General features: G+C 37.8%; 3 protein-coding genes and 1 long non-coding RNA gene across 4 annotated transcripts; 3 read left to right on the forward strand and 1 right to left on the reverse strand.

The window, feature by feature from the left end:
* Window positions 1–1,043: 1,043 nt before the first annotated feature.
* LOC145768391 (uncharacterized) lies at window positions 1,044–16,777 on the reverse strand. Its single transcript, XM_082579874.1, has 11 exons — window positions 16,770–16,777; window positions 15,182–15,497; window positions 14,825–14,986; window positions 14,417–14,579; window positions 13,274–13,476; window positions 11,662–11,981; window positions 10,731–10,906; window positions 9,723–9,906; window positions 9,093–9,196; window positions 7,556–7,782; window positions 1,044–1,211 (listed from the first exon to the last, which is right to left on the reverse strand). Exons 1-11 carry the CDS (start codon window positions 16,775–16,777, stop codon window positions 1,044–1,046), a joined length of 2,031 nt encoding a protein of 676 aa, XP_082436000.1.
* A 3,733-nt stretch (window positions 16,778–20,510) lies between these two features.
* Window positions 20,511–65,156, forward strand: LOC145768393 (uncharacterized). Its single transcript, XM_082579875.1, has 58 exons — window positions 20,511–20,544; window positions 21,029–21,141; window positions 21,639–21,767; window positions 22,926–23,008; window positions 24,302–24,408; window positions 26,113–26,248; window positions 27,266–27,348; window positions 27,779–27,907; window positions 28,701–28,799; window positions 29,604–29,771; window positions 30,745–30,827; window positions 30,961–31,105; window positions 31,406–31,438; window positions 32,115–32,202; window positions 32,458–32,546; window positions 34,356–34,511; window positions 36,402–36,522; window positions 36,739–36,903; window positions 37,312–37,432; window positions 37,756–37,881; window positions 38,220–38,362; window positions 38,899–39,035; window positions 39,474–39,645; window positions 40,511–40,683; window positions 41,304–41,383; window positions 41,655–41,777; window positions 42,772–42,916; window positions 43,476–43,640; window positions 44,023–44,145; window positions 44,371–44,556; window positions 45,113–45,269; window positions 45,643–45,828; window positions 46,454–46,659; window positions 47,209–47,298; window positions 47,618–47,771; window positions 48,381–48,498; window positions 49,593–49,723; window positions 50,432–50,528; window positions 50,895–51,024; window positions 51,749–51,793; window positions 52,197–52,384; window positions 52,821–52,989; window positions 53,713–53,828; window positions 53,967–54,108; window positions 54,385–54,533; window positions 55,586–55,706; window positions 56,176–56,322; window positions 56,819–56,946; window positions 57,449–57,659; window positions 58,357–58,446; window positions 58,607–58,768; window positions 58,965–59,135; window positions 59,642–59,779; window positions 60,308–60,448; window positions 61,058–61,207; window positions 61,880–62,044; window positions 63,868–64,052; window positions 65,051–65,156. Exons 1-58 carry the CDS (start codon window positions 20,511–20,513, stop codon window positions 65,090–65,092), a joined length of 7,584 nt encoding a protein of 2,527 aa, XP_082436001.1. The 3' UTR covers window positions 65,093–65,156.
* Window positions 65,157–73,942: 8,786 nt separating this feature from the next.
* Window positions 73,943–110,296, forward strand: LOC145768394 (macrophage mannose receptor 1-like). Its single transcript, XM_082579876.1, has 21 exons — window positions 73,943–73,976; window positions 75,324–75,436; window positions 76,558–76,686; window positions 77,404–77,499; window positions 78,322–78,410; window positions 79,259–79,365; window positions 82,744–82,934; window positions 83,240–83,408; window positions 85,316–85,419; window positions 85,850–85,910; window positions 86,106–86,164; window positions 86,386–86,527; window positions 86,974–87,122; window positions 87,892–88,012; window positions 94,031–94,183; window positions 96,620–96,747; window positions 99,261–99,492; window positions 107,044–107,115; window positions 108,566–108,712; window positions 110,167–110,249; window positions 110,288–110,296. The coding sequence occupies exons 1-21, from the start codon at window positions 73,943–73,945 to the stop codon at window positions 110,294–110,296; spliced, it is 2,388 nt and encodes a 795-aa protein (XP_082436002.1).
* Window positions 110,297–118,945, forward strand: LOC145768355 (uncharacterized). The gene is made up of 3 exons (XR_014288931.1): window positions 110,297–110,343; window positions 111,240–111,315; window positions 118,524–118,945. It is a non-coding gene; the product is annotated as an uncharacterized LOC145768355 (long non-coding RNA).
* The last annotated feature ends 11,179 nt before the right edge of the window (window positions 118,946–130,124 follow it).

Raw genomic sequence — 130,124 nt, forward strand, 5'->3', positions numbered from 1 at the left:
CACAGCATTTTGCAGAAACTTCAAAGGCTGAAAAAAAACGCAAAATCACGTTTTTTCCACGTCGGAGGGCCCGGGGCACCTGCACCCCTCTTCCCCTTTATAAATCCGGGCCTGGCCTACCTGCGTTCTCGTTTCTCAACTGTTGCTCAATCCGTTTCACCTTCTACGGTTTATTCTACCAACCGTAAAAAGCGACAAATGTATTCAAAAAATCATACTCATTTGCGATCATATTGTATTTACTACAAGCTTAGTCTTTGCAAACCACTGTCATTACCTAGACAACGCAGTGTTGATATCGATAGGGTTATGTTTTACAAACGTGTGAAGCGAAACGCCGAAAACACAGCAAGCTTCAGAACTATTTCAATTCAATATGAAATAGAATCGCATTTAAAACGACTCCCACAGAGTCTAATAATCCATCCCACTTTACCAAGCTACTAGGAGGAATAAACTACCAGTGTCCACTGTCCAAATGCATAAAAACAGATGCACTGTACAAAGGATTTGGGACCTTTCAAAAATACTGCACAGTAGAATGGAATTGACTGTAACTGACAAAATACAGCAGCATTTGTAGGCTGACTATGCAACTGAAGAAGACGAGTTAGTAATGATTTAGCATCAGGGTTGATAGATGTTAGCTGTGAAAATATATCTAAATTTAAGACGAAACAAGTCACACTAGTGAATGATACTAAAAGTGGAAAAATTTCAACACTATCAAAGCATTTCATTTCTGAAACATATCCCATTATGATTGGAACTATGTATGCAATATGGCTCTAGTGAAGCCAAAAAACGATTCATTTTGTGTTAATACTGTATTATGTGCGATTTGCAGACATTCAAACAGTGAAGTGAAGTTTCGTTGTTTATTAAACAATCGCGTTGCATTGGACAACAGGCTACTGTATATCATTTCCACAGTAAACCAGAAATTTCGACTTAAAGGTATAGTAACAGACTTGTTTTCAATTTTACCAAGGCCTAGGCTCTCGATGTGATCACTTCCAGAGCTAAGTGTGTCTTCCAAATGTTCACGGGCATTTTAGATCTGAAGGCTTCAGTTTCATCAAATCTTTTCCTTTCACATGTTTCGGTGCGTTGCAAATCAAAGACTCTGATTGCAATTGAAGATATTTAAATGTCTTGAAAAGTGGCCGCAGATTGCAATCGCATTCCCACAGGTTTCCGCTTAGAGCCATCTTTAATAAAAAAATGTTAAATGTTAATCCAATCTTCATTTTACTGTGTATTTTTAGCAGGCGAAAATCCGATGGTTTTATATGCAAAATAACCGTTTTTTGTAGGGCAAGCAAGGTTTTTGCCCGATAACTTGACCTGCTAGCCACATTTTTGTTACCAATTCTATATTTTTAAATAAAAATTATGCTTACAGCCGGCCACAAATGTTTTGATTTGGGGCACGAGGATCTCATTGGCACCGGGCCCAAATTATCCTCTCAATGGCCCTGGGAAGAGAGTTTGGTGGTTCAGTCTTGCAGTGCCGGTCTTGGGGTATTTCAGGCCCTGTGCGGAATATGCTTTGCGGGCCCCAATGACAATGAGCCAATTGAATAGCGTAGCTAGGTATTTTGAAAGGGGAGGGGGTGGTTTGACAGTCGGCAGGCGTTTGCCTGATGGTGTGTTCGCCAAAGGCGACACCAAGCGGAGGGGGGTCTGGGGGGACCTCCCCCAGAAAATTTTGAACAATTACTTTGAATTTGGGGCATTCTGAGAGCATGTTCAACAAAAATTTGGGTATGAATATTACTGTAAAATGGTGCTGTCCGCTGTCAACAAAATCGAATTTCAACCTATTTCGTCCCCTGAAAAGGTCGAGAGAAATTTTGAATTGTTTGCGGCAACTCTGATCAGCGACTTCGGCTCTGTTGTTTTTTTCTCTCGATCTTTTTAGGGTACGAAATGTTCAGGGTGCGAAATAGGTTGTGTCTCTATCTTTTCTTGTTGCTAATTCTTTTGTTGAATTTTTCCAGTGGAAATGACAAAAATTACTGCATTTTCTGAGTAAATTGCGGGCCCCTTAATTTGCGGGCCCTGTGCGATCGCACGGATTGCACACCCCAAAGACCGGCACTGAGTCTTGTTTACTGTAACTTAGTCAATTTAAACTTAAAATTTGGAAGCACAAAAAACAAAGCAAACGTTTTAGCGCAACACTGCCCTCTTCAGGAAACAATAACGCAACTAGGCCTACTATTTATATTTGAAAAAAGTGACAGTTGGAAGTTTGAATAATTTTTAAAGGCACAACTTGACACCTAGACCAACGAGTCTAATCCACACCACTCGGCGAGGAAGAAATCACACAAGATGTGACAGACAAGTAGACCAATCAAGTACAAGACAGGTTTAAATAAAATAAATGTCTTTTCACTTTTTTTATTAATTTAGTTTTACTGCAAAAAATCACTAATTTTAACTGTTGATAGAACGAGCTCCGGCCTCTTTCTAACTCCGTGCCGGAAGTGATAGCGGCTCCGGCCGGAGGTGCAAGCTGTGTGTGTGGCTGTGGTCAAGACGTTCGATAAGTGTATTTTTTGTATTATTGCAGTACTGCAGCAATACAATAGGCTACACATGTTGCCTGTAACCAGTGAAGTGCGGTGAGGTTCCTAGATGGTGATTGGTGAGGTACTAATTTTTTCAAGTGACGTTTAAAATAATTTTTTTTTTTAGAACAACAAAAACGGTATCGTACTAATCAAAAATTAGCAGCATGCTTTCACATTTATTTAACAATAAAATCCTCGAGGTTATTCTTTAAGCCAGTGGTTCTCAACCTTTTTGACCCACGGACTATTCTCAAGCTCGCCTATGTATCCGCGGACTCAAGCTGTATATTAACGAAAAATAGGTTTTTTGATTTCTATCCAAGAGAGTTTAATACGGTATCAACGAAAAAAGCAAGCACTGTTTTTCACTCAACACACACTCAATGAGAGCCTTGTCCTTGAACTTGCTTGACAAGTTTATCGTTTAAGCTTAAAGTTTAAGCGGTCTCGCGCTATTCTTTACTGTAGAACAAAAACATCTGTAACTTTGTTGTATAAATCCCTTCTTTAGTCCAAACATTATCACTGGATGTTGAAAACAAGAGACAGGGAAAGCAGAATTGGCGATTTTTTAAAGCACGGACACTCCTTTTTTGAGTATCAATCTCTTTGAAAGTAGCTAGTTATTTTTTTATCCAGTCGTCTGATACAAACCTTTTAAATCTGGAACAGGTCTTCCTTTATTTATGACTTCAACTTTAGATTGAAAATTCTCTCAAGTTAGATACCGTAGCCTACTAGATCTTCTTCCATTTTAGTTTAATTTTATAATAAATAATCCTTTACAGCAGGGGTCCGCAAATAGTGGGTCGTGACCCAAATTTTAAACATTAGCCAACATACGCCTTTTGCTAATTGACGTAATAGTGTTGATTTATTTAAATCAATAAATTAGCGTGATATAACATAACGTACGGTATTGATCTGTCTGGTCAACACCGCTGCGGCAGTTATTGGTGCGATAATCCAAGTCCAACAGTGGAGCAGTTAGGCTATTGGTGCGATATCATCATTTGGTTCACTTCAACGCCATCAACAACACACTTCAGCAGCAAAATTAATCTGTATTTTTCTGACGTGACACTCTAAATAGCAAAATCCGTCTTTTTTATATTGTTTCAACGTTTACAAACGGTAAATCAATATGAAAACCGTTGCCTGTTGGTTGGTTTCACTTCTTTTGAATAGCCTAACTGTTTTAGATCAATGAGAGCAAAATAAAATCTTGTCAGTGGATGCCAGTTTCCACTGCAGAGTTAACCACGATCAAATTGAACAATGTTTAACAGAAAAAGGTTTGTAAAGCTATGAATAGGCCTACTGCACAGCATTTATTTCACATTTTAATGGGCATGATTTGTGCTCCAAACAATACTTTGACTTTATTAGGCGTTTGAATTGTTTTTATTCTCAAAAATACTCTAAACTATTATGGAATAGATTTGAATCCTCCACTATTCAAAAATGCCCATTGCCCATTTCGAAGTGTTGGTGTCACTCTTCGTCGGTATCAATATGTCTGCTGCTGCATTGCCAAGTGGTGAGAGCTCTGGAAGTCGTTCGAAAGGGCGCCAGTTCGGCACCGCGCAAGAGCATGCGGCTGTGTCTTTGGCAGGACACTTAAAGGCATGCTGAAGGTGGATACGAAGTCCACTTACACCCGTCCACTTAATCTAAATCTTCAGTTACCGGGCGTAAGCCTGGATACCACAAACAAACAACATGTCATGATGTTTCCCGCAACAGCCGAATGATTTCTGCGTTGAACTTTTCACGCATTGTTTCCATGAAAAATCTCCAAAAAAGACTCATTTTTTACTTTAAGTTGTAAGGTAGCGGGAGTGCGACTAAAAGATATGTAGCGCCTCTCCGCTACAGCTACATTGAAAAAAAAAATATCGCCGCTATTGCAACACAGTAGCGCGCTACAAAAGTAGAGTACTACTGCCCACTTCTGTCTGTAACATTGGTCAGCCCGTAGCGCCCAAGAAAAAAAATCAAATTGTCAGACTTTTTTTCAAAAAAGGTTTAGTAGGATAGTAAAACGTATTCCAAATTTGCAATATTGAGCTATAAAGGGTCACAAGAAAGTATTTTCTTGTTTCATTTTCTTCATAAATACTCATTCTGCTCTCCCAAAGTCATGTAGACCTACTTCCCAAAAATCTTTGTTGCATATATGCAACATAGGGCACTATGGGAATGTAAGATGCAAAACGGAATCAAGGAAGTCAAAAAATTTCAATACAGTATTGTTCGAATTAATTGAAACTGTCAAGAAAACAGGCTGAATTTGTGTATATTTGGTTTATTGTGATAGCCTAATTTAACAGATGTGTATAGTTTAATACCTAATGTGGCTTCCACCTTGTTTCAATATTGCACGAACACGGTTTGGCATGGATTCGATTAGATTTTTGCAGTTTTCTGCAATTTTTGGGTCCCGAAACCACACCTGAATGATGGCCTTCATGAGCTTCCTTGTGGTGGTGCAGTCCTTCTTGCGTAATCGTGCCTTGATTATGCTCCAAAAAAATTTGATAGGATTTAAATCCGGAGAATTGCCAGGCCATCTAACACATTAATCTTGCTTTTATTAAAAAAATTAGTGTTTTTTTTAGAAGAATGGCATGGTGCAAGGCCTTGCTGAAGAATGCCCCCATCTTCTGGAAATGCTCTTTGCAGGTCTGGGATAACTTTTTTTTTGATCACATCGATATAAGGTTCAGAATTCATCATTACTTCCACTGGAAACAGTGATCCAACACCACTGTGGCTAAAACTTACCCAGAACATCTTTTTAGGGGATGTTTTACACATTGATTGAAATGGTAAGGCTTCAGCATCTCTCCAACATTCCTTCTCACAAACCTCGCATGATGCCATTCTTCTAAAAAACCACTAATTTTTTTAATAGAAACAAGATTAATGTGTTTAATTGGCCTGACAATTCTCCGAATTTAAATCCTATCGAAAATTTGTGGAGCATAATTAGGGATGGGCAATTCAGAATAATTCACTATTCCAGAATTATTCCGGAATACTAAACCGAATCCAGAATCGAATCCAGAATACCGAATCCTATTACCTTCCAGGCTCCAGCAACACAAAAAGTAAAAAATTTCAGACACAAAAGCTACACAATCAAAGTAAATGTTGGTTGCAATGCAACACATTAAGGCATTCTAAATGACTGCCAGCCAAACGGGAACAGTGTTGCCAAATGATGGAAGCCGCTTGGCAACAAAAAGTAACTAAAATTTCACCAGATATTTAAAACACCTTAAACAGGCCCGTAAGTTGGCCCCCTTGCTCTGCGGTCTGGCTACGGCCCTGACCCTAAATAAAGCAATTTGGCTTAAATACAAATAGTTTTTAAGACATAAGACACTGCCATCATCCATATGCAAACCTCTTGCAAAACGTTTTCTATACGAGCAGGGATTATTTGCTAAAAAGTTTTAAAAAATTGAAAAAACTTTCTTGAAAAAAATCGAGTAGGGAAAATTTCACCAGATTTCACCAAAAAGTTATCTGGTTCCAAGGTCAAAAAGCTTGGCAATAAAGACCTCTAAATTTCACCAGAATTTTTTAATTTGATATTCTATTTCCCCATCTGGCAACGCTGAACGGAAGCGCAACTTAGTTGCCGTCAAGCCGCAGACGAAAAGAATCGCTCGGAAGATGCTGATGTGGCAGGTATGCTGGGGTGTTTCAGAGCCAACTCCTTTAGCAGGGGCATCTGCTTAATGTTGTTACGCCCACCAGTCAAACTATCGCAGAGTCGCATACGCACGTGGATTGAAAAAAAGCATTGTGCATGTGTACAAAGCGTGAAGAAAATTGCGCGCTTAGTTTCTTTGATTGCTCATGCGAGCGAGTAACGTAGAGTTGCATGCGCCGTGCGCGCACAACGTACGCGTGCACAATGTTTTTGAAAGTGCGGAACTGCGGATGGTGTCAGTGCAAATAAAAAAGTGAGTAAACCACACTTTTTTTCAGTTCACTGTCTCCAGCTGACAGCTTGCACAAGACTTATGCATATCTTTAAAACCGAATCTTATTACCCGGTTTTATTGCCGTTTTGGATTCGGATAGTTTAGGATCCGAATCCTTCTGGATTCGGTATTCTGAATTGCCCATCCCTAAGCATAATCAAGGCACGATTACGCAAGAAGGACTGCACCACCACAAGGAAGCTCATGGAGGCCATCATTCAAGTGTGGTTTCGGGACCCAAAAATTGCAGAAAACTGCAAAAAACTAATCGAATCCATGCCAAACCGTGTTCGTGCAATATTGAAAGAAGGTGGAAGCCACATTAGGTATTAAACTATACACATCTGTTAATTTATCACAATAAACCAAATATACACAAATTCAGCCTGTTTTTTTGACAGTTTCAATTAATTTGAACAATACTGTAGCCTATCTTAAAAACAAAACGCTTGGTGAGAGTGGCAGCCTATACATCCACTCGGTTGGAACATTGATTATATGAAGTTAGGTGAGTCCCATACTTGATCCAAGCATCGTGGAATGAGAAGATAAGGTTCTCATTATACTAAGCCTTCGGCACTAACGAGAGTAGGGTTGCCAGTTCGTTTCTTTCGGCCGCCTTTCCTTCAGCAATTTTGCCCACCCAATTTATTACACCTTGGGTAGAAGTGAGCGGTGTTTTTCAACAACCAGCTTAAGCCGGGAGTCGTACCAGTAGCAGTAGCGCGTTAAGTAGTATATGAAGTAGATATTACCAAAGGCCGGAGGTTCCGGGTTCTGCCCGGAGGCGATTTTCTGGCCAAAATGTTGCCTCCAGTGCATCACTAATTTTATCTCCACTTTAAATTAAAAAGTAGCGGAAGTACGTCTGAAGCAAGTGTAGCATCTGGAGAAAAGTAATGTCCGCTACTAAAATTTTGTGCCGCACGTGCTGTCACTACCGCGCGCTACTACCCACATCTCCCTACTACTTACATCAGCAATTGAAGGCGAAGTTATTGATGGCAATGTTTTCAACGCATTTCCACTTGCGTCAAATTGAACTAAATTGGGCAAGTTCTTGAAGAAGTCGTCATCGATCGTGTGAAGCGTGTTGTTGGCAATGTTGAGAGTGTGGAGTTGCCACACTGGACTCTCGGGCACGGCTGGCAAGTGCTCAATGAAGTTGCGACTGACATCGAGCGACTCAAGCAATTTTAAATCTGGAAAAATGATGTTACACAATTTAAAAGGGAAATCTAGTACAGCAGAAGAGACCTTTTTAGATCTTGGCTATTACCGTTTCGCTCAACTTTGTCGTCAAGCTGCAAAGCTAATCTGGATATAAGATAGGCTACACTGGTGTGCTATTGCCCAATCGGAATCCATCTCGCTCACAAAAGTAAAATAACATCTTGTTCAGTCGACACTAACCCACATTTTCGGGAATAAATAAAAATAATGCAAAACAAGTTTCATTTTAAGAGTTTTAAGTCATAAATACGGTATTTCAGTGGTTCCCAACCTGGGGGTCGCAGAGCATTTTATAGGGGGTCGCAAAGCTGTTGCTCATGCAACAACAAAAGTGAATGTAAGTAGGACGAAGTACCGGTCCGCTAGTAGTAAGTTATGTGCCAGGCTACGTTTACATGACGTTTCATTGCGCTCGAAATCAAAATTTTCCGTTTCGGTTAGTCTGCCAGACTCATAGTCTGTTTGCATGCGATGACCGAAATGAGATTCGTGGCGGTCTGGATTTCATGTCGGTAGTTTCAACAGAAATGAAACCGAAATGAAGCGGTTGCGGGTGATGTAAACACACCGCAATGAGATCAACGAGATTAGCCCTAGTGCTAGTAGTATGTTTAAGTATTTATTTGTAGTGTAGGAGGAAGAGAGAACTTGAACATTACATCAGTGCAATAGCTTTGTATTTTTGAAATCATAATGATAGATATTTTCAACTGGGACTGGAATGCTGGTTGTTTAATTTAGGTGAGTAATTAGCAATTGCGAACCAGCAATACAAGTCACTCTCTCAATTTTGGTGTGAAATGTATGATTCATACCCACAGATTTCTAAGCTGGCTTTTTAAGTATTACTGCCCTTCGCTACGACGTATCTAAGTGAGGGTGGTTTTTCAGCTCTTCTGCATATGAAAACGGAGAAAAGAAATAGAATGAATGTGGAAGACGACATGAGACTGGCTCTGTCTAGCACGCAACCTCGAATTTCACGGTTAGCTGCAGACCCACAAGGTCAACCATCGCATTGATTTGTCAATAAATGCAAGGAAAACATTTTTAGTGCTGCCTTTTGTTGTATTATTTGTTAATAGTACACTTGCATTTAGGAAAGAATATAAGTGGGGGTCGCGGTATCTACAAATTTTTTTAAAGGGGGTCACCAAGACAAAAAAGTTGGGAACCACTGCGGTATTTAGGCTACATCAAAAGTGCTGCGACTGTGCATCTTTTAACTTATAGGCTACTCCAAATTTGTGGATCAACTTAGCACCACTGCTTAGCCTACCTGAAAAAGCTTTTGAAGGAAACACATTTAGCTCATTGCCCGCCAGCACAAGCCGCTGCAACTTGGGACATTCAGAAAACGTTTCACTGTAGAATTGTGGTATCCTAAAAACAAACTAACGTGGTTGGAACACAGTTATTTTTTAAATTCATGCTAATATTTTTTTTATTTTCATGCCCAAAAGAAAACATGACATAAACCTAATAATTGCAATCAGAGCAGTAAATACAACTTTTAAAAATGAACAGCCAAAAAACCATCAGTGAAATTGCAGCTAAATTGCAATGTACGGATTGTACGCATGAACCTATCCTGCTGATTCGGTTGTGTTTACAACACTTAATTTTAGAAAAATAAAATTTAAGCTACAAAAGACATTTTTAAATGAAAATGCTAACTCAAGCATAATAGAAGATAATACTTTGCAACAACTCAAAGCTGTAGCTAGGAGGAGGACTTCAATCTTTTATTTCATCTACAGTAAGTCCAAACTGTAGTCTCGGATGCTAATGATTCGGCAACATTGTAGGCAACATTATATAATCCAGCAAAATTATTCAATAAATGGTTCATCTAACGTGCACCTATTCTTGTTATATTTTGTATTAGGTTCATGAATTATTCTACCACCTGTTATCCGTGAGGTAGAGCCATCGCAAACGTTCCATACCCGCCAAAGCACGTTTATTCACAATCGTGATATAGTTTCCCCGCAAGTACAGAGTGAATAGAGAAGTTAGGTGACGGAAGAGAGCGTTTGGTAGCATGGTTAGACGATTGTCGTCCAGGTAGAGGTAGGCGAGATTATCCAAGTCTATTAAACAATTACTTTAAACTTACAGCATAGAAATTACCACCAGCTGCGCACTTAAGTACAATCAGAAATATAGTTAAAATTTTATAACTTGAAAAAAAAAACATTTTAAGTGTTTCTCGGCAGTCAAGTGTAGCAAGAATTGACAGCGATAGACACGTGTTTCGCCCATGAGGCTGGGCTTATCAGTATCGCACCACTAATTCATGCCACATAGTTCTCAACCACTGCTTTACATTTGAACATTTTATTTTAAGTCACATTTACAAAAACATTTTAAGTCATTTTTCTCTGTGAAATCCCATTGTCGAAGGCTTCAATACTTTGTTGATTAATCAATTAATAGTCAACATTTTTCCGTCATAAAATTTAAATGCATGTTCAATTTAAAATAGACTTTAAACAATAAAAGATATTAATACCACAAAATGTGCTCAGTGCCGAGCAGAGCGAGTTACATCAAATGTGGTTGTTACTCACTAAATGCCTTAATGAATGGCCACTTTCGCCTCATTTATTTCTATTTGAATAAGTATTTTCTGAGCATCCTAATAAGGTGAAACAGGCTGTTAAGAGTTTTTATGGTTAGTTACTAAATTTGAAGTAATACAGACTTTAAATAAATCTAGATGTTTTTCGTGTGGTTTCGTCGGAGTTTGAATATCAGCAATTAGTACACCACAACCGTAGGCTAAATGAACCAAGTCTATCAAACTTAAAATATCATTTTTGTCACAAACATAAGTTTTTTGTGTTGAGGGAGGCCTACCGTATTCAAGCTTCTTATCCATATTTAAAATGCCATAAAAATTTGTAAGGTTTACCTTGAAATGCGTCTTTTTCAATGCTTTCAATCAAGTTGGAGTTGAGATAGAGGTATATCAACTTCCGCAGACCCTTGAAGGCGAATGATTCAATCAGCCTCATCCTATTGCTTTGTAAATGGAGCGAAACTAACTCAGGGCTAGCAACAAACGACTCCATTTTCAAAGTTCGAATTCTGTGTGTCAAAGTTACAGCAATCAAGTTGACAAAAATTGCCTTTTTCACATCGCTTTTACGGCTGGCGACGTGTAATTTGTGATGTTATATTTAGTTGCTACTGTGTGATTTCCCCGCTGCATAGTCGAGTAGTGAGAGCTCTGATTCGACGTTCAATACGGCGCCGGTGCGACACCGCTCAAAAGCATGTAGGCTAGCTGTGTCTTTGGCAAAACACTTAAAGACATGTCGTCGATTGCGGATTGACGTCTCTTCGACTATAGCCATTAGTTTCTCTCTGCTCCACTGAGAAAAAATTACTACTGAACTGTATGATTTATTTTTATTATGTTATACATTTATTTATCTTTATTTTGCTGCTTAATCCAAGTTGTTTTTTTCTCAATTGATTTTGAAATTGTCAGATAATATTCAAGCGTATTGCCATCAGATCGGTGTAAATAAGCTAGATATCATAATTGGGTGGGTTACATGCTTCTTAGTCCTAGCTTGTTTCTCAGAAATCAAATACTGAATCATGAGAAAAATAGTTGAAAAGTATTCTGTATGAAAGAGTTCAAAATACAGAAGAAAGTCCATGGTTCACAAACGAAAGAAGAAAGTCCACAAGCGTATCCAAAAGTAAACCGTTTCATCTTCAGTAAAAGAGTTACAGTTTGTTTAGAAAAATCAGTTTAGTTTTTGACACGCTTTGTAAACCATAAGTATAATTTTATCATTAAAGGTTATTATTTCATCCTATTCTAAACTCACTGGTTATTCCTAAGATCGAGTAGTGCGGCTTTGGCTGGCAGCTGTAATGGAACTCTTGTGTATCCCTGCTTGTTGCAGTTCACATGGGGCACTGTCTTCGGGCAATCACAGGCCAGGGGGCAGATAATCGGGTCGATTGATGACGTTGCAATTTCGTCATCGCTCAGATTTGATTTTGACGTCATAACTGTGTTCACAGTAATTTCCTCCTCGCAAACAAGATCTTCAATGTCGAGACGCTTCAATGGTTTTGCATTGTGACGTTTTGGTTCTGTGCATGTGACGTCACTTCGACGTCCTTCCATCCACCTACGTAGCTCCTGAAAGGTCCAAGTGGAAAGGTCAGAAGTAGGGTAAGTTAGATATTTGTAGAAAATTATTTTTGTTTAGATTGCGAGTTGGTTGGTTGATTGTGAGAACTTTGGTCTTCAAACTGAAAATGCCTCTTCGGAAGCTCAATCTTGGCAGTTTTGCATACTTGCTTTGTGGATGCTTTGAGCAACTGGTGCAGGTCGTTCATCGAGATTAGCAGTAAGAAGTTTCCATTTGTTGAAATTTCATTGTCTGTGGATTATTGTATTCTTATTATTGGATTATTGTATTATTGTTTTATTGGATTATTGTATTCTTCTTATTGGATTATTGTATTTGTATTATTATTATTGTATTTGTGAAGGTGAGAATAGGCGTTAGATTTCAACCCGGTGTGTTGAACCAACTTTGCTTAATCTTTCCTTCACAAAGTCGGCAGCTTATCTAAAAGTTAAACCATATGAGCAAACGAAGCTAAGCAACAACAAAGCGTTTGTCATGCTATTGTACAATACAAGCAAAATTAAATCATTAACTGCTGTACTTTATATGTTTCGCTATACCAAATTATTTTCTGGGTCCTGGCCTTTATTCTGTTATTGCCATGTAAATTAGTCTTTCAAATCTCTAAAGAGTAAATATCAGTAGTGTTTTCAAGGGGCTTCCCCTTTCGGACTCGAGCCCGGGAAGTCTCTAAGAGGTCGGAAACTACGAAAACACAAGATAAAGTTTTGGGATCCTTTTTTTTTTTGAAGATGTTTTTAAGAAAGTGCCAGGCTGCTCATTGGTGTGCCAGGCTGCTCATTGGTGTGCCAGGCTGCTCATTGGTGTTGGGATCAAATTATTCTCTCAATCACTCTGGAAATTATGATATGGTTGAAAACGTTCGCATTTTTCATGCTTTTGTGATGCGACAAACGGCGTGCTGTTGCTAAGTTTCGTGCTTATGGATTACAAATATATCCCAATATTTCATTATTAGGTTAAATCTATTTAACCTAATTATTTATTTTACCCGGATACCCAAAAGTTTAAAATGTTTTGGTTGACCTGATATCAGATATACGTATCGTACAATCTTAGACAGAAACGATGTATTTTTATTAGGTACATCTATGGTCATTTACACTTAGATAAATGCATTTTCTGTCCATCACTCTAAAAATAAATCTTGGCTTCGTTGGTCTTAGGTCTCGGACTACCATGATCGCTGAAAGGTCTAATGATGCTAACATATTTTCCTATTCTTATAAAATATTTCAGCCAACGCAAACATGATTATCATCTAATTACAGTAGACCTGCATGTCGCAGTCACATTTCCAAGGGTTGCCTTTCAAATGAAAATCCTTTAACGCAGCCATTGCAGACAGGCCAGGAAGGTTAGTTAACTTATTATTGCGAAGGTCTAATGACGTCAGACGACCCAACCCAGTAAACGCCCCATTTCTGATGACTTCGATCGCATTCCTGCTAAGGTTGAGAGAAGTCAGCCGATTCATTCCTGGGATAATAATAATACAGTGATAATAATAATAACAACCATGTTTTACTTCGCCTACATTGCGACAACATACAGTAGCTTACACAGCAAGTCGCAGATGTAACACAACAGGCAGCTAAAAGCAGCAAAGTAACATAATTATACTCTATTTATCGAGTCAACTGCTCCCAATATTTTAGCATGCTATGCCTTTCCGGGACGAGAATTTTTTTTCCGACGAACTTTCTGTTACAGAAACATGCAAATGAGACAGAAAGTTTGGGGAAAAATTTCGCTTCCCGGACATAGTCGCCTGCTCTGGAGTGGTGTCAAACCAGAGGTTCTGACGACACAAAATCTGTTCACATGAGCTATGTATGTGTGAATCTACATTCTCAAACTGAAAAAGCCTCTGATAGCCTATTCATGGTAGTTTAGCATATTTGTAAAGGCTACCACTGACGCACAGTTACGGTATTGCTTTATTAGACCTGGGGAGTTGAAATAAAAGAGACCTACACCGAGACTCCAGATTCATTCAAGTTTTGTTTCTCCACGCTAACTTCCATTCTCATGCACTGTGGTGGTGTATTTTTACCCAAGTTTTATTTACTGGATTCACATTTTTCAAAGTAAAAAATACAAATAACCCAAATATCCGTTATAAAAATTTCATTGCTGGTTTGTAAACATACCGTATAGAATTATTCACATTAACGAAAAAAGGTTAAGGCAAAGATACTGCAAGGATCTTCAACCGCCGGTAAACAAGCCCCTTAGAGGCAAATTTCATCTATCAAGTAGGTAGATTTGTTGATGAATAAAATACAGACTAGGCCTACATAATAAATGCCCCAAATCTGTTTTAAAATAGTTAATTGGGGTAACTTCATCATTGGACAACTGGCATAGGACAAAAAGTGAAAAGATTGAGAACCTCTGATATGTTTGAGAATTCTACCTGAAAATGTATTCTTTCTAACAAAGGTTAGGTTGTTGTTGGCCAAGTTGAGGACTTGCAGCAATGGCATTGTGACGCTGACCGGAAATGACGTTATCTGGTTGCTACTTAGCGCCAACTTGCGAATATTTGATAGTGATTTCAGAGCAGCTGGAGATATTACCTGAAGCAAATAGAAGATGTTCAGAGATCATCAAAAAGCATTGTTTTGGCGGTTATAACAGTTTGTTGAAATCGACGTTTGTATTCGAAATTTGTTCTTTTCAGGACAAAGCAATGATGATGCCTAATTGAAACTTAAAATGTAAAATTTCAAATCAAATCAAAGGCAACTCTGCCGATCAAGAGTAAACAAGATGAAACAAGCGAAACTGAGTCACTCGGGTTAAAGCTATTTACAAAACTCACCTCAATTTCATTTCTTTCAAGAAGCAACGACTTCAATTTTTCAAGACCGACAAAATCACCGGTTTTGATTTCTTTCAATCTGTTGTCTCGTAATGAGAGTAGACTCAAAGCAGCCTTCGATAGATCACGGAACACACCCTCGTCCATTCGAAATATTCGATTCTACAAAGGAATTGAATTATTTCAAAATTGCCAACCAGTTTTCGTACCCCCTTCTAAAATGGCTGAAAATGAACAATCATCTTCAATTCATAGCTTTTTACGCCATTTTATAACTATGCCTAAGGAGTCAGCAGGTGCGAGCACCCCTGATTAAAAACCTTTGTTCTATCCTGCTTTGTTTATTTATAGGTTTACCTCTTGTAGATAGATGACTTTGACATTTCTTGAAAGTCCTTTAAATATTCCCAGGTGAAGATTTTCAATGAAGTTGTTTCTCAAATTGAGATATCGAAGTCTATACAAGCCCCTAAAAGTTTCTTTTTCTGTGTTGGCAATTTTATTTCCACTTAGCATCAGATTAAGAAGGTTGGGCAACCCCCAAAACGTGCCACTGTTAAGACGAGTGATGTCATTGCCACGTAGGTCTAAGTCACGCACGTACGATGGAATCTCTTCAGGGACTTCAGTGATTCCACCAGTGCATTTGACACGTTGCTTGGGCACATTGCACCTGCATTTAGAAGGACATGCAGCGACATACTTCGGCAAACAATGAAATATAAAGTAGAGTATGACAATTTGAGCTCGAAACAACATCATTCAAGCTTAAAAGTTATTCATCCGCCAGCACATTGATCTAAATAAAGAAAACAAAAAATGAAAATAGACAAAATTTAATAGCAGTTCTAATACACACACAGCAAAAGACCGAAAATTTTGGAAACTTTTCATACAAGAGGCAGTCAATGCTTGGAGTCAAGTAGGCCTACGATAATGAAAGAAGAAGAATATCTAACTTTCTTACCAAAGCAAATTAGTGACAAGAAAGAGCTAAAATGTTTTGTTATTGCACACTATAGCCTCATTGTGATGAGGATTGTAGGCCTCTTATGCGCCGTTGTAGAAGAACAACTGCCAGTTCAATATCATTCCATTTCTTCATTGTTACACCTCGTCTTGCTGATGTAATTGTAAGCTTCTCTTTTCAAAATGTTTGCTTAACTAATTATTTTTAATTCTCCCTATGAACGTTCTGAATCTTCTGGTTACATTCTCCCTCTGATTGCGGCTCATAGCTGCTAGCTCACAATGACTTACTTACAAAAAATTAACACACATTTACAGATTTCGTTTCTAAATTCCATCTTATCAGTTAGGCTTCTCCCATTTTTGTATGTCAATGTTTCAAACCAAAGCTATGTTTTTTTTTTAGAATTCGCTTTCAAACTACCGATGTTCATAGATTAAACTATCATTCAACAGTAGAAATGTGATTGCGACGAAGTCAGTGAAGCTACAGTTCAAACAATTGCAGATTTGCCAGCTGAGTGATAATTACTAAGCACTTTAGTGCCAATTAAAAAGTTACAAAAACAAACAGCCACGTAGCTTCGTGAGTTTACCAGAAGGCCTACCTTTAGTTTTTACGTTCAGTGTCAAAGTATGGAACTCACTACCAAAGTAATTTGCTTTAACCAACTGTTTTTATACCAAGTTAGTAAAGTAAAATAATGTGAATATTAATGGCTATAGAGTTTTAGGATTTTATTTATTGTACAACGGTAGTTTTGTGGCTACAGTATCTGCCACTGATTCAGTAGGTATGGGTTCACAACCCTATCGAGTCATACCAAAGATTTATTAAAACTGAAACATATTTATGCTTGGCACTCACCGAGCGAAGTGATATAGGATATCAATGTACTCGACTGCACGATTTGCACTACACAGCTGCACTGACACTGTCTGCTTTTTAAAGCACTAAGAGCTTTAAAAAGCATACCTTCGCATGATATTGTGCCGTATTAAAACACACATTGGTATTAGCACAAGTGCATTTTCATCAACACCATGTACTGAAGCGTAAAAGTTATAGCGGTTGGAGATGCAGGCTACGTTGCTTCTCAAACAACTCTTATGTAGCCGACGCTTCAAGTATTGGTTTTACCACTCTCATCTTTTTTATTCACTCTTGCATCGTATATTGTCAGTAACGATAACAGGGATGTTTAAGGGGTACTTTTGGACCCGGGCCCGGGATAGTTTTAGGGGCCTGTAAACTTTTCACAGGGCTCGGGACTGAAGAAACCATCGTGACTTGTTACTCCTGTATGGTATGGGACTTGTTATTCCTGCTATCGTGATCTTAGTCATTGTGGTGCAAACGCTGCAATTTATGAGGTCAGCAAGGAGATGGGTGATAATTTGCATAACGCCAGTTTAGGTTTTTTCGGTGAATATTTGTGTATGGTTTAAGTTATCTAATTCAAATCAGTGTTTCGAAAGCATTACTTCAGGTGCATTTCAATTTGTTTACCTTGAAGAAAAACCGAAATTTCCAGTTGATTTTAACCCACTTTCTTTTGTCTTTCAGTCACAGTCAGCTGCAAATGTTCATTTATTTGAATATTTTTAAGGTTGGAAACTCTTAGCATGGGCAGCGCTGTCGCTTGTGACGTCATAAGAACCTTCACTCTCTATGGACACATTACTTCAAGTACCTGGACAAAGAAATAACTTGGCTCGCGGTAAATCAATCAAATCTTTAAGTTTGTCAATTGGCCAAAATTTTCCTTCATTATTTTCCATTTGTAAGAACACCAGTGTTAAAATCAAATACCAGCGTCATAGATGAATTGGTCACGTGATGTCAGCTACGTACTCTCAAGTTCTTAGTTAGTTCTTTGTATTTTGGCAGGTAGGTCATTCACTCATTTATACATCCCCATTTTCTGACATCCTTAATTTTAGACCAATCTGTTTTACGTTGGTGCAAACGTTTGTTTGCAATCAATTTTTTATATTTAAATAACGTAACGAAGCATAAAAAAACATAAAAATGTCTACTTCAGCAGAACAAAAAGTACACAAGGTGTTCAAATGTTCTCAAATGCATTGCTTTAAGAGGTTTTAAGTGCTAGGTACGCACTACCAGTTGATCAACAAAACAAACTATTGATGAGTAACTGGCACGACCCAAGTCATGATCAAACAAAGATTGATCAAAGTACTCCTTCCAATATTTGGTGTTCGTTTAAATGAAATTTCATCTACTTTGAGGCCGAAGGGCACCTTAGCATAAAAGTATCAACCCAGACAACGCCAGAGAAAAGCCGTTTTTAGTCTCATTATCCTTGTATTAAGGTTTGGTAGAGGAAATGCAATGCTGACTTCGATGAGAATTCGCTAAAATCAATTTCCCAATGCATTAGTTTGAGAAAAGTACCCCATGGAGCATTTGCATCGTTGGGTTCTTGGATGCATCACCGTTCCAGTTCTGGGGGCAATCGTTTGCTGAAATTTGTTGTTATGTAACAATATAAAAAAACAACAAACATTTTACTTAATTCTAGATTGGCAAATTAAACATTCCTCATCTTGTCTACTTTACTCAATCAATACACAACAGTCTGCAAACAATGCATGCTTGTCGTTACATTATGACGCAGCAGTTAGCTAATCAATGGCAGGAGCTAAGTGGCGATGATCATGTTTAATATCACAACTAATTCTCAATTTAGCTTGTCACAGTCGGAAAGCAGTTGTCAGAAATTGCTTTAAATAATTTCGTTTTTAAATCAAAGAAGTTTTTTTGCAAGTACTCTATCAATGAAACAGTGACCGTCAGGGTAGTAAATGGTGAATAATATTCAAATACATAATTATGTAAAATATGACTACAAAATTCGGTAAAGGTGAAGAATTTTCATTAAATTGTATCAACGAATACTATAAAGCTATAAACCAATCTTTTCTGTACCCGTCTCTCAGTCTCACTTTTTCGAGAAAATATTCACTTTACGAAAATAGAAGCGAAAAAGTGTTTTATAACAAATTCAACAAAAAAGTGTGAAAAAGCAACAAAAGTATCTAATAACTTTAATTTGCATGAACTGTGTAAGATACTTTTTATTAATTATACTTTGTAGCGCTACATAAAAGATTAGTTTGCTTTTGTGTTTGGTAAAAAGGACCCAGAAAAATATATCTATACACACATGTAGCCTATTCTCTCATTTATTTTAACACACATATCAGCATAAAGGGTTTAAGTAAGAATTCATCATGTTAGTCTACTTCTTTCAAATGAAAAAAAAACTATTTTCTCTTCATATTAAAGCCAAAGCACGAGGCCAGTTTTGCACGACAAGACAGTAGTTTTGGAAGTTTTCAAGCTTGAGTAAATTCCATTTAGTCCTCTAAGATTTACAATATTTTGAAACTGCTTGCCAAGATTTTCAGTATTCAAACATGGATTTGTGGCATTGACAAACGTTTTCCAGAATTTTCGCCCACATAAGGCGAAAGTGGTTTTTTTCTCAATCTACACATGGCCACCTAAAGATACGGCCTGATTTGTCACTTTTGCAGAAATTTCCAGGTTTTTCTAACTTTGGGCGAACGTTTAAATAAATTTTTCTAAAAATTGGGTTTTTACGCTTTCTTTATTCTTTTTCCCAGATGACACAATAGGTTTTAACATCCTCACATGTTCAAAAACAAAGAAAATTTGATTTCGAAGATTTTAGTCAGACTGTTAATTTTCAATAACAGTCTGATTTTGCGTTTTTTAACTTACTTTTTCTCATTTGCTACTGCTTCCCCAAGGCAACAAAAAAGTTTTTTGTCATTACTCATTAGGAAACCGCAAAAAGTAAAAACATCTCAAAAAATGTCAGTTAAGCACTAGCAGTAGCTGTAATCAAAATCTGCAAAATGTGATAAATCAGGCCGGATCTCCAGGTGGCCATGATCTACATTGTTCCTGAGTGGAAGAACTTCGGAAATTCCTGTTCTACAAACAAATTATCACTATACATATTACAATTAAATATACACAGAAATACAAACTCAACTGGCAAAATACGTCCATTTTGCGTTGTTTCAACATCAGCAGAGTTTAATAGATATGTGGTAGAACTAAAAAAATTGTTCATGCAACAAAATTATTTTTGCACATATTTTTAGGTGTAGAAACGAGTCTGCAAGACGTCTATTGCAACTTCTTCATGCTAGCTTATTTTTGTTCGCTGTAGCGAAAACGACGTGAAAACTATGACGTCAAAAAGATACAATTTGAGAATATTTCTCACAATTTGTTTTGTTGTTGGTAAGTTGGTCTGGTATGTTCAAGTTTTTACATCTTTGATTTATCTTAAAACAAATTGTTTGGAGAAGTGCTTCCCAATAAGTTTTTTGCTTTGACAAATTTTATGCCTCGCACTTGCTAGCAGGCGATGTTTCTTTAAACTAAAGCTACTCTTTGAATATGATCAAGCATGGGTTTTTATTAGGGATGGTAGAAGTAGGGGATTGCTCACTCAAAGTTAAGGTGGGCAACTGGAGGGTCACAATGTTATGACAAAACTTGATGCAACTACAGCTTGAGGTCTACTGCCATATGTCGCATACTCAGGTGCAATTTATATGACCTACCCACGTGTGTACAAAGAGTGTATCGCCAAAATAAATGTAGGAAATATGTGATATCATGTTTATTTAATAGTATTCAAGTTAAATGATAATGCAGGGGTTGACTTTACGCAACACCGGTAACGGTAGGTAGCTTCACACTGCTGCAGTAAGGTTTTGCAGATTTTCTAGCACCCAAAATTTTAACCAAGTATAGAATTTCATTTGATGAGAATGAATTTACCAAACATCAAAGAAAACGTTGTACAGTTCAGCTAATTTTTGAACTTCTTAGTAACCCTCCAGTTGTCCATTTCGCAAGAAAAATCAGTAAAGTGAGTCGTCCCGGTATTCCACTGTCCCTAGTTTTTATACAGCACTGTGTCTATCAAAAATGCGTTTGTCTTTGCACTTTGTAAGGCTGACAATTTTAGCACAGACATAAAGAACCACAGCCGAGAACATTGCCCTATTACTCTACTGAGTTCTAAGGGACTGTACCATTTTCACAAGCATTCCAATACTAAAAAATGTTGGCTGGCCTAATACATGCATTGAGCTATAGAAGAACGCACTACTTCATTTTATATCATTGTCACAGTCTTTATTTATCCGCTTTGATATTTTCAGGGTTGGAAACTCTGAATACAGTAAGCGCTGATGATTGTGACACAAGTAACGGTTTCACACTCCAAGGAACAAATTGTTTTAAATATGTCGACGAAGCAAGAGATTGGCATGCGGTAAGTCGTTGCTAGCTAATTTTCTATGGGTTTTTTCTACTGTGTATACTTTGGTAAAGTCGTTTCCTGATTTCTTTTTTAATAACACAACATAGTCATTTAACTTGTAGAACTACGATGATATCAATTCCATAAGTAACTTATCATAGTCATGGTTGCTATCAAACAGCGTTGCTGTAAATGACTAAGTCACATATTAACAATGCAGTCGAGGAAAACTAAACGTCACAGTAGATAGCACTGTGAAGTCACACTAAGAAAGTCATAAGGAGGAAGATCAAAGTCAAGTTATCAAGAAGTTGTAGACTTAGAAATTGGCCAATTTTAACATTTTTGCAATTCATTTAACGTATTTGAAACGTATTTCTTGTCGCAGTGTTTATTTCTGCTCTTTTTCTAATGCAATCGTTTTCGTTTCGTGTCCCAAAGTTGTGTTAAATTACAGCAACTGCCTACATAAAGCAACTGACACATAAATACATTGTATTTTCATTCAGGCAAACGATTACTGCTTGAAGAATTATAATTCCTACTTGGCCTCGGTCGTAGACGTGAATGAGCAAAACTACATCGCGACGACTGCAGCACAGAATTCGTATTCTGTATGGATTGGCTTGTCAGATACAGTAAGCTGAAATCAGAACATTATTTTAAATGTTTTCGAATAGAAGATTTTCTCTTCAAGCTGTTATCTATTACAAAAACCAATAACAATACGTCCGCTGGTTAGCTCAGTGGTGAAGCGGCGCTACTTCGGCTCTCGGGGTGTGCGCGTAAGCAACATATTTCAAAACTGCTCTGCATTCAGCGGCACTTAGTGGATGGGATATTTCATGGACAACTTCAACTTCAAACCTACTCTCGTTGACATAATCATCATCACTTGCATCAGTGTGAGCTATCTTGTGTTTTTCTGTTACTGCCTCAAGAATGTCAACAGCTGTTAGTGTTGCATAGTCATCGTACGACCCGTCAAAACTCACACCGACATTTTCAGCACATTTCGTGAGCTCACCAATAGGAATGCATCTTTGTCATCAGATGTGTGCATTGTGACTTTAGTGCCAGGCGTCATATCAAATTGGCATGTCTGAAGCAATTGCTTGTCGTTTTTACCTCTACTTATATCCAAGCTCTATCAAGCATGTACAACGCTTTCAAAACATTCACGTCATCAGTAATTTTGAAATAAAGAGCGCTGCATACGCTCTGGAGGCACAAAAACGCTTCGAGTTAAACAAAGTTTAGGATTATAGAGCTTCGAGTTAGGGGTGGTTTTTGTATGCATTTGAAAGGCGCTTGGCAGTGACCGGTCAACCTCCTTCAAGTTTTGAGTTAAAGAGCTTCGAGTTATCGAGCTTTGACTGTATTGTACTTTTTTCAGGCTATGCAAGAGCAGTGACATTTTTCGGAAAACGATGTGAAATTTCTTGTTGAACGAAAATTTGCAGTAAAGTGTCTAAAATATTGTGGAATTGATACTTCATCTTTTTAAAATGTACACGGAATAGCAGATTTCACATTCTACCGTGTTACTGTCTCTAGTTTCAGCTTGACACTACTATTTATTTTTTGTTTCTTTTGTATTTGTTTTTTTTGCTATATCATCTTATACTCACAAATGAGGTAGCCCTATGTGATATTTGTAGGCTAACAGGAATCACGTTTTAAATTCAAACCACTTTTGCATGGTTGGAGTCCAAGGCTTCATAAGCTTCACCTTATTGAGAACTTTATTGTTACCAATTTGTATTTATATTGTTAATTGCTTTTTCTTCTTGTAGATCAGCCCAGGTACATTTGAATGGAGCAACGGGTATGACCAGCTAGGTTACAATAAGTGGGCGAGTGGCCAACCTAATATTACGTGAGTAAAGGGTTTAGAAGTTATTTTTTGAATAATCAGAAAGAATCCAGATTCCCAGAGTCAAGCAGTCTGTTGTCTTTCAGTTGTGCTTGTATAAAATAGTCTTGGTTACGATTTTGTGAGATTTGTTGCAATATTGACTGTTCTTTTATTGAAGACACTACCAATGGGCCACAACGATAAAAGCTGGGGCGCTGCAGGGTGTAGAAGTAGCTTTGATTTTTCGTTTCTATCAATGCTAGCAACAGAATAGCACTTTTTGCCGTCTCCTGGCACTTGCTTTTGATACTTTTTTGCAACAACGCGTGATAAAGACAGAGACAAATTGACAAAGGATATCTGTTTCATGAACATAATTAACATAAAAGTTAAAGTATTCTTCTTGCAAATGATTAATTAATATTCATCACTCATCAGCATACGCTGGTAAAAATCTGGTTTTGAAAATCAACCTGGTGAATAATTGGCAAAGCACTTTATGAAACATTTCGCTTTGCCACATGATTTGGAACCATCCTTATATATTTACATCCCAGGTTTTTTAATTTTGTGTCCGGTTCATCTCGTAATTTCTGACAATGCTTCTGTAGATCTGACAAGATCTTGACTAGATTTCATGCAAGAACAAAAAACATTCATACGACTGTGATCGTGCTCACAAAGATAACAATGCATCAAAAATACCTATTTTAGTGATAAAATCAAATATAGTTATTTCTACCTAAACCCTTGACAGCCTGTTTCACTTAAAGGAGGATCATCAGAAGGTCATTACTGTGTTTTTGAAGAATCTTTTCAACTTATTTTTCTGATAAGCTTGAAAAGGGCTGTATGACTAGCCGAAAACGTTCGCTTATTGTTTTTTTGTTTTTATAATGTTAAATGTAGTGTTGTTGCTGAATTGTGTCTGTTTATCGTCTTTCAACATAGATCTGTAAATAGATCTGAATTAGACGAAGCTTATAAAGCAAAATAAATGTTTTTTTAAAAACATGTGCCTGAAACAAGTAGTTAGGGCGCCAAATCCCAATGATGGCTTTTGTGCGAAAGGGTTAGTTTCTACGGAGGTGTTCAAAATAATATTATCTTTGGTCAAAAGCAAAACTTTATTTCACGAAAATAAGTTCAATTATAATAATTTAAATATATTAGTTCAAATAATAATTACATTAATTACAAAGTATCAATAACGTTTTTTTACTTGTTACATTCTTGAAATCGTGCGTTTTGTAATCGCAGATTTTTCACAGTTCCTCTAAGAGTTTATTATCTAAACTAAAACCTTATGTACAGGACCCTCGGAAGCATGTGTGTTGTGTCTAAGGTTGATTTTAATGGTGATTGGGTTACCAAAAGATGCGGTGAAGAAAAGAGATTTATATGCAAGAAAGGACAATCAAGTATGTGTTTGAGCTGATAAAACGTGAAGTTAAAATTAGTAGCAGTTGATTCCAGCTGCAACCAGATTTTCATGTAGCAGTCTCATTCATCAATCCCATATTTCTCTTCGGTTATGTAACCTTCTCTAGAAATCTGCTACCTTTAACCCTACTTAATACGAGCTGTTTTCGTACTCGGAAAGCACGTCAAGGCTATCTTAGCCCCGTGCTAATTAATCGCTAATAACGGGAGCTATGAAAATCACAGAGCCAAAATAATTTACAAGGTAATAGCCATGTATATTGTGCGTATAGAGATTAAATTTTTTCCCAACAAATTTATTGAAATAAAGTGTTTGAGATGAAACAACGTCAGAAGGGCGGCTTTTATTTTAATTTCCCGAAAATGGGTTTAAAATTGAAATTTTTGAATTATAACATAACATAATGTTAAACTAAACAAAAAATTACTTTTGCTCATAAATGTAAGACATTTTTACATTTCAAAGTAATTGCACTAACATTTATATTGCACTAGCATTAATATATATATAACTAGCATTGCACAAAAATGTCTAGCCACCTGAGGCGAAATGCTTATTGTGAAGGGCAGGAAGGTAGAAAAATGACCAGCTAAGGTTTAGAAAATTCGCAAAGAATAAAAACTAAAAGTCAAGTAATTTCACATTTCTAGCATATTTCCTTCTGTGAAATATTTCACTACTAGAGTGGGGCGTTTTCATAAAGCCCCGTGTCGCTAAAGATAGGGTTAAACAATGTGAAGAAAGGAGCGTTCTTCCTGGCTATCAGCACAAGGCTGAGCACTCACTAGCACAGCGAGCAGTTGCGATTCGCTAACCATAACGGTGTAGCTTCCACGCTAGCCATTTAGACCATCCAATCAACTATGTTTCTCGACAGCCGATTGTAGCAAGAATTGACAGCGATAGGCGAAACGCAGTATCTATCGCTGTCAATTCTTGTTGCAATCAGCTGCCGAGAATCACGTTTAAACGATGTTGGTGAACGTTTAAACGATGTTGGTGAACGTTTAAACGATGTTGGTGAACGTTTAAACGATGTTGGTGAACGTTTAAACGATGTTGGTGAACGTTTAAACGATGTTGGTGAACGTTTAAACGATGTTGGTGAACGTTTAAACGATGTTGGTGAACGTTTAAACGATGTTGGTGAACGTTTAAACGATGTTGGTGAACGTTTAAACGATGTTGGTGAACGTTTAAACGATGTTGGTGAACGTTTAAACGATGTTGGTGAACGTTTAAACGATGTTGGTGAACGTTTAAACGACGTTGGTGAACGTAGTATAGTGGTGGTCGTTGTGTGAGCCTATGGGGCCGACGGTCTATCCTGTTACCAGCCCTCACCTCATGTTTACAATGCTCCCGAACTACACTGGAAGGCTACTAGAGAGCAGCCTGTGTTTGATTTCATCATCCATGACGCGCAGATCTTCCACTCCGTAAGGTGGTTTGAAGGTGGTACAACCGTTGATGATGTGATCTAAGAGTGTTCTGACTTGGCAAAACATTAAATTATTGTTCAACTTTGGTAAACGTTATCTACATTTTTCCTGGAAACTTCCGTGATTTAAGTAGGCCTACCTTCAAAACACAGTTCTTTGTTTAAGTTCGAAGTAACTTCAGGAGTACAGTAAGTAATATTTTGAGTTACTTATTTTGTTTTTATTCAATTATTTTTCAGAGACTTGTCCTGAAGGCTGGACTTACGGAAATGGAAAATGTTACCAGTTTTATACCAACTCAAACATTTTTTTAACCTGGACTGAAGCTCGTGATTTTTGTGAAGCACAAAATTCAAAACTTCTTCAAATTGAGACGTAAGATTTTTAATAATGATAATAATAATGTTAGTTTTTATATAGCGCTGTATCCATCGCAGAATGCGTTGCTCCTCAGCGCTTTACAAAGCAGACAGTGTCAATGCAGCCGTATAGAGGTGCAACTGAGTACATTATTACCCGAATCCACTCCTTAGCTCAGTGCCAAGCAGGAATTGGTTTCAGTACCATTTTTAAAAAGTCTTTGGTATGACCCGACAAGGTATCGAACCCATGCCTACCGATTCAGAGGCGGGCGCACTAACCACTAAGCCACCGAGCCGGAGTTTTTTGTCAAAATTTGTTAACATTTTTCGTATTCCTTAAACCACTTCATTGCAATATGAAACTCAGGTTTCGATTTATGATTCCTACGTGGAGGACGTTTCCTGCACTGTGAGCTCAACATCTCCTCCTTCGGTTTATGCGTGATTTATCCCACAGCGTGATTTTATCTATAAGTTATAGTAGAAAAGAAAAATTATAGTTAAGGAAAGTGTCGATGACTAGTGTAACAACTTGTAGCAGACCTACTATATACTTCTGTAATCAAAATCCAAATAGGAAATCTGCCGGTTTCAATGCGGCTCTCATAGGTTATTGATAAATTGCTCCAAAAACACGATGGTAATCTGAGTTCTTGATGTAGCCTATGTCACGTACTGTGACATGTGACACTTTACCTAAAATACTGTATATTATTGTGACAGTTTCATGCACTCATGTATGACGCTATCGATGAAAATAAATTCGTTTGATCTAGAAACCACAATAATATCTTCTTTGTTATCACAACATATTATTTTCTTTGTTTCTTATGAGGCAGCAAGTCAGGCAACATCTCCCAATTGTTGCAACCAGTGCAATGTCTTCATATCAGGGTGTATGAGATCCACATGTTCTGCAGGTCAAAACACTGACAGTGATATCTTCTTTGTTATCACGACACCATGTGTTTGTCTGCTGTGATTTGAAACCATGTTGTGGTTTGAACTAAATATGTGTATAACGTCATAGACCTGAAGAAAGTACATTCATTGAAGCATATTATTCACAATGGAAAGACCTTGGAGTGCTACAAGTGTGGCTTGGGATATCAGGTGCATTACCTACCTGAAATTTGGATAGGAGTTCAGTTCGAATTTGTTTCAGAGACCAGTTTTACGTAACAAAAAGTTGTTGACAATAATGTGCGTTACAGTTATTTGAAATACTTTTATTAAAAATAATTTCCGTTTGGTTCTTGCTTTTAAATTAGGAATAATTAATCAAGATTGTGCTGATTCTTGCCACATCTACTGTTTTGATTATTTCCATAATTGAAGTCACTTTGAACTGCGATTGCATTTGGAATAGAATTTTTCGAAAGCTCAAAAAACATGTTCATGTTCTTATACCTTATCAAGACACAATCACATAACTTCAGCAATTGCCAAATCGACTGTGCCTCCTCTGCGGCATCAGAAAATGCTGTTTTAGACCTTACACAAAAAGCATTGCAGAACGCCATGCATCGATAACTTTTTTCAGATGTATTGGAAGATGGTATATTCAAGTGGTCAGACGGTACTGCTGTGGGTTATGCTGAGTGGGACAAATTCCCTTCAGATTCGAACAACCTCGGAGTCGATGACTGCACGTGGCTTTATACTGGGAAAAGTAAGTGTTGGAGAGCACACAGTGATTGATTAGTTGTGGGCTACTTGCTACGTTTTAATGGGTTTCATAATATTTCCAGGTGTGGATAGAATGGTCTGTGCAAGGCTGCCACAATTTTTAACCTTAGCCTACTGATCGTGATTGTCTATTACATTGCGTATTTCGTTTCATGATGGCGTGGCACCTATCTTTAGCTTAACCATAGCCACTTGGAGATGCGGCCTGATTTGTCACATTTTGCAGATTTTGATTACAGCTACTGCTAGTGTTTGACTGATATTTTCTGAGATTTTTTTACTTTTTGCTGTCTCTAAATGATATATAAGCTTTTTGTTGTCTTGAGCAAGCAGTAGAAAATGAAAAAAAGTAAGTTGAAAAACGCTGAATCAGACTGTTATTGAAAAATTAACAGTCTGACTAAAATCTTCGAAAGCAAATTTTATTTTTCAACGTCTGAGGATGTTAAAACCTATTGTGTCATCTGGGGAAAACAGTACAGAAAGCGTAAAAATATAACGTTTAGAAAAAATTATTTAAACATTTGCAAAAAGCTAGCAAAATCTGGAAATTTCTGCAAAATGTGACAATTCAGGCCGTATCTTTAGGTAGCCATGGCTTAACATATTCTATGCTACAGCTTCTTTGAGAACATTATTCAAAATCATGTTAGCTTGTATCCTTTAAACATTAAATAAATATTGTCGGTATGGAAATGTTGATAATTATTTGCTATTATGTGTGTATGGTGTGCTAATTTTTTCTACACTAGTCTAAGCAACTTGTTTATTTGTAGCCTACAGCAATTGGGAGATTGGCGACTGTTTCATGTTACAAGCCTATGTTTGTGAGATCCGAGAAGGATTGGACTTGTCACCGTTTCCAAAGCCAACCGGTGAGTGAAGAAAGTCTTTTTATGAAATCTAAACTTGCAAGGAACCTCATTATAAAGGGAGTCGTAATAGTATCGTCGACTTGTAGATGGAGTAGCACAGCTTACTGTTAAATAAACATTACAAAGAAAGGCAAAGAAGGTAAAGAGGCACCTAGCCAACGCCAAGGTTAGCTTGGAAGGTTTGGAAACACGCCTTTGACCAAGTGTCTCTTTTCATGACCAAGTGTTGTCTGTATAATATTACCTCTCACCGCTGTTGTCTGTATAATATTATGTCAAGGATTTTTATGAAGAGCATTTATTAATCATAATTCATATTGCATACTTGTGATGCAACACTCCATGACTAAGGTTTTTCTGTGACTTCAATTTTCATACCTTTCTATCATGTTTTGTTTTGAATAGAACTATTTTTTACCTCGTATCATCAAATGCTTCTCCAAAAGAGAATAAAACGTTTAGGCTACGTGCTGTGAAGCAGTCTGTTGTACCAGTCATAACTGATAAAATGCATCTGGTCCAATATCAATTTATTCCAAACGAGGAAATAAGGTTGTATCAAATCTATGCTATGTTAACAGTTTTATATAATATTTTATTTGAATAAAGGGCTTGCATAAGAATGAGCTCCAACGCAGTAGGCTACTTGTTATCAGATAACTATAAAATCAGATTATACTCTTCCTACTTTTTTAAGTTGAGTCGAACCGTAAAAGATTCAAAACAATGAGTTGAACTTAAACCAGCTTTGATCCGCTGCCTTTTTTTACTAAAAGTAACTTCATTCTCATTTCGTTCTTGCAGTCAGCCACAAATGCTACGATGGGTGGAGACTGCACGGCGACCATTGTTACTTCTTCGACACAACGCAGCGTAACTGGCAAGCCGGGGAAAGTTTTTGCGGTGCGCCAGAACAGTACAATGGGCATCTCGCCAGCATACACGATGAAGACGAACAATCCTTCATGTCAGGTGTGAAGTTATTTTAGCACATTGCCAGTTACTTTTAACTTAACTAATTGGCTGTAAGAATGTTGTATTCGTTTGGATGAACTCTCACTGGCATTGTACATACTTGTGGAGGCTTTGAACTAATGATAAAATCTTAGTAATTGATTGATTTTTTAAGTCGTGTTGATGTTATTTTTTACTAGTAAAACAATTTCAGCAACATAACTATTGGGCCTAGCACTCAGGTACTTAAACGCAAAAGTTCTGCATTCGATAAGTAGAAAAACCGTTGCACAGGAGAAGTACCGTATTGCAGAGCCCTTGCAATTTTGGATTGGTTTCCGTTCATCTGATTGAATCTTTATCCTCGGACTGGAAAAGCTTCTTGCATAGCTTAATCCTGGCAGTTTCGCATCCTTGTAGAGGCTTTGAATCACTGACGCAGGCCCAGTCACCGAGATTGACAGAATGAAGTTTCCGATTGTTGAAGTCTTCTGTTGCCGGGGAATTATTCAATCCATTAGATTTCTTCCAACGTGCGTTGCTCAAGCGCACACCCCGAGAGTCGAACCAGCGCCGCTTGATCTTGAAGCTTTTTCGTTCCAAAACTCACGCGCTAACCAATTGAGCTATCGGGGGGGGGACGATTGGAAGATTGATACAGTGAATCTTATGTGATTGTGAAGGATTGTCAATCATCATCAATCAATCATTTTATTTTTCGTCATTAACGCGTCCAGGACGAAAATAATACCAACTACAAAAATCGATATAAACCTACCAGCACGTTAACGAACGGGAAAAGATGGAAAAACCTTAAAAGGTTTAAAACGTGCCTGAATGAAAAATTATGTAGTAGGCTATATATCAGTAGTTAGCACGGCCACAAAACCTTAAAAACAAATAGCAAAAAATAAAACAAAAACACATTCGTTGTTTCGGTCTCAATTAAATAATTAGAGAAAACTTCCGAATAAAATACATGTCTACATAGGTCACCTGAGAGGCCAGTCCTGGATAGGCATGACTGATTCCGTAGTGGAAGGAGAATGGGTGTGGTCGGATGGAACTCCAAGTGTAAGTTGTGAATTGTTTTCCGCTATTTCTGCGCACAAGCTAATTAGGTTACATTGTAAACACTTCTAAGCAAAACGCTAAGAACAAAATGCCTGGAAAGCTTTGTTTTTATAAGAATAACTTTTTTCTGCAGGACTTTTTCAACTGGAAAATAAACCAACCCTCGTTTGACGGCGATTGCATGCGGATTATCGGCACTGATGACGAAAACCAATGGGGAACATGGAATGATCGTGCATGCTCAGAACTTGTGTACCCGATATGCAAATCATTCGCTTGTATGTATATCAACATGCATGCTTTTTTAACTATTTAGCTTTTGTCTTTTTACAGTGAATTTGTTTAAGGCAATAAGTTTTACAGGTATCTTGCTTCAAAGGTTGGGTCCTTTGGCTTTGCTTAAGACCCAATTCATACTTTGTAGCGTGTTTCTTTCTGATGTTTGATGCCATAGTACGGTAACCAATCATAGGCAAGAAAATAGATTTGGAGTAGTTTCAAACATATTCCTTTATTTTTGTAAGATAACAATATTTTGTTGTTGGAAATCAAACGCTATTTGTCTTATTCATTTGCAGTGCCTACAGCTCCTACTGTTCCAACCTTTCCACGTAAGTAAGCTGCATTTATATCACATAGTAGCTACCAAGGTCGCACTAAATGATGCGTATGCGTAAATTTTAACACTCTGCATTTTATTCAAATAAACTGTTGGTAAAACGCCAAATTTTGTGCCCAAAAATACTGCAAGATTAACAGCAGCCATGGTTTTAAAGTGTTGTTGTTTGTAAATTATTCCATCCTTTAGGCGCCGCTAAATGCTCTGCTCTTGAAGTGCGTTGCAGCGCACATCACGAAAGAGATTCTGGCAGTCAAATCAAACTGCACATTATCCAAAAATTGTCAATAAATGTGTCAATAGGTTGAGTATAAGGCATTATGAAGCACCAAAGACACTTTGTGAAGAGCAATAACTTTTGAGTGACAATTGAAAAGTTATATATGATCATCAATGATGGATTTAGACATTTAAAATGATTTTACATCATAAAAATGATTTTTTTGTAAAGGTAGAAGTACAGTTAAAATTGTTGTTTTTTTTTACCTAGAATTACATAATGTTTTCTATTTACTTCTTCAATTGGTCATGATAACTTCTTACTTTATACTTTTAATTGAAATGATATTATCTTTGAAGTTATACCATCCAACAACCTATAACACATACCTACTTTATTTAACCGCAACTTTGACGTTATATCACGTTGTAATGTTGTTCAATTTCAGCTACATCTGAGAACAATCCATGCGAGCCTGGATACATTCACTATTCAGGAACCCACAAATGCTACAAGATAGTTTCCAATTACAGACGGTAAACCGAATTTAGACTTTTTGTTCAACTGCTGCGCAATAACTATCTGTCGGCCTTATATCTTTTGTGTAGACCCTAATCATCAAAACTATACCAAAATAAACAGGGTAGCGGAATCCGATTTTGAAAGAAAGTGGTATTCAGCTGTTACTCACATGTTTGCTAATAGCTTGGTTGTTACTGCAATAATATATACAGTACTTGCCTTGATGTTTCAAGTTACGTTAAATAAAATGTATCCACTTGTATTCTCAGACCCTGGGCTGACGCAAGGCTGCATTGCCAGCAGGAAGGCGGAGACTTTGTTGGCATTAACTCACCAGAGGAGCAGTCGTTTTTGGAATGTAAGTGTACTGTGGTATAAGAAGTGTTTTTTGTAATGTATTTATTCTAAACAAGAAAAGAAGTTACGCTTAAACACATACAACGTTCGGTTATTGCTATTATATTTATGTAGGGACAGTGGGGTTAGTTAGGATTTTTTTGTTCAAAGTGAAATTTAGAACAATTGATGCATAACCTGACAACTTGAGGCGGCTTAAATTATAACTTATGGTGTCCTCTATCATACAACCAAAACAAGTATTCTGTCAATTCAACATTTAATACAAATTTAAAGTAAACAAACATGTAATTGTTTTTCCAATTAATCCCATACCGGGGTTAGTTGAAAAACGTCAGTTAACTGCTAGTTAACATTTTACTCTTTTTTGAACCACCAAACATTAACATATGGTTGGAAGCAAATATGTTTAATTGCTTTGAGATCAAAGTACAATAAATTCGTCACCCAATGATCTTAGAAGCTTTTTTAAATAAGCACATTGTTAAAACTTGTGATACCATGTATATAGCATTTTCCAAGTTCTTTAAACTAAAATCTTACAAATACAGTGTGTCTATTAAAAAACCAAGTAGCTTAATTAGAACATATACTACTTTACTATCATACCACGACGACATACTCATATATAACTACAAAGTAATACTACGATTAAAACATTTTCCAACTTACCCTATCAACAGTTTTCCTACTAGCCTCATTAGCACATGACAAACAATTTTCCTAAAATATTCAACCTTGGTTCATTTGACTGAATTTTGTTTATTTCTTAGTGTTGTAGAACACCTACAGCTGACAGACATAAAAAACCCTCTGCCTATCTTTAACGTCATCGACTCATAAGATGTTTCCCTAAACGCTAAAAATTTTAGTTGGAATGCAAAGAAATTCAAAATTTAATTTGGATTATGTGCTTTTGTAGCTACATCATATGGTGGTAGTGAATATTTAAAAATATTATTGAGAGTTGCAAAAATAATGAATTTTCAACTAACCCCGCTATCCAACTATCCCTACTCTCCTTCTCTAATTTAACGGAATGTTGAAGTGAACTGATACCTACAGTAGACATGAACAAAAGTAGCACCATGACATTGCAGGAAAAATCTTCTTTAGCAAATATTGGGTAACAGCATTTCGCCGCTGGTAACCTTCTTTCCAACTGGCAGTATTTTTGAAAGACTGTCTACAGTGGCATATATTGTTTTGCGTTGTGATGGTCAGAAATAAAAACAAACTAAACTGGACTGATGTGCATAATGTACAGTATATGTTCACTGTTGCATTGACTCAAGTAGCGCAGTTACATAAGCGCCGACGTAACCTACGAAGAAACAGAAAGAACAAGCAAAGCTATCCTCGCATGCACACGTGTGGAAGGACATAGTAAATTTTCAAGTGGCTGGTGGCAGATCAAAAATTTGTTCGATCGAAATAAACTTTTTACACAGTGTTCTATATAGCCATTGGCAAGTTTTCCAACCCCAAGCTAAGCAAAATGAGGAAAAAAGTTTTTACCCACCTAAATCGGTCCACCCTAATGCACAGTCCATTCAAGGACAACTATCCATTCAACGGCACTTAACGATTGGAATCTTTAACAAACAACAAACATTTATTTTTTTGAAACTAAACTCTGTCACTTCCGTTGAGTAGGCTACGCCAGCGTCAGTGGTTCCAAGCCTCTACAAGTATGCGAAACTGCCTGGAATAACCTATCAGAGGATTTGTCAGTCCGAGGATAAAAAGTCAATGTGCCAATTTTGTTTCCGTACTAACAAATCTGAAATTAAACTATCAACACTTCCAGATCATCTTGATTTGTTGAACGTTGGATCGCTATGGATTGGAGCGGAGGATTCCTACAACGGTCCTGATGGTCTTCCGGATGTTCTTGTAGGAACATTCGATGGAGGATGGAGGTGGATAGATGGGACCCCGTTTAACTACGTCAATTGGTCACCAGGTGTGGTTGTCTATTTTTATTTTATACATTTGTTCACACATCACTCAATTGGCAGAATAGCGAACGGAATTTTTTTAGATCAATTTATCCTGACTGACGATGACCACATTCAATTGCATGATCTTGTTAACTGTGCCCTGGTTTGCTTAACATGAAGACAAACAAAAACAAAGTTCTTTTATTGAAATAAGAAGTCACAATTAGATTTTTGTCGTTATTATTATTGAACAAAGTAGGGGAGAGTGTCCAACAGTGCCCCGCTTTTTGGAAAAATGAGGTTTAGACATAAAAATTCCTCCTTTTCTTTAGTATTTCCACATAAAAAAAAAACTTCAAAAGTTTTACACAAACTTCATAATCAGGCGTTAAAAATCACCTGTCGGATATGACATTCAACAGTGCCCCAGGTAGGATCCAACAGTGCCCCTATCAAAGTAATTGATGTCTTTAGTTGCAATGTTAAGCCACTCTTTTTGCAATGATTACCCTAGCTGGTCAGGTCAAGACAAAACCTTTAAAAAGTGGTACATAGGCTACACAATTATCACAAACACAAAATATAACAGCAACAATTATCATAACATGTGGGACACGCTATCTACCCGTCGTGGTGACTGTGCTTAGACGAAAGATAGCGAATAGGTTCCAAGAAACCACACGAACACACTGAGCTGTAGTTTATAGAACAGCCGAAGTTGATTTACTTAGAGCTGTAATTACCTTTTTAAAAGCTTTGATGTTATGACCTAACTACCAATTGCAATGACAAGGAAGGTACATGTAAAAGAACAGTAAAAGAACATGCAATGCAGGAGATTAAAGACATCATTGATTTGGCCTAGCCTACATGGAAGGAATGACTAACACTGTTAACACAAGATACAGACAACACACTTTGGTAGGCCAATATTGGCATGTGGTTCACAAGAAATTGCTTGGTTTATGGAGAAAAATAACCAAATTTGACAGACAAAATTACTAAACAATAGGCCTACATATAGTTCTATAGCGAGTACGTCTTGCCATTTCATGAGGACACAAATAGCTTTTTAATTAAAAAAATATCTAACAATCCGCCATTTAGAACATAAAATGTTGATAATCATTTTGGCACTGTACATTGATTAATAAAATCTCATGGCTTCCAACAGTGCTCCACCGGGGCACTGTAGGAGACCTCGGGGTGGGGCACTATTGGAACCACGGGCCTACAAGATAAAATGACGTCAGTTTTTTTTTGCCAAAGCCTACGATCTGAAACGTTATTACTGAAACCTAGTCTAGTGACTGACCAAGCATGAAAAACTTGTGAAGCATCCCTGAAGCCACCGTAAAAACTGCAACAAAAAAAGTAATAAAGGTCTGAAAATTTACTTTTTCCCACCTAAAACAAACTTTCATTTCTGCCAACAGCAAGCAATAACTAATTTCTGCCTAACTTAGTTTCAGCAGCTTCTACGGACCACGTGGCCATGGTAATGCACGCATGAGTGAATAATTAGTCACGGATTGCGAAAAACCATGGGAGAGGCACTGTTGGGCACTCTCCCCTATATAGAGCGGCTGGTATTAGCGGCGTTCGATAGCAAGTAGCATAAAGTTGTGGTGCGGTACTGATGAGCCAGCCTCTTGGGCGAAACACAGGTGTGTATCGCTATCAATCTTGCAACAATTGGCTGTCGAAAAACCTAAAATCTTCTTAGCTTGTAATTAGTTGTAACGACAATAAAATTAATTTAGCCATTAAGTGCTTCAGATAAAGATCAAACCCACATACTTTGTATTTTCTGTCTTGTGCTCTCACTGCTTCACCACACAGCCCGCATGGCCCAGGTTAAAGTTATTTGCATTCTTGTATACTATGTTCTAACAAAGAGCAATGTTTTGCAGGCGAGCCGAACGCGCAAGGCGACGAGGACTGTGTTGAAATCTACACTGCCGAGGGAACGTGGAACGATGTATCCTGTCTCTATGAAAGAGGATACATCTGCGAGAAACAAGATCCCTTGCAGTAAGTGAAATTTATCACAACTTTAAGATAAAGACCTGAAAAACAAATTACAAACATAAATAAATTGAACAAATTATAGCATACCTATTTACATAAAGGTTCTTCATTATCAAGCACAGTTTATACCAATACAAAATGTAAATAAATATCAAATTTAACGTACCTAATTTATGTACATCAACTTGTTTTTGCAAAAATGCCTTTTCATTTTTTCAGTGCTGAAGATCCTCCAGCAGATTGCACCTCTGCTGACTGTTGCTTCAGACATTTGGGAGTCGAGATTGGGGGTTCGATTCCGGACGACCAACTGTCAGTATCCTCCCAACTCGACAGTGCATCAGGGGCCACCAGAGGGCGCTTGAACACAATGGATCAATACGTGTGCGTGCGAGATTTCACTTAATGTCAGAAATGAACTCATCTTGAGCTACCGCTACAATTTAAGTTTCCTATTCATAATATTGCAGAGATAGGACACTACTGGATGTCTTTTTTGTTTGATGCTATTCACCCTGTATGTCCGGTATCCAATCTTGGGGGTTGGTGAAGCGAGATCATCCAGTCACAGAATCTTAAATTTAAACAGTTATCAATTAGTTTCATTTAGAAGTTGTCCTTTCTTAGACTTTATAAGGCAGAGCTAAACAAAAAGAAGCCATCCTCTGAGAGTATCGTCAAATGACTCTTGTATCCCTAGACTTTTTCAATGAAATTTTCCTGACGAGTTTGTTTACATGAAAATTACATTGATTTGTATCTTTTTTAAAGTAGTGTTGTTGTTTTTTTCAGAGATGCACTCGGCTTAGGAGGATTAGGAAGAGGAGCATGGATCGCATCTGATTCTGATCCCGCTCCCTGGTTTAAAGTCGACTTCATTGACTGGAGAGAAGTCAGGGGAGTGGTGACGCAGGTAGGTGGTTAATGTTGCTTCGGGTGGATTTATAGTTTTATGTACAACGCGTTGTTTTGGAAACCAAGTTTGGATATCCCTTTCAACAACTTGTGGTAACGTACATGATCCAGTAGCAAGCAAAGGTTATTGGTTACTAATCTTTGTTTTGTTTTCTGTACATTTTATCAGACGTAAAAATAAAATTTTCCATCCTGAACAACCGACATTCACAATAAACAACTAGCTTCAACGCATGCGTTCAGTTGCACTGTGCTCGATAATTTGTTCCCTAAGGCTATATTCTTGTGTCATGTTTTCACTCAATTTTGTCTTCTTTTAAGGGCCGCAATGGGTTAAGCCAGCCCCACAATCAGAATGACTGGGTGAAGCAATATAGCGTCCAGTACATGGTCAATCCTGCTACTGGGGTGTTCGAGGACTACAAGGAACTTGACGAGTCGATTAAGGTTAAAGCCTGAAGAATTGTGTTTATTTGTCTGTAATTTTTTTTAACAGTTTTCAGAATTTTATATTTTTGAGAAATTGAATCAACAGTCAAAACGACCAAGTCAATGTAATGTTTGGGTGATAATCATACGAACCTGGTTTGACACTCGGCTAAGCTAGATGATAAAATTAAAAAAAAAAAACGCTCATCCAAATCTGGGAGTCAACAATTAGGTGTGAAAAGTCGGAATGTGTCCACATCGTGGACATTGTACAAACTTTGAGGCCTCTGGTTGCTAGAAAACGTCATCAGTTGTAGAGCGACTGTATATACCAAGCAATGGTGTTATTTCACCAGATCTTTGACGCCAACACCAACCAAAACGAACAGATTACAAACGTCTTCACCCGTCCCATTGTGACGACATCCATCAAGATCCTTCCCACCAGCTGCCGGAAGAAGTGCGCCATGAGATTGGAGATCATCGGATGCATGCCTACGTAAGTGTGCTAGGAATTTTGTTGGACTTAATTCCAGAGTTCTCCACGGTGACGGTATTCGAAGTATACCAGAGTATTTTATTATGTTGTTTACAGCTTTTTTGTACTGACCATACAGATATGATTTTTCAAAGTATAGCCACGCACCTTGACTGAAAATCAAATGTCAGTCCTGAAATTAAACAAATAATGCTTTACATATCATTGCAGATATTTTTACTTATATAAGGGCAATCATAAATCTAGATTTTTCCTAAAAATTATAATGATAAAGACATCAGTTGCTGAAATATGAGTTATAAATAGCTTACCTGAAAATCTTTTCATCCATAACTGTAGCTCACCTCGCCTTGCTTTTCTCCCGGCGCACTAGTTCCGCACCACTGGCGGTTAGGTTATGCTTCCACTAACGGTGTTTTTAAAATTTATTTAACTTTTAACGTCCCAATAATTATTTTGTGGCTTCAAACTTAATTTGACTTTTAAATTGCATCTCAGCTAAACGAGATATTGTTTTAATGATTTGCTTCTTTCAGTTGCGTGTCATCGCTTGGTCTTTCCACCAACCCACTGACCCATGACTTTCCAGTGTTGCCCAATGAGAAGTTCTCGGCTTCATCTCAACAAGTTGGATACGAGGCATACAACGCTAGGTTGGACTACCTCGATGGAGGTATGCTCTCAATAGTTGCTTTTAACGAAGCATCATTGAAATTTTATCTAACCAATCTTTTATACGTTTGCTCTTATTTGTTAAAAAAAAAACAGATAGTTACTGATTGAATTTGAATAGTGCAGTTTTCAGTTTACTTCTTACTGGCCACTGCCTTCTTTATTTTCAATTCCTGCGTTTTCAATTATGAAATAATTACAATTTCAAATTATAAAACAATTACAACGACTAGCAAGGACATGTCACTTGTCATAATGCAGCAATAAGCTTGATATTTATTCTCTTGGTCTCCCATATTGTGGAAGGTGTTTGAACAAATTATTAAAATTTAAAATAAAATCACGATCGTTTGCAGGCGAAGCAAATGAAGAATGATTTTTATTATCTTTTGTTAACGTTCTTAAATTGTTACACAAAACTTCCACTTCATGTTCTCAGGTGGTGACAGCACTGTCCATGTTGTCCTCGACTACGCTACATTGACCTACGACACTGCGCGGCAGTATTGCGTCAGTCAGGGCCTCGACCTGTGTTCACAGAAGGAAGTTTGCCCCAACGGAGTACCCATCATTACTGGGGTTCTACCCGGAGATCAGTGGGCTCCTGTCAGGTGAGAAAATTGTTTGCTAAGTGATGCCATCACGTCCCATTAGTGAACTTCTGTAAAGTATTTTCTTCCAGGGGTGGCATATGTTTGTGGAAGTGTATCAAATCATTGCGAGCCATTTGTCACCAGTCATATTCACGACAAATATCGGCACTACACTCTTGTACAAGTTTTAGCCGCATCGTGACAAACGAGACGCTTGCATTGTTAAACTATATGGAATTCACGACGCAAAATACATAGCCTAATTGAATTTATATCAAATATAGTTACTACTTTCTAAAACCTCTACAGCCTGTTTTACCCTAAAAGGGGAATCATCGGCACACCGGTACCGATTTATTGCTTTTGCATATTTGAAACAGGCTTTAGAGGTTTTAAAGAGTAGTAACTATATTTGATGTAATTTGCTTTGCTTTGCTCTTTTGCTTGGCATTGAGCACTTTTTGTAGTATCAATAGTATTTATTATTTAATTGTTTAATTGAATTTATTTGTCAACATCATTGTGACGTGCTTGCTCTTGTCGGGAGGTTTCCGCTTTGACGACGCAAAGGTCAAGGCCCATGTGGTCCATGTACTTGTGAATATATTTTTGTCTCTTCAAGCCTAGGCTCTGGTATTTTATTTGAGTTATAGCGGGTTAGACTTCAGTTTCAGCGGGAATCCGCTGCCTGTTAGTTCTTTATTCTACGTTTTTCGAAATAACTAGACACAATTTCGTACTGACACAATATCAAATGCATTCACGATATCAACATCCATTGCCAACTAATCATAGTCTGGAGCAATCCATTTGAAATTCTTCATCTGCTCAAATATCTAATGCAGAATATTGTGGTTACAACGACTTGTGGTCTTTACTATAGGGATGGCCCCAATGATTGGGTGGAGCTTGGAAACGACAACGGTGATGGTGGTAGAGTGTGCTTCAGACATAATGAACACTACAGCCCACCATCATGGGGAAACACCACTGGGGATTGCCCCCCGTGGAACCTCAACCAGGGTTGTGATCTTAAAGGGAACGTGTTCTGTTGTGGTAAGAATGCGACAACATATAAGCTAATTAATAGTTCCAATCTGCTTATTTCAATGTATGCAGTTTACGGTAGAACACTTTACGGACAAGGTCAGTTTTATTTGCCTTTGAAGTGTCTATATTTGAAGATGGGTGAGCTATATTCAGGTAGGCGCTTCTAAGTACAAAAAGCAAATGTTGAGTTTTGCAGCATTCTGAAACATATAAATTATGTCCAAAGATGTTTATCATAACCTCAAGTACAGCGACGCTTTATTTCAAAACTAATTAATTTATGCAATAGAATGTTTCGATGTTAGCAGCATGATCGTTATTTACTTCACAAATGTAGATGCAAACGACTTATTTTAGTCTGATTTTGTGGTTTTGCTGTGATAGTATAGCGGTTACAGCCTTATGAAACAACGACCCACTGACTCCAGCACTATTTGTCATAGCACATGACCAGGGAACTGTGTTCTGAAAGCAAGTGTAGTTTGCTATTACCACAGCGAACTCGCAGCATCAGGCTGAAACAGGTCGTTAGTATCTACATTTGTGAAGCAAATTAATCCAATTCCACGATCAACAACTGGCATCACAATTCAGGAGGTGGCTCATCATTTCTGTGTTGATTACAGCGGTGAATGTGAATAGTTGGAAGCCAACGCAGAACAGCAATCAGGAGTGGCTGCAAGTCGATTTCGGTGAATACAGGAAGGTGTGTATATCGTCCCTTCTGATGATTCTGATTGACACGGGTTCGATTCCAGACCAAGTTACACCCAAACTTTCTAGACTAAAGGAAACTACATTAAATCATTGACAATTCTTCTGAATAATAGTGATAAAACAAATTAGTATTTCTCTCCCAACGATGGTACAAAATTTAAAAAGTGCTATTTTTAAAAAAATTATTTAATTGCGAATCAACGATAAATAAATCATTACTTACTTGAAGTGATAACTGATTAACTTTATACCTCCATTAGATTGGAGGAGTCTTGATCCAAGGAGATGTTAATTCTGACGACTGGATAAAAAGTTACTACCTCTCATTCAGTGATGACGGAAAAACGTTTTCAACTTATTTGACGCCAAGCGGAAGTCCAGAAGTACCAGAAATTTCATTTATTTATTTATTGTACATAAAAATTTAAACAGTATTTCTATGGTTGGAAGACCTTTGCTAAGTTAATTAATAAAATATATAACCAGGTAGTACGATTATCCAACGATGGTTCAAATCTCACCCTGCTCGCTTTTCTCGAGCCAACAGCAGCCTCTTTCCCAGCTGTTTCGCCAGATATGATAAAGAGTCAATAAACAAGGTAGGCTAACTTCAACGGCAATAGGAAACTGCACTGCGTCAATGCCGGTGGCCGGGTTGATTTCAGTGGTTTAATGCCACTTCAAGCACAAGCCAGTTTGAGAAGAAGTTTTTAAGAGGCTTTCTCCGTCCTTGTGTAAACCTCAACTTAAATGTTTTTATGAAGAAGAGAGAGCTCTTCCCAGCTATCAGCACATGGCTGAGCATCTATTTGACTAAGCTGAAGATGCTATAGCAAAATCGATTCTTAATAAATTACACTAAAAGGTTAGATTGTTGTGCAAATGCCAGCATTTGATGAATGCAAAATAGCAGTATACACTCACTAGTACAGTGAGCAATTGCGATCCGCTAACCATAGCCCAACCTCGTGCACAAAACACGGTGTCTATCCCTGTCAATTCTTGCTACAGTCGGCTGCCAAGAAGCATATTGAAAGTTTTTACTTTGCTTTTACTGCTTATCGAAAGTAATACAATTATTATTCAATACTACGATAAAAAGAAACACTTTTATTTTTTATCTTATTTCAGTCTTCGTGGCTCTTTAAATTCTGTGTTTAATCGTTTGATCCCTTTTCTAGTCTCCTTCTGTGTTAGTGCAAGTATTGTTTTCGCTTAGTTAGGTAGTCAGAAATTAAAAAAAAGTGAAAGAGTTTGTGAAATGTCAAGTCCTCATCTACTTTTATGCACTCGCCTCTATGATATTTGCGAATGTATGTCGTCATAATGAACGTGAATAAAGCGACTCCTCTTTTCATTCCACGACAACATTTCCAGCTCTACCCCGGTTGCACGGATCGACTCACCCCCGTGGAAGGATATCTCCGGGAACCCATAACCACCCGCTACCTCCGCGTTCTTCCTCAGTCCTGGAATAATAACATCGCACTGAGGCTTGACGTGGTCGGTTGCAAAGTTGGGGGTAAGATGAACTTGTGCTAACTTGAATTAATCTAAGGGTTGCTCAAAACCACAATTCGATGCGTTCATGTCATCTTTCATGTAGTGAAATTTATTTTCTCCAAAACTTTTTTTTCCGTATAAGAGTTTCTGGACAATATAGTAGATTTCTTTTTGCCCAATAAAACTCTTTTTGCCCAACAAACCAAAATAACTTTACTTTGTTTTGTTTCTCTACGGGCAACAAAGCAAACTCTCTCCCAAAGTTTTATCATTTCTAATTAAACCCAAGTAATATATCTCAGCCATATTTAACTATTAAAAGCAGTCTGGTGTAACATCTTTCATAATTAAAGTTCACGAACAATTGCATGGCTTGTGGCGACTGCAGTAATTAAATTAGACGTTTATGCCCAAAATCCGACTATTGCAAATGTGCAAACATTAATGGACACGATCATTCACTTCACCATCGCAGTAGAAACAAATTCTGTTACTTGATACAACTTTTCATTGACATATCAACAGCTGCAAGTGGCATGTACAGATTGTAGCGCACTTACAAGTTTTTTCGCCCACAGCAAGAGCAGATTGCACAGACAAAGCGACTTCCTACCCTGACGACACTTTCACGGTTGATTGCCCAGGAGGATGTGACGCAATAAGCGACCAGTTGTGGGGAACGGGCATATATACCGATGATTCGTATATTTGCGCTGCCGCCATACACGACGGAGGAATCATAAGTTAGTGCTTGTGTGCTTGTTTGAGTAGGCTACTTATGTGTTCATATTTTTGTATGTTTGCATGGTTGTGCTACATATTGTATTCCTAATTGTTTGCATTCACCCGAAAAAACCTTGATGGTTAGTTTGAACAATTTTGAAATGACAAATAAAACAGAACTACAACACTGATTTGCACACCAGACATTTAGCAACAAATAGTATTTTTGCACGAAAAAAGCTTTTGCAAACATCTACCCGCTATGGCTTGAGCGCTTTTTTCTGTGGATATTTTGATATTTTCTATTAGTTGGTTAATTCACAATGAAACCGTGAAATTTCAAAACATTACAATTTAATTCAATTGAACAAACCTCTCACCTCTTCTTTTTATCTCCTCCAGACGAGCTTGGTGGCACTGTTTCAGTGAAAAAGATCGCAGGAAGAGATTCATACGTGGGCTCCGTACAACACGGTCTGACGTCATCGGATCGTGGACCTACAGATGGTGCAATCACCTTCCAAGGTAGAAACGTGTGTCGTGGTGTGGTTATAAGACGATCAACATTCAACAATGGTGAACAATCTGGCCAGCATTTCCATTTCTTTCTGTGAACTTGTTGACGATGAGACCCCTTCCACTGTGTAATCGGCCTCAACAAGCTGGTTCTGGGTTATAATTGTAGTATCAAGAGGCTAATTGACTTCAATAAAGTTGTATTGCACCTGTCTTTAACAATATCTTCTTCAGGTGACCACCTGGGCTGTCCCACTGGCTGGGACGGCTGGAAGGACTGGTGCTATTACCTTCCGAGGAAGTCGTCCAATGTGGACCACAGTGAAGCTAGACAAAGGTGTCAGTCGTACGGGGGAGAACTGGTCAGCATACACAGCCAGGCTGAGCAAAACTTTGTCGAAAACCTTGTCTTCTTTGGTTGTGAGTAAATTTTTTTTATTTCTTTTGTAAAATTAAAGAGAAATAACACAATTAGCTTATAATTCCAGTTCCATATCATCACAACAACAAACTACAAAAGTAAAGTAGATCTAGAGTTGAGCATACTTTACTCCAATGAACTAATTAGAGATTCTGACGTTTTTCAAAAACAGTATTCGGATTTCTATTCTAAAAAAATATAAATTCAGATTGTTGTCCGTAAGATTTCTTGAGAAGTGGGCCACCAGTAACTACTTGTGATACCAACGATGATAACCAGTGACCGACAAAGCAACCGCTGTTTGTTGATTACTTTTCAATTTTGCATCAGATCTACGACATGAGCAAATTATTACCAAAATGCTTTAAGTTAGAAAAAAAAACAATCAATACATAACAATTTTTTAAGTTCTCTAAACGAATCTATCTGGAAACGTACCTCTGTCCCAGAATCACTGGCTGTGGCGATTCCAAAGCCAGTCACATTGGCCGTGTTACCATGCTTCAATATACCAGCCACTTTCCCCACAACTCACATTAACCCTTCACCTCACAGATGGCTCGGTGCAGCACGTGTGGATAGGTCTGTCCGACACGGAACACGTCAACTACTTCAAATGGGAGGATTCCACTGAGGTGACTTACACAATGTGGGATTTCAACGAACCCAACGGAGGAGAGAAGGAGCGATGCACTCAAATGTACAAATGGAGGTAGAGTTGTTGTTTGTGTTGCCTAATTGCTGCAGTTTTTATCTCTATCGAATGTATTTATGACTTGATGAAACCAGTTTAACTAAGACTTATGTAAAGATATTTACATACGAAACCTGGATAGAAGATGCTAAATATCCGATAAGAAATGGAACATAACTTTTTCTCTTGTACTTGTTATGACAATTTTCTCTTCTGTTGTTTCAACTTTTATCTAAGTTATGCAATTCGATGCCTTCTCGAGGCAATTTTATTGGAATTGGTTGAAACATATATACATGGGAGATCTTTGAGTTGAAATAGCAGTCTACTTTCCCCAATATTTATATCTTTATTATTCACCTGCTTTCTAATTGATCACGTCTTCTCACAGCGGCTTCTGGAATGACGTCAGTTGTGACTACGTCATGAATTACATGTGCAAGATGGACAAGATACCAGTCAATCAGGACCAGGTAGCCATAGATGGATGTCCCACTGGCTGGGTAGGCTGGGAGGCATCATGCTATCTCTTCGACATCAGTCCATCGGTTTGGACCAATGCGGAAGATTACTGCGCGTAAGAGGAAGCAAGTTGTTCATTCGTAAAGTGACCAATAGAAAAACAACATCTTTTCCTGTATAGTATTGCCTTGAGTAATTTTGTTATGCGCTGTTACAGTTTAAAGATAAAAGTAATAAAACAACATATTTTGCATGTCAGAAAACAATATTTAGGAACGCAATAGCAACGTGTTGTTTCTTTGTAAAGTGAAAAATGTGCGACGAGGTATCATAAAAGTTTTGGTTATTTGAATTATTCTAATAAAACAAACCTAATAAAACAATGGTATTTCGATTGTCTCCCATTGTTCGTATAGCCATGCAAAGGCGTTTTCATATATTCCGTTATTTTTCACCGGCATTCTGAAAGTTAGAATAACCACTTTAAGTTATCATATCTTCAAAACTTGAGGATTATTTCTAACAGCCTTTCTAGCCTTATAATTACATTTGCCTTGTTGATAAATAAGATTTATGCTTAAGGGTGCAATCACTTCAAACTTTCTTCAAAACTACAAACACAATGATATCGACGCCTTTTCACTGCAATGATTACAAAGCAGAAATACTAAACCAGTGAATCAGCGTCCGCATATTTTACATTAAGTTCATTTCTTAACAAAATAATCACCTTGCTCCAGAGATCACGGTGGACATCTTGCCAGCATAGGCAGCTACTACGAACAGGCGTTCATCACCGGTCAGGCCTCCCAAACCTCTCATCCCGACGATCAGGAAAACTTTTACATCGGTTTGGGAGCTTTCGTGAACACCGATGGGTCTCTCTCTTATCGGTGGTCGTCTGGGGAGCCTGTCACCTTCACTGCCTGGGGCAAGGATGAACCAAGTAAGTTTGAGAGTAAACATCAACCTTGAGAGGCCAGAGTCTTTTGAAGGCTGGATGAAAACGTTATGACTTTGTGTACGTCACATTTTAACTATGACGTATTGGCCAAGGACGTGAATCCTTCACCGTTGAAGAAAAAGTGTAACAGCAAACAGACTGCAATTTTTAAATCTTATCTAGGCTGAAGAATATTATTTCGTTAAATAGCTGGCCAAATAGCCAACCTTTGTGTACAGGTTTAAGCTTGTCAGGTATTTGGCTAAAACTAAGTCTCTTGTTTCGATTAGTATCGAACCGACATCTGTTGGAGCTTCGTTCAAGCACTCCACTACTCGGCAATGTGACCCAAACAGATTACGTATTAAGATGGAGACAGTTACGAACTATTAACATTGAAGCATTTATGTCATGTTACGAAAAAATTCCCTTTTAGTTGAAACTTCTTCATCGTGTTTTTACATTTGTTTCAATCAGCTTAAGTTTGAGATTCCAGAAACCGTTTCATTCCAGCCCCTCATCTCGCGAAACAATAAAACTTTAATATTTCAGTGATCTATCATCAATGCGCCTTTCCATTCCTGTACAACGGTGTGGAATATTATGATTGCATTTCGGAGGGAAGACCTTACGAGTTGCTGGGTGAGTGTTTTCTTGGGTAGAGTACAAAATATCAAATTACCATGTTTCTATAATTTAACATCAACATGTTTATGATCAGTTATCATGAGCATTTGATACAATCGGTCTTTATGATTGCAACTGTTATTACTTCTCGTATTGATGCTCATTACTGTGTCCACCGCCCATAGCATTATTGCATACAATATGACGTATGTCCTTTTCTACAACAAAGTCATGACATTGAAATGTCTTGTTTTCATAGGATCAGTGTTTGCAATGATACAATCTTCAATTGCAATTCACAATTTGATTTATTTGGTTTGATTTCAAATTTCAGGTGGTCCCTGGTGTTCAGCCGACCCCGTTTACACCAATCACCCGGTGTCATGTGAAGGAAGAGAAGACGGACAAGTTGGGTGCATTGTGCTCGATAAAGACACTGGCTACTGGTCCCAGGCCAATCCTGTGGGGTGTGGTTCGCCTGAATACAGGTATGCTACTGTGTAATGGGTGTAATTTGTATAAAAGTGTACAGTGTACGTGTAGCTGTTTTACAACTATGTAATGTACATGCAACGGATGTATAATTTTATAATGAGTGTGTAGCTAGTGTGTTACTGACTACTGCGTAATGTAAATACAATTAGTGTGTATAGCGTATGCGGTATTTCATTCGGATGTAGTTGTGTATGGTGTGTACGACTGCTGCGTAGTGTACATGTAACTAGTGCGTCACTGTGTATGGTGTATATTACTGTGAAAGCTTATGTAACTGGTGTGTAATGTCAATGTAGCTGGAGTGTAATGTGTAAGTAGCGTGTAACCGTGTAAAGTGTATTTAATTAGTATGTCATGTGTATGCAACTGGTGTACAGCTTTATAATGCGTATGCATATAGTGTGTATATAGTGTGTAGCTCTGCAATGCGCATGGATGGAGCTGGTGTGTAGCTATGCAATGGATATGCATTGAGCTGGTGTGTAGCTCTGCAATGCGTATGCATGTGGAGCTGGTGTGTAGCTCTGCAATGCGTATGCAACTTGTGTCATGTATATGCAACCGGTGTGTACGTAACCCTCATATCATATGATGGTTGTTAGAATATGCGAGATACCAAGAGAAGGCTACACCACTCCAGCCATCCCCACTCCTCCCAGTCCTAATGGAAACTGCCCAACTGGATGGTATGGTGACGTCAGTTCAAGCTTTTGTTACCAGGTCAGTAGAAAATATTTTCAGAAGTAAAACCTCAATTTTCCAGTCATTTGGTAATGTGAAAGTTTGGAACAAATGTACCAGTATAATGCATTAATTTTGACTCTACAAAAAAACTTTTGCTCTTTTTTCAGCCAAAATCGTTTAAACACCATTAAATTAGTTGTGAAAAATACACGTCAGAACGGAACGTTAGAAGAGCAGAGAAAAAGCAGGGCATGAAAATAATTCGAGCCCGGTTGTAATAAGGTACCCAGTCCCTAAAACAAGACACCTTTTAAAAAAATAAAAACCATACAAACTAGATATATATTATTTGTGACGGGTATGACTGGCATTTTTTCGATAACGCAGGAAGAAAATCGTTTGCTTATGTTTAACAAATTACAGAAACTCTTTAAATGCAAACTCAATATTGACATTTTCTCATTGTATAAAACTTTTAAAAAACTGGAATAAATTTTTGTTTAATTTCCCTTTTCAGTCTCTCCATTCTAGTGTTTACAAATTTACTTGCTTACGAGGCACGAATATGACATCCGAGAGCAATCAGCAGATTTTTTAAGATTCATCGCATCAACAATTATTATAGTACCCGTAGTAATGTTAGCTTTACATTAAATTCATTTGAAATGATCCGAAACTGTCAATCAGAGTTTGAAAGCAAAATTCTCGAAGTTAATCCTGCTCCTGCTTAAGTTTGCTGAAGTGCGATGCAGCATTTAAGAAAAAAAAGAGAGTGTCAGCACATACCAGCTCAGTAGCCGAGTGGTTTCACCTTTGGCTCTGGTGGTGGTAGATCTGAGATCGATTCCAGGTCGGGTCAAACCGAAGACTTTAAAAACAGTCCCGATTGTGTTCTTTCTTGCATAACGCAGTGAGAATGAGTCGGGTAATAATGTGATGACATCGTAAACCTGATACAAAATTAAAAATGAGCCCTGTCGCTAAAAGACTTTAGTTGTTGCAGAGCGACAATAATAAGCCACAACGTTATTATTATTATTGTAAATACCTAGTTACCAAATAGTTTTAGCAGCTGTGAAATCCGTTTGGAATCTAATCACCTTTTTGATTGTTCACTCATTCTTGTGTAGATCAATGAGCAGATAGGCTCCTCTCAAAGATTGAGTTGGGAGCAAGCGAAACTCCACTGTGAGTCCCAAGGAGCGGTCTTGGTTAGCATCCACAGCAGTCAGGAGGAGCAGATCATCGCCAGTGGAGTAGCGTGAGTCTTTGTGTTCATGTGCAGCTCTCAAGGTATATCGACAGTCGCAATCAGCTGACGATATACTTTGAGAGAATGGAAGTTTTACTTTTACCATGAATCTTACACCGATATGGTTAGCGAGGTGGAATATGGTCGTTGTGCCAATGATATAATACTACTCTAACTGATTGTATAGGATATTTTCAAATGAATTTAAGAGCTAGTTTTGCTCATTGATCGTACAGAAATTGTTTGACTGATATTGCTTACTAAAGCTGGCACCCTTTTCCTGTAAAAAATACAGTTCATACTGAAGAGAAGGAACCACAAGTAATGAAAATATACCTTCATGGTAGAAAGGCGTTACATCCCCCAGAGTTTAAAACGGTTAAAATCATGTGGTCAACCCCTGATTAAATTATAAAATATTTTCTGCCTTTCTTGTGGTAGCTGCAGGTTAAGCTACAACAAGAAATTATAAATAACTTCAATAACAGTTTTACTTCCAGAGTTTCGTCAGCCATCACAGCGATATGCTGCATTTAGATTAATGCAACACAATACCCACATTGTTACCCTGAATCTTTTATCTGCACTTTCTTGTCAAAATGTTTGTAAGTACGAAAAAACATTTAAAAAAAACGTTTAATTCCCAACGCTGACTTATTATTTACTTCCTGTTAGTTAGTACTTAATTCAATTAGAATGTTCATTGATTATGTACAGTGGGATTGATGAATATATTTTCTGGATTGGCTTGAAAAGATTAGAAGATGGACAAATGGGTTGGGCTGACAAAACTCCGGTTTCTTATACCAACTGGGTGAGATTTCCATCCAATCACTGATTGCATATTTCATTAAATATACCTTTTCTACGGCTAGGCGTTTTCCTTCAACAGTTCAACCGAGAAATTTAGTGTACACGTAATCTATAGGTAGAGGTTATTGACTTTGGCCTTGGTACTTGTACACAACTGAATATACTTATCTGTAGTTTTCTAAGTGTTTGATGATTCTGGTCTAGTTTATTTTAACTTCTAATCATTTCTAGCACTAATTGCAACGTTCATCTGATGAACTTGCTAGAAACGATAATTATCCTGATCAACAGCCAAACTTTTTAGTGAACTTGTCAATGTAATCCATCTTCACTACACTGCGATTAAAACACATTGCTTGATATCTAGGCCCAAGGCGAGCCGGACAACCAGAATGGAAGAGAGAACTGCGCGGAAGCTTATTTCAGTCCAACAGATTTGAGTTGGTCAGACTCGAACTGCGACGCCGCGAGAAACTGGATTTGTAAAATTGAACGAGGTAGAAAGCAACTCCAAATCACTGCCAGTTCGTGCTGATGTAGTTAATAGCTCATCAAGTGTATGTCTATTCATGATGGTTAAAGACTTGGGTCACTGGGGAGGGGTAGGTACGGCTCGAATTCCAAGAGTTCCATGAAGTGCCTTGCCAAAGTCATAACTCCGTGCTCTATTTGAGTATGGAACCTATGATCTTTGGACGTGAAGAACCCGCTTCCACAACTTAGCTATGAGAAAGCTTTGGTAGAGAGTTTGCTTTGTTTTCTATTTCTCTATTAGCCATGAGATTTGCAAAACTTAACAAAAGTTTTCATAGAACAATTTGTTAAAATAATCGGTTCTTGATTCTTTAAAGACGCTTGACATCAGCAACTTGAGATCTCCTTGAACGCTCAGCTCAAACTAAGCTTATTCTACTTTCCCAGTAGCCATTAAAAAAGGTAAAGCTGGTCCCATACTTGATTCAAGTGTCGGGTATGAGAAGATAAGGTTTTCATTGTACTAAGCCTTCGGCACTAAGGAGAGTCGGGTGGCCAGTTCCTTTCTCTCGACTGCCTTTTCTGCAGCAATTATGTCCACCTAATTTGTTACACCCTAGGTACAACCTAGGCAGTAGCCATTAGCCATTTTGTAAATATTTCGTTTGTGCAAGTGATTTAGGCTGCGTTTATGATAATTTGTTGTTGTTCACAAAATTGTAAATAACGTTTTGTATCGATATCCAGGTAAAGATCTCCTACCTGCAGTTACTCCACCACCTGGTAGTTTATGTGAGTATTTGTCTTACTTAATAAAAACAAAGTTTTTATGTCTCCGACATAAACTTCAACATCACTCAATAACGTACAAAAGAAAAGCACATTGAAGGATAACTATGGATTGGTTTATTGATATTTTCTATAGTTGGCTATTATACAACAAAGAGTGACTGTATAATTAAGTAGGCATTTAAAGTGGTGTACATCCACTCATTGATTAAAATTTACGTTTTTGCTTCCCGTTGGTGTAAAATATTTAAGTATATTTGTCATTCAGTTTTGCTTAAAATGTTGAATAGATAAAGTGAATGCCTGGTTGAACTTTATTTTAATTCTCAAGTTAATGTTGAATAGAATAATTAAGTTTGGAAGGTTTGTTCTCAATTGTGTTGAAATAATAACTTTTGTTACACAGCTCCGGGTATATGCGGAAGTGACGTACCCTGGGTAGCGTACACCAGCTCGTACACGAACGTGCAAAAGTGCTACTACTTTTCTGACGCGATCTTGGGCTGGCAGAGCGCTAACACAGAATGCAAGAGCCATGGAGGGACACTGGTAGCCATAGGAACCGTCGATGAGCAGGAGTTCGTCACTGGTTGGGTGAGGGTTGGTTTGACTGGTGTAGGTGCCCAGCAGGTTCATTAAACTTTGTAAAGGGAGAAACATTTTTGGAGTTAATTCTTTTTAAAACTAACTACATTGTACGAGAGTGCTTCAAGTGATCTATTTAAAGCACGCTATCTGCGCCGTGACACTACCTGCAGTCTATACCGCTTATGCACAATGTACCACAACTACTTAAGCATGAGTTTGTTCTTTAAATTTATACCTTATGCGTAGTAAAACGTAATAATAACTGGGAAAACTTCAAAATTAACTCCATTTTACCACAGTGTCTCCAGTGCTCCGTTTTAAGTACTCCATCTGCTTTCAGTATAAATCTTTATCCTACACCACTACCTGCATGGTGAGCCACAATTTAAAAGAAACTTGAGGTCGTGTTCAGTGTTTAAAGTTAAACCTAAATACATTTCAGTCTTCAAAGACAGCAGTGTCATCCCTATGGATTGGCATGGCCCAAGATACCATGAATGGGCCGTATATTTGGATAGATGGGACACCAGTGACGTTTGAAAATTGGATGAAAGGAGAACCCAATGACAATTACGGTCAAGAACTATGCGTCGATCTCAAATCTTCTACAGGTAACTCATGGTCATTTTTTAAGTGGCTGTTTTTAGAGGAAACAATATCAGTGGTGACTTTATTACACTGATATTACACGTGGAGGTACTTGCTTTCGTCCCCCCGTATCTGTTTTTAATGGAAGTTGACAAGACAACTATGTTGAACATCTTCATGGCAATTTTATTATTTCATTGATTCTCTCATGTACTTCTTTGTCTTCTGTTCTGCGTTCTTTATTGCTTTCGTCACATTGTTTATTGTATTATGTATAATGTACGTATATACTGGATGTATATGGTCATTATGATAAAACAATGTAACTATTAATACTACAAAAAGTGCTCAATGCTAAGCAAAAAAGCAAAGCAGAGCGTTTTTAGGCTTTTACGTCTTTAGGTGAAACAGGCTGTCAAGGGTTTAGATAGTAATAGCTATATTTGATCATTATGGTATATATACTGTATATTATTTTGTTACACGTATCAGGACACTACATTTCAAAGTTACAATGTCCAAGTTGTTTGTTGTTACGCTCCGTGGGCCAAGATAGTGACATCACTTGCACAATGGACCAAGCTATATTGAACGTATTGGTCACATTTTGTTAAACATATAATCTAACCTTAAATGTAAACAAGGCTGACCCACGATGTTTATATTTAATGCATCGAGGTTGATTTGCCCCTTCACCCCACCAGTGACCTTCCTGGTCGTCAAGACTAATGATTTTTACGTCACAGGTCGTTGGGAGGATTCCAATTGTGGACTCACGCAAGGATTTATTTGTCAAAAGTACCCAGATGGACACCCAGTGTCCCCCAAACCCACCCCTATTGCTCCTGGGGGATGTCCCTTCGTAAGTAATACAAAGTTGGTTGAGCTTAATAATTATGCACATGCATCGAATTTGTACTTAGCATAGCACGTAAATGATATTTACCAAACTAAGGTAATGTAAAGTTATTCAATATCGTGACGCCCTTAAAACTTCCAGAATTGGATCCCATACGGCGGCAAGTGCTTTTTGGAGGTTGGATTCACAGACTCTTCTTTGAGAGATACCTGGGACAACGCGGAAGCTTATTGTCAAACCCAGAAAGGAAACCTCGCCTCTGTTCCCAACGAATACTACAATGGTTAGATGAATGTGTGACCTAAGTACCCAAATAAATATTTTATTATATTTTATGAATTGTAATTTATTGATAGTAACATATGTCTATATACCCCTTTTTTTTTGATTTAGCATATAAGAATATCATTTTATATTTCGTTTATGGCAACAAAATATGCAAATACCCAACAAATATTATTGGCGTTCTCAACTCAGTATTTCTTCACTTTCAAAATGTCAAGTTGGGATCTTTGTTTCAATCTGACACGTCACTACAGACCTTTCCTTCTGCTTCCAGCTTTCCTCACGTCGCAACTTTACGCTAGTCCTTCCAACATCTGGATCGGGCTCAACTCGAAAGGAACAGACTTGACTTTCAAATGGTCGAACAACGAAGAAGTTTTCTTCACGAACTGGGCTTCGGGAGAACCCAACAATTACAACGGGGTAAGTGGGGTAATATAATTGATTGGGGTTTGGTAAAGAGAGATTGCTTTGTTAAGCAACCACCCTACACTGTCTTCTTATAATGACAGATCGTCGCGTGTTTTGAAGGCGTGAGAGAATAAACGTCATATATCGGTCCGCGTACAGTATTTCATTGTAATCTGCATGTCGCTATAGCGGATGGGGTGTTATGACATCATAGCCATCGTTTATCTACCTTGCGTGACTTGCGCGAGTTGGACATCAATTACATCATCTACATGGAAATCCGATTGTCAGTGCCGGATTTACCATTAGACTAAAAAGGCTAAAGCCTTGGGCAGGGGTGCACAATCTTTTTCTATTGCTGGCCGCATTCAATTATGCAAATAATCAGAACAGCAATCCCAAGCAAACAAGTAGCCTACACCTTAAAACTAATATGAACATTAAATAAGTTGCCTACTTGCTGTGTTTTTTGCGAAAAGTAGTTTTTGACAAACTGAAGTCTCCGATTGAACTAACCACTATACATTTCTCAGCTGTTTCGGTTTATGTAACTTAAATAAATCTTTTACCCTCTGTTGCAGTATCTTTTGACAGAGTTTTACTATTTTTATATTTACTGACATGTGGAATAATACTCATTTGCCCCCCTCGAAATTCTGTGTTGGTGACGTCCCTGCTTACGTGTATATTTCTCCGTTACTACTAATTGAGTATGGTATCAGTGGTAGTTTGTAATACTCGTCTCTATGGCTGTTAGGGTAGAGGTTAGGGGCCTTAAATGGACAATAGCTTATGGTCTTTTTTTTATCTAAATCCGGCCCTGCCGATTGTGCTGGGCTGAATCTTCTGTGTAGAAGTGGTATGAAAAACCAACCTTTCCCACTTGCCTAAACCATTGTTTATATATAGTCAATCACGTATGCAAAAATTCCACTTTAATTATTGAAATATGCTTTCTCAGCCCGAGAATAAACATATTTCAACCAATCTACTATTGATATTTTAACAAAACTGTAAAAGTTGCACGAAATTGCCCGAAGTTGACCTGACCTTTGATGACGTAGGTCGAGGAATGTGTTGAATTGGCCTGGAACGCCAACAGCGCAGGGAAGTGGAACGACAACCAATGCAGCGAGATCCGGCCCTTCTACTGCTCCAGAACCAAAGATACCGACTTCCCCCCAGGTTAGTTTGTGACGACAGAATGCTTTCTCAACGCGACACAACTTTTTTTATTGACGCTCACAGCAAAGACAGTGTGTGAAGGCCTACTTTGATTTGACTGATAAAGTGGTTTGAACTGCTGGACTTGGCTGGGCTACATTGAACAAACGAGTCACCAAATAGCCAGTTGAGTATGAGGCAGTGGCAAAAAAAGCGTAGGCTACTTGCAGCATGTTCAAAGTTCAAGTTACTCAGTTACTCAAACTTACCATGACAACAACACATGAACTTTTTATCAAGCAACTGCTTTTAACTTTTCCCTTAGCAATCGCCATTTTTTCAACAATACTGCCACATTGTGCAAGCAACTCAGACTGTTAATGTTTTAAAGAAAAATAAGACAAATCTGGCCAGACACCAGAGAGGACCATGCTCTTACTCTAATTGCATTTGTTTGCACTTTAGATTGACAAATAAATTTTGGTTTCAGACTACCAAGGCGATTCCACACTTTGCCCAAGTGGGCTTGGTTTTGTTCAATGGGACACTGGCTGCTACAAAATATATTCGAACCCCTCTGAATATTTGACGTGGGAAGACGCAAAAACTAAATGTCACAGCGATGGAAGTAGCTCGGGTAAGGTCTTTTTTAATGTAAGCTTCTGTGTAATCCAATTGTAGATAATTATTTTTGCGTGCTATGCCGAATCATCAAAACACAATACACAGAGTTCTTCATCAACTGACCAACGAAAATAGTTTGATTAGTAAAAAACACAACGGAATAATGAGAACTTAATGTGTGGATAACAACTCCTCACTTTCGCACATTTCAAGCATCCAAAAGTATCGATGAAATACCAAATGTTTCCTCAGTTTTTTATCTTCTCAATAAGCAGCTTTCTCAGTTCAAAGATAAAAAATCAATACCATCAGTCGCTGTCAGTCGCATTCTTTGCAAAGTTAACGCCTTAGAAGCTCAGTGAAGTGCACGTTAAAAGACTCAAGGCTTGATTTTCCTCCTAAAAGTGGTCATCAATTGATAAAAACGATCCGAGAGATTTTAATCTGCAAGTGACATCATAATCTTAAAGAGTTTCACTTTCAAAAAAATTATCGTATATGTTTTTCAGGTTTTCCAATGGAGTTGGCGAGTATCTGGAATGTTTATGAAAACAACGCTCTGATGACTCTTTTCTGGCCACAAGAGGACTCCACAACCCCCTTCGAAGATATGTGGATTGGTCTTTACTACCAATACGTAAGCGACCACATATTGAATGCTTAGCTGCTGCTCTGTGCTGTCTGGTTTACAATTTTGTTTGTGGTTCGCCAAAGCATAGACCCCCTGACCCCAGAGCACGACGACTGAAGGAAGAAATAGAGTGCCATTGACAGCATTGTCATCTTCATAATGCAAACCCATGATCTTTAAGGGTCCGTTCCATCTTCTGTTATGAATCTCGAATCAAAGACGTGGCCTGTTGTGACGTGTCAGCGACAGCGATGTCGGTTATGTGGCTCAGGGGTGGAGTCTAAATAACGCTTCAAAGGTTGTTGGTTCAAGACCCCCCAAGAGCAGGTAGCTGTATCTTGAGAAAGCCCATGACATAGTCGATGGACGTCAAATCAGGGCTTTCTCCCTCGAGTACCGCTAAAATGTACATCACACTGTATTTGGTGTATTCATGAGTTAAACATCTAAAGACAACCTGTGTGCAATTGCTCAGGTAAAAGTTGGCTAAATATCAAATTTATTGCAGAATCAGACATCAGGAGCCACCAGCTACAAGTGGGTGGACCAATCCCCTGTTGTTTACACAGCCTGGGGGACAAATGAGCCCCAAACCCCACCCGGATCTAAAGGATGTATCGTCATAAACAAATATGGGACATGGGGCTTGTCCAACACAGATGGATATCAAACGTCGTGCACTCAAACTAAATTGCCTTTCGTCTGCAAATATGAGACATGTGAGTTATTTTTAATTTAATGTTCTTAGGATGTAGCCTATCTTTCTTTTGAAAAGCGGTGTGCATAAAAAATACAATTTCCATCATTAATATCTAGACTTTAAAATTTTCTTTTCGTGTGCTTTGTTTTTATATATTTGTCTGTGCCAGTAAATGCTGCGCTGCAAAAGGATCACAGCGAAGTATTCTTCTGAATGTTCTTAGTCGTCTTAGTTCAGTAGTTGGTGGAATTTACTTGCAGTCGGGGATGGTTTTGTCGACTAAACGCATTCTTGTAAACGTTGTGCAGTAGTGTTAGTTGTTACATCTTCATACAACTACTTTCTACTGATTTGTGGAACCCTGTCACAAAATGTTGACTACTCCATGTTTTAACAATCAAATTAGTATCTTTGCCTCTGCCTCTGATAGGAGTTGGTTTGGTTCCATGCCAAATCACAACAGAGTCTGTTCAAACCGATTGTATATTTTTAGCAAAGAGGAAAGATAAGTTGAATACCAACATGTTCACATCGTAAACATGATACAGAATAAACAAATTTACAGTCGCCACTTTAGCAGATCTACAGCGACCACTCACGTAAACTATGTCGTTATTATTACCACCTTGCTTCCCACCATGGTGCATATAGGTGAAAACTTCTGTAGAGATGAGTTGTAATAATCCGAGTAGAAGTAACTTTCACTTTATGTCTAGTAACTATGCCAACCCCAGACCCGAGTATTGAAGGGACGTGCGAAGGAGGGTGGGCTATGCTGGGTGATTATTGTTACAAAGTTAACCCAGGTGGGTATTGAGAATATTTGTATAAAGTTTTGATTGTACAAATGAACATATTTACCATTTTATACAGCTTGTTTAACGTATATTGTATAGTAGCTACTATATCAATTAATTCTTATTAGTATCAGCTTGTGAGGTGTGGTCAGTATCATGTTTTGACCAGGACACACTGACTTGGACATACGCACGTGGGGCGACGCGGACAAACAATGCCAATCTCAAATGGGCTACCTGGCCAGTGTCCACAGTGACTACGAAAACAAGGCGTTCATAAGTTGGACGGACCAGAAGAATGTTTGGCTTGGCCTCTATAGGAATGGATGGGGTTGGTTGTTTTAACTTCAGATAATTTGGTCTTTTGCTGGTTTGTTTGTGATCTGGACACGATTTAATGTCTAATTACCATCGTATGTGTTTTCGTCCATCTTTAGTTACATCATAGTTAGAATAATTGTAATGCAACAAATGCGCACGTCATAATGACGTCATCTTGACATTTAAACGCTTGTTTCGTGACGTAGGCGGCTGGGAATGGATCGACAAGACCGGGCTTGACTACACGAACTGGGCCGCCAGTGAACCAAACGACGCAGGTGACGCGAACGAGGCCTGTGTGGAACTGTACACCAACGGCGGATGGAATGACATGGATTGCAATGTACAGAAAGGATACATTTGTAAAAAGCATAAAAGTAAGTGGGAATTGCTAACCAATGTTGATGGATCATTGGAAGAATATTTTCAGGTCAAGTAAACTATTTTGAGTGTGGTTTCTGAAATACGAGTGGTTTGCTGGCATGCTATTTCAAGACAGCTGTTCAATCCTAGGATTTTAGAATTCTGCGTGTAGGCCAACAGTAGTTTATTCATCCGGAAGTTTTAAATTAAGTTTTGACAAAGTTCAATCTCAGCGTGAGTTTGCTTTGTTTGATGAAATAACTGAAAATGGTTTTTGGAACGTTACGTGATTAACTGTTTGTACACCACAGTGATGATCTCAACTCCAACCGCAACTACATTATCAGTTTGCATAAACATTTGTTGCAATAGAAAGCCAATTTATCGAGGCTCTGTTTTACCTCATGATTGTGTAGCTGATATTTTCTTATTGTCCCGGACATTTCAATAGCAAAAGTGCAATTATGTTAATTTAGCCTAAGCATAACATTTTGCACTAAGCATTTTATTTCTTTTCCAGGTTATTCCACTTGCAATTTCCCTGAAGACGAACGAGCTGATTGCGGATATGATGGCATCAGTAACTACGAGTGTGTCACTAGAGGGTGCTGTTGGGACGAATCTGGGCTTGGTCCACACACCTGCTTTTATTCAAGAGGTCGGTCCAACTTTCACTCTGTGTGAGCAATAGTTTGGTTTCAGCAACTAATTAACTGTTTGGATATGTCATTTCTGTACATAATCTGTTGAGGAACCCTTGTGCTATTCTTTCCTGTTGTCATTGCGACAGCCATGTGAAAAGCACACGACATACGTGTGTTACTGATGCTGTGGTGCGGTGCATTCCAGCTTAATAGTTGCATGAAAACTTTTGTCTTGAAGCTCAGTCTTTTTTTTTTTTTTACTAAGGTTACGTTAACCCGATATTTATAATTTCAGGAATAACCCATCAAGGCTTTGTCAGTCCGAGGATACAGATTCAAAAACCAACCAACGTAATTCCAGATGTTGTTGCATATGGGCTTAGTATGACTTAAATTGGCATCAACTATGATCCTTTTGTAATACTGTAACTTACTTTATTTTTGTGGTTAATATTGACTCACAGCTGTGAAGTTAATTTTAGTTCCGCATTAACGTCCAACCGTTACGGCATCTGATTGGTTGAAATATATTTGATTGACAGCTGATGCAGCATGCATAGACAAAGGAGGAAGTTGCAAGGATAATCGATACAATGTGTGCGATCTTGGATACGAGGCCAACCTGTGTAGTCAGGGGACAGAAAATAAATGCTGCTTCAATTGCGATCCTGATGACGCAGAATGTAAGTTGGATTTCATCATTAACTTGCCATGCCTCTGCTGGCAAATAGCCTCCTTATAGTTTTTACAGTGTTATTTTCCGTTACGTTTCCGTAGTTAGTTCTCCACCTGTGTTTGTATACATTACATTCAGGCCTATTCCATTTCCGGTCAAGTCATACCAAACACTTTAAAAATCGTTTTGACTGTGTTCTTCCTTGCGTAAACCAGTGAGGATTAGCATATGTGAAGCATACAGTAAATGTGAAGCATAGGATTCAATAGCTACATATGAAGGATACAATAGGCCTGCATGTAAAAATATCCATGCCTCAATGTGACTTTGAGTGATTATTTCTAAGCCATCTTACCAAAACGTTTTCTTTTATGTTAAGGCAGATTTTTTTACTTTGAAACGTACATTTTCATTACTAGGTAGTATTTGTGAGTTAGAAAAACGAATTTTCTCGAAACCTCATCTTGTGAAACGATAACAGATAAAAGATAATTAGGAAACTCTACTTGCAAACATATCGTTTCTAGCACTAGTTGCTAACATATTATTGGTCTTCATGCATTACTTATATATTACACAATTAAAATCACTTATGACAAGATCATTAACTTTTCAGGTCAAGACCAAGTTAATGTTTGGGAAACTGGAGATTCTCAGTGCGAGGGCGGGGGGTACGGTGTGTGCCAGTATGACAGCAACTATTGCTCCTCAGACGTGTACGAGTCTGGAAAGTGCGGTGGTCCAGCGGAGCGAAGATGCTGCGTCAGTAAGTACATACTGTCGCTAACACAAAAACGTTATTCAACCAACAATCCGATATACGTCACAATTGGTGTATGCTACAGCTGGTGTATATTGTAACCGTATATTGTGATTGGCGGATGCTATACCTGTGGTATCTTTTAGTTAGTCACCTATTTCTGTAATAAATTTTGATTATCCAAAGATATAAACCGATTAAGCTCGCTTATTTGTTATAAACAGATGTATGGCTTCTGATATTCCCTCTTCCTTCTTCTTATCGGTACAGATCTGATCACTGACATGCGGCTGCTTTCTTTTTGCTGATCTTTCGTGTTCCCTATTCTTGTGTCTCTTTTATGAACTATTGTATAGGTTCTCTTCTTCTTCGTGTGAACATTTTCTTTTTCGCCACTCCAATTGTCGAAAGGCTCAGCCCTTTACCAAGCTTGAACAGTGGTGGCGACTCGGTCTAGACTCTAGATGTTTGGGCAGGTGTCAAGCAGCCACTGCACTGATTCGTCATTCAGTTCGAGAATACCGCGCACTATTCATATTGATCAAATGTAACCCTACAGAAAGTTTCTTTTTCTTCCTCAGCAAATGCTATCTAGGAAACTGCTTTGCATCTCAGATGAGTTGATTGTCGCGTTGGAAATTGTGTTTGATAGAAATTATAATACGAGTCTTTTTGTAGCGAACCCTAGCACTAAACCTCCGGATCCTTTTCCAACTACGACCACGAAAGGAGGCCCCAATCCCCCTACAAACCCTGGGGTAGTCACTACTACCAACAACAACGTCCAGACCACCACAACAGTCAAGACAACAACCGGACCGACCAAAGAAACGTTGCCTTCAGGTTCGATACTCTAGTGACGTTGCATCGCGTCGGCTTAATCGGTTTCGTCATTTTCATCCGCAGGAGCTTTGTGGACAAGCGCAGTGCGAAAGTGCCACGATTGAGTTTTCAAAGAGGTCTTCTAAATGTTAGGATTAAAACTTCACAATCGATCAATCGTATAAATATTTCCCACGTCCATCAACTTTTTCAAAGAGATGCGAGTAGCTATAACACAACAAAAAGTTTCTGTAGTTTAACAGTTAACAAAGCGCTAGGTGAGAACTCCATCTAGATCTGGAGCCAACATTTGTTCGTGCGCGGACAAATTGCCGAAAGGACTAAGGTTGTGAACGATAGACTAAAACACATTGTGGAAAATATCGATACATATAACACAAAAATGAGTTTCGGCAAAATGTCCATTCAGCAAAATGTCTTTCGGAAAAATGTCCGGATACCCATTTGTTGATGTGTGCCTCCAATTCTTTGGACAAGGCTGTTGTGCAAAAAAGGAAGCTTTTTTGTGAACAGGACCCCATTGACTGCATTTGGACAAATTGCTGCAAGTTGACATGAAACATTAAAGTAACAAGGTAGAACGTTTTACTTTCAGATAAAATAGAACAGAAACACACACGCCAGGTATCAATGCAGCAACAAGAGTGCTCAATACAAAGCAAAAACAACAACTTTATACTTTTTGGAGACCTTTCCTGAGTCTGTTAGAGTGTTGGTAATCATGAAAATTTACCGTGTCCCCATTTATTCACAACACCACCCATGAATTTTAGCAACCAGCCCAATGGTCAATGTTGTATTTTGATGCCTTCCTGGGCAGCTGACAGCAAGGCCTATCAGGAGTATCAGCTCTAAACAAGAGGAAACCCAAAGATTTATATTTGCTAACCTCATAAACATTTGACCAATAAGAAGTGTGCACTTAGAATGGCTGAACCAAAGAAAATCGTAATCAATACTACGTCTTTCTGTGGTAAAACTTTAAAGTTCACCTTTTGAGCTGCAGTTATACTGTATTAAATTTTGTTAAGGCTTGATAGGTCCAGATCTCGACCTAATTGAGGCGCTAGTGGTTTAACAGACCTGCAGAATGTCTGTTGAACCGCAGATGTTTGATTGGTTCAATATCTTTTTTTTTGTAACGTGTGCCTCAGTTTTTCAACTACTTCATTTTCAACATTTCTGGCGCTAAAATTATTATCGACAGTGATGTTTTGATTTACTAAAGATCTTGGGATCAAAATAATTGTCCATATCACATTATGATGTGACAATACGATCATTCAGACATAGTATCATCTAAGCCAGGGCTACTCAACTTGCGGACCGCAGTTCGAATCCGGACCTTCTGGGTGTTGAAGGTGGACCTCGGGCTTCTGGAAGAATAACCTCATTGCCACATTTTAGGGCCTCTTTAAACAGATTCCCATTGGGGAAAAGCAATTTTTTGTGATTATCCAAGAAGATGGGGGCTTTGCCCCCAGACTCCCCAACGCTTTGCCGTCTTCTCTGAAGTGCGATCCACACAGCTACACTACAAAGAAACACAATAGGCTACATTTTTTCCTTTTTTATTTCTTTGTTAGTGTCAAGACAAAAATCCAAGTCGTGTTACATACTACTTGAAAAGTGTTTCGGTGCTCGTAGGCTACTGGTTGTTTAATTTTCGTGGTTGCATATGAAGTATTCACCGGACCTCGAAAATCCTTGTCAAAATGGACCTTTGCTAACATTAGTTGAGTAGCCCTGATTTAAGCCTTTGATTTGGATTTACTTGTTACAGTTGCTTTGTTGTTGTATGTTGATGACACTCCACTTTACAGGAGGAGGGGGTCTAGATGGTGGGGCCATTGCAGGGATCATCATCGCAGTCTTGTTCGTAGCAGTTGGGGTCGGTGTCGGGGTTTATATTTACAAACGTGGTGACGTCAAAATTCCTTTGATTTCAACTTCCAAGAAACAACCAAGTTCCGTTTCAGGATTCGATAATCCAATTATGTATAGCAAGGTAGGTAGGCTAACCTGACAGCAAAATCCGTCGTTTTTACATTGATTTAACGTCTGCAAACATTATACAGTAGAATTCGCCTATAACGGCTTCGTTTATAACGTCAATTCGCCTATTACGTCACATTTTGCTCGGTCCCGGCAGAATTCCTATCTTTTACGTACATTGTAGTTCGGCTACAACAGCATCGCCTATAACGTCAATTCGCATGTAACAGCACCCTTTATTGGTCCCCAGACGTCTTTTGTTCGTTTATAACGTCACTTTAAGCCATCACCTTCACCACGAACGGTCAGTCTTTTAATCCAGTTAGCGCTGCTGCTTGCAAAATGTCTTCCTTTTATTTTGCTACGTCGTTCGCAGCAGGGACCAGGGACTTTAATTAACTGAATTAACTTTTTTCCCGCGTGAAAAACTATCACGTGTAAAAAGTAGCTCAAAACCGAAACAGCTGAAGATCAATGCCTTTTTTGCTAATAAACAATGAACTTCTCTATTACTGTATGTAACGAACTGTATTGCGCAAATTTCCTGTACCTTTCGCTGTAGGTTTTTTTTTTAACAATTTCTTTGTTTACTGTATTTTCTGCGTGACTTTTGTCAGTTTGGTGGTACACAGTAAACCTGACTGAATTATACACCTCTTTAATCAAAAGACAGTTTTGGAATAGTTTGCGGTAGTTCATCTATAACGTCAATTCGGCTATAACGTCAGTTTTTGCAATCCCCTAGAGGTGCCGCTGTAGGCGAATTCTACTGTAGATAGATCCTCGCCCGTATGGGTTCAAGGAAAAAGGCGAGAGGTGTTTTGTGACTATGCTCAACAGAAAATTGACTCAAGTATTATAAAGCTAAGGCTGTTAACCTGTATGCCCTGCCTGTATGCCCCACAAGATGATTTGAATATTATGTTTTGAATTTTGTATGAAGCTCTGTAGGCTATTCACGTTTTCTTGGATCCATTATCTTTCTTTTATTAGTTTAATTATTATTTGCAGGAGACCGTAACTATGGAAACTACGGGGGAGTTTGATGCTTGAAATAATTTTAGTGAAATCTGTGTTATGACGTAATATTGACGTAAATAAACTTTACTGTGACGTATTTTGTCTGTCATCTTTATATTGATTCATAATACTTGCCGAGAGTCTTTCCTGACTGTGAGCATGCATCTAAATAAGGAGAAGTCGATGAGATACCTTCGATCGCTACTATGCAAGTTAAAGCAGGTTGCTTGATTTGATCGTTTTTGCATCAATTAAAAAATGCATTTGAAGAAAAAATCTCTTATCTTCATCCCCGTTTGAGTAATTCAACTAACTGGCAAATATGAAACACCCGAGTTACATGCTCGACCATAGATCAACAGGTTTGTATTCCATTTTGAAATGAAGAAATTGCAATATCACCAGACAGTGGTTGGATTTTCGAAAACTTTGCGATTTCCTTTTTTTACTTATTCTTGTCTAAGAGCAAGCTTAGTCCTTCTCAAATTTGTCTCTATATTCTATAACATAAAAGAATAGAGTAGCCGCAAATCTGTTTCGATAGCTCAGTTGGTTAGCGCGTGACTTCGTGAACGAAGAAGCTTCAAGATCAAGCGGTGCTGGTTCAACTCTCGGGGTGTGCGCTTGAGCAACGCATTCTAAGGACTGCTCTCCGTTCAGTGGCGTCTAGCCTAATGGATGGAATAATTTCCTGGCAACAACAATCGAAAAACTTCACTCTGCCAATCTCGATAACCGGCCCTGCGTCAAAAGCCTCCACAAGAGTGCGAAACTACCAGGAATAACCAATCACGGCTTTGTCAGTCCGAGGATAAAGATTCAAAACCAAATAAATCCAGCACAATTAATTTTTCAACAATAATCTTTACAGTTTAATTTATTTTAACAGCCAGTGCTTTTGAAAGGGCACTAATATGTATCTATGGCAACCAACGTAGTTAAAAAGGAGATAATTTTTGTTTAGAGTCGAACGCTTTACCACCGAAATATATGACGTCAACGTTAGATTACAACACGAATTATTACGTCATCATCACCCTAAGACTTGGTGTGCCATCAAGCACAAATTCTCAGCAGAGCTGCAGGTCAAGTAGCAAGTGAACCTAGTAGGAGTGAAAATATTTCCATGCTATTAGACGAGAGTTAGCTACATTCTAGCAAGTAATACACTACTTGGAAAACGTTTAAGTTTTAGTCACTAGATTGTAAAGCAAGCAGTTGCTTTTGTCACTATCGTGAGCTACGCGTGTCACAAGCACGGGATGAAGCAATTTAAACCAAAGATTTGATCTTCAATCCACAATCTTCTTAGAACTTAAATTAGATGACAGCATCTAGTAACAAGCATGGAGCGGTATGGTTAGACATGTCTTCAAAGAACACCTACGGCCTAGCCCTAGGCAGACAATAGCAGGCTATATGATTTCGGTTGTAGTTGCGTATTTTTAACATTGCCAAATTTCTGCCAGAGTTTCTTCCATTTCTGGCACAAACATAGGAATTTATCACATTTTTATGTTCAGTTGTTTGATAATATCAACGTTTTCTCTGACTTGCGCTCTGGCTTGTCTCAGCCAGCTAGACAGTCCTTCATTGTTTTGATTTTACCGAGCTCAGCTGCTCCCGTGATTTTTTACAACCTAATATCCGCCATTTTCAAGTTTCCGAGATAAACGACTTTTTGTGTTTAAAGCTGTCAAATTAACAAGGTAAAACACTCGAAGTTGACTTTTGGAAGGCTGGAGCGGACTAGCAAACAAAATTTTTATAAATAAAATTTAAGCCAGGTTTTTGTTTGTTTATTAAAATATGGCGTATATTTGGTTTTGCCAGATAACTAGTTATAAAAAATGTATTAGGTTTGTATGGTGAAACCTAATACTGTATAATCTCGATGTTGGCTTTATCCGCCTTATTGGCTTATAGCCTTATTTAATGTTATGCCTTTGTATGGTAAAACCTAACATAAGCTCGGTGTTAACTTTAACCTTATTGGTTTATTTAATGTTATGCTTTTGTATGGAAAAGCTTAATATAAACTAAATGTTGGCTTTGACCACACTATAATTTTGCATAGTAAAGCCTAATATAAGATTATTGGTTACTAAATTGCCTTGGCAGATTTTTTACTTCGACGTTTAGTGTGAGTAGGCTACAGTAGGCTACCCTGAAATAAGAAATTGTGGATTACTTTGCTCGTAGTAGATATAATAGAAGCATTAACATACAGTATAATTGAACCAAGTCGTTATGTTGATGCCTCCTTGATTTTTTAAGGAAATTTTTGCTACTTTCGGTGATATGTTGGTTTTAAATTACAGTCATAACATTTCAAGAAGATAATCAAATTTATTTGTCGACCGGATAATGGTGTTAAATAACCAAACTTCTAGTTAGGCCTGCAGGTAGAACCGCAAGGCGTCGTTACCATTTTAGTTATTCCATGGATAGTTTCTGCACGTTTTGTGAAGTTTTCCTTTTGCCGCTCCTTGTGCTATGTTGTCGATTACTGTAAATTCTGTTGCCGCTTTACTGTCGTGTTGCTCGCATTAGTCGTACATAAATAAACATTAGGTAAAAAGTATTGCAGTTTTGCAACTGAATGTGTACACTGTCTCCAAGGGATTTTACGCTTTTATTCAGAATACGGAAATTTTTAAGGAAAAGGATATGTTTGATAACAATAAGTTGTACCAGAAAAGAACTCTTGGCTGCAATGAATGCACGATTATGTTACCATGTCATTCATACTTCTTTAACTTATCATTATGAAACAACCACACAATCTCGATATGGATTAAAGGACAATTATAAAAGGCAAGACTTAAAAAAAAAAACTTCTTAAAAATCACACAGGTATGTTTATTCAGTGCTTGGTTGCATTTTTACTGCAACAGATTATCATAATTGTGCGGAAGTAACACGTATTGCGAAGGACGTTATCAAAGAACTTAAACACTGAGCTAACAGGGCCCGCCTCAAGATTACGCGGCCGGCTCAAGATCACGCGGCGCAAGTTCGACTCTCGGGGTGTGCGCTTGAGCAACGCATTTCAGGACTGTTTGTTTTATTATCTTTATCCTGCATTGCGAGAAAGCGGACTTGAGCGCTATGCATCGGTGTACGCCTTCCGACGTACACCTGACCCACGCTGCAGCCGACGGCAATGTCTGTTTCCGGTTGTCTACTCTATTTATGACTTAAATTTGGTACTACCCATTACTCGAAATCGATCACTGGGTAGAGGCAATTATCGTAAAGTTTCTTGCCCAGAGAAACAACAGCAAGTGCGGGTGGCTGGAGTCGAACACGCAGGCTCTCGACTGCGAGCCCAACGCGCTAACCACTCGGCCACTCCTGCCGACGACTGATTTCCATTGAGCTGCATCTAATGGATGGAATAATTCCCCGGCAACAACACTTCAACAATCCGAAAACTTCACTCTGCTAATCTCGGTAACCGGCCCTGCGTCATAAGCTTCTACAAGTATGCGAAACTACCAGGAATAATCAATCAAGGCTTTGTCAGTCCGAAGATAAAGATTCAAATTTAACCAACCAAACAAATTGTCAGGAAAGAACAAGAACGAACAATGCCAAGAAGATTGTTTTAAAGAAATGTCAGCTCTGGAGTTTTGTTGGGTCTCTATCTTTGACCAGGTCGACAACTGATTCTCGAGCTGGCAAACGTTGCCAAAAGGCAGCTTTTCTTGGCGACATGTGAGGCGTTAGACACTTTTCAATTTCTTCTTTCTTCCGTGTGTTAATTCCTCGTTCTGATTGGGAACAATCAGGAAAAAGGCTGACAGAGCCCCGACACTGATACTTTGATTAAATAAATTCAACTTCTTGGTAATTGACTTCGTCGAACTGATGGTTAAACAACAATTTTGTACATTCTCGCGAAACTTTCAATACTTTTATTGTAGAAAGCTTCGGCAAAACAGCTGACTTCATGTGGAGATCTTTGAAAGGAAAAATATCGGCCCTGGTTAAGGTAACAGTACGTATTCGTCTCGACGCCGTTTCAATCATTTCGATCAAGTCATTCCAATCATACAACGCCGGTACTCGTTTCATTTTCTTGCCAATAATTCCATGAACAGCGTCAGGCCTCATGAAAATATGGCCTCTTTCAAAATATTTTATTTCAACAGAATCTGGTCCACCAGGTGCGTTGACGCAAAGCCAAAGAGCCCTCAAGAGGGTCCAATTTTTATTCTGTGATGCACAGTTATCGCACCAAATTTTAAATGTTCTATAGCTTGACAAGACATTCATCACTTTACAATATGCCGAGGCAACGTCTGCGGCACACCATCCAGTTACTCCTTCGTGCCACATAATACAAATGTCGTGATGGCCTTTTAAATCACAAAAAGTTTCGTTGAATACTGTCAGCCGGCTGACAAAAAACTGGGACTTTATTTGCATTTTAGGCAGTAACATCACCCTTTGCATGTCTGCAGCAAGGCAGATGTGATCCGCCTCAACATTTGCTTCTTTATCTTGTTGGTAATGTTCTCTTGCGAGATAACTATTATTATTCAGGTGTTCCTTTGCATTGGTGCAACATTGGCAGTTCCCTTCATTTTCATGAGTGTGATGTTTGTAAGACTCACAAAGATCACATGTATCTTGCGATGGCCTGCTAAATTCTATATTCATGGAATGATAAATCTTTTGATACACGGAGTAGCTTACTTTTTTGTTATTAGGATTAGAATTGTAGTCATTCCACATATATCTCACCGATAGTTCCGGGTCCAAATATCTACGATTGGGTGAGTGATTTCTCTTGTAGTGTGAAACCTGTGGGTTAAAAGAGTTTACATGATTGATAATTTCTTGTATTTGTTCGTTGTTGCTTTTTCGGGGTCTTGTAGTGTGTGAAGGCGGAAAAGTACGATGTTTTGCTAGCCACTTGACATACTCTGTGACCATGCCATTTGTTCTCATTCCTAACGTACTCAAATAGAATGCTTTACACACAGTTACATTGCAGCTAGTACAGCCAACAGTGCATACGTCAAGGTTCTTGACTTCTGACTGCTTATCTTTCTCTGTCTTTTAGGCTTATTACAGTAATAGCTATAGTTTCATGCATGAACTTTCTTCTTCCGAAGAAGTCACAAGACCAAAAGTCCTTGCGAATGGCTTCTCTACGAGAATCGTCGAAGTGTTCTCGACACTTTCTGCGGCAGGTGCTCTTGCAAGGAGCCAGAAGTTTGTATTTTTGGAGGTTGTGCTTGAACCGTTCTGGCTGAGTTCTGCGGCGTTTTGATCTTGTGCTTTCATCGTGTGTTGAATCAGTTTGCTATGCAAGACTTTCTGCACACAAAACATACAGTTTAAGAATTTGGCAGCATACAGTATTACAGTATGCCTCTTAGCGCAGTATTATGATTGTACTGTATTTCTGCTCTTAGTTGATGGTTCACGTTACCGTATACTGTACATCTGTCGGGTTTCTAATAACTCAGAAAAGAAAACAAACCAAACGGGAGGCAAGATCAGCCTGCAGAAAGCCAAATAAAATTTTAACAACCAATTCACCTGGAAACCAAATGGCTACCCTGGTTCGAGCCTGGGGTACATTCTTCACTCAGCAGCAAGCATACTTACTAAACAATATTAGAATTACAGATAGTATACTTCATGTCTTCATCAGTAACCAACTCTAAAAAAATGTGAAGACGTAAGGCAGTATGAGTAAAATATTGAGAGCAAGTCTGCGTTATCATAATGAACAAAAACATGTCTACCTGTGGTGACATCGTCAGGCCTTTCTGTGGGAACGTTTTCTTGCAGCCAGTCAGACACTGTATTAGCGCGAACAGGTAAAAGAGCAAAGTCATCATCTACTGATTCCACGGTGTCAGAAAGAGACGGGCATGGCAAAAGCTCGTCACTGCTACAACTAGCCTACTCTTTGTGGTTGCTACTCTACGTTCAAGAAAAACATCAGTTCCTTCTGAAAAATAAAATGTACTGAGTTACATACCTAAGGTGCAGGTAGCCTACAATTGTAAATGCTTACCTACACGAGGCAAGACAACTTCAAATAAACATTGTTAGTAGGTTACCATAGTGAAGAGCAAAAAGAAAAATTTTAGTCCATTAAAACGTTTCATTGTCGCTGCACGACACTCACCACAAAGAACAGCTTTGTCAGTAGGCTACAACCTTCAGTTTCCATAAAAGAAAACTCAGTGGAAGTGACAAATTCACAACTTTGCAGTATAGTCATAACTTTTACAGAGGTATTCATAAGCTCCTTTCTCAAAAATTAGAGTATGTTAACAAGCTACATCAAGCATACCTCCATCTCTTTGTCTTTTTCTGGAAAGCTCGACCATCATCTTACCACGTGATATAGCCATTACAAAATTCAATTAGTAATTTACCCTATTTAATCTCTGTAATTAAAAAATTAAATTACTTAGCTTTGTATAGGCAAGGCCGTAAGGGCAAAGGACAGTTTATATGATACTGAGTAATGGCCTGGACAATTCTTATCACTGCTCACTCCCATGCTTTAGCTTGGTAATATTCAAAATAAGACTTAGTGTTTTCCAAGCTTTCTGGGTCACAAATCCGAGGCAAAAACTGTTTGAAGCCTATGGTGTGTGGAACCAAGATAAAAATTACACCGACATGCTAACAAAAAATAAATAGAACAGCAAACCAAACTTCAATACGGCTCAGGTAAATCAAATTTTGTAGGAAACAGTTTTAATTTTCTTTTAGAAACCAAAACCTGTCCTTTTAGTTTAGTCCAGAGAGTTCGATTTGAAAAAGCCTACACAGAAAAAATGAAGTGAAGCAGGTGTGTATAGAGCCTAAGCGTAGGCTACCGGTAGGCCTACTTAACATAGCAAGAGTCAACAATACAAGCCTAAATCAAACCTTAAGTAAGGTTTTGAATTTCTCCCAGAACTGTGTATCATTTCGTCACTGTAATCTGTAGATAACTTTGCTGATATCAGAGAAGCCTGCTAGGTTAAAGGCTATCGCCGATTTAAAATCAGTTGCTGGTAGCCTACTTAATTACCATGCATTTATTTAAGGCTACCCTACTACATTGGCTACACAGCATCTGGTTTAGTTAATTAAAAATGACCAAACACACTGGGTAGCGTACTCCCAGGCCTCTGCTTTAAAATCTTAATACAGTAAACTTATACGAGCTAAGCTATTTAGTGTAGGCTACCGCAAAGTCAACTAAGCCATCAGTTCACCAGTACCGGTAGGCTACGAAAAGTCAAACTGTTCGGCGAGACGTAGCCTAAATGATACGGCATTTAATGAAAAGCTAGTGTGCTCGGACGAACATTTTTAAGCTGCATAATTAAGCTTACCTAGTGGGGCCTAGTGCTTAACAACATTTTAAGCCAATCTACTTTATCGAATGCTTTTAAATCCGCTTCACGCAACTCTAAGAGATGTAAGATATGAAGTAGCCTGGGCTACTCTGCTGAAATTTTGCCGGTCACGTGACAATTTCCTGTTACTTGATTGGATAGACGAATATGTTAGGTTTTAGAAAATTATTCTTGCACAGATTGGAACATGTTAGGTTTTACGCACCAATTATCTCGTAAACGATACTACATTGGAGCACATTTTTTTGTCAGGAGATGCATGAAGTCTTTAAACGTAGAAAAATGCAAAAAAGTCATTTTTGACAAAATGGCGGATATTAGGTCTACCAAAATCACGGGAGAGTGCAGTGGCCAATTTTTTTGGTCTTCATTGCTCGTTGGTCTAGATTCGATTCCAGGTTAGGTAACATCCAAGACTTCAAAACGGCAGCGATTATGTTTATGCTTGCATAATGCTGTGATAAGTCGGATGTTACTGTAGTAACTTCGTCAATATAATGCAAAATTAAAAAAGACTGATTAACGTCTTGTAGCCTACTTCTGTTAGATGAGGATTTGATTCTTGGTCGGGTCATAGGCCTGCTGAAGAATCAATAAGACTCTACTGTGTTCTTTCTTATTTAAAGTCACTGCATAATTTGTATTGGACTAGTCGCTGAAAAAATTAGACTTCAAAACCAAGCATGAATGAAACCATACCATTTTTATTTTTGTTTAAGTAAGATAAATACAAATACGCTTCTGCAAGAACAAAGCAGAAGTGTTTAGCGTTGGTGGCAGAACACGTTGCTATTGAATGTTTTAGAAAGATTTCTACGCAAACCAACATTTTTTAACACTACAAGATGTAAAAGTTGATTTCACCATTTAGCGCCAACAGTTTGTTTAGAAGCGACAAGCAGAACAAAAACAACCTCTTCTATAACAAATGGATTGTCCACAGAACCACCGTTAAAATAATTAAAGCACAGACTGTAGGCCTACAAACTCAACACAATGGGCAACTGACTATTAACACTAGCAGCGAAAAAAATGGCACCATTACGACAAGAGGCAGGCATCAAAAGACGTCTTCATAAAATAGCAAAAAAACTTACCCCCTCCCCATTTCCGCAAAATGTCCGCACTGTGTCATCTCCTCCTTCCTCCTCCTCATTTTTACGAGTTTACATTGAATAAAGTGAACATGTTCATGTTCGGAATATTTACAGTATTCTGTGTTAGCTTGTTGCAAACGTGGTCGTAGCAGACAACGAATGACATTTTTATATAATTTTCAACAAAATAAATCAACCAACCAAAAACTCTTTGGGATAGCCTACTGCACGACACAGGGAAAGATGAAAAAAAAACTACGAACTGAGCAGTGAGCATCTAGTTCATCAAAGGCGGCATTGATTATATCATACTGTGACACACGGTAGTGACACACAGCTTTTCATTTAAAAAGCTGCCGCTTATTAAAGTTTTTAATAAAAAATCAGACCCGCAATAAACAATGACCCAAGGAACACTGCTTTCAACCTGGAAAGGTAAATGAAAACCCGGAAGCTGTTTTAATTATATTGGCGTCAAAAACGGAGCATATGTAGCTACAATGTGATCGGTGTGAGTGTGATCATTTCAGCTTTCTTTTTTGGGCTTCAATAAATTCTAGCTCCTTCATTGTTATACCAGCTATTACTCAATAAGACATTCATGCACAAGAGACAATGGGAAAGAAGGTTATTGAACACAGCATTGTGGAAAGTATTATCATAAACAGGCTTGAATAGAATGTTGTCGTTTATAAACTCCGGGCAAAAACCCGGAAACTGTTTAAAAACTTACCTCGAATAAAGAGGATCAGATAAGCTTTCTCGGGTCTTTTTCTCTGCAATGAGCGTAAAGAGCCAGTAGTGAACTGTTAAATGAAGCTTATTTTAGAAATTAACAGTATTTTTTGCCGCTAATAAGGTTGTAATAACTGAGCTGTTTCGGAGCAGAATAATGTGTTCATAAAAATAAAATAAGTTGAAAAACTTCTTGTCTAGTTTGAAGAGAAAAACGCGATACGGTACTGCCCAAGCTACTAAATTAGGCGTTCCCAGTGGTGGCATTCAAGTAAGTTTGCCCCGTTAGCTCAGTTGATTAAGTATCCGACGTTGGGCACAAAAAGTAAGACCATGAGGCGCTGGTTCAACTCTCGGGATGTGCGCTTAAGCAACGCATTTCAGGACTGCTATCCATTCAGCGGCACATATTGGATGAAATAATTCCCCGGCAACAACACTTTAACAAACGAAAAACTTCGCTGTGTCAATCTCGGTAACCGGCCCTGCGTCAGTAGTTCAAAGCCTCCATAAGTATGCGAAACTGCCAGGAATAACCTATCTGAGGCTTTCTTACTTCGAGGACAAAGATTTAAATTTAAAAAATAAAATACGTTAACAACAGGTTCTCTCATCATCATTATTAGGCTTGCGCCATGACTCGAAATAGATGACGCATAGGCCAATATAAGCGTTTGACTGACGTTGGTTGTTGGAATAATGTTCTGCTTTAAAAGGTTTGAATAAGGTATTCATTGTAATTCGTCGTTCAAGCTAACTTGTTTTTCATTGCTGTGGCAAACACGGTGAAGTTATGACGCCAACACAAAGGTGGATAATCACCTTTACGGTTTTGTTCGTTGTTGGTGAGTGTTGGTCCATGCTTTTTTGACTTAGTTTATAAACTTATTTAATTTTAACGCCTTGCTTTTCAACATATTTTCTGGTGCCTCAGATTTGTTTAAGTAATTATAAAACAAAAGTCAAAGCCTTCACACATTTGTTCATCTTTTATTATTTTCATGTTCTTGTATTCTGCTACTAATCATATCGTTCGAATATCTTTAGGGTTAGAAACTCCGGACATGGTTGGCGCTGTCGTTTGTGACGTCATAAAAGGTTTCACCCTTCATGGATCACATTGCTTCAAATACGTCGATGAAGAAAAAACTTGGCATGCGGTAAGCCGAAAAACTCAAGTAGTTTAATGATTTTTATCCATAACTCAAATTTATTGTGAATTTTTATTGTCTTTTTCCTTCACGACCTGAACCGTCGCGTCGTCGACGTGTGGAGGCTTGCGTGCATTGATGATTCCTGTCAGGTGCGGTCAACACAGGGTTACCCATGTTAGAACGGCTGTGGATGAGATGCCAGACTAAACACGATCCAAACCCGATGCTATGAATTGTCTTTTGTGGGATATCGTAGCCAAATTACATCATACATTTGGATTCGGCCTGTTTGCTTACTAGTTGACCAATTACAAGTTCCATTAATGAAACCAAGCATTTTCGCTGTAGATAAAGTAGCCTATCATAGCTATTAAGAGCAAAAACTGACAAGAAACAGTTCTACGCCATTTCAGGTTATAGTGTCTCGTAGAACAATGGTTAGGCCATTAGTTACGTGTTTACATATTTTCATACAATATTTACGTATTTTCAACGTCAATTGTGGACAAGCAAAAAGTTTTAGTGACGTAAGCTCTAAGAAAGTGAGAAAGTATTAGGAAACAACCCAAATAACAAAATCGGTTATTTTTACATAATTTTGTATAAATCAATGTAAAAAGAATGGATTTTGCTGTCTGGAAAAACAAAGCTTTTCAAAAACTATACGTTGGATCAACAAGATAAGATTTGACAACATGAGTCATTTAGCCCGTGCCCAAAAAGTAAACAAATAAAAATAAATTTCTTAAGGAAACAATCTTTTTAGAAGCTTACTTATAGTTCTCTTTTATTTCTATCACAGCAGTGTCCAGTAATGTTGACAGAAAAGGGTTTAAAATTGTGCCTTTGGAGGCATTCCTTGCTTTCTTTCCGCTACAATTGCTTTCTTTTCTCATTGATATTTTTGTTGCTTTGACATGCTATTGCATAAACTAAAACTGCTCGCTTCTCCAAACCGCAATGAAACGCGTTGATTTGGCTAAATTTTTACGCATGGGATCTCGAGATACACATCAATGAAAATTGTGCACAAAAAAAAATTCATTAGGTATTTCAGCGCAAAACTAAAATTAACTGTTTTTTTGCTTAATAAAAAAATTAAATTCGTATTTTTTTTTTCTTTTCAGGCAAGCGATCATTGTATAAATCACTGGGGTTCTTATTTGGCGTCTGTTACCAAAGTTGAAGACCAAACCTACGTCAGAAAAACTATGAATCAAAACTCAGCTTCTTTGTGGATTGGATTGTCAGATACAGTGAGCTTGAACGGAACTAATCTAGGCCTATTTAGAAAGTTTTTGTTTACAGAAACTTTGCTGACAAATTGCTGCAATACCTACCGACAGCTCAATCATATTGTCGTCATCAAGCTAGTTTTAATTGTTGAATGAACAGCAAAACATGAAGCAATTCGGAGATTGTTTTGTGTGCAGATTTAAAAAAAGTGACACAGATGGAAAAAAAAAGACACAAAAAAAACAGTCCAGGTTAGATTAACAAAACGGACAACTCATATCCTGCCCCCCCCCCTATCAGATAGACTCATTGCCATCTTAGAACCAACTGTTAATTCAAAGCAAATATCTTCATTTTTGGTGCGTAGCCAATATCATGAAGATTTTGTCGTATGATATGAAGTACTGAGACTTCGCTCAGTAGATAAAGATGTTGATTATTTGACCGAGCGGACAGAAAGGCACGAAAGTCATTTTAGTGCCCACATTCAGTTTAGTTATTTGGTGACTTGCCAAAACACATATTCTCTCGATATGTACCGCACCCACTGCACTTTGAGCGTCGTGCTAAGCTCTAATCTTTCTCCACTGGATTAAGCTTCCCACACTGAAGAGTATGAGAAAACTAAAATTTTCTACGTCATCAATGGAAAAAATGAATAGTTATTTTTTGTTTTTGCACGAGAGAACTGTTTGGAGTGTTTGATTTTTGTTTTTTAGCGCACAATTTCTTTGTAGTTATTAGTTTGCACCATGATAGTGTGGCGACAGCGCCAGTTCGATGCTCGAAAGTGCTTGTTCGACACAGCTCAAGAGAATGGAGCCAGGTCTTTGGTAAGGCTTATAAAAGCCTTAAGGCTCCTTTATCTTTCCGTCCACTTATTCTTAATCTTCAACTACCGGATGTCAGCTTTGATGTCGCCTGCATAGCCGAGTGGTTAGAGCCTTGCAACGGCAATCGAAAGGGCGCCGGTTCGACACCGCTCAAGAATGTGCGGCCGTGTTTTTGGAAAGACACTTAAAGACATGCCTGAAGGTGGACACGAAGATTGGCTTCCTGGCCTTTCCATCCACTTAATCTAAATCTTCAACCACCAGTAAAGGATACGACAAACAAAAATTCCTGGATTCGACTGAGGGTGAAGAGCTGTTATTTTTGATTGATTAACCCTTTAATGCCCGGACTACTTTCAACCAACAGAATTTTTTTTTGTTTTTTAGTGACATTTGTGACCCAATAAATCCATTTTTATCAAAATTTTTATTTTTTGTGTTTTAAATAAAAAATTAAAAAATGTTGCCAAATGGCTACATTTGGCATACAGAATGCACAAATATGAAAATTCTTAGATACAAATTTCCTGCAAATTCGATTGTTGAAGGTCAAAAACCGAAGAAGAAATGTTATATGCATTTTACAAAGAGTAACCAGAAACCATCAAGAAGACAAAAAAACGTAAAGACAAGACCTTTAAAACAATGCAAAACAAAACAGAGCATGTTTTTTTGTTATATCTGAGACACCCCGCTGCAACTATCAAGGCAGTAACATGCAGTGTTGCAGTTAATGGTTCAGGGTATTGCAAACCTCTCGGTATTCAGTAAATAATATTTTTGCGCTTTCCTTTGATTGAGAGTTTTCTTTTACTTTGACAGATCAAAGAAGGTATTTTTAAATGGACCAACCAACATGATGATATGCCATACACGTCGTGGGCCTTCGACCAGCATCAACTTAATGTAACGTAAGTCAAGTGAATCTTTTTACTTCGATAGCGCCATTTGGTTTGGCTTTGAATTTTTATCTTCAGACTGACTAAGCCTCTGATAGGTTATTCCTAGCAGTTTCGCATGCTAGCAAAGGGTATGAACCACTGACGGATAGTCGGCCACGGAGATTAATAAAGTGATTCCGATAGTTGTTGAAATGTTGTTGCCGGGAAAATAATCAATCGACTAGATGTCGCTAAATGGAAGGCAGTCCTTGAAATGCGTTGTTCAAGCGCACACCCCTAGAGCCGAACCAGCGCCGCCTGATCTTGAGTCTGGTGCCCACTGAGGTACCGGGGCATTTCGCAGTCAATAAAACTTTTTGAACAATTCGTTAAGCAGTAAGGTAAATCATGTTAAATTTAGAATGGTAATAATAACAATGTTATGGGTTTTTTTTCGCTTTCCAACAGCTAAGCTCCCTTAGCGACAGGGTTCATTTTTAATTTTATATCTGGTGATGACGTCACATTATTACCCAACATTCTCACTGCGTTATACAAGATAGAACACACAATCAGTACCGTTTTTTAAAGTCTTCGGTATGCCCCGACCTGGAATCGATCTCGGCAACAGAGCCGGAAGCGAATCCACTCGGCCATTGAGCTGGTAATTAGAATGGTAGGCGGGCATCTGGTCAGCCATCAGCCCGTAGCATCACAGTCATAGGCCCACACGAGCGTGTGCTGAGACAAGCACATTACTTCATATCGAGTTTTACGACAAAAAAAATGCAAATTTTGCCGGTTTGGTGCTGTTCACTAGAGAGGAGTAACGTTTGCTGCGGTTTGCATCATAGAAAGCTAATTCATATCTTTTTTAGGACTCCTGGAGACATGTGTGTGGTTGCTGATGTTGACGTTTACGGAAATTGGGTGGCTAGAAACTGTAAAGAAAAACATAAATTTGTATGCAAGAAAGACAAATCAAGTGAGTATTTATCTTGATGAAAAGTGTAATTCATTCAAAGGAACATCTCATTGATAAGACCGTCATCTCTTAAACTTATCCTTTTAATAAATTATTAAATTTGGAATCAACTCCATCAGTCCATTCAGATAAGTTTACTTTAACTCAGTGGTCTCCAACCTGTAGGTCGCGACCCCAAGTGGGGTTGCGTTAACTATTCCTGGGGTCGCCATAACTCACCATATTCAATCTATTACCGTTTCAATTTACTGTATTACCAAAAAAAAGACTAATAATTTAAAAAAAAAAATTTTTGTTCTACTTCTAGTTCGCAACCTTTGCCTGTGTTTTGGACTCCTTGGAGTACAGCTTGCTACCTCGTAAACGCAATAGTTGCGACAAGTAGGACACAGATCAAAAGCATTGACGATGCTAGTTTAGACTAACTTTTTATTATTCAAGGTGACTGCTGAACGTGCGAATAGTTATTTATACAGGACTGGTGTAGTGTGCAGACATTTCACCGGCTGTTTACGGTTTTCTTTGCAGCTAGTTATGGTAATTTGTAGCTACAAAATATAGCTAAATAAATGGCAGCAAAATAAGACCAGAAAAAGATCATATTACGAGGCTTTTTTAAAGCTTGGTTTCACTGAATTCAATGGCAAACCAAACCAAAGTGATCTGTCTTAAAATTCTAGCAAAAGAATCTATGAAATTAACGTCATTTAAAAAAAATAATCCAGGCTGCGTGGATAAACCATTTGAGTTTTTTTAACGTAAATTGCAATCTCTTGCATCACAAGCAAGTGTGATGAAAGCATTTATTGCAGTAAATAAAGCTGCTGTTTATTCTTCGTATGTCGCCTCTTATCAGATTGCAAAGCAAAAGAAAGCCCATACAGTTGGAGAAAAATTGCTGCTGCCGCAGTAACGAAGGAAGTTGTGAAAATCATGATTGGAGAAAAAGAGTGCAAACAAAACATTTAGTTTGGAATACTTTCGTACATTTCTCTGTAGGCCTAATTGTGCGTACTTACTCATATTGTTTAGTTCAGCTTTATTCGAAATATTTTTCTCCGTATTGGAAAACAAAATGGGGTCGCATGTAAATGCTGATTTCATTTTAATTTAAATTGGGGTCGCTTCTTAAAAAGGTTGGGGACCACTGCTTTATCTACTGGCGACTATCAGGGTTTAAAAAGAGTTGAACGGTACAAAACGAGAACTATTGGTTGGCTGGCTTTAAATCTTTATCCTCGGACTGACAAAACCTTGATAGGTTATTTCTGGTAGTTTCGCATACTTGTAGAGGCTCTTGACGCAGGGCCGGTTACCGAGATTGGCAGAGTGAAGTTTTTTGATTGTTGAAGTGTTGTTACCGGGGAATTATTCCATTCATAAGGTGCCGCTGAATGGAGAGCTCCTGAGAATGCGTTGCTCAAGTGCTCAAGCGCACACCCCGAGAGTCGAGCCAGCGCCGCGTGATCTTGAGCCGGGCGCGTAACCACTGAGCTAACGGGGTGCCCGAAAGGACAAAAATGTGTTCAAGAACAAGACAAAAGTTCAAGACAAGACAAGGTGTTCAAGACAAAAATTGGCACAGTGACAAAATCTTCAGTTGCCCATATCTCTGTAACAATAAAATTTAAAAAAAATCTGAGTGTAGTTGAATTCGCATTAGAGATTTTGAGTACCTGCAAGTTAAATTTGCTAAAGTAGTACAAGTAGGCTGTATTATATATTGTTACCTATATAGTATGTATTAACTGCAGACAGTGCATTAGGTACACTGGGTGTGTCCACAGAGATGTATACCCCATTGTGACGTTTTCCCATTTGTGGAACCAAAGCTCTAAAAATGGTAGGCCTACTATACCGCCAAGTATTATATTATAAGTTGAGATATTTCCCCTACTTTATATATAGTAGACGAGGTTTCTGAACAACTGATTGATTCTTTGCTGGGAATTCAATCGCTACAAAACTCTATTAACGCAATATTTACAACAACACTTCAAAATTTTTTTATTGTTCACGTCTTTGATTACGAAACGCCACATTGTTCATGGGCTCTCTTAGACATAATCTCAAAGCTTTATTGAACAGGCTTGCATCAACTGCGAAGCTATTATGTTTTCAATTTTACCGTACTTGCTAGTGCTATAAACAACAAGCCAGGCTTACACAAGCGTTTTAGCTTACTTACAAAGTTGGTTATAGCTTCTAATATACTATAGCCTAAATTTACTTTTATTTACAACTTCTAATAACCCAAAAGTAAAATACATTAAGTCTGTTTTATAGGTTACCTGTTGACATTTATGGTATTGCATTTAACTTGCGCCATTGCTGTTCGTGCAGTTTGTAGCGCATGCCTTTATTTTTGCATTTCTTTATTTGCTCTAGTATGGACATTTTTGTTTGATACTAATTAATAATAATAATCATCCAGCAACTTGCTCTTGAAGAATGCATGGGAAGAAAACTAGGAATGGAGGAATGATGATGTTTAACTCAAGCGTTGTACACTTGGCTTACCGTATTCTATAATTGATGTATATTGTAAACAACTAAACATGCCGTCGATTGTCGAATTGCCCCTTGGACTGAAGCCCTTGATTTCTCTCACAATTATGAAAAGTACGGTGCTCTATTAAGAGAAATGCCTAAGGACCTTCTTAGGGCTATGGCTTGCTGAACTGAACTGTAAACAGAAAAGGACATCTAATCGTAATAATAACATTTTATTTTGTGTTTATTTTGGAAAATAGTTTACAGTACACTGCAAATCGCACAAGTAACACAACAAGTAGCTAGAAATAGCAAAGGGCCATGTAATCAGCGAGTAAAATGCTACCACTTATTTTGTCATGCCAGTGTCTTGCGAGACATAGCCGAGTGCTGTGGAGCGGTGTCGAACCATCGTCACTTCGGGTGTCGCGTATGAGTTCTCACCACTCGGCTACGGAGCAGATAATTCTATCAATCTTCATTTCTTCTTTCTCCTCGTCACAATTGAAGACCTGAGTTGAAGAATTGCTTGTTAAAATACGACTTTTGAATAAAGCAAGAGTTTGTTTAATCTTTCATTTAATCTTGTTTAATCTTTCATTTCTATACGAGCACCTGCCTATGTTATATACATCGTGTTTAAATCAAATTTTACGCTGGGATAGGCATCATACAGCAAATCTTTAGTGATAACTCAATTTCCACTAAAAGTGACTTAAGTAGTTCTACAACTCAGGTCTTCAATTGTATTTACTTGTAGCCTAACCCTTGTGATTGGTGAAACAATAAGTTTGTAACAATTAGTTAACATGTGTTGGTCATTATGAAGCATCAGTTTTCTTTTATTATCGGAAACTGAACACCCGAAACATATTTTCTGTGCAGCTCCGGCACCATGTGGTAGTGACTTGACTTGGATTGCTTATACCAGTATGCATAACAACGAGCGAAAATGCTTTCACTTTGCCGAAATTGGGACCACAAACTGGCAAAATGCTGAGATCGAATGTAATAAAAATGGAGGAACGCTAGTTTCCATTACCAACACCGACGAACAAGAATTTATTAGAAGTTGGGTGAGACACAATGTGACTGTATAGTTTCAACAATCACCTAATTTGAGAAAGTGTGTAGGTTAGCCACCACTCATAACATTAGAGTCACTTAAGGAAAACTAGCACATTTTTTTACATAGAGTTCTGTCTTTCATTGAACAAACATCGAAGAAAACTCAAAAAATTTGACTAAAAATCACCAATTTTCATTGACACTAGCCTATTTACAACCAAATAGCGTAAAATAAATTATTCAATATTGAACAAGTTGAACTGCAGCTGACTTCAGAAAATTCAACTCGTTATAAATTAGAAACATTTTTTAGTCTTCCAAGAAATCATTCAAGTACTTTTGGATTGGCATGTCCACAAAGGCAAGAAATGAGCCATATGTTTGGATTGACCAAACCCCGGCGACGTTTCAAAATTGGATGGATGGTAAACCCAGTGACTTTCCTGATCCACGACTATGTGTCAGTATGCAATCTTCCACAGGTACTGTAGGCCAAACGCACAGCGAGTAACCGTTTATACGTTGCTATATTCATCCAAAAGTGCTCGTTGTCTAGTCTCTAGTAGGCCTACATGGCCAAATGTCACATTTATAACAAAAGCTATAAAGCTTTGACCATCGATTGGTTCCAGCATTTCTTTAAGTTTTGTTGATTGTCATGTCAAACAATTAAACAATAGTAAGTTGAAAAGTAACGAAATTTTCTCAATTGCTTAGTGTTTTTGTGAAACCAAAATTGTCTGACATAATGATGGGTTGAGTTGCTAACTAATACATAAAGAGACAATTTGGCCTTTTTACACTGCTATAGGTGCCACGATAAATTTATTACCTCCGCGCTAGAGATGCAGCGAACCCAAAATTTTTATCCGCACACCGCACCGCAACTGACTCATCTATCCGCGCACCGCACCGCACACCGCAATTTATCTGGAACTTTGACACTGCACCGCACCGCACACCGCAAATTACAAAATTAAAAAAAAATATTTTAACGAGTTATTGTTTAGAAAGTCAATTGTAGGAAAAAGCATCCATGGCATATAACTGGTAACCTAGTACCAATACAGTTGTGCACTAATTGGCCAGGCTAACCAGATCATATTCTCTTATCAGCAATGCATCTAAGTTCTAAGACATAATACAAACTAAGACAAATAGAATGTTCCTGGATCCAGTATCAGGACTTTTGAACACTTTTTGTAAGCAATAATGCAATTATAATGCCAGTGGCTATATGAACTACACACACAAGAGTAAAACTTATAGCCTGAACTCACTGGGCTAACTGATATAGTAAATAATGCGGTAGTTGCGCTAGGCCTATAGCCTGGTAACTGAGCTTATCAGCTAGGCTACTAACCAAAAACATTCGTACAGCTTCCCTGACAAGCAAGCCCTAAAACCCTGTCAACTGCAAGCCATTTGCAATTTGCATTTGCATAGCTTTCCATCTTAGGGTTTCCGAAGGGAAAAATAACTGATCCGTGTTTCCAATTTAAATTTGAAGTTTCATAGCTGATTCTTGAAAAGTTGAAAGTTTACGTTTACGAAAGTTTAATTTCTTGAAAGTTTACGTTTACGAAAAATTAATTTCTTGAAAGTTTACGCGGCAAGCGGCGCGGCGCGGCTTTGTCATTTCAACCTTCCACGCGGCGCGGCGCGGCACGCGGCGAAAAAGTCAAAAGCGGCCGCGTACGCGGCGCGGCGCGGCGCGGCTTGCATCACTACTCCGCGCATCAACAAACCTCCCAAGCTTAAGAGAAGTTGGCAGATTTCTGTTGGTGTAGAGAAGGGGTGTATAAACCGTGGCCCGCGGGCAACTGAAACTTTTTGGCCGCGACAAATTCCAAATTTTTAATAATATGTGGCCAGCTAAACCATTCTTATTTATGTCTCAAAGTTTACAACGTTTAGTAGACATTATTTTTTGTTTAGCAACACCACAAGTTCAACCAGTGTGAAATTAGGCTAGCTAAGCTTAAGGTAGCTACGGTACTTCTAACACTATGCATGCTCATTGCTCAATATCGTTGATTAGATGAATAAAATGTGTTTGAGCAAGCAAAGCGAGTAAGAAAACTTTGCAAAGTGGAAAAAATACATAAAATGTTACATGTAAAATTACCATCCGAATAACACGGCACAAACTACACATGCGTGGCCCAGGTTTGTAGTGAAGGATGTTTGTTTAGCTGGTTTGGTGTTAACTTTGAATTGTATTGTTTATAGTGTGCTTATTTGTTTTGCAGATTCGAGTTTTAATTTAATAAAGTCAAATCATGGTTAGGCCTGCAACAATGCATTTTCTAGATGTTTGACCATTGAAAACTACAAATCTTTTAAATGCTTTTTTATGGATCAAAACTTGATGTTTATGACGTTACAGGTCGTTGGGAGGATTCTAACTGCGAAATCTCACAGGATTATATTTGTCAAAAATACCCGAATAGAGACCCATTAAATCTTCACACACCTAGAGAATGTCCCTGGGTAAGTGGACAAATTTTAATTCGAAATTACTTTCTTGCCTACTAATCATTGAATCCGATATATTTTTTAATTTAACCTTATAACTTACCCTTCAAACGCAGCTCTAAAACCGCAAGAGCGTTTTCCTTGGAAAAAGTAAAAACTTTCAAACCTGCTGATAATGTCGCGTTCTTAACGTTGATAAGATGTAATTAAGAATTTATGGGTTATTGTCGTGATGTTATTGTAATAGTTGAAAAGTTGATTTGTGATACAGAACTTGAATGCGGCGAGAAGGTTTGTCATTGCGCGAACTGCAGCTATTTCGTCTGACTTCATTCAGAAGCTTGCCGTCAGGATAATAATAACAAAGTTATGGCTTTATTTATTGTCGCTCGTCAACAGCTATGGTCATTTAGCGACAGGGTTCATTTTTTTTATTTTGTATCAGGTTTACGATATCAATCGGCTAGCCAGAATAACTGAGTGCTTCCGCTTGACGTGCACAACAGGTGCGTGGCTTCTATGAAGCTCTCCCAGACAGTAAACCAGTCGTTTTTTACATTGATTCAACGTCTGAAACGTTGAATCTGCATTATGCGGAAGATAGAATACCATTGCTCACACAAGCTTTATAATATCAGGACAAATGGCCTGGGCTGCAGTCTGTATCTGCGGTTAAGGATAATCTCTTGGCCATATTATAGGCTACATGGATGCCATACCTTCAGGGAATGCATCAAAGCAGATGGTATCGCATGACCAGGTGATCTTGTAATCTTAAGTCATCACCTGTTAAAGCTGTAAAAACATTTCACAAAAGCAAAAGCTTGTTCCAATAATGTTTAAAAAAGTAAAATCTGCCGCAGATGAATTGACTGCATGTAGCCTATAGGCAAATTCAAGTTGTAAATTAAGCATAAGACATTAAATAAATGCCATATGCTTTTCGTAGCTAAAAAGAATAGAAAAAAATAAAATTTTCAGAATTGGATCCCATACGGCACCAAATGCTTTTTGGAGGTTGGATTCACAGACTCTTCCTTGAGGGATACTTGGGACAACGCGGAAGCTTATTGTCAAACCCAAAAGGGAAACCTCGCCTCTGTTCCAAACGAATACTACAATGGTTAGATGAAACTGTGATGTCAACAAATTCAACTGTGGTCTATTGTGTGATGTCTTTTTGTGCCCTTTTTTTAGAATCTTGAAGTTATTCGTGCTGACTAATGCTGACTAATGATTGGTGAGTGACGTGATGACACTTGCCAGGCAGAACATTAATTATTTCGATTGACAGTTGGACAAACTAATTGTGAAAATCAAACTGATGGTTGATTTAGATTTTAGAATATTAAATTGTGGTACGCAGTAAATATGTATCAAGAAAATGAATCAAATGTAGTTATTACTATCTGAAGCCTTTACAAATTGTTTCACCTAACGGATCATCAGAAGGTCTTATTCAAATAGTTTTTTTTTTATCAAGAAAATGAAGTATCTTCTGACAGGTGTCTTGATTCGTGTGAGAACAAATTTCTTTGCAAATATGTATCAATGAACATCTACTTCCAGCTTTCCTCGCATCGCAACTCCACGACATCCATTTGCCGATGTGGATTGGGTTCAATTGGAAAGAAACTGGGCAGTCGTTCCAATGGTCCAACAAGGACAGGGTTCGCTTTACAAACTGGAATTCAGGACAACCGGACAATACAAATGAGGTGATACAGTTAATGGCAGATATAATTCTGGGATGTAGTTTCAAAAATTATGATTTATTATGCCGCTAATTTTGTATGTGGTTTTTACCCATTATTTGTGATTTTTTTTTCAGAGGATTTAAAGTAATGTTGGACAAGACGTTGGTAAATTAATACATGCGAACTTAATGCTAATGCTGTCCATTTAAAATATTTGGAGAAACCTAGGATACCCTAAATACGACAAAATATAACAATTTGAAAAAAATGTTCTTCCTGGCAACCATCACAAGGCCAGGCATAGGTGAAACGCATGTCTATGGCTGTCAATTCTTTCTACAATTTGTCGCCGAAAAACAAAATATGAGATGTTACAAAATCCAATAATAGCAATGTGTTTTTATAGCGTTTTTAATGGATATTGCACAACAATGTAAAAATTTAGTGCAAATAAGCGTTGCTTTTAGCACTTTACAAAGCAGACAGTGGTAATGTTGGAGGGTACGCTATTACCCCAAATCCATCTCTTTGCTTACTGCCAAGCAGGAATAAGGCTCAGTTCAACTATTAAAAAGTTCATAGTAGGCCACAAGTACAACCAGACAGGGTATTGAACCTACAACAAAGCCTATCTATTGATTTTTAGCTTTGCATTTTGCAAATTTTTCAATTTTATTTCTTATTGATGGCCATTAGAGGTAAGGCTAGATTTCTCGCGTTTTCTAAAAGTAAAAGTACTAACATCTCTAAAAGGTTGTCTTCATGTTCTGACGTCATGGTACTCTATTAGGTAGAGGGATGCGTTGAGATGGCCGGACAAACTGACAGCGTAGGAAAATGGAACAACAATCGATGCGACCATATCCGTCCTTTCATCTGCTCCAAGACCAAAGATCCCGACGATCTAACAGGTCATATTATATTATGACGTCACATGGCTTTGAGTGTGAATTCATCGACGCATTTTTAACGCTTACTAAAACATTTTTAAACTGAAAGCATATAACAGCTTAAATTTTTAATTTGTTTGAAAGTCACAAAGCATGTATAACAGTGGATCAAATATAATATGTGATAGGATAGCTGTGGTGTAGCGTGAATCTTTTGATTGAAAGCAAGACGGACTATATAGAGGCCATGACAACGTACAGTGAGATTGTTAAAACTGGGGGCAGATAGTGACGTCATAGTGCCATTGTCTTCAATTGAATTTCTCTACAGATGCTTCCATTTTGTAGTGCGTTTAGTTCAGGGTAGTCAGGAATTATTTTACTTTAATGAGTACCGGTACAGTAGCCTACTTAAGTTACAACTCTAAACTTGTTAGGAATGTGATTTATCGGTGTCCTATATCAGCATAAGGATGAGATAGATCAGTGATTCCCAACCTTTTTGTTGTCACGGACCCCTTTAGACAAATTATTATTAATTCTGCGGACCCCTACCTGAATTTTGCCTGAAACTCAATTAACATAGGCTATTATTGACTATTGTAATAGTTATGCTACTCAACTACTGTACTGTGTTTTATTGCCTTGCCGCTATGACTCCTGCGGAAATATCAGGTTAAACAGTTGCTCAAATAAGAAAATGAATGAATTGTTCAAGAAATGTCAGTAGTATTTGAATATTAAGGTGACCCAAAGTGCCATGCCGAAACTTTTTTAACGTAAGTAAATGTAATCAGAGGGCTGTTGTCTTTCCTGAACTACAGTAAACGACTGAACTTTGGTGGTTCACCCAGCTTGGGCTGACGATGTTAAAACTTTACCGCATAAGCAGGATTTAAGTGGTTTTCGTCATTTTCATGACGTGAATATGTTTCATTTGAATGATTGTAGTACTGTAGATGTACTGATTGGTAACGACAACGCTTATTTGATGTGTGCTAAAGAAGAGCGTGTTGGTGAAAATCGTAGTGAACCGCATGCTTTGCTCACTCCTCTCGGTTGGTTGGCTTGTGGTGGTAAGTCACCCTTAGATGAAAGCGTTGCTAATGTGGGCAGAGTGCAGACGTCTTCAGAGTCGGATGTCATCTTTGGCTTTCAGCGTAAAATTGATTCTCGTGATATGGAAATAGCAGACCTGAACAGTCATTCAAGATTTGACGTTGCAAAATGAAACCTGTGAATTGTCTCGCAATGATAATTTGGCTAGAGAACTTGTTGAACCGAATATTGAGTTGAAAGATGGTCGATTTGAGATACCTGTACCGTTGAAGGAAGATATTGATTTACCTAACAATTTTGTGTTGGCGTCAGATAGAGTTGCTGCTGGAAGAAGGCTTTAAAACAACCTGAACTTCGTGATTTCCTTACCGGCACCACGAAAGATCTTAAATCTAATGGTTATATTGAGCGTGCTGGTGAAGCAGGAAATGTAAAGGGTTCTGAGTGGTATTTGCCATACTTTGTGACGTCACAATTAAAAAGCGTATTGTTTACGATGGCAAGTCTGAATTTCGAGGAACTTCTGTTAATGATGTAATGTTTTCGTGTCCTGATTTGTTAAACCCTCTGGCAGATGTCTTGGCTAGATTTCGGCTTGGTAGATTTGGTTTCGTGGCCGATATGACTAAATACTTTTTTCACATTTTGGGCTCTTCAATACGCAAGCCCAATTTTATTGAACTGCTTACGTACACCAGCAGTGCCGTTCGGATCGTGAACGAACGCCCTTTGGTACCTTTGAGTGACGACCCTAGGGATTTTACTGTCATCACCCCTGCCTCACTTTTGACCCCATACTTGGACCCATACTGTGCTGTTGGGCAACCACATGATCGTGACCAACTAAGAAGGGATTATCGGTTCAATTTGTCACTTTCTCAGCAGTTTTGGAGTAAATGGATCGATTTTACTTTCCAGGGCTTCAGGGCCGGAAAAAATGGTTAAAAATGGCCGACAATTTGGAGCCTGGTCAACTTGTAGTGGTGGGTTCTCTTCAAGACATTGGTAAACGTGGGAAGTATCAACTTGGGAGGGTGCATGAGGTGGTCCCACAAATTAGGAAAGGGAAGCCTGTGGTTCGTAGAGCTAAAGTTGCCGTCTGCAACTATGATGAGAGTACGGGGAAAGTGAAAGTAGACTACGTGTTGAGGGATATTTCGTGCCTCGCCTCCGTAAAGAACACCTAAGTGTTAGGGTTTGAGCCTGGTTTTGTCTGCGGTGGCCGATCCTTGTCTGAGCCCAGAACAGTCGGTTATTATCGCAACCATTGTATATAGCGTCATTTTAGCGTGTACCTATGGCACCAATTTCATGCATCGTCGTGTTTATTCTTATTGCTGTTCATTCTTTGCATGCCTTTTGTATTTGCGTATTAACTTAAACGTGAGTGACTCAAACAATTTGTGTATCGTGTGTTTTATTCATTGGCTCACGATTGTCCTTAAATTCCTTTTTAGTTATGCCATGTTAGACTGTCATAACTAGGGGCCGCTATGTTACGGCCAATCTCTGTACAAATCAAACGTCATATAAAACCGTTCAAGTCTACTGAATCTTACGTCATGGAAATTCCTAAAAAATGAGCCAAGATTGCACCATCGTTCGTAAGACTTGTATCACACCTGTTGAAAATTACTTCACAATGTTTCACTATTGCGTCACAGTACTGCGTACGTGAGTTTGAGATATTGAAATCTATTCTCGTCATTTTAAAATTGTTGATTCGAAAGTTGGTCAAATATTTAACTGTTTGCTTGGTGCTAGCCAGCTGGACGAAATATCCGTCTTTATCTAAGTAGTTTGTTCTGTAGTGGCAGGTTTTAGTGGTGTACGGCGTTGCATTCCGATTTCGATAGCCGCGGGCTAATTTTACAGGAATACACTTATTGAATAGACGTTTCAAAGAGTGTTTCTTTTTCGGTCATTACATACAGACGAACGGATTCGGGAATCTTACGTTACAATTTTCCCACGAAGAGATTATGGTTTACCGCTGTGACCAAATGACTACAGGAATTTATAGTTAGCTTTCATCAATGTGAGAGATGTAATTGTTTTTCGGAAACCAAAAGTTTAATTCGAGGCTTTGTAGCTGATAACGAGGCTTTGTAGCTTGCTCAGATTTTCAAAACACATCACACATTGTGGTACGACTTCACCATTCGCTGTGGCATCTATAAAGCCATACTTCAGATACTGTTCAATGTTCATCATATTTTCTCTTTTTTTCACTCATTTTTATGTCAATATATTTCGAGTACTTACTAAAATTTAATATTTAAATCAATGCTAAAATTAACAAAATCGAAAAGTTAATTATAGGCTACTTCGATGATACCGTTACCTTATACCAGGGCTTCTTAAACTTTTCTGTTCAGTGACCCCATTTTGAAAAATGTATTTCTATGCGACCCCATTATGGGGACATCCACGTTAATATCCCTTTTTAATTTGGACGCTTTCAGGTTTTCCGTAGATAAACTTTTATTACAAATTAATTAACATTGTTACATTGTCTACCACATTGTTATTAAACATTGTTACCACATGAATCTACGGAACCTAACCACTGATCCATACTCAAGTAATCTTGTACAGTAACTACTTTAAACTTAGTCTAGGTTCCTTTAGAAACTAGTTGCTAGGCTACTTTGAAATCATACTGCGAGCGGTAAGGTTACTTTTGGTCAGCACGTTAGAGCAATGATAGCGTAACAATGCATCAATTGTTACGATTGGTTATATTTTATCGTTCGACATGTCACACCGACGGTTGCGGTCAATCGACATCATGGCAAGACTACAACCTACCGGCACTAGACTAAATTAAACTATTTCATTACAACTCCAAAATTTTATTACGCGACGTTTAGTCACATGCGTTTAGTCACATAGTTTGACATCGCTCGCGCCCCCCTTGTGAACCTTTCGCGCCCCCCAGTTTAAGAACCGCTGCTCTATAACGTCTCTATCAGCAAGTAAATGGTTCAGATGGTCACAAATTCAAGAAGCTGTGAGATTCTTGCATTATATGGAATTATCTCATCAACAAAGTATTCTTTTGCAACAGATGAAATCTATGAATTTTATGCCGGCTGTAGAAAAGAAATACACCGTGGAAACAATTGTTACGTCCTTCGAATATTTTTCTTTGTCCAAAAGCTCATACAACCGACTGAGACGGGATTTCAAGTTGCCCAGTACTGGAACACTTACAATTCTCAAGCTTGGGAATTAATTATCATAGACTAGTTAACGTTAGTTTATGAGCTTTTCTGGATATTTATCAATTTTTTTCTTGAGTGTTCTCATTAATAGCCTACTACTATAAGTCGGGTTAGCATATTAGTCAAATTATATAGCCTAGTGAAGATGATGCGTATCAGCCTTGTCTCGATATCGACTTGTTTATAAGGCTTAGTGAATGATGCCTTACTTTTTACACGTTAACAATTAATCTTTTAACTAAGCGAGTCTTGGCTACCAGTAGCTGGTGCATTGTTTTTTTTAGATACTTTTTGCTAGTGAAGTTACCACTTTTTTAAATATCTCAGTGTTATCATGGCTGATCCATCGCAATTTTCAAGGTTGGTGTGGTACAATATCAAACGAACGATTCAATTGTATTTTTCCTTTTACAAGTTTGTGGTGGGCCCGTTTGATACGAGATTAAAAAATATATAAATTGTTTACAAGACGAGTAGCGTACTTGGTGATTTATTTCAACTTTCAGTAGGCTACCGTTCTGTAACAACATATTAATTTTTTAAAGCTGCCACAGCTTTCGTTTCAGTTATAAATATTAGCCTAACATACGAATACGATTCAATGTGGGTTCAATTGAAGACAATGGCACTATGACGTCACTATCTGCCCACGAAAACTTAGGTTTAAGGGACTTTTTGTCTATGAAGTTGATAATTTTATTTAATATTCATTCAACGTATTTTGATAAAAACCTGTCCATTTGCATATTTTTACACTTATTTGTAAATTCATGTGATATACAGTAGGTTACACACACGAAAAAGCTTTGGTATTATACCACATTCATATAAAACTGAGTAACATCAATAGGTTCAACATATCTTTTATTTTCGTTCACGGAAAGAAAATATAAAACAAAAAAAATAAACTTTCAAACGTTTGAAAGTTTAAACTTCAAGGCAAAAAATTCTCTTGTGCATCATCAAAATTGTTGATGGACTTCCAGGTAGTTTTGTCTATAGGCCTACCAGGAATTAATTTTTGCTTTCAAGGCGTTTAGATGGGTTATTGTCTGATAAGCCAACCCCAACTAAAATTTGAAAGTGCAGCACCCAAGTTACTTCAACTCAACTCTTCCAGAAGTAGAGTTTAAATACAAAAATTGCTTCTAACTACAGTAACATGTTTCTTTGAACAACAAACAAGCATTCGTAAGGAAAAGTTAGGTTTTACGATCACATTGCATGTGGTTACACAGAAAGTTGATAAGAGGTACGCAAAGAGCTCTCATGCTATTGTAGAGCTCATAGCTTTTGCAAAATTGAATACCTTGATAAATATATCAATATGTAATAACTTACGGTAATTAAGTTCAGGACACTCTCTATTTTTGTCCAAAAAGCAAAACTTTTGATGTTACCACTTTTCATTCAAGTGGGTGTTAAAACACCTGATTATTAAAATTACAGCTTTTGTAGTCTCGATAATGATGAAGAAAATGACAAATTAAAATATTTACTATATAACCGTAGCCTATCATTCTAGAATCTAGAGCATTCATCTTGCCAATCGGAAAAAAATGCAAAAAACTAAACATAAGAGGCAGAAAAAACATCCTTTTGTGTACTTTATAGTAAGAAAACCAGTAGAAATAATAGTAAGAAATGAATGGCTTACAGTAGGCTCATCAAAGAGGATTGCTTGTTGAAATTGTGAAAAACATAGGCTACACAACAAATAATGGGACTATGATTATTATAAACCATTTTCTAGGTTTGGACTACCAGGATGATATCAACTTGTGCCCGAGTGGACATGGATTTGTTGAAAGGGACACTGGATGCTACAAGGTATTCTCGAGCCCCACTGAACATAGAACGTGGGAGGACGCAAAGACTTTATGTCACGAGAAAGGGAAAGACATCGGTGAGCAGTTTATTTAATGAAAATATTAACTTGACCAATATAGCCAAGTAATGGTCTGGCAATTAACTAGTGAACATATAAAAGATTAGACAATCGTTATAGGCACATTGTTACTGCACCGAACAAATGTAAACATTTAAGCTTTATACTAAATTGAAAATATGTCTTACACTTAACTAAGAACATGTTAGGATGTATAGCAGAAATATTGTATTAAAGATAAAAAGAAAAGTATAATGAAGTTGTGTGTAGCCTGCAATCTTATACAGTAGCGAAACATGGATTTCTAGAAAGGGCAAACCAGCAATCTCGAGAGAAACGTAGAGGGCAATGGTTAAATCAATGAGTGGCTGGATATGCCATAGATATGGAAGACCGTTGACCTAGTTGCATGGCAACTGGATTAAGATACTATGGTTGTGTACTTATTTTCTCAGAAAGGCAAGATTTAACCCTAGCATGCATAACATGAGTCAAAATGACCCGAGAAGTGTTACTTATGTTTACTGCTCGAAGCATGTTGTAAATTTCTATATGGCTATTCTTAACTTTGTCAGGAATTTATAGCCGTATTTATATGATGACCAAAAGATCACTTTTTAAATTTTATTTCTCACCAGAAAATGGATCGTTTTGATCCACAGCAAATTTTCTCAGAAATTATGTGGTTTATGGCTTGATTCTGCTGTCTGTTGAATTTCTGTGTTAGGGTGTAAGGTGAAAAGGGTGAAAAACAAAGCTACACAAAATTTCACAGCAATAACGCCTAACAACACAGAAACTCAACAAACAGCATCCTCAAGCCAAACAAAAAAGCCGCATAAAACAACGACTTGCTGGCTTTAACACCATTCGTCATAGCACATGACCATAGGGGACTGTGTTCCGAAAAGTAGTGCAATTCGCTATTACCACAGCAAACTCGCAGCATCAAGCTAAAACATGTCGTTAATATCTACATTGTGAAGTAAGCAACGATCATGCTGCTAAAAGCGAAACTCAATCTATTGCAAATCCTAATAATTGCATCGTCTATCCAATACTTCATTCGGTTTTTTAAACTTACTGTAGGCGAATCAAAGTCATAGGTATGGGCCATACGAATACAAATGTAACATAAGAAACGGTCCACGCACTTACAACAGTTGTTAATGCAGTTTGCAGTTATCTAAGCGTTCTATCTGTGTATAGCAAAGTTTTCATTTCGTTACTTGTCATTACTTTTTGTAGCTTTTCGTATGGTTGTGTTCTATGACGTATGCAAAAGTAAGTTTTAAAAGGTTAATTTCTGTAACTAAATTTAGTAGCTACAATAATTTCAATGCAAATCATTATGCGTTTTGTTTTTTTTGGTTTTTAAGTTGTAGCGGTTTTAGTTAACCAAATTTAAGAGAGTGCGGAGATAGTGGTAGGGAAAGTTCGGCAATCCTCTTGTTTCTTGGATAAATATATGCTGAAATGGTCACCATTTCTCAACGGTGCAGATTGCATTTCAAAAGTGAGGAGAAACGATGCACCCTAATGGTAGTGTAATTTTTCTCAATCACAATAATATTTCAACAATCAAATCACAATCAACAATAGTTTATGATGTAAATTAAGGTTTAGTGACTTCTATAATTTATTGATAAAGCTTTCACCACCATAAAGGCTGCTTTTTTTAGTATTTCCTTCAAATAGACCGGTGGGATGGCGCAGTGAATATGCAATCGACTCCCGGCTCCAAGCGGTTGTTAAAAAAAAACGCTTATCTCTACCCTGGGTGTAATAAATTGGGTGGGCGTAGTTAGTGAAGGCGGCCGAGAGAAAGAAGCTGGCCACTCTACTCTCGTTAGTGCTGAAGGCTTATTACTGTACAATGATACGTTATCTTCTCATTCCCCGATGCTGGATCAAGTATGGGGCTCACTTTTACTTTTTACCTTCAAATAGAATATTTAAATGTTAAACTTATTTAACTTTCATTTCTCTGTAACACCGAAACACATGAAGAGAGGTTGAAAAATATCAGCGCCTACTTTATCACCCAATAATTTTTGTCGGCAAAGTAATAGTTTCGTTTGGCATTTTCACACTTGAAGCTCGTTGTCTTAGCCAGTTTTTAAATGTGTTTTCGCATTGATAATAAAACTATGTTGAAATCACCTGATGGTGCAGTCTATGGACAGTTTGATATCAAATGAGCAATAGTTTGCCTGTTTTTTTTTGTGTTTTGATGACCAAAATAGTAACTCACCGAAACATATTGTTAAAGCAAGGTCAGGGTGGGACTCCTCCGAACAAACTTAAATTTCTGAACAACAGTCGATAAAACGACTTAGATGCTTGTTAAACAGCCTACATAGTTCTTTTATACAAAGAGCTCATCATCCAAGCTCCCCAACTATCTACAACGACAAACTATGATACACTTTTGTTTAATCTCTTTTTTTTCAGGTTTTCCGATGGAGCTTGCAAGCGTCTCAAATGTTTACGAAAACAATGCACTGATGTCTCTCTTCTTGCCACAAAATGGCCTCACAATTCCTTTTGATGACATGTGGATTGGGCTTTACTACATATATGTAAGTGGCTACAGATCAGGCGCTCAAAAGTAACAATAAGATGCAGATGAGGCTCACACCATTGCTTTGAAACGATAAAATAACATATCTCCGAAATCCGGCCATAGAAAATTCAACAGAAATAGAACTAAGCAAGAAATACTATTAATACTGCAAAAAGGGCTTAATGCCAAGCAAAAAAGCCAAGCAGAGCAAATTACATCACATATAGTTGTGTGAGCCTTATTGATAGGAATGCTGCTGCTGCTGCTAGACATCTACAAACTTACTACTAAAATTCTCTATTAAATTTCTGAATACATACAAATCGACCTGCAGTTTGGAAAACCCACACTTTAGTTAGTTGTAGACGAATTGTGCTTATGATGATTGTGATAATGCAGAATCTGATGCTTATCAGTGTGAATGATGATGTTTTCTATGTTACCGACGTTGTAATAAAAGACACTTCGACAGCCGTAAAGCAGGGGTGGGCAACGTGCGGCCCGCATGCGGCCCTTTTCCATTTTTTATGCGGCCCTTCATCTTCTTCCAGCTATTTTTCCCGAAATAATGCTATTTTCATCTCGATTTATGCAATTTCGAAGCTTAAGAAGTGATATGAACGTCTGTCCACTCCCCTGTACCTGAGAAATAAGTTTTGCGCCTGTAGAAATCCAGCTTGAATTGAATTCTCTGCAAGAGGATGACATTCTTCTACAAAATTTTAATAAGATAAACTCCATTGCTGAAAACATGAATTAGTGTTTATTTGATGTGCGGCTCTCCTGTAAGAATTACATTTTCCTAACTGAGCTGGCTCTTGTGTTAAAAAGGTTGCCTACCCCTGCCGTAGAGTAAACATTGCTTGTGTCAGGTAAGCCCTTGGGACCTTTTGGAGCACATTTGTCAACATCTTACATCCTTTGTGGTAATCGTTAATTTGCTGCATTCATTTTTATTTTATATGTGATGGATTAGATGGCTCTGTGCGGCTGGCAAAGTGGTGCTGCCTGTGGATGATTGCTGCTACTTCATACAGCAACCAACGTTACGTTACATCATTTGTACTATTTAAAGACATTATAATCAACTTGTTTTGACATGTTGTATTGCAGCATGGTTTAGACCAGTGGTTCTCAACCTTTTTTTTTTGGCGGACCCCTTGTGGTACCTTCGAAGCGGTCGCGGACCCTTAAAAAATATTTATCTGAAATTTTAGTATATCGCTTCTCCTATAATGGAATCAAATGTTTCATAAGTTTCGAAGCGGCACACTTAGAAGAATTTGCTGAATTCGCTACGCACTTATGACGATTGATGACATTGTCGAAATTATGTGATGAGCATTAGCCTATGTTGGTACATATAGCATCAAACATCAGTAATCTATATTATGTTGATTTGATGTTTTTCTATAAATTTTATCAAAAATCAATAGAATTTTGCGACCGTTACAAAAAATTTTTTCCTATTTTCATTTTTAATCAATATTAATTCGTTATAATGACAGTCATTGAAAACTGTGAGTGGTGAAAGACTGCTGACTAACGTTTGCACTCTAAGTCAAGCATTGATCGATAGACTGCTGTCTCAAAAGAATTAAGTTGAGCATTGCCCTATTAAAAAATTAATTCATTTATATGACATTTTTTTAGTTAGGAAACTAAACCTTTGCCACCAGCTCGTTGGGAAGTATAGTTTGAAAATCACGGTAATACACAAATAAAGCACAACCAAACAATTTTTAAATTTCGTAATTTATCAAGCATGCTGTAAACTCGGAAACTTTCACGGACCCCTTGAAATTGCTTCGCGGACCCCTTGGGGTCCGCGGATCCCCGGTTGAGATCCACTGGTTTAGACTTTCTAAAAACCACTCCGTATGCACTAAACAATTCCAAGTTGGGTCATTAAACAAACTTTAAATCCAGTAGCGATTGTGTTTGTCATTAATCATCGATGACAAGTAGGGGTAATAGTGTAATCATGTTGTAAATGTAACACAACAATTGAAAAAGCAAAGCCTAGTTGCTAACAACTTTATCTGTTAGAGAGCAGCATTGAATAAACCACAGACTACCAAGGTTACTCTGACGACTTTGCAATATTCCACATTTTCCTGGTGAATCCGGTAGTCAAGAAATTGCTATGTGATAACATCTTATTTTAACTTCAACGATCATGCTGCTAAAAGCGAAACTCATTCAACTATCTTATTTTAAAATGTCACCACATTATTAGGCCTACCCGAGTTATTCTCACTGCGTTATGCAAAGAAGAACACAATTTGTTTTGATTTTGTTTGTTTTGTTTTGAGTCTTCAGTTTGAGCGGATCTGAAAACGATCTTATATCTATCAGCATTAGACTAGAGCAGAAGGCGAATTCGTTCGGCCAGTGAGCTGGTGCATTTTCGTTGTGAATCCTATAGTCTAGGAATTGCTGCCACTGTTTGAATGTATTTGTAGGCTGAAGTTGATTAACCACCACAAGGAAAGTTTGAAAATAATAAACACTTCACTTATTTTGCAGTCGACTTCAAGTTCGGAATGGGGTGGTTCAAAAAGAACCATCAGTTACCATTGGGTGGACCGATCTCCTTTTGCGTACACAGCTTGGGGAGCCAAGGAACCAAAAACATACGACTACCTAACTAAGGGCTGCGTAGTAATGAACAAATACGGAAAATGGGGCATAATTAAAACAAATACCGTTCGAGCGTGCGAATACACTCAGTTGCCTTTCGTCTGCAAATATGACATCTGTGAGTTATTTGGATTTCGTTGCTATAGGAATCACTGTTTATTTAACATAATGTCTTAAAAGAATTTACTAGTGGTATCTAGTGCTTGGAAATTCTGCATTTGAACGTTAATTTCTGGAGTCTATGGATCTATAGACACTTTAAATTAATGGAGGAGCAATTAAGATTGTTTACTTGTAAATAGTGTTTACCATAGGAAGGTAGCATTGATAAATTGTGAAAATTTTACAAAAATCCAAAACAAAGTAAAAAATTTGGTGATTTAAATCCATTTATAATAATTTCACTAAAAGGTAGGCTAAGTGAAAATAGTTAAAAAATTATTTAAAAACAAATTAAGGAGAAAGATTATAATTGCCACAGATTTTATAATAAATTAAAGCTACAAAAATAAAGCAATTTTGTGATAAAACGGATTTTAGTACAAACGATCTCATATGGTCTGGCAGCACTGCTTTTAAAAATACAGATTAGACTACTAATAAAATCAATTTTATTTTAATGGAAATTCAAAGATAAAATAACTATACGACAAATTAAAGTTGTATTTCAATAATACTTAAATTCTTAATATCAAAACGGTCTACTTTTTCATAATGATTCAATTTCTGCTGTTGTGTGCTTACTTTTTGTTTCTATTTTCTGAAATTTCACTTGTTGATATTTTAGTCAATTTCTGACGAAGATCAAATAAGATGAAACATTGCAAATTTTGTGAATTTGATTTTATCACCAAGTCCTAAATTTAAGAAAATCAAGTTTTTTAAGACTTGGACCTGAACAGCAAAAATCTTGCAACCTACTTTCAGAAAGCGCGGGAAAAGGTGATACATAGGCCTTTGTAGCCTACTTTTCTTTGGAGTTAGAACTCGCAAGATTTCAACCAATCAATGGTTCATTTGTCAGTAACAGGAACATAGTACATGTTTGAAATATGCAAGATTTCTTTAATAGATTTCTTTAATACAATTTGGGTAGAGAGGTAACTCTTTTAAATCATAAACAGACATAACTCAGCAACAACACTACATTTAACATTATAAAAAAAAAAAAAAGCGAACGTTTTCTTGTAGGCTTGAAAAAGGCTATATGACTAGCCGAAAACATTCGCTTTTTTTTTTTTTTTTTTTTTTTTTTTATAATGTTAAATGTAGTGTTGTTGCTGAGTTATGTCTGTTTAAGATTTCTTTAATTCTAAGATTGATGGATATATTTCCCATCACATCCTAACATGCTTTCCATAAAATAATGTAGCCTAACTTCTGTGATGCAACAATGAACCACCCATTGAAATCTGATAAGAATTACTTCCCACAACAACAAAAACGTTGCGTAGAGCAGGGGTCCGCAAATACTTTTTGGCGCGACCCAGAAAACAATCGTTCGAAATCTTCACGGCCCAAACGTTTCAGAAGCGTATAATTTTGAGCAAAATATTTTGCAATTTTAATATCAATTTCAATACGGTCGTCCCCGCTTATTAAGCCCACATCGGGACTGGACGATTTCGGGCTTATTAAGCGGGGGACAATTCTCTACCAACTCCTATACCTTCAGTAATTCCGGAATGGACCAAATTGGGCTTAATAAGCCGGTGGACCTATAAACCGTGGGCTTCGTCGTCGTCGTGTGAGCCTCTGGGGGCCGAGAGTCCATCCTTTTACCACCCCAGATTTACGATGTTCCCGGACTACACCAGAAGGCTACTAGAGAGCAGCCAGTCTTTGGTTTCATCATCCATGACGCGCAGACCCTGCACTCCGTTAGATGGCTTGAAGATGGTACAGTCATTGATGATGTGGTCTGCGGTCTGTTCCTCGGCACCACATTCACAGGAGGAGGAATAGGCCATTCCCCATTGGTGCATGGTTGAGCGAAAAAGTCCGACGGCCGTACGAAGGCGGTTGAGGCGCACCCATGTCTGTCTTTGTAGTGTCAGGGCGATGGGGCATGTGTCGGCGTTGGAGATGAACGAATGAAGTCTGGTGGTACTTGACTTCCATTCAGAATTCCATTTATGGTCTGCCCATTGCCCAAGTAGCCGCAGAGATGTCTTGTTCATCAGCTTCGTTGATCAGAAGTTGAGTGGCTGGCACGAATGGGTGTATTGATTTCATTCGACAAGGGATCGTTTGGGGGAGCAGAGATCTTGTGGTGGAGAAGATGTTAGGCTCCAGTGCCTGTCGGCCGAGAGACAGAGTGGCTTCTTCCCGACGAAGCTCAGCAGGTTGTATACCAGCAAAAATTGGGAGATTGTCCAATGGTGTGAGACGCAGGCATCCGGTCACTGTGCTCACGGCGTTGTTTTTAATAGCATTGTCTATGTTGTGGCAGTGAGCACTGCGGCACCAAACAGGCCCACAGTGCTCTGCTGAAGAATATACAAGGGCTAAGGCTGCTGTATGGAAAGTGTCAGCCCTCTCCCCCCAGCTAGAGCCTGCCAGGCGTTTGAGTAGCGCCGCGCCGGAGGTCAGTTTCTTGCGCAGTGACACCAAATGGTGGTGGTATGTGAGCGATCTGTCTATTATCACCCCAACATATTTTGTTTCAGGGCAGAAGGACAGAGGTTTTCCATTGTTTTGAACAGGTAGCTCACGATCATCTTCCCGATTGTGTAGGTGGAAAGCTGCCGCCACAGTTTTGGTTTCGCTGAGTTTCAGTCGCCAGTTCTGGAGATAAGCTGAGAGAGTTTTCATGTCCTGGCTCAAGGTGTTTTTTAGATTTTATAACCGTAGGCTTAATAAGCGGGAACCAGTGTTGTACGCGTCAATGAAATAAATTGACGGCGTCAGCGCGAATTGCCTAAAAACTTTACGGCGTAAAGTAGTGCGTAAGCTCTTAACGAAATTGACGGCGTCAGCGTCAGCGCTAATTTGTAGCGCTATTTTACCAGGGTCTCAAAAACAGAAATATTTCAACCAAGTTTAGGCTAACAATAGCTATAAATAAAGAGCAGGTTTTATGCTTTGAGACTGTATTGTAACTAGCTGCTTTAGCTTATTAGTTATTTCCTTGTAGAAACACAAGCATTTCAAAACGTTTGTCTGACAATCTGCTGCGTTTGGGACGCAATGTCCTTTCCAAGTGAAAACATGCGTTCCACAGCAGCGCTGAATGGTATTGGTGTGTTGTATTTCAAAAACAAGTCTTGAAAACGTTTCCACGGAAAGGTATCACTGTTCCAAGCGTGCTGTGATGGCTTCATCATCATCATTAAGTTCCTTCCTCTCGTCGAGGGTTGGAGGCAATGAGACGCCAAGTTTCTCTGTTGTAAGATTTTTCAACTGCAGTTTTGTAGTTAAGTCCTGACCAGTCTTCAATATCATTAGTCCAAATTCTTGGTGGTCTGCCCCTATTTCGTTTGCCGTTCATTTTTCCTTCTAGTAGTTGTCTTTGAATAGAATTATTGCGAATCATGTGGCCAAAATATTTCAATTTTCTTGATTTAATTGTTTGTAGAACTTCCATGTTGGTTTGTATTCTGGATAGTACATCTTTGTTTGTGATTTTATCCTTCTATGAAATTTTAAGCATTCTTCTATAAATCCACATTTCAAATGCCTCAAGTCGTTTAACCATCTGTGATGACAGTGTCCATGTTTCTGCATTGTAGAGTAACGTAGTCCATATATAGCATTTCGCAATTCGTTTTCGAGTGTTGATGTTAATTTTGCGTGTTGTTAATGTCTTTTTCATTTTTACGAAGTTGTTTCTTGCTATTTCTATTCGTCTCAGTATTTCCGTATCGCATCTGCCATTTTCAGTTATTGTGTGTCCCAGATAGGTAAAGCTTTTGACTTGCTTGACCAGCATTCCGTCAATAGTAATATTTAAACTTGGTACATTTTCTTTTCTTGTAATAATCGTCGTTTTCGTCTTGTTTGTGTTGATTTTCATGTTATATTCCTTTCCAATATTGTTCACTTTTTCTATTATTGTTGGCTTAGCAGTGATGGCTTAGCATATATAAATCTTTTAACGAGGTCCATTGCAACAACATCTTTTCAGGGGCATAGAGCTCTTGAAATAAAGTACCTTCAACCACCGCGATGACATTCATTGATTTTTCGCTTTCTCTCTCTGATCCCTCGTTCTCGATACTGCTCACGATATGAGTGATCACCATTTGGCGAACTTCTTCCGCTTGTATTCCAGGTAGTTATTCCAATTTCCAATCAACGCGAAACCCGATAATTCGAATAAGTCGTGCTGGCCAGAATACATTGTGAAACTCTTATCGTGAAACGAGATTTTCCATGAAAACAAAAAATGACGCATATAGCGCTTGACGCTTAAAATCGGCAAAATATTTGTCGGCGCTATCACTTGCCCAGTAGATAGCGCCGTCAGTGATAGCGCCGTCAAAATATTTGACGGCGCTATCACTGGCGGGACTACTGTACTACAATCGAAAGTATAAATTTTGTTTGTACAAAATTGTACGAAACTCAGCACATCAAAGAGTGTATGATTGTAATTTACTTTTGTCATACAAGTTATATTGATAGTAAACTTAAACTGTTTTGCGACCCACTGTGGATGGTCTCGCGACCCAAATTTGGGTCGCGACCCACTATTTGCGGACCCCTGGCGTAGAGAACAATTTTTGTAAATCTCACTTATCATTTGCTGATCCAGGCCTAACTTTTTGTTAGATTTATTGAGTTGTGCTGACTGAAAACTTTCTGGCAGTTAAAGTACAAGATTGATTTAAATTAAAACTTTGCATAAAACTGACTAGAAAAGCGCTACACACATTCACAAGCCCAGTAGCAGGGGCTCTATCCACTTTTAGAATTCGGAGGGGGGTGATATTTGGAAAGTGGGCTAAAATCGACATAGTCATTTCAACTTCTGGGGGCTACGCTCCCCAGACCCCCCATTGTAGCATCAACTTCATCCTGTTCAAAGCTCAATCACCACAAATGTTTTGTGCAGTGAAGACATGGGCTATTTCCATGCAATGAATGTAGTCATGGAATGCATGAGCAGGGGTTAACAAATACAGTACACTTGCACAGTAGGGGATATACCCTAACAAAAGAATGCCAACAATAGCAGAAGAAATAATGCACAACCCAATAACACACTGAATAAAAAAGCATCATCCACAGTATTGTAGATGTCATGGCATAACAAGAAATACAATAAGTGAAGATTGCCACAAGTTCACAACAGTCAACTCAAAAACGCCCGAAGATTTTGTAAAAGATTTTGAGGTCTTTTTGAACTGTTAAAAACAAATTCTTGACAGATTCGGTCCACGGGGTTTCCAAATCGTTTCACAAAGTATGTTTCGGAAAGGGCATTTTTAGGTAAGCAAACTAAGTTAAAATTCCACAGTGACTGTAAACGCCTGACTCGTATTTAAGGGTTGCCAAATCAAAAATTCATATCAAAAAAATTCAAAAAAGGAATAACAGCGGAAATATTTTTTTCAAAATTCGATCAATAAAATATCACAAAACCTTTTCAAAGCCAAATGAGTGGGGAGAGGGTGATTTTGTATTTCTCACCCCAGTCACCCCTCCTTGGACAGAGCCCATGCCCAGTAGCCTAAGTAGCTACAGTAATAGGTTGCCCTTTCTAAAACAGAGCTCCAAATCTTCCAGACCTTTACAGAAAAAACAAGAACATGAGTCCCACTGACATAACATGCCACTGATCAATTGAAACTGGATTTTTATTTTTGATGTTTAAAGTTATTTCGTCATGGCTACCTAGACATGATTTGTCACATTTTTCAGATTTTGGCCTCCGTTATTATCATTGTCTGACTAAAATTTTCTGGGATTTTTTAACTTTTTGCTGACTCGTGATGATGTAAAAGCTTTTTGTTGCCTTGGAAAGCAGTAAAAATATTAGAAAAAGTAAGCTTGGAATTTTTCAATCAAAAAGTAAAAAGCATGCACAATTTTTATCCGCACCATGTTTGTCCTCCGCATCACGATTTCATCTGCACAAGCGCGTGTCATCCTACGAGTTGGAAAGCATTGGTATAAAACAAAATAAGGAAATCTTTCTCACCTTTATCGACTTCACCAAAGCTTTTGACACGGGCAACGCTGATACTGGAATGTCTTTATTATAACTGCAAGGAATTATTCTTTAAAATATTTTTTTTCATCCAATGAAGCTAAAAAAACACAAATTCAACAGTTTAAACATTAAGCAAGCTAAGGTTATTTCATTTGGGGTAAGTTGAGTATTTGCTCCAAGATAGCCTGCTTTAATTAACATTGCACACTTTACCCCATCTTGGTTTTTGCGACAAAATTAAAAATATCTGAAAAACTACAAATCTAACTAACCTAAACTTTTTATTGAATATCCTCACCTTTTTATACCTACCAAAACTAAAAAACATTTTGATTTACATCAGGGGTTCCCAACCTTTTTTACACCGTAGCCCCTTTGAAAATTTTGAAAAATCAATGCCCCCTATTTTTTAACCTTTAGAAAAATTAAGAAACGTCATTTTAATTAAAAAAGCTTGTTTATTTCCTTAAGATTTGGGTAAAATGTAGGCTACTAGTATTTTTATTAAATTTTAATTTATATTTTTTTATATAGCGTTGGAATGGCCTTCTATAATACAGTTATAGAGTTGGAGAGATGATAGGCCTACATTAAAAAAAATTATTATTTTTCAAATTTCTCCATGGCCCCTTTGAAAAAGGCTTATGGCCCACTAGGGGGCCATGGCCCCCAGGTTGGGAAACTCTGATTTACGTAATGTAACAATAAAATTATTCAGTTTTTTGCAACAACAAAAAGTTAGAATTTTTGACATAAACAATATAGTTGTCTGCAATTGTAAAATGCGATTTTCACAGGACATAACAAAGACATTGACTGAAGTGGCATTGTGGGTGATATATACAGGACAAAGAAAAAATAAATTTTTCCGACCCGTTTTCCTTAAACAAGAGTTGCTCATCTTACCCCATTGCACACTTCGCCCCAGTCTCCCCTATCCCCTAGCCTACGTTGGGTCGGCAATGTCTACAGGAAGGATGTTTCCAAGATAATCTTATTCTGGAGCGCTCCAGAAGCCAAGGCATTGTTAATGCCCCAGGAAGCGCTTCAAAGATACTCTGCATAAAGATACTTCTACGATAAGAAACAAAGATAGTCAAATATCACTCCAATTATGAAACCTAGTTACTTGACATTGATATTGTGCATGAGGCCGTCTACAAGTATGAGAAAATTTGTATGATCAAGCAAGAAGAAAAATATCGAAACAGGCAGACCCGCCAAAATTCTTCATTGTTACCGGCGGCAGGCTTTATGTATGAATGCATGTACAATTGTGCATGTACTATAGTAGGCTACATGCTTTACGTTATCCTTGCGGTCACGCCTGCCAGTCTCACATTAGACTTTGTAGCCATAGGTGAGCCTACCAATGACGTTGCTCTGAAATGCAATCTTCGTTGCGAGTTAGAAAGCTCAATCATTTACTCGATCTCGGGGACTGACAATCTTCCCATACCCGGGTACAAAAGTCACCCCTGTCAATGCTACTGAACATCTATATTTTTGCAGATCCAAGTACTTCAGGAGCCTGTGATCAAGGATGGTCCATGTACCGTGATAACTGCTACAAAGTTTCTTTAGGTTTGTGTTTCGAACCTAACTTAATACAAGATTGTTTTGCTGTTATTACGTTTACATAGCCGTACGACCCAGGAAAGCAGACGCTCCTCCTGTTATCAAAAAACGTCGAATATTTGAGAAAAATGTACAAATACTTGGGAAAACTAAGCTACATAAAAAGCTATAAACTACCTCCTTGATTGTTTCATCAAACTGTCCAACTCAATAATATGGGCTCTAACAAAATAGGAAATTGTTTAAATCTGATTCATTTTTCTGAATAATTCTTTTATTAAACTACCCAAATCAAAATGATACAGTTGCCTCTAATCTTAATTTTTTCAACAAAATCCTAACTTTGTTTAGCCAATTGATAGCCTACCACTGTACCATGTTAATTTGGGAAGTCACTGAAGATGAAATTTTATCAAAGATAAACTCTCAATTGATCACATTTTGTTTGTATTATACTGCTAAGTTGTTTCTTTGTTTCACAGCTAGTCTGTAGTATAGACTTTCAATAGGAAAACATCTTTGTCAGTTAGACGAGCACCTGTTGAATGTGTACCGTTTAATTTGTTTGTGCAAAGTTGATAATGTTGAAAGCTGAGGTTCAGCATTGCTTGGTGATGCATTGTAATTTGGTAGTTTTTGAAAAGATTTGTTTAATGTTATTATTCTGTCAGTAAAGGTGTTCCTATATAACTGATGTAAAGCATCGGAGGGTTTTAGCTATTTTTGTGTTATTCTTGCCATATACCGTAAATAATTAAATGGACTAAATTTTCGCACTTGTGCTACACATCTGAAGAGCATTTGGCAACACTAGGAACAGAAAATAGTTGCCATTTGATTAACTCGAAACTTGGAGATTCGCAAAGATTTGAGATCAAGCCATCAAACTGGCAATTTTCCCAGACAACCATTTTATCTGGTACAGATCGGGTACGGATCTGATTTGATTTTTACCAAATTTGGGCCAGAAAAAGTGGCTGTCTGAGTTGAATTCTCAAAACTATCATTTCAAAGAGATATAAAGTACATTTAGTATTTTTATAATATTATAGTAGTCTATTAAAATACATTTATAAAGTACTTAATTAAAAATACATTGGCCTAGGCTATGGCTTATATCAATCGATCACGAAAATCTCTTCAGCCTGTTTCACCCTAAAAGGGGGATCATCAGAAGGTCCTAAATTGAATAAAATCTTAAAATAAAAATTGAAGTTATTTTATATTTATAATAGTGCACTTGAAATCTATCGTTATTAATAGTTGCAAACATATTAGCGTTGAAACAATACTGATGTCTGCTTCAAGCTGTTTTGCATTGGCGAAAACTCTTTACAGACTCTTTTAGTTACCAGCACACTTCCAAACTACATTTCGAGAATCACTGTTTTAATGACAGTCTAATTCAAATTGTTTGGTTGATTTTTTACATCTTTACGAACACATCCTGACTTAGACACCAACACGTGGAAAGAGGCAAGAACAAAATGTCAATCAGAAGGCGCTGAACTAGCAAGCATTCACAGCAAGTACGAAAACAAAGCCATTGCAAAATTGACAGACAAGAAGAATGTTTGGTTTGGGCTTTCCAGAGATAGATTTGGTTTGTTCTTATGGTTAAAGATTGTTGTTACTATTCGGTGTCTCATAAACTGTCTACCTAGGAAATTATATTTAACTTACTTGACAGCATTGGCTTTTTGACCAGTCCAGTGTTTTACACCAATAATAATCTTTGAAACCGTTAACAAATGTTGAAATGCAGTGCCGTTATTTCTTCTAGAAAAGTAACGGCACTGCAAAAGTAGCACGCCACTGCACACCTCTTGCTTTAGGCACGAAGTCACTGGAATTGTTAAAAGTAATTTAAAGTGACGACAGAGCTGAAGCAATGAAAAAACGCGATTTGTAGAGTATGCCATAGCAACAATAATGTGGGTGTGCAGTGCGTTTTGTGCTGTCCAAAGAAAGCTTTTGAAGCTTGGAACAAAATTGTTGTTCTATGGACAATAACTAGTCCGCTTAGCCCAAGAGAGGTGGAATTCAATACACTCTAAAGCAGTGGTTCCCAACCTTTTTTTGTGTCGGGGCCGAATTTCAAACTTGAGAGTACGTATGGAGCCGCATGAAAAGCATTGAAAATTTTGAACTGCTAAACCGCGTGCTTTATGCTAATTGGTAGCCTATTGGTTGCAAATTATTGGGCTTGTTTTTGTGTTGATTTGCCTGTTTTGGGCTTGTTTTTTACATTCACTTGCTTGTTTTCAAAAAACAACCTGGCATCACTGTGTAAGATGTAAAATGAAAAGTTCGCTGACAGTGCAACCTCTACGACACAACGACAATGCAGTTTGTAAAGAATTTTGACTTTGTAAACAATTTTGACAAGTCAAAAAATAGTCGCAAAGTCAAAAAGTCAAAAAATAGTCAAAAAGTACTTAAAAAGCTGCAAGTTCAAAAAATAGTCGCCCTAATTATTATAAATAGATTTTTTATATTTTTGTGGGATTTTCAGGGGTCAATGAGAGCCGCAAGAAGGCTAGCTTGGAGCCGCATGCGGCTCTAAGAGCCGCGGTTGGGAATCACTGCTCTAAAGGCTTGTACTGCTTGTACGGTTGGGAATCACTGCTTTAAAGGCTTGTACTGTTTGCTGAACATTTTCTTACTAGCCTGTTTTGCGTAATTTTTCCTTAAGCCTATCTTATGTATCTCGTGATCTATTCTTCGCCGAATGGTGAAAATCTAGTTACTTGCCATTCTTCTGTCTGATCTGTTGTGCAGCATAGTTTCAATATTTTGTACACTTTTCATGCAGTAAAAATTTATTTCCAGCTGTCACTTATAGCTTGATAACCATACTACAAGTATTAGTTCTGTTATCTCTTTAATTTTTAAATTGGGTTAATTTGTTCCCGGTTTCTTATAGTTTCTATTTCAAATCCAAACTTTAATAATGGCAACCATAACAATTTAATTATAATAAAGAAAAAACTATGATTAGTGATGTAGCCTACGTACATAATATCACGTTGTTTAAACACCTGTACGTTGACGCAGAGGGCTGGGAATGGACAGACGCAACAAAGTTTGACTACATATACTGGGCGACTGATCAACCTGACAACGGGGGCAAGAACGGCGTAAACGAGGACTGTGTCGAACTGGACTCCAATGGTAGATGGAATGATTTGAATTGCAACGCACAGAAAGGATACGTTTGCAAAAAACAGAAAAGTAAAAATTAAAGTAAACTGTTGTCAAATGTTGACTATACCTTCACTTTAATCGGCCTGGCGGATGGCTATTTTATACCCGAGGCAAGCTTCAATTTCTCCGCCTGATTGCTCAATTTTAAACCTACTTCCCTACTGTAACAATTGGACAAAAAAAGTTATGATTTTTCTCGGTTGCTATAATTCAAATTTTTCTTGGTTAAGTTGCTTCAAGGTAAGCTGCTTAATAAGTAGCAGTTCAAAATTAAATGCTCGTCAGAATTTACACAATCCTGATGCGCTAATGCAGCGTACGTCCGCCCCATTAGCTCAGTGGTTACGCGCTCAACTCAAGATCACTCGGCGCTAGTTCGACTCTCGCGTGTGCGCTTGAGCAACGCATTTCAGGACTGCTCTCCATTCAGCGGTACCTAATGGATAGAATACTTCCCCAGCACCAACATTCAGAAATTTCGTTCAGCCAATCTCGGTAACCGGCCCTGCGTCAAAAGCATCTACAACGGTGGTTCTCAACCTTTTTCAGCACGGGGGCCAAATTCGAAACCTAAGTTTTGTAAAGGGCCGCAACAAAAGAAATGGAGGACAAATGCAATTTAATGTGAAAATTGATGTAGGATTTGACTTTTAATAAGTTTTAGTTAATCGTAGTCTAGATTCTACAAGTATGCGAAACTACCAGGAATAACCTATCAAGGCTTTGTCCAGACCGAGGATAAAGATTCTAAATCAACCGGGTTCCTTGCTCTGGGGCCGCGATGCATTGCACCGGCGGTAGCTATAGCCCTGGGCTATGATTTGGACTATTGGAGACTCGGACCTTTAGTTAGTAGCCTACCGGATTTAAATTATTTTCTCAAGGGCTTAAACGTTTACATGTACTTTTTGCGTTAATCTTAGATCGCCCTTCTGAGTCGTCTTGGAAGGACGAGTACACTATTCTTGTAACCATTTTTGGTGTCTTAACGTTTCTTGGGTAAGTAAATGGATTTGGAAATGGTACTAAACATTGGTGTAGCACCTAATCAAATGTTAACAAATAGACAGGCAGAAAATTTGTTTGAAAAACACAATTTTCTCTATTTGTCAGAATTTAATTAGGTAAAAAAAATTGTATTGTTTGACTATCTGGACAATTCAATGGAAGGTTATTGGATTCCACTAAATTTTTCTTGCTATATTGTAGGACCTGTAGTGTTCGTCAACCATTGTTACGTTTCAGTATCGTTTTGTACTACGTGTGACTGTTATGAGACTAGAAGGAGTTTAGGTGATCAGCTGAGAACAAGTACAATAAACTGTGTCTGTGTAATCTATTAGAGCAGGGATCACCAACCTTTTTTGCATGCAGGCCACCTTGGCACTAAGGAGAGCTGTGGCGGGCCGCATTAACAAAATTTTAGGTAGGTTGATTCTTATGCAAGAAAAAAACGCACTTCGTACCCAGTATTCAGCGTTACATGTTGTTAATACATGTAAGTTATTTATCTTAAACTAGTTACTGCAGCAACAAAATTAGTCGAACAACGCTACTGCCAGGCCAAGCTCCTTTAACAACACTTTTGACTTTTTTTACAATGCCTAATAAATGAGGCCACTTGTTTTGCGCACTCATAGCGAGGCGAGCGAATATTCATCGCCAATCAAGATTGGTGTTGTCACTTCGCTTCACAAATGATATCTTGCAATTAACAGTTTCAGTAAACAGGAAAATGTTTGACACATCGCAATACAGGCAACAATAGTGACCTGCAAACATATCAGCGAAAAATAGGCTCCAATAACAGAGAAAGAAACCAGGCACCATAAAACAAACGCTTGTGGAAATCACCGAAAAAATGTTTCTATCGTAACCCATGAACAGTGTTTCCTCTAAACAAGCAATGAGTTGGTTTTTCATTCTTTTTGTGAGAGTCTATAAAACCGTCTTTCTTTGATTTTATTTGACAACTGTCACTTGCGGTGCTCATCAGCATGGCAAGAATTGTTGATTAACAACATTTTGCAGCCTACTAAGCTAGATATTTTCATAATAGCCTACAACCAGAAAAAGTCTTTAAATTTATATACTGTATATATAATATTTTGATAGTTTATTATAAATTGAGTTGGCACACCGACCTATTTTGCCAACACAAACTTGCATAAAGGGAACACTGCTCGTGAAACACAATAACGGTGAAACGCACACTAGTGTTTACATGACATAAGAAAACTCACAGACAATTTAGAAAACAGACGTTTTAATCAACCACTGGGACCAGTAGCGCACCCAGAAAAAAATTTAGGGGGGGGCTAATTTAGAAATGTTGGCCGAGTGATTTGCGACAATAATGACAGTAGGCCAATGCCCATCCCTTTGATTAATATTTAAAGGCACTCACCGGCCACGGCCCACAACCCACCGGTTGCCGATGCATCAGGATTCGTTCTCTCAATCAGATTACAAGTTGGCCTAGTGAACCCCATGGTATTAGAACCATCAGCACTCTCATCCCTACGTCCACTCTCGGAATCTTCTATAGATCTCGACTTTTTCGTCATGTATGACAAAATAGAATTAGCTTTCCGTTTGCCAACACAAATAAGTGCGAAAACAACAACTAGCGCAAAAACAGTTTGAAACAAAACACTAATTTTGTGAACAGTAAATGTGATGTGGACATTTTTCCTACTTACAAAACATTCAAAATTAGTTCGTATTTTCAATTAAAGTCCCAGACGCTTTCGTCTTTCTGCTCAAATATCGTATATAATTTTACATGTTCGTGTGATTCAGCATTGACGTACGGTACATCGGTATGTCCACCCAGGGGCGCCGGAAGCGGGGGGGAGATGCTCCCCACCTTCAAGTTAAGGATGGTAGAAGTAGGGGATTGCTCACCCAAAAGTAAGATTGACAACTTATCTGGAGGGTCATAATGTTTTGACAAAATTTGATGCAACTACAGCTTGAGGTCTACTGCCATATGTCGCATACTCAGGTGCAGTTTATATGATCTGCCCACGTTTGTACAAAATGTGTATCGCCAAAATAAACGTAGGAAATATGTGATATCATGTTCATTTAATAGTATTCAAGTCATGATAATGCAGCGGTATACTTCACGCAACAGCGGTAACGGTAAGTAGCCTCAAACTGCTGTAGTGAGGTTTTGCAGATTTTTTAGCACCCAAAATTTTAACCAAATATAACAATTCATTTGATGAGAATAAATTTACCTAAAAGCAAAGAAAACGTTGTGCAGTTCTGTTAATTTTTGAACTTCTTAGTAACCCTCCAGCTGTCCTTTTCGTAGGAAAAATCATTAAAGTGAGTCGTCCCGGTATTCTACTGTCCCTTCTTCAAGTTGTCTGTAGATGGAGGGGTAGTGGTGCCCTTTTAAGGTCATGTAAGCTACTGCACATTTTGCAATACAGTATAACAATTTCTGCTATTCGCTTTTAGCCTAATTATAATCTTTCATTTTTGGCTTAAAATAATATTCACGCCACAAAATTATGTAACTCAGTAGGTTACATCAATATGACATAGCATGACGCCCTTCTTTGTATACCGGACACTTATAGGCTATCATTACTCAATTGTGAGCTGATAGATGAGCATTATCGCTATAGCTTATCTTAAAACTTTTAAAAAAATTGGTCTTTCAGTAAACAAAAGTGCCCTTTTTTCATAATCCTGCCACTCCCACCAGTCAAAAATCGTTCCGGCGCCCCTGTGTCCACCAGACATTTGACTGCGGGAAAGGGTCGCTAGTCCTCACACCCGTTGGTCGACGTTGCCTTACATGCGAGAGTGGGAGCTCGCAATGTTGGGGGTGCTCAGCGAAGGCAAGTTGACCCTTGTGTTCTGTGCCACATGACCACGAGCGTACTGGAGCATCTGAATTTTAGAGACTTAAAGAAAAGTGCCACCCAAGACCATATCATGGAGTGTTCTTTTTGCCCAGATCAAAAATTCTCTGCTGACTCATTAAAAATTTTACGCAAGAGCAAATCCCAATTTAACACCAAAATTCAGGAAGCACTGTTATGCTACAACCCAAATTTAAACAAACAATTATTTGCTGGAGGCGCGTCCATTCTCCTTAACATTTACTTGATGTATCACGTTCCCTGTGGTGCAAACTTTTTTGTAGTTATTTATGTAGTTGCCTTTTCTTAATGTAAATTTACTTTCAAGAAGTTGAAATTTATTGCATTTTTTAATTATTTTTAGATTCCTGATAAAGGCTTAAAGTTAAGCCGAAAATGTTCCACTGTTAAAACTATTTGTAAATATGTAAAATATATTGTTATAATGCTCAGCCCTGTTGTATTGTTGTGTCTTATTCATGTCTAACCTGTAAGCAAAAGGTATAAATCGGGAACATACAAAAGTCAAAAACTTGATTTTTTTGTGGCGGGTTTGGGGGGGGCTTGAGCCCCCTTAGCCCCATGCTGGGTGCGCTACTGACTGGGACAGTGTGGCTGGACATCGCATTGGAATAACTTTAAGCAATCCCCACCTAGAACTATAATCTGATTGGTCGGTCGGTGGAATCGTATGCAAAGCGAAACTATGCTTTTTGCCTTCATGATCTTTAACTGTTCAAGAAAAGTAATTTTAATTATAGGCCTACTTGTATACTTGTACGCTGATACCTTCCGCGGGCCGCACAATAACAGCGTGGCGGGCCGCCAGTTGGTGACCCCTGTATTAAAGTGTTGTGTATCTAAGTTAATCAGACCAATGCAACAAGATCTATGTAACAAAACATGTTTGTTATGTTGAAGTGATATTCGAATAGTTGGTTTTCCGATAAGTCCAAACCAAATTACAAGTTAAACCGCCGATTATTATTATTGCTAGAGTTGTGGTAGCTCTTCTACTATATTCTGACCAAGAATCCTGGTGACACAACCAAAAGGACGCTTCACCTGCTCAGTAAGAAATGTTTACAGAATCAATACCAACAAAAAGTGTTTTATACTCTAGCCTATCAAAAGATATTGCGCATTACCCTGTATCGTTTAAGGGGCACGTGCCCTTCCGCTCATTTTGAAGTTGTAATTTTTTTTATTTGAAAAAAGAAAAACAATTTTATAACGGTGGTTTGAAAACCTTCTGAGTTATAAAGTATCAGGTGTGTGGGTTAAGGATAAGGGGTTCCAAGTCACTTAAATTGCGCATTTCATGCACTTTTCTGTTTTGAAAACTCAAATGCAGGCTAAAGACATCGCGGTGAGGTTCCAAGAATACGTCACTAATGTAGTTGCTGTTTTAAAAACATTGTTACCAATCAAGCATTCACAAACGCATTTATGACGTCATAATCGTCTCTCGGTCGCATGTTATTTTTGTTCGTTTTTTATCTTTTCTTTATCATTGGAAGTTGATAAGTTCAAAACCAGTGAAACAAAAGTTTGCTGTTTTACAAAGTGCAGACTTTACTAATTTGAAGAATAATGTTATTATGAGTTTCTACATTACCAAAATTTTCAAAAGTGAGAAAAACTAACTGGTAAAGGTGATCAGGTACTATGACACTTCCTCAAATGGGCGATCAACCTAACACAGAAAGCAATCATTAAGAAAATAAATCAATAGTTTTTTTTCAAGTCTAAACCTTAAACCATTTGACCAGGTTAACACTCACAATAGTATTTCAAAATTTTTTTTAATATAATATAATTTATGTTGTGGAACCGGTTTTCTTCCTATAGGATTCATCAGCACAACTGGATCGAAACGAAACGAAGTTTGCAAGAAACAACGTTTTATTTAGCCACATTTTGACGCGTTTTTATTTAGTAAAATGAATCCTATAGGAAGAAAACCGGTTCCACAACATAAATTATATTATATTAAAAAAAATTTTGAAATACTATTGTGAGTGTTAACCTGGTCAAATGGTTTAAGGTTTAGACTTGAAAAAAAACTATTGATTTATTTTCTTACTAAAATTTTTATTCTCTTCGGCTTAGGGGTCAACCGCAACAATTGTGAGTGATATCTGAACTTTTGATTATTATATTGCAACTAAGGTTTTCTTACATGATTTATCATGTGTTTTTCTTCATCTGGGCAAATATTAATTATTTTTGTTGAAATCGAGATTAAAAGAGATATAAATAAATGTTCTGATAACAGAACTTACAGTAGGCTATAGATAGCTCAGAGAAATCTTTTTTTTTAATTCGAGTTCAAAATTTAAAAAATCATTAATATCTTACAAAAAATTTTCAAAGATTTATGTGAATTGACGATAGCTGGACCGTGTACAGGTCTCATGGTTATTACTGCTGATATTGCCTAAACAAGGGGGTGTCGCAACTTGCTTTTTTAATTAATAAACTTTATTAGGCTATGTGTACTACGAAGAATATTGTTTTTCTTGTTAGATGCTTTTTCAGGTTCAGTTCCGCCCGGTCAACTCGGTGGTTACGCGCGGCTCAAGATCACGCGGCGCTGGTTCGACTCTCGGGGTGTGTGATTGAGCAACGCATTTTAGAACTGCTCTCCATTCAGTGGCATCTAATGCAGGCCCGTAGTTATACATTTTAGCTTAGGGGGGGGGGGGGGGGCTCAAAAGCTGTTGCGAAGTAAAAGGCTATATGCACCAGTGGCGGCTCGTGACTTTTGGCCATGGGGGTGGTGTAAATGGTGATGTTAAATATGACGTCATAAAGTGACAGGAACGGACAAGCACCGAAGGCGCGAGCCTCCTAGGGGGTCTGGGGGCATGCCCCCCCCCAGAAAATTTTGCACTTTAATATGCTCTAAAATGCCATTAGATACTAATGGATGGAATAGTTCCCCGGCAACAACACTTCAATAAGATATGGAAATTTATCTCTAGGCAAATTTAAGTTCATAAACTACAAATTTCACCATTGTCGCAATAAACTGTAACAAAACCTGTCCATCTACACTAGGGGTTTTCAACCTGGGGGTCGCAAGACGCCTGAAAATTCAGTATATTGGTTGCAATTATTTTTTGCCAGAAAAAATTAAAAACTGTTTTTTCGCAATCGACCATTTCTCGACCTGAGGTTATTCTATCGTTCAAGCTTTCAGACGTTCCAAGGCTTTAACAATAATAGGGAATTAGAATCCTATGCAAAATGCAGATTTCTCAGTATCGTTTCCAATGGCATTGAAAAAAATTAATGTCGGTTATTTTGTCAGGTGCACGCATTGACAAACTTAATAGTTAAAAACATGCAGCACCAACCATCTCACTGAAACTGATTTGAATAAATCCATAAAAGACTGCAATAAATTCAACCGCTGTAGGTGCGAACATAAACGTAGATTATTCTCAATTTTTATTGGTATAATGTAACCAAGCGTGATAGTAATTAGTAAATGAAAATAACAATCGGAGAAAATGTAATAAAAGCGTAATAACATCGCAAAAAGACGTTTTTCGTTTCCGAAGTTTAGGTTGGAACAGCAAAACTAAACATAACTGGATGTCGGCATGAATCAAATTTGGTTAAATTTTGCATTAAATATGCTTTTTGTTGAATATTTTCATGGGGGGTCGCGAGGCTACGCTGAATGCTCTGAGGAGGTGGTGGTGGAAAAAAGGTTGAAAACCCCTGATCTACACCTTTCTAATTATTTGCAAACTAATGTGGCATGAACGTACAAAAACGATTTACACCAGACAAAATGAAGACTTGCGCAATTCGGCAAGCGGATTTTGAAAAACCAATCATTGAAATTACAGTTCATGTTAGTAGCATCGAAGCTGAAATGAAAGGTAAGTTAGGATTTTTTTCCCTAAAATGTTTCCCAGACAAAAACAGGATCCACATGATCATAGAGCTTATCAGCAACAGAACTTTCAGTCTTTCACACTCACCACCAGCAGCCAACGTCAAAACCTGCAATAGAGAAGGTACTCATTCATCACAGTTTGGTTTTGTTTTGTAACAAACAAAAACAATTTAATCACATAAAATTAACTTGCTTTACTACCCTAGTGGTCCTATTTATGTTTTATCAAGCGAACCAATCGTGCAGAAGAACCACAAAATCTACTGCCAGAATAAGGCCTTAATTTCTTGGCCACATCGCCCTTTCCTGTAAAAGTTGTATACACTATAAAAAAACATAATTAGGCCTAAGTCAATTAAAATAATACCTTACTTAACTCTTCGCTATTAATTATATCAATTGTTTTTATACAGAAATAGCGGTCAAACGCGATTCCTTGGTGGGGATTTTAACCTCAGGTACTACTACATCACAGACATGTTAATGTTACTTCCATCGACTTTATATATTAGGACCATATGGTCGTTTCGTTGTCTCCTTGTCAGTACTGGAACTGTACAACGTTTGCAGTATATACGACTTGCATATGTCAAACATGTAACCTACTTTTTCCATTTTTGACAAAAATTGGCCTATCAGTGTTTCTAAACCTCGAGTCCGCGGACTCACATTAGTTCGCCGAAGGTTTTGAATGAGTCTGCAAGTGCATTTAATTTTAGAAAATGAAATTTGTCGATTAATTTCAACACTTGTCGCATTCATTGTTTGCTATGTTTTCATCAAGAGGGCTGCAGGCATTCAACTATCTATCATGTATATTCGTTCTTGTATATTATAACTAGTTCATTGCGGATTTAATTTTTCGTAACTCAAGTTACTCTGCATTGGAGACTTGCTGTTTTTCGTCGTATTATTACTTTCCAGAGCAGTGGTTTTCAACCTGTGAGATGTGACTCTGAAAACAAGAACTGTGTTTTTTGCAATCAACCATTTCTCGACCTGAGGTTATTCTATTGTTTAAGCTTTCAGAGGTTGCAAAAGCTTTAGCAATAAAAAAGTATTCGATATTTTTCACTCAATTCATATACTGTAGCCCTACATTGCTTTGTGCAGACTAAAGTTATCCAATAACCACGCTATGGCAAAAAAGCAAAATTATTTTGAATCCTATACCAAATATGGAATTGTCAGTTGTTTCCAAAGATGTTGAAAGGATACAATGTGTACTTTGTAGCCTATTAAAGTTTTTTCAACAACATTTTCACACATTGACAAGCTTGCCAAAAAGATGCAGCACCAACCAACTCACTAAAACTGATTTAAATAAATGAACTGCATAAAATATTGCTATAAATTCAATTGGTGAAAATGCGAAAATGTAGTTTTTATTCAATATTTTTTACCCATAGGCCTAATCAAGTCAAATTTGATAAGAAATGAAAATAAAGAAGGAAATGTAACCTAGCCTAGCTGATGGATATTATCCAGTGACTAAGCATTGCGGCATTGTCAAGCTGTAAGCAAATACAATTTATTATTCAAGTTCAATGGGACTTGGTTCTAGATGGCTGGTAATGCTCCACATTGCCAGAATTCAACATTCTCAGTTGTTGAATTTACGTAAATATAACCGATTTGGTCGGCGGACATATTGTTCATGGAATAACCTACTTAAAAGTTTGGTTGCTTTGTCTAGCCTATATCAGTTTTTCGTCTTCAGATGTACGTCTAATGTGAAATTGGGGAAATGAAGCAAATATCGACAGAAATCTGTCTACATCTCAAGCAACACTTGTTTCCGATCTTCGCATCTTTCCAAACAAACTGAAGTCAAATAAACAATTTTCAAGTCTAAGCACTGTGGTCAAACGTTGAGTCGATATATTAATGTCGCACTTTTGCTGGTTGGATAATTACAGAATAAATAGATTCTCGGCAGCTGAGCTGTTACGGTTGTTTGAGATAGAGCGCAAATTGTGAAGCGGGATTACAGTGACGTCATTATCTCAAGCAGAGCAAGCCTTGCTTCTTTATTATAATTTACATCTAACTTTGGCGATTTCACTCCTGTCTAATAAATCTATTACAGCTATAGATATACACATGATTCGAAGACAAGTTTGAATTTGTTGGAAAGTCAGATAAATTTTCTTTCACTTGGTAAAATATCTGACTGATAGCATGCATATCAAAGGCGTAACAAAGGTTCAAAAACCGCGGGCGCTTTATGCCTCCCCCAACTCAAATAATCCTTTGAGAACCCAGTCTGAATACGGTTAAGAAATTTCCAGTCGCAGCGCAATAAGTTACGCTTTAAATTAATTTTTCTTTTTAGCTTTTACTTTATTTGTCGTTTTGACTTTTCCGGAGAAGTTGCAGTTGGGCTATTGTTTTCTGGAGTAATCTTATTACTTTGATTTATTTTGTCAGACTGCAGTTGGCATTGTAAACACTGTTTCCCGGCTTCTCCATAGCGCCTCTCAGACTGGGGCGAAGAGCATAAAGCAAAATTAATGCTTCATAAAATTAGACCTTTGGCCCCAGAGGCTCACACGATGACAAAGAAGATCTGTGAACAAACATGCAAATCTCAGTTCGTTGGCTATAAGCACGTAAGATTATAATACTGCGATAAGCTGCTCAATAAAAGTTGTTTCAATTAAATATTCTCATTTCGGTTAAAACCTGGTGGGATGGGGCCGAGAGCCTTTGCACGACATTCGTAAGCACACCAGTGCACGCAGCAGCATGTTTTTGACAAGCAATTTCAGACATTCAAGATTGGACACAAAATTATCTCTCTTGCCTTTTTGTCCACTTGTGCACATGCATGTGGACAAAAAATGTGAAGCACTCAGTTAACAATGTCGTTTTATTTGAATTCAACCCTTTTCCACCTTCATACTTTCGATTATTTCCAACGCAATGGCCTACCACAGGGTTCTGTCCTTGAATGGAAAGTGTGATACCCATGGAACGGTTTTGTTCGTTGACCATGTCTACAAACTAAATTAAAATTTTCTAATTTGTTTTTCACATTGTTGTGGGACTAATATACTTCCACAACTAATGAATTTTTAATTTTTTTATTTTAATAGTGTATAGCAAGTACCTTTTATAAAGTTGTCAATTGTTCCAAAGGTCGCATCCATGCATTACCAACGGCAATGGAACACTTAATGGGACCTTTGGAACAGTATTCAACACTAGAGTTACCAAGATTTTTTACACCCTAGCCTAGAATTACCACGGTGTCCTATAGGACACCTTCAGTAATGCAGCTTTTTTGTCTAACTGCTAATGTTTTAACTATTATTATGCATTCTAAATCAAGGCAGTTTCCCAAGAAACACATGTGCATGCAACTTGTATTGTTGAAGACTTATTTCGCACAAAAAAGCATAAGAAATAAACACTTTATGGGACACGGTTTAGCAATTTTAGACTGGCCTACAGATGTAAAAAACATAAATGAGTACAATTGTGACCAGCCATATGATGCATCACAGTATCATTTGCAACACCTGCTGAATTTCACAAAAACAACTTTTGAATCATTTTGCCTTTGCGAACACTTTCCACAGGTAGTCTGACACTTGAAACACGTAAATGTCGTTGCATTGTTACAGCCTCTTCTACTGTATAGCATTTCCTGCGTTTTCTTGACCCAGGTGTCATGACAATAGTTGTGTTGTTTTGTAGTTGGTGGCACAAACATTCAATGAGCTCGAGTATAAATGCGTTGATTGCTGCCATATTGAGGATGTTTATACCCCATATAGGCTACAGCTACTGGCCACCTCTTGAAAACTGATCGCGTACTGTAGCCTACAAACGAGCCATTTGATCAAAAGCGTCAACGCCGACTATGTTCTCATTGTAGAAACCGATCACGCATGGCTTTTTGGCAGCCCTGGTAGTGTCCACATCTGGCTTAGAATGCATGGTGGATAACCATAGCGAGATCGCCATGTGGATAACAGACACTGTTTTTAACTTTTGGTTGGTACTTTACGTAGGTACTAAAGTGTGTGAAATGTAAACGTAAAAACCTTGCTGTTGCTGTGTTACAAATCAAAGACTTGCTTTTGAGTCATAATGAGTGAGTTTCGACCCGGGTTTCGACAGTCAGCTAGGCTATTGGTAGCAAAAAATATTTAGATTTAAAATAAGGTTATTAAACCAATACAGTAGGCCTATAAAATGCTTTCTGGTGTCCTAAAGGACGCCGTGGTAATTCTAGGGTGTAAAATCAACAATGCGATATAATTTCTTGAACAAATATCCTTGGAATTCGGGAAACATATGGTAACATTGTGTCAACTAAAAGTCAAGGAATTTCAGAACAAAAGCTCTTAATCCGATGCGGCAATTGCAGATTAAAGAAGACCCAGTGTCCTATAGGACACCTTGGTAATTCTAGTTTTAAGCAATCCTGTGAAACATGCAATCTGGCATTTTCAATTTTTGTAGCCTATCCTTCGCAAAACATGTTTAGTAAACAAAACAGGAGAACCACATAGCCTACCAAGTCTCATTTTGGAGTAGGCCTACTTTATAAAAATAAAAGAATAGCCTACGAAATGAATAATTAAAAGAAATACACAAACGCATAATGCAGACTTAGGCTCATTGTAGCCTACTTGAAAACACACCAGTTGTAGCTTTCTGTAGTTGCTGTTGAGAAAATAGACCTTTTTTGATTTATTTGACTTAAAAGTAGGCACAACCATAACCTAAAAGACAAGGATGTTTGTCTCCCTTTTCATTCAAAAAGCAATATCAAACGCACTTGGTCGGTTGTTACTCTTGCTAAATGCAACTCTGTTGTGTATTTTTCAGTGAAATTGATCTGACATGTCTGACAACTTTTGGGATCTAATTTGTGTTTTGTTTGATTTCTCTGTTTTTGTTTTGTTTTTTTATGTTATGTTCATATACAATCTTCTCATGTTTTGGCTTGCATTTACTAACCCCCACATTGCGATTGTAACCTTATTCAACGTTTCATTATTTTCTCTAAGTGTTTTCAGTATAATTTTCATTGGTAGTATTTTTTTGTAAAATACGGTACTGCCGCCGGGGTGGAAGCTGACTTGGTGACCTCATAAGGTCTTTCGCTTCCTTCCTCTCTCACTTCTATGTAATGTACCAATGTATTTGTCGTGATAATTTGAGAAAAAAATAAACCAGTGATTGATTTGATTCGATAAATCGTTTCAAATAGTCTGTTCGATTGGTCCCACATCGTCAAAAAATGAAAAAAATGACATTTTAACTTGTGAAAACTCAGCTTGGGTAGATTAAACCCATATTTACCAGTAAGCTTATACTTTTACTTGTCAATGCGCCACAACTTGTGGGTATTGGCTTACTCGGACTAAAATAGGCTAAATTCCTTACATAGGAAGAGCAAAAACTTTGTTTTCAACTGTGAAATCACACAAATGCTATTCACTGTCAGTCTGTCAAAAAAGAAAAAATCTCCACTATTCTAGTTTTGATTTGAAACAGTTATAGAATTGGTATTTCCTAATCGAAAAAAAATCTTTACATTTTACAAGAGACTAAATAGGCTACAGTACCCCGATGTTCCATTGGTCTCACTGTTTCCACAGATCCCACATCTCCCCTGCTTATATTATGGCGTAACACTGCATGGATAGGACCCTATCCTATAGTATAATATAAGCCACATCTAGACCTAGTACTGAAACGTAACCGTAGGCTACCTGTTACTGGCGTAGACCCTGATGTGGTCTCGCCCTCTGCCAATTCAGCAATTTCACATAGAAGCAGTGACGCTAGAAACCTGAGATTTCTTGACTTCTACTTTTTTTTCTTGCCCCAACTTTTAATCCCGATTATGTTGGTAGGCTATCGGATAATTGTGAAGTTCACAATAAACCTTTTGTCACAGCCAGTTATGAAATGCAAAAAATTTGCTGATATTCAATAGCTTAATTGACAGTTTAGGCCTAGGCTACTAACTATTGGCGTGCGGTTTCATTTTGTGTTTGTTACTCATTACGCGACGGTGCTAAGATTCCATTCAGTACTCAGACAGCAAAATCCGTAATTTTTACATTGATTCAACGTCGATTTTGCTGTCTGGGTAGGGAGTCAGTCTCTGACGCGATATGAGTCATTCTTCGCTGGCAGACAATAATTAGGAAGGTAATTTGATATTTGCGCAAATTGCTTTGTAGAGCAAAAAGTGCATGGAATACTGTTTGCACAGAAACGGAAAAACAAAATTGATGAAATTCTGTATTCAATGTAAGAAGACTTTCAAAATAAAATGTGAACTGAGAAATTTGACCAAGAAATGGCAAAAATAGGTCAAAAACCTAGTCTTTATCACCTTTTTTACCTAAAATACACAATCACGAATATATTTTGCGAAATAAATTGATTGAAGTGATAGATAAGGCTTTTGACCAACGGCATACTTTTTCCCGTTGTTATTTGGTATAAGCCGACGGAGTAATTAGCAATAAGATAAGAGAGACGTAGACCTGATGGTCTCGACCAGTAACTCTTGCCGCCAAAAGGAAGCAGTAATAGAAACAAAAATCATAAAAAACGGAAATCATTGTATCTCGAAAACAATCGATGACAGAAAAAAACTGATAGCATTTTTTGAATCCTTGTTTGAAAATCCTTGTTTACCTCTGAAATACTTGACCCGTTGCGCTGTGTAATTTTCAGTTATCATTTTGTGTGAGCGAGGCAGTTTCTCAAATGTTTAGATTTGACCATATTTTTTGCTGTGATACTATATGATTCTTTAGCATTTCTTTCAATAATGTATTTTTCTTATAGGCTTGAAAAGGGCTATATGACTAGCCGAAAACGTTCGCTTGTTGTTTTTTGTTTTTATAATGTTAAATGTAGTGTTGTTGCTTAGTTATGTCTGTTTATTGTTTGAAAATCATACAGACACACTTAAAAAATGTAAACCAAAAAAAAATTTGAATTTTGTTACGTACTGAAACCTGCAGTTTACGGAAATCAGCGTATCTCAAAAACGATCGATGATAGAAAAAAACTGATAGCATTTTTGGAATCAGCGCTTGAAAATCATACAGATACACTTAAAAGATGTAGCCAAACTTTTTTTTGGATTTTGTTACGTAGTGTTACAGCAGAGGTCACAGTATTAAAAATGGCATCACACTTCATTGATTTGCCAGCAGCATCTCATGCTTCACTGATCAGCGCTGCTCTGATTGGACAAAATTATTACCCAATTTTCAATGCAGGGGAATTTTTAATGATACTTTTTGCAGAGGAGAGAGGTGCCGAAAATTCAAAGAAAATGAAGGGGTGTACCAGCAAACATCTATAGGATTGGCCCATGATACTAGAGAAGGATCCACAAAGGATACAAACTGATATGAATGAATCAACAAGTGAATAAAAAAATAACAGTTAACCTCTCAAGTACATGTAGCTCCACACAGAGTGAAATTTACATGCCTTTTGACTCTTTTTTATTTCTTTAAAAGTACCGTAAACCGGGGTGGCTTTGGCCCTTGAGGGTGACTTTGGCCCAAAATTTATAAAATTATTTGAAATGGTATAATTTTCTGACATGTTCATTTTTATGCTCAGTTTTGGTGTCAAATGAAAGATAACAATCTGTATTTTCAATTTCATGAATCAGTACTTTGAATACAACAAATATAGGAAACTTTTTATGATATTATGCTAGGCAGGTTAAAGAATGTCAAACTTTTGACGAAAAAACATTCTCAAACTTCTTTGCCAAAGTATGGGAAACATAACTTTCTCATTACTTTTTTTCATTTAAAATGGGTTATTCGCCTTCGTATGTCTAAATTCTATGAAATCTGAGACAAGACTTCTAACACCAAATCCGCTTTTAATTCCATTCTATACGCAATATGAATTGCTGTATATCTAGATTTCGAGTATTAAACTCTCTTCAGTACAGCTTGAATAGCGAATGAATAAACACTACAATGAACCAGTATATATAATGCGAAAACAACACGTAGGCAACAATGACGAAACAAATGCTTCATCATCATTGTCTACCTGGCAGGAGATTTGACAGTAGCGAAACGGTATAAGCGAACAACAGATAAAGGCCAACGGATAAAGCTACACGTTGAGAAAACTGCGTGAACAATAATATCAAAGTGGAACAGTATCACACTAGTTTAACGTCTTTTCAGACGAGTTATTGGGTTATTGGGATGTTGTGATAGGATGTATATACTTTTTTTGTTTCCACAAATCTTTATATCTCAGATAAATGCCTAATTGTGTAATAGTGTATAAAAATGGTGCATTACATTTTCAACAACATTACCACCAATGTATAAGCTTGGACGAAGTATGATGAACTCAACAACAATATTGTATCAGTATTACCTATCCAATCCATGTGTCCAATATTGTATATACAATTATACATGCTGCTAATCAAATCACGATCAGATTAGGCTACAGTAATTCTTTCATAATTTCATAACTTATTCACCCTACCTGAAAATCCATGAGAACAATAAGTGTATTTGTATGCCTAATTGTCAATGTATTGTGACATGCTGTATGTATTGTATATTGCCTTTTTTAACATGTTTTTGGGCCAAAAACACCCTCCTGACTTTGTTACATTGTTGAAAATTAAATTTGGGTAGGATGGAAAGGCAAAAGCAGACATGGGCCAAAGTCACCCCAATCACGGGGTGACTTTGGCCCATGTTTTGTTTTAAAAAAAAATCACATTAAATTGTAATAATTTGAGAATTCTTTTCGGGTTATGATAACACAAGAGCTCTGTCTACAATGTAATGATATAAAATAAACCCTAGGTCATTAGGAAATCAGAATATAACAGAAAACTTAAAAAATAATTATAAAATTGGGCCAAAGCCACCCCGGTTTACGGTAATGTCTAAAAAGACATTATTGACCCAAAAAGAATGTCTAAAAAGACATTATGAAAAGTAACTACGGACAAAGGCCAGTGTTTCGATCTTCCGATCTCTTCAGCGTAGTAAAGTGAAAGTGGAAAGTTGTCTTGAAGTGTTGGTTGAGATGATGATTTGAAACTTGAGTGATTGTTGTGAGACAATGAGACTGGATTTAATATTTAATTTCGGACTCGAGCGAAGCGTAATTTTACAGCCTATTGGAAGGTGTGGTTTTTTTGAGAGAATTTGTGCTAAGGAATGACTGGAATTTGTTAAAAATAAAAACTAGAAAAAAAGACAAGAATTTGCAACTGAGCTAGGACATAACAATCATCTGATATATCTGGAGAGAGGTGCCGAGTTGGTGGTTTTCCCTCCAAATTGGGCTTTTTTGACCTTGGCTGGTGTTTTATTTTTCGGTTTAGCCGGTAGCGGCTTCTTGGGTTTTTGAATATATTGTTTTTCAAGAATTTATATGGCATATTAATTTATAACAAGCTTTCGAAATATCTGCTGCATTAGCCTTAAATTTTGATTCAAATGGGTTTGAAACAATGCTTTTACAGGTAACCTGAGTGAAATATTGAGTACGGTACTGAGAGTTGAGACTTTAAAAATGATACTAATTGTGTTCTTTCTTGCATAAGGCAGTGAGAATAAGTCGGGTAATAATGTGATAACATCGTAAGCCTAGTAAGTAAGTGTTGCCATCTTTTCCTTTTGTTGGTGTCAAATTCATATGTTTACTTTGCCGCTCTGTACATATTTGCGCCAGCAGCAAAAAATAAACTGAATTGAATTGATATGAAATATAAACATTATAATGATAATGATCATTAATTTATTAATGATAAAGGTATACAGTCATTGTTTTGCTAGCATTAAATCTAAGCTACTGGTGGGTTGTATTCTGAACAAAATGAGCTCGTAATTTTATTTCAAATACTTTTTCGCCACAGCTGTATGAGTGTATGTATAGCCTACTACTGTAGCCTTTGCGTTTTATGTTTGTATTTTTTGCGATGTGAATATGGACATTCTTGTCTGATGCAAATAAATAATATATAATAATTATTTGGAAGTGGCTATTTTTCCACAATCAGGTGTTGCCAGAGTTAGGATTAAAGTTAGGAAGGGTTAAGGTAAGGGTTAGAGTTAGGAATAAGATCAGGGTTTTGATCTTCCCAGGACTAAAAAAAAATTCCAAAATACAAGTTTTTGTTTTCAACAGCTTTAAACTTTTCTCAAATTATTGCAGAATTCCTTACCTGGCAACACTATTGAGGCTATTATTACACTATATAGTGTAAATATAGCCACAGCCTAATTTTTTAGATTAAGCTAACCAGCTTATTTTTTATATCATAATAAAGATACTTCAGTTTTCATGTTCTAATTACGGTACTTATAATAATACTAATTATTATATGTTTTATTTTACACCCATTGCGACAACCAGAGGTGGGCAGTAGCGCGCTACTTTTGTAGCGGTGCTACTTTTTTGGTAAAAGTAGCGGTAGCGGCGCTACTTTTTAGTTGGAGTAGCGGCTGCAGTAGCGACGTTTTTTTTATTCCAAAAAAGTAGCGGTAGCGGAGAGGCGCTACTTTTTTTCTGTCGCACTCCCGCTACCCGCTACTTTTTAATTTAAATTGAAAAAAATGCTTGTTTTTTTTGCAATACTGGCGTGGTCAAGCAGCTATATAATCGGCTTGGTTGCAAAGTTTCGGTCTTTTCTAGCTGACGTCAACTTCTTCCGCGAATATCTCCGTGTGATGAAGCCTATCTGCCAGGCTTTAGACATTCTCCAGGGCGAGTCCAAAGCATATTACGGAGTCTTGCTTCCAACCATCACAATTTGCGGGAAGAAGTTGACCGAGATCAGTGATCTTGTGACCTGTGAAGAGTTGAAAGTGAAAGTCCTTGAAGGGGTGAAGAAACGATTCAACAAGTGCTTTAACGACATGAAATGCGTTATGGCATCATGTCTTCATCCCTCCTTCAAGACGTCGTGGCTACAATTTCTGCACTACGTTTCCACGGATGATGCTGATGCACTGCGAGAATAAGTCAAGACAGATGTAATTCGACTGTTGCGGGAAACATCAAGCCAGGTTGATACCGAGAAGAGTGACACCAACACCAGTCATAACTCCGAGAATGTATTTTTGGAGTGTTTGCGCCATCCCGTGAAACGTCAGTGCAGAAGGAAACAACAATTGTGGATGCCTTTTTTTCGGGAATGGCCCGGTTCGGTGAGTCCGATTCGGTGAGTCCGATCCCTTAACGGGGGATTTTTTCAATTTTTTTTTAAATTATTGGGTACCGCAGCCTAATTATCATTGTCGTTTTAGGGTTAGGGGGTTGGGGTTAGGGTTAGAGGTTAGGAACTCACCGAATCAGACTCACCGAATCGGACTCACCGAATAGTAGCAGACCCCTTTTTTTCGGACAAGAGCAAGTCCTTGAGCTTTTTGAATATACATACCGAGTTAAAGCATCTGTTCATTAAATACAACACCCCCATTCCTTCTAGTGCTGCAGTGGAGAGACTTTTCTCTGTTGGAACAGATGTGCTTAAGCGAAAGCGGACAGGACTTATAGTGACTTTCATTTTGAAATGCTCGTGTTTTTGAAAGATGCGTAACAATAGATTTCCCTTAGAATGTGTTTTCTATAACGACGTTAAAATGACAGCGTAAACGAATGATATAGACAAAAGTAGCGGAAGAAGTAGCGGTAGCGCGTGCTACTTTGGCCCGAGTAGCAGGTAGCACGCTACTTTTGTAAATTGGTAGCGGGTAGCGGCAGCGCGCGCTACTTTGGCCCAAGTAGCGGTAGCGGGTAGCGCGCTACTTTAAAAGTAGCGGGTGCCCACCTCTGGCGACAACACATAGTAGTAGGCTACTCTGCGATCACAGATGCAATACAACAGGAAGCAGTTGAGGGACATATTAATCTTCGAGTCAGCTGCTCCCTTATCTTGGCATGGCATTTTAGGTGTCTTTGCGGAGACAAAGCGGTGTGCTCTAGAGCAGTGTCGAGCCTACATTCTTTCAAACATCGCG

This window comes from Aplidium turbinatum, chromosome 4, assembly GCF_918807975.1.
Source record: "Aplidium turbinatum chromosome 4, kaAplTurb1.1, whole genome shotgun sequence".
Lineage (NCBI taxonomy): Eukaryota > Metazoa > Chordata > Ascidiacea > Aplousobranchia > Polyclinidae > Aplidium > Aplidium turbinatum.

Bases quoted from the DNA above. Each gene is read 5' to 3' on its own strand.
- LOC145768391 (XM_082579874.1), bottom strand. The intron at 14,987-15,181 runs GTAAACCTATAA...ATTCCTTTGTAG, and splicing joins AAGTCATCTATCTACAAGAG to AATCGAATATTTCGAATGGA. The intron at 1,212-7,555 runs GTAAGTAGTAGG...TTTTTATTAAAG, and splicing joins CTTCGCCTTCAATTGCTGAT to ATGGCTCTAAGCGGAAACCT.
- LOC145768393 (XM_082579875.1), top strand. From the start codon at position 20,511: ATGCAGGGGTTGACTTTACGCAACACCGGTAACG. The intron at 36,523-36,738 runs GTAAGTGAAATT...TCATTTTTTCAG, and splicing joins GAGAAACAAGATCCCTTGCA to TGCTGAAGATCCTCCAGCAG. The intron at 64,053-65,050 runs GTAGGTAGGCTA...TATTATTTGCAG, and splicing joins ATCCAATTATGTATAGCAAG to GAGACCGTAACTATGGAAAC.
- LOC145768394 (XM_082579876.1), top strand. From the start codon at position 73,943: ATGACCCAAGGAACACTGCTTTCAACCTGGAAAG. The intron at 96,748-99,260 runs GTAAGTGGCTAC...CTTATTTTGCAG, and splicing joins TTGGGCTTTACTACATATAT to TCGACTTCAAGTTCGGAATG. The intron at 108,713-110,166 runs GTTTGTTCTTAT...ACGTTGACGCAG, and splicing joins GCTTTCCAGAGATAGATTTG to AGGGCTGGGAATGGACAGAC.